General features: G+C 32.8%; 1 protein-coding gene across 14 annotated transcripts; it reads left to right on the top strand.

Annotated features, from left to right (window-relative positions):
• The first annotated feature begins 10,818 nt into the window (after positions 1–10,818).
• Positions 10,819–120,439, top strand: LOC105834529. Of its 14 annotated transcripts, none has more exons than XM_036290020.1 (13): positions 10,819–12,317; positions 12,541–12,941; positions 63,969–64,157; positions 64,428–64,592; positions 65,230–65,371; positions 66,906–66,920; positions 74,475–74,677; positions 76,644–76,744; positions 79,430–79,639; positions 99,330–99,449; positions 102,249–102,517; positions 111,972–112,088; positions 114,250–120,439. In XM_036290020.1, the coding sequence occupies exons 4-13, from the start codon at positions 64,544–64,546 to the stop codon at positions 114,470–114,472; spliced, it is 1,449 nt and encodes a 482-aa protein (XP_036145913.1). In that variant the 5' UTR covers positions 10,819–12,317; positions 12,541–12,941; positions 63,969–64,157; positions 64,428–64,543; the 3' UTR covers positions 114,473–120,439. The 14 variants fall into 14 exon arrangements, with proteins under 14 accessions (XP_036145913.1, XP_036145916.1, XP_036145920.1 ...); XM_028194997.2 differs by having other exon boundaries at positions 10,820–11,151; XM_036290021.1 differs by having other exon boundaries at positions 10,820–11,308.
• The last annotated feature ends 4,078 nt before the right edge of the window (positions 120,440–124,517 follow it).

Genomic DNA, 124,517 nt, shown 5'->3' with positions numbered 1-124,517 from the left:
AAAAAAAATTGATTAAATGTTATTTTAAAACTATCAAAATGTTAATAACGGAAACTGTACTAAACTTAAATTAGCATCTAAATGAAATTTTATGAATAGTAATATGTAATCTCAATTCGCTTGCACGCTGCAGTTTTTTAAATTTATTTAACTTTTTCTATCTCTCTTCTTTAGTCGATAACATTTTGTGAAAAGGATGATGAGAATTCAACATATTTTTATGCTGTGTGCTTTTACAGATGTACACAGATATATAATGCTATTGCCTTTCGAGAGGCAATCGAATAAAAATCAGATGTTTCTGATGAGTTGGATTTAAATCCGAATCTCCGCTGCAGCTTTATTTTTCCAATATGTTAAATTTAATGTAACAAGTCTTACTGAAGATCCTAGAATTAAATATATCATTTAGATGCAGTCAAATATGTCAAGAGAACAGAATTTCTCTAAATAAGTCTAAAATATCAACGTTACAAGCTTTGCCAGAGGAAAAGGAGAACAAAGTTGATACGGGATTTATTCCGTATGTATTCGCGTACACATATAGAGAGAATATTCCAAGTGTATTTGTAAGGTCCTTCTCTTTTATATTACAGAACAAGGGACGCGTTTCAGTAAAGACGGGATTTATTTGGTTCCCGCGTCATCCTCTACAAACTTCGCAATTTTGTCGTCACATAGAAATACAGTTCCTATTTTTAGGATTGTCAAGAAGCTAGTAATTTTCTACGTTTATTCGGTGCCGCTCTCAATGGCTTGTCGCAACGTTGAGCACAATAAAGATTGACGGAGCCTTGCACATATAACCTCAGGCCAATAACCGAGAGAGCTTTTTAACCTGACCTGAAAACTTCTCCCTTATTTCTTTCCTATATACCTTGCCCGCTCGATTCTGCACGATTCAGTTTGCTTATACTAAAGCTGGCAGCTTTCAGAAAACGTTTCCGTTGTCCTAACATGATTACACGTTTCTTTTGTAACCACCCTGTCGTGTCGAGTAATATATGACATCTAAATAGTAAGTCATTTTTATGGAGACTCCTTCACTTAGACACAATAATAGAAAAAATTCTTATTGGCTAATTTGAACTGTTAAATGTTATTGTAAAATTTCACCTTGTTAAGAGAGAGATTTTGTGAAAACTTTGAACAATTTTTGTATTAAAAGTTATAAAAGTTATTTCATCTAAAAGTAAGATAAATTTCTTTTGAAGTTTGATGTTATTTAAAATTATTTTTAGATAATTAATTTAGAAATTACGAGAATTTGTATGAGTTTATACTTTACAATATTAATTAAAAAGTAAAGAAAAGAGAAAAAAGAATAAAGACTCTATTTAATAATAATTCTTAAAAAAGAATAGCAGAAAGAAATTTAATTAAAGAGGTTAAAATTAAAGAGGTTAAGTCGAAAAAGAAATTATTAATAAAATTTACTATTAAATAGCTAAAATAATATATATTTTTAGAAACAACTTTTATTATTTTCTGTTCTTGGGAAATTCTTTACGTCTTAAATCTGAAAATGTCTTAAAACTTTAAATTTTTCTGCTATTTTCTTTGTGTGAAATCTTAAATAATAATTTTATTTGTCTTGAAAATTTTATTGTTCTGTAAAATAAAGTAAAAGTGGACCACCACGCTCTTGAAAAGAGCTTCAATTAAATAAAAGGTAGACTTGAAATAATTAATGGCAATAAAATGTTATTTCACATCCAACTGTAAACCATTACAGGACTCGTAGTTGCCCTAATTACACAACGATGCTGAATAATTATTTTATTGCCGCAAGTGTAATTATTCGTTTATTTCGTTTTCGTGGCGGTTTTCTTTATTAGATCGCTTTAATGACGTCTGTGGGCTTTCTTTAAAAATAGATACTTGTGTAAAACTGCGAACTTAATGAAGTTTATCGACTGCGATAGAGTATTTATATAATGATTAAGACAGCTCATTTAATTAAATAAATTAAGATGTTATAGCATTTTTTTATTCATTAAGCTTTATTTTTAACCTTCTCTTAAATATTATGTTGTTAGAATATATTCAGAATCGAGTAGTTATCTTTTACTATGTCTTTTATAACTAGATTGTCAATGATTTATCAATTCAGAATATCTAAAATGGATTAAAATGTTCTAGCTGTAATAATTCATTTCCATAAACAAAATAAAGAACTTTGATAGATAAAATTACATTTATGCATATAACAAAAAAATTTAATACAGAAGTACTACGTGAAATTACTGTGCAACATAACATTGGTTTTAAAATTTAATGAGTCATTTACTATGTTTTTTTTAGCTTTTAAAGTTATTAATTATCGAAAAATATCAAAATTGTGTTTTCATAACAGATTCCTCAAAATCCCGACGTAACAGAGACATTTTACGCCAATTAAGGATTGTGTTTTTCAATCAGAAATATACAAAAGATTCTTTACAAAAGTTATTTATTTTTTGTCACTCTGTGTTGTTCTTTTTATCTAACGTGAAATTCACGTGGACTTACCAGTTAGGGTATCCGCGTATTAAATTTTTAATCAAAAATTCTCGAAATCAATCTTAAAGAATGTATTTTACTTTAAACGCAATGTTCTAAACATTGCAATGTTTAAAAATATAAAAACACCTGCGACGGCACCATCTTTCGTTTCAATTTCGAGAGAATCACACGATTCCATCGTCACATTTCTGATATGGAGTCGTTCTTTGCGTTTACGTCATGCGGGGAATAGACGTCCACGCACAAGCAATGGTTTAATTAGACGATGTTTAGCTCTCGCTGTCAACGTTCGTATTGCGTCGCTGTTTTATACGCCGCGATTCATTTCCTACTGCCGCCCCCGCGTGTTATCAGTCGTATCACGGGAATTGTATATTTCTTGAAATCTACTGAAGCGCACTTTTTTTCAATAAACACAAGAGATAAAAATAGACCATTTCGGAAGGTAAACGCGCAAGTTAAAGTCCTGTAATTCTGGAAAATACTTGCGCCGCGTAAAAGCAATATTTTTATTAATCGTGCACCAGCGCAGCTCGGAAAAGAATTACTCAGGATTAACATTCCTAATTAATTAAGTCTAATGGATTTTGTGTGTGTAACGTGTCTCGATGACATTTGGATAAAAAGTTTGTGCACTTTTCGCAATAGCACATCGCACGCGATTTTTTTTTGTCCATGTATACATGTATATCCGATTGCAACAGTAATTTGGTAATGTATTAGTTTATTATAGCTCTCACGAATGGACGAGTTTTTTTGCTGAAGATACAATGCTCCGATACGGTGTTTTTAGACGCTCAGATTTATGAACTGCCATGTTTTTGATAGTCTGACGTCATATTTAAGGAGACTTAAATAATCTATGAATATTTCATGAATTTCATTCTTACATAAAAATTATGTAGTAAAATGTCACTTTATTTAATTCCAAAATGTTCTTTAATTCTTTACGCGGCACAGTTTCTCTACTTAACGGATTTCTATAAAATTTTTGTTTACTCATATATCATATAAATAATTAGATATAAACAATTAGTTACAAAAACTGTAACTGTAGAAAACATGTAAAGTTTTTATTAATAAATCAGAAAAAAATATAAAATTATACTTTTGTTAAACTGTAGCAATACATTATAGAAATAAAAGAGGAGAACAGGTGATCAGTATACTGGCCCTGCAAAGGGTTACACTCCATTCTTCTATATAAATATAGTTGTACATTTTTCTTATATTTTGTTTGCGATTAAGTTATTAAAAACTGTCATTATTAAAAATTATTTATTTTTATAATTTATTTTAAAACGTTACTTTAGAAACTACAAGTTAAAAACTTTTTTTAATTTAAGAATGTCAATATATTAATTGGAAAATCTCTCTTAAAATCTCTTAAATCTCTAAAAATTCTCAAGATCAAGTTTTTATTATATAATGTGAAATAACTAGAAAACTTCCTTAAATAAATATGGAATTTTCCTACCCTTTAAGCGTACCGATTTCTCTACAGGCCTAACGGCTTTTTTCTTGAAGTTTTCATATCGAACCAATTATTCGGTAAGTTGATTATAATTTTACTGCTAACCTACAATTTACATTACGTGTATTATAGATTTTACGTGCTGTGGTCTATATGCGGAAGGGTTATACCTACGTATGTATGTACATATACTTGCATATATTCTGCAATATTTCTCTTTATTTTTTTATTAAATATATAATTTTATATATAACAAAACAATGTTTTTTAATTAAAACATAAATTTTTAACTTATTCTTGTGTGGCGAGTATTATCTCTTTATTCCATTATGTAATATCACTATACACTGAAAAAAAAATGCAATATATTCAATAAGATATGTTATTGCGGGCTGCCAATTAAAAATATATTCAATACAATAATATATGCTATTGCAGTATCAACATTGTACTTGCATTAATAGCAAATATTATTGTATTGAGTATTTTATGTAGTTGGCAGCCCGCAATCACATATGTTATTGGCTGTATTACATTTTTTTTCTGTGTATACATTTTTATAAATAATATTTAATGTAACAAATAATAAATGTGTCATAACTAGACTTCAGATTATGAGCAAATTGCCCATTTGTTATTTTTTGTATATTCTATTTGAGCATTAATAATATGAACAAATTATAATGTTCTTAACTAATTAACATTAATTAGTTAAAAATATTATAATTTGTTCACATTATTAATATTCTAACAAAACATGCAAAAAATAACAAATATGCAATTTGCATATAAATCCGAAGTCTACACTGAAAGAAAAATGTAATGTATTCAATAAGATATGTAATTGCGGACTGCCAACTACAGATATACTCAATACAATAATATATGCTATTGCAGCATCAACATTGTACTTGCATTAATAGCAAATATTATTGCATTGAATAATTTATTTAGTTACACATGTTATTGACTATATTACTTTTTTTCTGTGTAGTCATAACTTTCGGTCTAAAATCTATTGAAGAACATTTTGATAAAAATAATCGTTAAATTTTTATTTTATTAACGTTAAATTTTTATTTTGAAATATTATTTATTAACAAAGTTATTATATAAAATTGTATATAAAATGTAAACGGGTGACAACATCACTTCCTTCTCTACGTAAAACGTTCAAATATATGCACGGGAACGATATTTCCATAAAAACCATGTCAACACATTTATTATTGCACAAGTAATTTTCTACGTCTCGTAAAGTGTAAGCTTTATTTCATTAGAAGTTTGCAAGTTATAAATTATACATCGCTTGCATGTTTTATGCACATGTTCGCTATAACTTAATTGTACTTTTCAATATTCGGATTATCCAACCTTGATCCAGTTGACACTACGTAAATGTTTCTACAGTATTCTAGCCATTAAATCGGTGTTGCCCTCATTATCGTTCTATCAGAACCGAGTTTTTATAGGATTAAATTTCGTGGGTGCCTAGAATAAGCCTGTTCAAATTTTACATTTTTTTGTTTACACATCTTTTTCTTCACGGTACGAGCCTGTCAAAAACGTAGCTACACCGGTTGGCGTCAACCGTCAAGAAGATTGATATAAACAGATTCTGCATTATTATAACAGTCGAATTATAGCATTGTAGGATTAAAATTTTTTATACCTAACAATTTAGATTTTTTTAAATTGAAATGATTGACAACTTAATTTTCCTAAATATGTACTTTTTAAACTGTTTCTCGGTTGTCACGCTGGGTACCCATGCGTCAACTTTAAAGTCAAATAAGTCACCACATAAATTTTTAACTTAAAATATTTCAAATTAAAAAAGATATGTTTTTGTAAAAACTGACTTTTTTCCGGAAATTACAATTTTCAAGAATTTTTTTTTTAATATAAAGCTTTTTAAATTTTAATATTGTTACAATTCTAAAAGGATTGAAGTTAACCCCAATTTGTTTGGTTATCATATCTCTGATAATTTTAAAACAGTGATTGTTTGAAAATCGATATGGATACGCTGTACTCAATGTGACAATGATACGACTAGAGATAAGTGTGACAACCGAGGGTTAAGAAAGAATATAATGGAAAGTTTCTATGAGAAATCTCAGGTGCACAAGTTAAAGAAGTACAAACTTAAAGATTTGCAAGAATATGCGACTCATATTTGTCAATGTTTAATAACCTATTTAATTTAATTTTTTTCATAAAAATAATTGGCAACCGATACTTAAGTTAAAAAAGGAAAATAAAAAATAAGAAAAGAACAAGCACTAGTTCGGATTATATAAGAAATTGAAATTTACTTTAGAACTTTGATTTGACGATGGAATTATTTTAATAGAGATACAATAGTATCAATGTCTAACGAGGAAAATATGATATCCACAAGTATTGAAAAAGATGTTATTATTATTTACAAAAGATTTTCGAAGTATTATAAAAAAATAATACATAAATAAATTGTATATAAATATGCATGCATTGTTGTTAACTAAATTAATTTAGGTTATTAATAAATAAATTAAATTCACAGAATAAAATATAATAGGAAAAAAGCAAATAATTACTTATTTAAACTTATTGTTAACGAGAAAACGTTATTTATTTATTTATAGAATTGTAAGAAAACACAGAAAATAAAATAATTTCTTCGATAAAATAATTTAAAACTGTAAAATAAAGTTCTTTTATTTGTTTGTAAAAGAACTTTAAAAATAAAGAAACATTGATAACATCATTGTATCTTTAAATGATTTTAAGAAATTTATGTATCATATTGTTAAATTTGTCCCGCTATGTAATACATATATCTTTATATATATATGTAGAAAACATAATATTATATTTACATTTCCAACTTATTCAACAAGATTAAATGGTTTCGTGTTTTAAATGCAACTTAAAAACACTGCTTGTCTTTTATTTTATTTTCTATTGCTTTTTGTTGTAGAGCGCTACAAAGGATGCAATTTTATAGTGAATACACGATGCACGTTGAAACTACATCGCACACCTATGTGTGCGGACAGTATTGAAACCGATTAAGAGTTCTACTGATCAAAGTTTTTCTATCATGGATTGACAGCAACCTATTTTCCATAAGACATGTAACTTTAATTGAAAAAATATAAATTGTAGCAAACAGATGCATTACAATTTCTTTTATAATTATGTTTATGCTATACAATGTTTGCATATACTGTGTTTGCATATGCTAAAATAAGCAGAATTATTGATCCCACTTGAGAAGTGTATATCACCTTTAAATACCAATAGACAGAAAATTATAGAAAATTAAAAAGTAAATTAAAAAATTAATAAATAAAAAATTAATAAATTAATTAATAAGTTATTATTACTTCAATTATTTTTATTTCATTATTTTAAGTTCCTATTATTATTAAAAGTAACATATTTGTAGTGCATATTTTTGTGCTTGCATTAAAAAACGTTTGAGTGTATTAAAAACAAGTTTAATTTAATTTTATTTATTTTACTTAATAAAGAGTCTGATTGTATTTTTTATTTTTGTACCTTAATTACCTTTAATTATTGTTTTTTGAAAAAAACTTATAATTGTTTAATAACGATTCAAACTATGATGTAGTTTTTTATTTATGTACCGATTTTATAAAATTATAAAACACATTATTATTTTAGAGAAAGAGAGAGAGAGAGAAAGAGAGAGAGAGAGAGAAAAAAAGGAAATAGAAATCAAATCACCACCGACAAATGATAATATTGGACGAAGCAATTTTAAGCTGGAGATTCGTCTTCCGCGGCGAAGCGTAAAATTTATAACAACGCTTTTTCAATGGTACCCGAATTGATATAGGAATGAGTTTTAATCCCAAACCGCTATGGAACCCTGCAGTGACGATGCATTCTGTTACACACCGGATGGATTTTTGTTTTGGTCAAAAAAGCGTATTGACGTCAGTATTCGAACAAAGTTAATTCGGCTTTTATCACACGTATTCGATGTGTATTATTTTGTTTTACCTACAGCGTTTTTGTTTTTGCACATCAGTTTGCAAATAGATGTTCATTAAGGCGATGTTAAGGTTGCATTTTTAGTTTTGTACTTTAAATTTTTCAAAATTTAAAAGCATTTCAAGTATGGGGAATAAATGCTTTTTTTACGTTTATCAGCATCACAATGCTGAAAAAAAATTTTTTAATAGAAGTATATATTTAAACTCATGAATACGACAGCGTTACAAAGAATTAATATTTTTTTTAATATATACATAAAAATTTAGTTACAGCTAAAAGAAATAATATAGTTAATAACTTAAAGTACAATAGTATGTTTTGCGTGTAATTGATATATTATTTCATTAAATTACGCAAAATATAGATACATGAGAAACTCTAAAATGTAATTTTGATTATATTAAATTGATTAGTTATAATTAATATAATTTCGTTAGAAGTTGCAATTATATTAAAATTATTTCTAAAAATATAACATATTGTAATATACCATAAACTATCATTAATTCTTAATGTTATTAAAATATTATTATCAGGAATGTTCAATATCGTAACATACATAATATATGTTCACTTTTTAATTTAATTTTTAAACATTTTGAAGAAGAGTAAAATTTTTAATAATTATTAAATCCATTTAAATAAGAGTCAAAGAAAAATAATGAAAGTTGATTATAATGTAATCTAAAATCTAATCATCTTTTCTCTCTCTTTTAACCGGAGAATACACCTATTTTTTCGAACTCGGAGAACACTCTAGGTCAACGTGACCCTGCGCACTTTTTCATCTGTTGCCATTTAAAGACAATCAATCCGATTGCTGCCAAAAAATTGTGAGATAAACTCCCAACATTTTAGAATAAATTTATATAATTTAAAAGTTTAGTTAAAATTATTAATATAGTTTAAAAAATTTACAAAAAAAAGAAATTTAAAACAATTTTGTTGGTCTTGTTGTTTTGTTTGTTGCTTTTTTTAGGCCCGCCAACTTTAAAACTTTTTAAAGATATTTTCGAACAATGTTGAAATGTATAAGTCAAATCAATTCAGTGTGTTCTCCGAGGGTTAAAAGAAAATTGAGAGATTGCTGTTAAAATTAGAAATTGTTAAACTAAATTAAATTAAATTATATGTACTTATTATATTAAAGAAGAAACTCAGCTCTCTCTGTCAAAGTTTTGCGACCCAGTGTATTGGACAGCGTGAATGTTGAACACAGATAGATATATTTTCCGCCCGACGCACACCCGCGAATGGATCCGCAGATGCAAAAACTCGAAACTTTCTCCAGTGGCTTTGTCGGATTTTGACAAACGTGTTCGGGTAAAGTTACGAAAAGTTCACGTCGTGAAGGATGACGGTTGGACAGGTGGCTCCGTACAGTGAGATTTTCTTATGCTCGAAGCGCAAGCGTCAAATCAGTAGGGACGAGTGTTTTATGGGTGCACATGTTCGTTTGCGCCGGTATATCAATGAAACTTCTTTTCTACCTCGCGATGGATTTAAGTGCAAGCTCCGATATAACTTTATTGATCGTGCATCTTAAATTGTCCTAAGTACCCGCGTGGGAGTCCAACTAATTCAGCCGCAAGGCTGTAAATTTATTAATTTGATATATTACGTAACGAGAAACTTAAAAAAATACATATTTTTTTAGTTTCTATTTAAAATGTTTAAAAATTATTCTGTAATTAAAGCGCATCTTAGTTTACACACACACACACACACATATATATGTATATATATATATATATATAATTATTTATATAGTAATAAATAAAAATAAAAGCTCCTACGCGTAAAAAAGTCACGTGAGAATTAATGCTTGTGAAAACACAATCGACTTAAATTAATTACAAAAAATGTAATACATCGTTAAGCATTTAAATTATGATGATATTTCAATCAGTATTATGATTTAAATGAGAGTAGAGTAGAAACTATTATTAGAAAAAAGAATATATAAATTTTGTGTATGTATTATTATATTTATATAATAATCTTTTGCTTTCTGATGTTACAAAACACATGCTTTATTTTTCAAAAATATTTGTTTGTAAGCATCAAGTTAGATATTCCAGCCAAATACAAAATTTTATTAAGTATAAAATTGAATATATACTTTTCTTTTTATTGTTTATATGTCTTCAATGTATTTTGCATAATTTATTATAATATAATTAGAAGTACTGCTTCAATTTAAAACAAACATTCTGATACACTGAAAAAAAAGTCTAGTTCTAATGCCAACTATATATTTATTGTTGTTTTAACCATACAAATTATAACTATTCGTTATTATTTACTACGTAAAGAGTAGACAAATATGTTTGTTTTAAAAATAATCATATTTACCTTAACTTTGATTATACTGTAACTCTGATAAATTTTCTTTTTGCTATCTATCTTGATATGTCTTTCTACTATATTAATTTAAAATTTATAGTAATTTTTTTTCACACTTGGTAAAACTATAAATGCAAAGTTATTATCATTAACATTACAGCATTAATAACTATATAAAATATAAAATCAAATCCTATTATTAATATTTTTATCATATAATTATAGTCACAAATACTGCATACTTTTCTGTCAGTGTGAACGGGAAAACACATTTTTTATATCGATATCTAAGGCGAATTTTGATCGAAAATCGCGATAAAGAAGAGCAAAGAGTTCGCTCCCCCTTTTTTTCTTACATAACTCAGTATGTTTATGAGGCTCTCGTTCTCAGGGCTCGTGCATGTTACGAATCAGCCCTGAACGACCCCACTTCCCCACTATCGCTATCAGCGAAGCGGGCTGCGTCGGGGGCGCCTACCGCGCGGCAACCCCCCGGCGCTCAGTGGCTGCGCTTCCTCCGTATCAGGCGTTACGCACGCGTCTCGCATCCGGATTCGTGTGTGTGGTGTGCATACTTTCGGTACAACCGGACATATACCCCACGAGTTCTCGCGCGCGCGGTAAAAGGAGGAGGACCGCGACAAAAAAAAAAAGGGTTCGAGTGTGCATCGCGATCTATCGCGCTCGCGATCTTCCTGATCTTCGATCGTTTCCTGGCGTCATCTTCATCGCTTAATACAGTTAATATCGCGTTTCGCTGTGCACTTCGCGAGCACAGTCAGAAATTCAGCTTCGTGTGTTAAATACTAAACGAGGTAGATCGCGCTCTTCATAGTGATCTAAAGATTAATACTTATCTAAATCCAATTTTCTTTGAAACTTCGAAACGTTAGATCTCGGCAGAAAATGTTTAATAATTTGTGAATTAATTCTAAGATTAGAGTTTTTAATATCGTATTTTTTTTTATATAGGTAATTTAATGAAAATGTACTTTATCATGCGTGCAGAATTTTACAAAAATATTATTTTGTTATAATGTAAAAATTGGCACTTGTAACACCATTAAATGGAATATGAAAAGGGATATGAACGATCCAATAATAGATTTGCCTTTTTGCATGTAACGAGCTGCGCGATCGAAACGCTATTCATTTTTCATCGAGCGATCAATTTTTTCGCAAAAAAACTCCCTTGTACGTGTGTGTATTTTCTCAAATATTCAGTATCTACCTCAATTACGCGTGATGCATCACATGTGTGAAATAATCGCGGATCGTATATCATAAAAGCGATATGGATTGCATCCTACAATTTCGTTCGCGATAAAGTCGATAATATTTTAATAATGAATAGCACACGTTTGTTTGTTTGTTTTTTTTTTTTATGTTCTTTGTAGTTCCAATTATGAAGTCAAGTCTACCACGTTTCTGGAATTAAGAAAACAGTCCGGCGCTCCGAAGAACGTGGCATCCATTATTTCGTTATCCGCCAACATTCAGAGGTGGTTTTTCGCTAATGTCCAATCCTTCTACCAATGCAGTTAATTTTGATCTCGATTTAATTCTTCCTTCGCTTTCTTCTTTGAGAATTAAAGAGAGACAAAAGAGTAAACTAAATCGAGGGTTAAAGTTCATCTTCATCTGGTGAATATAAATTATATATTTAAAAATTGGACTTAGCGGAACGCCCAATTATTTCACGAGCCGAACAAAACACGCCTGGAGCACGATCTCATCCACACGATGATGTTCCCTTACGTCAGACTGTGACCGAGGTCATATTTACTGACCCTCTTTTTGACCTCATTTACCGCGTTGTCGGTATATGACGTCGCGGTCGCGTCCATGATATGATTCAAGACATTGCACTTTATCTCGGTAAATTAATAGGAGATTTTGCCTTGGCAATTAACGCGACGGTGTATCTGAACGAAAGGCATGTGCGCTTTCCAATTAGCCCTCCAATTATTTCCCGAGCTACGTAAGGATTAAGATTATGATATTATTTACGTATCTAGCAACTCTTGTAAGATAAACCTGAGATACGTTTAATTATTTTTAAATTTATTTTTGCCAAATGAATCCAACGTTGAGGCTAGAGAAATTCATTTTCATCCGCTGTTGAAAGTTTCGCTAGGAAAAATACGTTTCTACTTTGCAATCACTATGACGAGTGCTCATTGAAAATTGTTTTTACAATTTAGCCCCTGCAATTTCCCCCCGCATCACACGCAGTCGCTCATGAATGGCAGATATTTGAAGAACGAACGGGTGCGCGTGTGATTTTCGATTATCGCGTATCCGCTCGGGACACTTCCGTTCGTTCGTACGAGAGCGAAAGAGAGAAAGACGCGGGGTGACGCGGGATCTTCGATAACCGGGAGAATCACTGTCCTCTCTTCGCGGGTGGATGGATATCTGGTGATTGAGTGCGCGATCGAGAAGAACTACGTTTCCACGTCAGGACGTCGGGTCGATCTCGAGACGCGCCCTTTTACTTTCCTTCGCTTACCATTTTTCCCGCGCGCGTCTCGCGGGATTTTCACCGGTGACACCAAAAGAACTGTTCTCTCTCCATCGGGGGATTTCGTCGGAGGGGGGAGGGGTGAGTAACTTTTCCAGGAAACTCTCGTACCGCCTTAACTTCAAATTGCACGAAAACAGCCAATCAAAACTGAAAACGTCGCGATCGACGGTAACGATAGTTGGTCGCTGAAAAATAAAGTCAAATGTCCCCGCGGCAGTTGACTTAAATCTCTCATGTAATATTTGAGCGCGCAATTAGAGGAGAGCGATCGTGTCCTCCTTTCTTCTGTTACTGTAGAATTAAAAAAAAACCTGTATTCCTGTTTTGTTAGAACAATTCTTTTTATTATTGTACATTGTATTTGTATATACATATTATAATCATCATTCAAAATTTGATATCATTGCGCAGACACTTGGTGTATAATAATAAAAATGTATAACAGAGACGGGAGAAAGACCAAGGATGTATCTTACGGAGGAGAATATTATTTGTAATGCAATCCATTTTCATAATTACGACACACTCTTTTAAATTAAAATAACTGTGCACGTGCCACAATGCGACAGCTGCCGCAATGCCAACGAATTTAAAGTATACTTTCTCAAAAGTATACTTTTAGATATGGCAGTTTCTGCAATAGTTTTACAAAGTTAGGATGTATGAAGGAATTAATTATAATACAAAATTATCGTCTAACTTTCTTATCTCTCCAAGCACTTGCGTCGCTTCCCGTGCGTGGTCATGATGACTAACGAGCGGAATAAAAGTTTAAAGCTTTCCCGAAGGCGTCGGTAGATTCGGACGTCAGGAAAGTCAATCATAAGTCGTCCACGCGATAAGGTCTTGCAAACACGAACGTTCTGACGCTCATATACATGACGCGATATACATTTTCCATAACACGTTAGCATTTGTCAAAGCGTGCACTTAGCACATACCTCGGAATAGCTATCGATTGTCATTTACCTAAATTACGAGCTTTTTATGTAGGCCGATAAGGTCAGACGTGAGCTCTTCGCAGTTATAGCCGGGCTGGCATACCGCAGTCAAGTCAAGATGTTGGGGTCTGTTTTTCCGTTTCTGCTGATCAGTTATATCACGATAAAGCACGCAAAGTCGTCGCGATCGGACACGCATCTGTGCGTATAGCAACGTGGAAATTTTTTTTTCCTTTTTTTTCAACACGTCAATAAATTACACTTGTCGTTGTTCTCGCGGTACAACGCAAGCCGTGAATCAATAAATTCGAATATGTATGCAAAATAAAATACTAGCAAGAAACAATTTCAATAATTTGAAGTAAAGTAATTCGGAATGATGGCAAAACATCAACGAAACCACGTGTGGTTTATCGTGAAATTGATGAGCGATTGTTTCGAGATTGGATATTTTGATGGAAATTTATGGCTATAATGTAAACAATAAACGGAGGACTTAAAAACTATATTTGTTTAAAAAAAATTGTGTAAAATTACATAAATAATATTTGTAAAATTACACAATTTATTATGTTTGAAAATATACACAACCTTTTAGTATTTTTATTTCTAATTGTGCAAATAATTGTTCGTTTAATATAAAGATATATTTGTAGAATTAAAGATAAAGATATTTTTAAAAGTTTATATATTTTATTACACAGCCACAAACAAAAAAAATAATCTGGCCTGTAAACCAGATCCATGTATTTCTATGGATTTTAGCCCGCTAAATCCAACCTCAAAAAAAAGCTCAAAAATCCACAAAACACTTTCGCTGATGTTTCCTCGAAACAGCGAACCAATCTATCAATTTTGACATCAGATTTGAATTCAACAGGCCAAAATCCATAAGAATACATGGGTCTGGTGTACAGGCCAGTTCATTTTTTTGTGGCTGTGTTATCAATTGTTTAAATTTAATACGTATTATTTATGTAACTCTACATCCTTTTTTTACAGTAAATATTAAATTTATAGACTAAAATTATAAACAAAAATTTCATAGTTTGGATAGTAAGGTATTGTATTCAATATGGCCATGTACCCAATTTGGTTCACCACCAAATTTCAAATAGTTACACAATGAATTTCACAGACAACACTATTATATCGTTCAGGAAGTCGATATGATGTATTTAAACTAGTTAATTACTCAATATCTCCCTTCTACGGCTTGTAATCACACTTTACTCAAATTGTGTTCTTCTGAATCTGAAATTTCAGAGACAAGTTTTTGCTCTGTGTAACTATTATGAATATTTACAATTCATATTATTGTAGCTCTTTATTTATGCTTTTTAACACCGTATTAATTTCAAATTTTTATTAAAACATCTTGTTTACAATTAAAGAAAGAAAGATCTTTGTATTGTGAAATCCATTATGGCCAGGGACACTACTAAAAACACAATATATCTTATTAATATACAAAAAAGTTAAGATTCTGTTTCTTTATTTAATGTTTAATTTTTGATTAGTATTTCCTATTTTTTTCTCTAGTTAGTTAAAGCTTTTTGACAAGTAAAAGTTAAGATAACACCCCTTGTAGTAAATAAACATTTTACTATTTAATGAATAGCTATATGTACAATTTTTTCACAGTATGTTAATAAATACTTAATTAAACATGTTGATTTTATTATTTCGCATTTTTTAAAAACATTTACGGAGAAGAAGAAAATATATAGCTGAGCCACATTGGATATATATGTAATCAACATGGCTATCTAATCCTTATTTTTCAATTTTACATTTACCAAAAATTACAAAAACCTCCAATCTCAGAAAGGGCATATTGGGTACAGAAACCTTACATATTAAAATATTAACATGTTAATCCTGAAAAGTAATCAATCTGCATATATTATTATTTAACCGTCACGTTATGTCGCAGCAGCTAAGTCGTTACTCTAACATATTCTTCCCTTCAGAAATCATTAAACTCGCATTTCCTCAAAGAGAGCGCGTCATATATAGTTCTTCTTGATTACATGGCCCGTTTATTATCACAAAGAATACGCGGTTGGCCGGGGACTCCGGCCGCGGGCGTTGCTCAAGAATTCAATTAAACTGTCCGCATTCGAGAGTACTCACCTGAGATGCAAATGACATCGCTACACTTAATAAACATATCCCTCGATACGGTGTGTTGGTGCGATCCCGCGATCGCTGAGCGCGCGAGTCGGCCGCCGCGCGCGCGATCGATGCCTCCTCGTCTCGCAAATTATTTATTAATTTATTGCACACACGCCGCTAAGTGTTTTCCCTCTATCGCGCTCCGGACGCTCCCGCGGGCTTTGCGCGATTTTATCGATGGCCTAATTGAAAGCGCACCTCGGGCGCAAATGCGCGCTCAAGTACGAGTCGGCATCGACAATTTATCACGTGTCAATACGTATCCGTGTTCACTGTCTGTACCGCATCACCGGGGGGGTGTCCGGGTACTCTACTTGCCAGGCCAACGTCTCACGGATGAACCGCCGTTTATTAAACACGTCTGTGAAATCGCCGCGGGGTGATACAAAACCCATTCGCACGCTGAATATCTTACGGATCGCATCGCCACGAGCGTTTACAAACTCAATTAACTTTGCGCAAGATTGGCTACCATGTAGAGAAGGTGGTATTACGGTCCTTCCCTTTCATCGTTTACATTTTGCGCAATGACTTTGTTAATAATTCAGCTTTTCAAATTGGAAACTTTACATTTCCATTCGCCACTATATGTTATTCAATCGATTCTAGACTCAAAATTATAAAATATCTAATACCTAGGGGATTATTTATAAAACTGTGATAACATATAATGGATCGAAAAGAAATAGAGATGGTAATGTAGCCTCTTTATTAAAAAGATTTAAAAAAAAACACATTTGTTATAAAATTATACATTTAGTCAAGAGAAAAGATGTAAAATATATGCGAATATATTTTTTGTACGTAATTTCTTCACATATACCACGGTATTAAAAATTTATAATACATGTAAACTATTGATTAAAGCTACAAGTTTAAAGTAACTATTTCGATGAAGATTTCGAAAAAGATATTGAGGTGTCAGCACGCTTAACGAGCTATATCAGTAAAATTTCACACTTTTTATATAACTCAAAACGTATACAGCCGAGCAAAATTTTTAAAAACGAAGAAAACACATAAATGCACATACATTTATATTTATGTGATAACACCTAAGTTTAAAAAGAATAAGAGATACATGTAATTCAACGCTAACAAAAATATACTTTGATAAAATTTTGAAATGCTCCAGAGTAAAAATGTCTGCTAACAAATGTCGATTGTTGCGTATTGGTGTATTAGCGCCACTGCACAACTTCAAGTGAACTGAACAAGTGATTCCATGGTATCGATCGTGTAATTTTTCCCCTAGGGCAGAAACGTGAAAAATGAAAAATTTTAAGTTACTGTCTCTTTCTATTCAACACCAATAGAAAGAGACAGAAAGTTACATGAAACTTTTCACTTTTCACGTTTCCACCTTAAGGAAAAAGTTACATGATCGCTGCCCATGAATAATTACTAGAGTTCCTCACCTATTAAAATGTTACGAGTGGTCATAATACCCACAAGTCATAATATCACCTTCCCTCAATAAAAGTCTCGGGAAAACGAGTAGCGCGGACTCGAGTTACCATTCGTTATGTATTAAGTTCTCAAAATTAGGCAGTAAGAGTAAAATTGTGATAGAAGTAAAATTTTCTCAGTTAAAGTAAGTTAGGGTATGATGGCCATACGGAAAAGATGGTCAATGGCTATAACTTCTCTAATAATTGTTAAATAATGTGTTCTCGTAATTATTTTTAAAGATAATCAATATTTACTGTAGTTTATGTGCATATACTATTCGAAATAATTGTGAATGTCATATCACGTTTTTATTTTTGACTGCCTGCAAAATTTTTTACGTGTTGTAGAAATTGCCACAATGTTGAATAAATTACAGTTGTGCTGTCGCAATGAACGTTACCCACGTAACAAAAGTATGTAAATTGTAATTATATTTTTTATTTCCTATTCTATTTTTTAAATAAATACTATGATTATCTTTCTCTCACAGTTTGGGCAAGATAGCCCATGACATTTCGGGATAAGTGTTTATGTATATATTTTATTAAAAAAGACGAGAATTAAGTTATGCACTTAATATTTTAATTTGACATATCATATATTTTTTTTAATAGCGACAATGAGTTAAATTGATCCTAAACTTGTGTAAACATTTAATATTTAAAATGTTTAAAAATATAATTAAATATGTGATAATATGTGATAATATGTGACAATAAAACTAAATATGCAAAATTATAAGTTTTCTTATTATTCTATAAATGTTAAGTACATAAAACATGTACAGCCAGCTGTTTTATAATACTAGGGTCATCTTTTCCCTGAAAGTTATGAAAAATGGCCAATGTTCATGTTTTAATATTTTGATAATAAAAAATTTTTATTAAGTATTTTCTCTTCAATGTCAATATTTTTATATACTGAAAGTTTCAGTGAAGTAATATACCAAACGCTATTAAAAAATAATAAAAATAAAAGTATGTTTTTTGCATTTAAAAAAACTATGGCCATCTTACCCGAGTTTACCCTATCACCTGACTTTTAATCAATACACAAATATAAAACGTTTTGTATTTACGTTAATCGGTTCGTATTTAATTTTTTGTGTCGATTTTTTAACACAATGTGTTAATATAATGTGAACATGTTACTTAAATATTTTTGATTATTTTATACTAAACTAATTCATCATTTTTTAGTGTTTAAAATGATACAATTTATAAGTAAATGAATAGAGATAATATGATTTTAAAACATTTATTTTAAGATAAATGAACAAAGTATGTGCTAACATATTATAAATATGTTTTTACAATGTTTTTTTTGAATTATGTTAAAATGTTACACGAAAAAAGAATAAATTGGATGATTCACTGCGCAAATTCAACATCTATAACTAAGACGATTTGCTTATTTAAGAAAAAAAGTACATCTGAAAGCAATGAATAATATTGGAGCTACTAATTCTTTGCCATAATAAAAATTAATTGCTAATATAATGTTTTTTTTATGACAGCAACAAGAATATGCGTCATGTTAGCTTAGTACGCTTTATTAAAAATTTTATATTCAATATATTTTTGCAGAAAGTTGTCTTGCTATATTAATAAGTTTACAGTGCTGTTTAAAAAAATACGATTAATAATTGCTAATTTTTATTTAACTGTAAAATTGTATTACTAATTGTTTTAATAAATCTTTTTTTCAGTGTACATTATTTGTATTATTTTTTTACACAATATTACCTAATATTTCGTAACATATTCATTTTGTATTAAGTTAACATAAAAATTTGAGTGAACGTTTGAAATATGCAATGTCTATTAAAAACATTAATTTTTTTAACTATATAAAAATAAGTAAAGCATATTCCTGATACCGTCAGAAATACGTTTTAACATATTAATTTATGCAGTATATCAAAATAAATTGCATAGTACTTAATTAATTTCATCATATTGCAGAATGGAATGATGGAATAGTACGTTAAAACTAACTTACACATTATTAATCTTATGAGCGATACGATCGCACGATTCGAACCATTGACTCCATTTATGATTAGCTCAACGATATCCCAATCTTTGCACGCGAAAAGGAGTTATATAAATTGCTGTTTCATGCATATGAGGCACATAGAGATACGGTAAAACCGCAACTTAACTTTGCCAGGTAAATTAGATTAGGCGTTTCCCAGTGGTTTCCTTTTACAATAATGCACTTCACTGTGCTCTCTAAACATCGAGAGAGTGTTGGAGAATCAATAGGATTGCCTCGTTTGATATTATATTAGGAAACAGATAAACTGTCTCCTTAAAATGTTATCGTATTTTCGTAACCGGATCGATAGCGAAATATCACGTCGCAACTGCATCATAAAGCAGCATAGCGCTACCTTAATTTCTATCGTATTTCTGTCGTACTTACGTATTGTTACCTTATAAATTAGGAGTTATTTCTGATTTATAAGTTGATTTCACTGTTTCTATTTTAAAACAGTTTTAGCGTAAATTAGAGAGCTTATTGAATTCGGATAATTTTAGGCGAGTCTCGAATGAAAATCGCAAATCGAAAAAATTCATTTTTAACATTAATGAGTAACATAAATACACTGAGGAAAAAATGTTACTTTGACTAAATTTTTCAACTTAATTAAATTTCTTCAGTTCAAGTAATTATGCATTTAATTTGAATGCATAAAATACTTGAACTTCAATTTAACTATTTATACATTTGACTAAAATACATCAATAGTAGAATTGAAGAAATCAAGTTGAAAAATTTAGTCAAATTAACAACTTTTTTCTCAGCGTAGAAAAGAGGAATACAAAGATTAATATTAATTTATATTATATGTATAACATAATTAATTCAATGTATATAAAAAGTTTTTAATAATCTTACCCCTTTTAAAATTTATTTCAACAATAATGATTCGTAAAATGATGATCGCGAAGTCTTAAAACAATTTTAATTATCTATTTAACACTGGAGTTTGTCTCTCACAAGATTGAAGATTTAATCAACTTCGCAGACTCACCCACGCGTCATGGTTTGATCACCTCGCGAACTATGTCCTTAAACCTGGGCAACATGTGCGCTATTGTTTGCGCATTTGCGATAAACTCACTTCCCGATGCTATTATCGCCCCGATACAGTTCATTACACCGACATTGTTTGAATGAAATATAAAACAATACTTTTATTTACTGACAGATACATTGATTAATTTCTGCGCTCTTTTTTCAATATATTTTAGAATTGATATTTAAATACACAATACAAATATTTTTCTCACAAATCAAAACAATGATATCGTAACAAAAATAGATACATGTATCAAAATGTTTTTTTGTTGACAATGTATACATTAAAGAAACATGTGTGTCAGATAAAGAGAATGGTATAAAATGAAAGTTGTGAATATATGTGATAATTATAATAGCGCAAGTTGTTTCAAAATTTATTTAATAGTACGTTTAAATCAACATCTGAGTTTCATATCTGGGCTGATGTATTTTCTCGATAACACATGTTAAAAAATTTCTGTATTTCAATTATATATTTTACGAGGCAATGAATATTTGTGCTCTGCACTTTTCTAATTTCGATTCTACGGCCCGTATTTAGATTGGCGCTTGTAAAGGTACAGCGCACTTTTTTCATTGTTTTAGCTTTCATTAGTCGAAAATAGAATTAGTCACGAATAGAAGACGCGCTTTGAATTGGAGGCGCGTTCTGAATACCTTGGCATGAAATTCCGAAATAAAAATTAGAAAAATACGGAGCATTATATATTCATTGCCTCGCGAATCGTATATAATCGTAATATAGGAATATTATTCCCTCGAAGTGCTCGACGATATGTGAAATCCCGATACAAATATTGTAGAATAATATTCCGCGGGATATCCTATCGAACGGATATCGAGGAGAGCGTATACCCTGGATTTGGAAGTAATACATTTTCGAGATTGGAGCCGCTCTCCGTGTGCCGTTTCGCGAAGACAATACTTTCGGCGCAGCTATGACATTTCGTAACGCGACCCCGCTCTCGACGCCGCCGTGCTCCAATTTTTCCGCCGCGCATCGAAGCCGTGTAAAAACTTTGACCTGTTTCATGATAACGGAGCCATCCCCTCGGCACTTTGCGCCACGCGAAACGAGTCAAGTTCCTTAAAATAAAAAAAAAATAATAAAAAAAAAATAAAAAAACGTCAGTTCTTCCCGATTTCATTTTCTAAGGGAAAAAGCGCACGACGTACGTCGGTGGTGATGATCTCGTTAGACTCGTTGTATGTGCACGCCACCCTAGTAATCAGGGCAACAGCACAGTCAGCGTTTCCATTTGCACTCGCGTGATAAAAGGCGAGCGATTGCGTGGCGAGCAACGCGGATAAAACGCGACAGATTTCCTCGTCGGTGCACAAATACAGTCTAGATGGATTAAAGTGGCTCGTTCCCCCGTTTGCAGCCCCATTCAACGGGGAGGTACGAATATCCGGATGACCAGGATTGAGGGACCTTTAACTTTCAAACGATGTAAAAAACGCGGGAGATATCTCGGGCGCAGTTTTGCCTCCTGTAACGTAACGCATTTGTTTTACTTGGAAAAGGCAGATAAGCTTTCTCTTTAAAGTATTATCGTATCTTCGTAATCGGATCTGTATCGAGATACCACATTGCAACTGCACGGCATCATTACAGCGAAACACTTTTATTTTTTTCGTAAACTAAAAAGATTATTGTATAATTTTAGATGGAGATAGAATTTAGATTTGGAATAAAGATGGAATTTTTAATTTAGATTTAAATAAAAAATGTATCTTCAACAATCACGAGCAACATAAATGTAGAACAGGAGCAAACACAATCAGGGAAGAAAAAGTTCTGTTTGTTAAAACAACTTCATTGATTCGGGAGACAGTATGCATTGAGAAAGAAATAATTGCGTTACAGAGAAATGTTTCTGCAGTTATGTTTATAATAAAATTATAAACACAAAGTTATGGTTACCGATATTAGTAGCAGTAAAAATTACAAAAATAGGGCTTTTAATTATAATTCGTTTATCAATTATAATCACAATTATTTGTTTTTTAGAGTGTACAACAGCCAGTTTTCTATATTAAAATAGTAAAGTTTTACAGCAGAATAAAATTAATGATTAATAAGTTAATTAATCACATATGTAAAAATAGCACAGCAACTTTTTAACAGAGACGACTGTAAAAATTAGACAAATATATCGATTAAAACTTTTAAACATATTTAGAACATACCAGCTAAAAGCGCACACTTTTGCCGCTAAAATAAAAAAAAACTTGTTACATTAGCAATTTTTATTGTAGCAAAGAATTGGTTGCTCTAACAATTAATTTATTGTTTTCAGGCATAATTTTTTTATCAAATCTCTTTAGTTATAGATGTCAAACACACCGACGTAACAAATTATAACTTTGCTGAACCAGCCAATCTATTTTTTCCATTAATTTATATTTAATTATTCAAAAAAATAATTAAAATTTCAATTTTTTAATCTTACGTTTTTTAGAATTTATATCTACAATAATGATTTAAGGAACTAGTAAGACTTTCCGTTAGTGATGACTACAATGCCTCGAAACAATTTTAATATATCTGTATAACAATGGAATAAAAGCGGAAGACGTCCGTACGGTAGTCTCGTGTAACGCACGCATTTACTTTGGCAGCGTACCATAAAAGCTCCGAGGTTCACCGGCACTTTAACTCGCAATCTTAAAACGTCTCGCCAATTGAACTTTCCGATTCTTTAAGCTCGACCGTTCCACCCTACGGCTCTCGGAGTGTTTTATCGACTTTGAAGCGCACTACACCGCGGAGAAAGTCAGTTTATTACAAGCACTCGGTTCACGACTTGAGAGAATCATTTTATGGTAAAACGAAGCTCGCGATATGCCTGATGCTGGTCCTTTGCGACATGTAATTGTATCGCTATTATAAAACGTGACGAAAATAGTAATCTCCCAAGATTATTCACTGGATTCAATTGCAACTTTTTCTCTAAATTTCTTGAAGTGAAAATTTACTTAAAAAATGAGTGATTATCAAGTGATCACTGAAGTGATTTTTCATTCACGGAGTGAATTCTTCTACTCTGTCGTGTTCTACGGAGTGAATTTACTCTGCGTAATAAAATAAATATTTTCACTTTTAATTAAAAATAAATCTAATTGTGCTCCACGTTACAGTTGGAAATAGTGCATTCGCCAAGAAAGAAGATCGCTTGAAACGAGTCGCACCGATTATTTTTTTAAGTTTACGTTGTGTTGACTTTATATTACATAGACAATATCAACAACATTATTTCTTCTAGAAAGAAAGAAAGAGAAAAAGAGGAAGAGAAATAAGTATGTAAATAAATAAAAATCAATATAAATTAAAGATGTGTCGCGTGTGTTTTAAAGTGTCATTAAAAATTTTTAAAATGTTATAAGTTATTTGTTTTATCATTACGTTTAAATATCTCTGAAAAATGTATAAATATAATTCTCTTATTAATTGAAATGTTATGAAATTATTTATTTACTCTTGATACTTATGTAAACTCGTATTTTATTTATAGTACTGTTAGAAAATTTGATGTTAAAATAGCATTACATATAAAATTAAATTTTGTACATGTATTAATAAAACTCTAATAAATAATCATGTAAAAGTTTTCTTGGAACCATTTACTCGTTTAAATGTTATTTACATAGAACTGCAGCAAAATGGATCATTTTCGCTCCATAAGTCACATTTTTTATCTTTAGTAAGTGATTTAAAACTCTGTCTTTTAATCTTTAAAGAAAAAATACAAATTCTTTACCTTTTAACATATTTAACGCACGAATAACAATACAAAATAAGTTGTAACGTCGCTGATAGCTGAGTCCATCAAATTCGATTAAATTATACGCATGTATAAATTTGCGAAAGATGTTGGCGTGGTTAGCTCTGCGGCTCGAAAAACAAAACAATTTGCAAGCTACGCACACGATAAATCAATCTGAAAGAAACATCCAATGGTGATATGACTCCGAAAAGGGGCGCGTCACGATCTCGTTAGCGCGTAGGAAGATTTATCGCGATTAATTTCCTGTCCACTTGCCCGACGAACGGTCAAAAATAGGATACAAGAAACAATTACTCACTTTTCGATATGTTATTAGCAACAGGATCTCCCGTTTTAATTTACAGTATCAAGTCGCCATGTGTTTACGACACATGGCGACTTAGTAACTGTCCGTCGACCAACCGTTCCGCTTTAAGACTTTAAACCCTGTACATCGTATATCGGGCACGGTGGCAATGCGGGAGCAGCTCAAATAATAAAGCATAGAGGCTGGTGGGTTGCGTAAGAGACTAAAAAGGAAAATTTTCTGTGTCTGATATAAATAAAAGAGTTTGCATTCTAAAAAGATTTTTATTTTTTTGCGAAAAATATATTTATATGTTAAAATATTTAAAAAATTTCCGTGCAGTTTTCGCGTACACTGACAACAATTGTTGATTGACAACAGGAGGAAAAAAAAGATTTGTAGTTAGTTACAGCAGCAAAACTCTGTGTGTGACAACTAAACTTTTAATTGTATACAAATAAAATTTATAGTTACCTCACACAAATTGTCGTTGCTGCAATTAATTTTTTTTTTCGTGTTAGTTACAGTTACGAATTAAAAACCTGAATGTACAGTATTAAAATAATATAATAATTAAATCATATACTTATCTATATGGTTTACTGGAAAAGATCATACCAATTTTATTATTTATTTACACACATTTTTGTCAATCGATGCTGCAAATCAAATAAATGCAAAAGCAAATTGATTTTGTAGTCACAAACTCTTAAATTTATTTATTTTATTTTAGCTCTATGTATTTTTTAAAACACCGTTATACAATCAATGGCGTACGGCGTTAAGCAAAAAAGGAAGTTTTGTTATACATCTGTTGTAAGATTCTTTAATATGAATAATTTATACAGAGTATGCCCGTATAAATAGCCATTTTCTTTTTTATCTTGAAAATTATACAACAAAAAATCTAACAAAAATAATATTTTATTAATAATTTCATCAAATAATTTGAACTGAAATCTATTATAAACGCAGTAATAACTCGGAAAAATTATCAATGTTAAAGAATGAAAAGACATGCATAACTTTTTTAACATGAATATTTTGATATAATAAAAAAGGATATATTCTTTCTAAATTATACAATAGTGCCCGATATAAAGAATACTACAACTTTTATTATATAAAATATTCACGTTGTTGTGAAAAAGGCATGTCTCTCCATTCTCTAATATACATAGATCATTTTTCGAAGTATTTACAATAAAATATTTAATTCAAAACCATTTAATTATATATTTTTATATTATTTACGTTAGGTCTATCTGTCTCAGTTTGTAAGATAAAAAAGTTGGCTATTTATACAAGGATATCCTATTCGATATTGAAATCCTTACAGAATTTAATTTCAAATACTAATTAATTACATTAAAGAATCTTGCAACAATTACACAACTGCTTTTGCTGCTGAACGCGGCTAATTGCACAGAAGCATTATGTATTTTATTTGTACGTACTTGATAAAGGGAAGCTCATTTATAAATCGATAATTTTTTTATACCCCCATCGACATGCACCACTTGACTTTAGGACACTCGTGTGTATCTCGCAGAAATAATTGATTGGGTTGGATAGTTCATTACGGTAAATAATTCAATTTACATCAAAAAGTTATACAATAAAAAAATTGTCTGCATTAGACAGCATGCATAACGTTATAATAAAATTTGTTATGCGCCACAGATGCGCGTTTCTGCGATGTATTTTAGTTTTTATTTCTTTATTTTTATTCCCGATATGCGAATAATTCTTTCTCAGTCTGATAAAACGGCAAAATGAAATAAATATGAGTTATATATTTCGAAATAGCAGCTGTTCTAATTCCTTTAATAAGAGCTCTCTCTAAAAGAACGTTTATACACAAAGCTGCATGATTGCTATACGGTTGGAAAATTTGTTAAATTCAATATGCGCCGTATGTTCCAAACAATTTATTCAAATTTTTGAACTAATTTTATACAAGACCAATATTTTGGTAAAAAATAAAACAACACGAAAAGCAATGTAACATTTCAATATAATTTAGAAACGGATTAAATGTTAATACGGATACGTTCTATTTATTTATCTTAGAATTTACGTTTTAAAACTGCATTGTTTTTATGTTACTTTTTCATTCGTAGTTTGTGTTATTTTAAAACTATAAAAGATATTGAATATTAATTTAACACAAAATATTCGAATAACATAATCAAATTATTAAATAAAGTGGTCGGATATGTTAAAGATTTAACACAAAAATTTAAAGATCAGTTTTAACATAAAATATTACCTACTATGTACATGACACACATCAGCTGTACAATAATATTTTATATGTGTAGCAAATAATGTGAATCGTTTCCTTTATCCTGGAATATTTGCATAATTATTCAATTTACTTCGCTTACTTATCGGTCGTATTCGATTGAGTTTTAAGGTTTATTGGATTATTAGATCTAAGTAAGCAATAATATTAGCATAATTGATAGCAGCGTGTATTTTAAACTTATCGTCAAGATTCGAGTTAACTTATAAATTACACGAAAGATAAATGTATGTAAATATAATGTAAATATAATCGTGTAAAATGTTTCCTAGTGTAATTGAAGCTGTTTTGCAAGTTTACTTAAACGGTATATTACGTTTATGTGCGTAAGACTCTAATGTCACTTCACATAATAGCAGATTTATCTTTTCTTGTTAAAGAATATATCATCATTTTTACGTGAGACTTTACAATATTTCAAGCATTTTTCTTCATTTTTTTTAGATAGAACATTTTTTTCTGAAATTAGTCTGCCTACCAAAGTTGACATTTTCTTTATTTTCCCCACTGATACCTATATTCTATATCGTATCGTAATGTAAATCTACGCAAGGATGATCTTTTTCTCACCCGAGATAAGTCGGCAGATAAAATCATGATACAATGGCCTCCAACTAGCTGCCCTCTGACATAAAAATACGAAAAAGTCTGATACGAAAGATTGTTTACTGCTCGCAGAGATGATTGCCTCCATCGTATCAACGTTTCATACCTATAAAGCATCGAAATAAACGAAATTACAGTAAATTACGTTTCTGAGAGCAACAAAAAATAAATACGTGCGTAAAAGAATAACAATGTAAAAATAATTGCAAGTATTAAGCGTTTAATTAATGTATGCAACTTTCTCTACTGCAGTCAAATCAAAACAGGTAAACAATTAAGGCATATTAGATACGAGATCATAAGAGCAATTTCTCTTATAAACGCATTTCTCTAATAAATATAAAGAAGAAGGTCGCCAATAATAACAGATCTTTTAAAGCAGAACTCCTTTACTTTTCGGAAACCAAACAACGCACTGTATTAATATGGACAAGAACATAATTTGCTTAGGCAATTTGAAAAAATAAAAACTATAGTTTATATATTTATGGCCCTTTCTGTATAAAATCTGTTAAAAACAAATGTAATCCAATTTTTTTATATATTATCGCGTCATACGTTACGTCTTTCGGAACAGTATATTTGTACAATTAACAAAAAAATGTTTTACGTCAAAGTGAAAGACTTCTAGGAATTCTCATTAACTTGAAAATATTTTGTATAATTCGTATATTGACTCATGTTAAAAGAAAAGAAGAGAAAAACATTAATTATTGGAAAATATAAAGTGGTTTACTATAAAAACTGCTATACCATCTGACAAAAGGTACTTTTTACTTTACATTTATGTTTTTAAAGTTTTATTTTTAACCTTTGTTCGAGAAATACTGTCCAAGAAACGAAGTGATGTGCCAATACTGGTGGCCTTTCGTATGCATCTAAAAATGTATTAAAAAATTATACATACAGCGCAATTTAAAGTAACGCATACAACAGCTTCGTAACTTTTTGTGTGAGGCAGGTGCTAAAAGGATAAATTAATTGCAAGTAAATTAACATAAAGTTTTACATAAATCCATATTTTCACAAAGCTACATGAGTGACAGAAGAGTCATAACAGCTCGAAACTAACTAATCCCGATCGATTCTAAAAATGTCAAAAGTACGCGTGAATATTCCATTGAGAGGGGAAAAAAAAAAAGTACGACACTCAATTCGCTCTCACGCGTCGCGCCCGTCGCATACGCAAATTCCTCCCTCCCTCCCTCCTTACCACCCGCCCCCCTTTTTTGCCCCGCGCCGTCGCTCGTCCGGGGTTAATCTCTGCGACGCATTCTCCACGACATTTCGGGCGATCGATAGTATCGATTCGCCTACGGGAAAAAGGGTCGCCGCGCATTACACGTATGTGCACCGGTGTGCGCGCCCCCGTCGTACTTATGTACGATATTACCCGGGGGTGGATGGATGTGTTGGCCTCGTGTGTGTGCGCGCGCGACACCCGGCGCGGGGCCGTCCACGTATGCGACAACTGGGGCGACGACGCTACGTCAGATCGGCATTAAAATGTCTCCCCCGGCGGCGTCTGACGACGGGAACGCGCGCCCCTTGGGCCGCGCGCATTATCATCGTCAACATCATCATCGTCATTCCGGTGAGATTACTTCGCGGAGCACGGGGAAAACTTTAAAATTCCTTCGTCCACCACGTCGGCTCCGGACTCCGGTTTTGACGTCAACGGCGATGCCGATAATTCACCCCCGCCCCCCCCCCCCCCAACGGCGGCACACGGCGTGCATGCTGTTATTATCGCGACCGTTCTTGATTTTCGCTGTCGCGAGTTAAGTGCTGCGCGTTGTTTTGACGCGAAACCCAATAGGGAGGAAAGAGACGAAGTAAAAGCCGAGCGACAGAATAATTGATTTTTAATTTAAATAGCGAAATATGGCACTTTCTCTTGCGCGGCGCCGACGAGGAGGATGAAACATCGATTTTTCAGTCAAATAATTTCGATAAGCGCGGTATATGTCGACGGCCGAAATAAAATTGGAGGATGAAGCATGTTTTCGATTAAAGCTGATCGCTGACGAAATTTAGGTTAACTTTTGTATTGCAACATTACTCGTCCTAATCTTTATTTATCTTTTTAATTACATCTGGAGCCTGTTAGTTTATGTACTTGTCAATATTATTTATTAATAATAATAATTATTATTATTAAATAATATCTAATAGAGGAGAAGGTGGTAATGGCCACCCACTTATATTTTATTTAATAACTTTGTTAATAATCAATGTTTTGAAATTTTACGATTATATTCATCAAAGTGTTACTCATTAGATTTTCAATTTAAAGTTATAAAATATTTATTATATTATGTATTATTTATAAAAATGTAAAACGATACTGCATGATGGGCCGAAGAGAACTAGAGAGGGTGGCCACCACAAAAATAAATGTAAAAAAATTGGTTTTGTTTAAAAAGGTCACAGTATTTTGTTAAAAACATATATATTTATATAAAATAAGTTGTTATATCGAAACAGGTGATTTTTATTCACATTTAATGGAAGTTAAATAAAAATAACCTTAAATCTAAAGAACCTTATTCATATAAAGGATTTAAAAAAATTAACAGCTTTAAATTAAGCCTTTAATCGATTTATTGAGAAATTTAGTCGATATGGAGATCTCGAAAGTGACCATATTACTAGCACACTTAGATGGCCATATTGACAACATCCTATATCATCGTTTAATTTGGTATAATTCGAAATACATACAGCCGAATAAAGAGTTAAATAATAAGAAAGTACTCAAGTGTACATACATTTGGGTGATTAAAAAAAATGAAGTATTTGTAATTAAATGTTAAAATTGCCTTAAAAAATTTTCGACATTCTTAAAAGTAAAAATGCCTTACAACAAATGTTGACTGTTGTGTTTTGTCATATTATTTTGTCATTATTATATAACAGTAGGTTACTAAACAAATGATATCATAAATAATTACTAGAATTTGTCAGCTAATAACGGAGATAATATGAGCCATATTATCCGCACTGGCGATATTACCACCTTCTCCTCTAATAATAAATAAAGTAAATATATGATATTAATTATAAAACGATTCAATAATTTATTCTCGAAACTAATTAGATGGTATTTTTAATATTTATAAATATTAAAAATATTATCATTATTACCATATCTTTCCATACACACTTATATCTTAAATTAATTTTTCTTTATAGAAATTGTTGAAGAAAGTTTGTTGCCAGATTACATAAATCATTTACGGAAAAAATAATGTGATTGTAATCGAGACCTTTTTTTTCTTTCTCTTGCCGAAACCTAATTTGTTTCATCAAGAACCTTCAGTAGACCATTGTGAAATCTTCTGTTATCAATAGTATCGTTGTAGCCATGATCTAATCAATCTTGAGAAAAGCTTACTCATTGTCTTAAACGTTTAGCTTTCAGCTAAAATTCCTCCTTTCACGATACTCGATATAGTTAATTAAAGCTGAACTGCGAATTGAATCGTGTAAAATTATTTATTATTACATAAAACAACTTGTTGTTAAAACTTTTATATAAAAGTTATTTCAAGTTTTGAATCAAGATTTTTTTTTTCAAAGTAATTTATCGGCGCTTACATATTTAATTGTGATATGTATTGTGAAATGTATTTAAAATTATTAGATACAGCATTATTATGCATTATGTATTATTCCGATACAATCATTTCTCTCAGTATTCTAATCTTCATTGAAGATTCACTAAATAAAATTGATGTAAAAAGTGCGGACAATGTATAATTAAAAATATGGTTGTTGCTGTATAGCATTCTTCCCGTACCGTAATATTAACATAATTTTTCTTTGTGAAAGATAATTCTACAGTGAAGTTTAACGTGCATAACCAATTTTGTTATATCTAGCTGGACTTTGAAATTGAGATTAGCGAGATTTTCTTCCCTCGTAAAGTACGCGGCGGCCTTTCTAAAACTTTTGTTTCATCTTACAACCAAGTTTATCGCCTTAATTTTTACTTGTGACGATGAATAACATTATGAACCATAGAAGTATGTAACAACGCTTCTGTTATAATATGGAAGACGAGATAAAAAAAAGAAATGACTCGTTAAAAAATAAGGTATACAATAACTCTCGTACGATTTGATTACTATTCTTTGAGAAATTTCAAATCAATTTTCTTTTAGCGCAAAAGAAATTGCGGACAATTAAACTTTATTTAATACACCTCAGTAATAAACATTGAAACTTTGTCTTTCAAACTTTATCCTGGCGAAAGTTCTACGTGTTTTAATTCACATTAAACATTTGACGTTAGAAAAGATGCAATTATAGGAAATAATAGTTTGATTGTTAAACTTTCTCCGTTAAAACGAGAACAAATTGGCCAAAGAAATCCACAACAAAAAAGAAAAAAGAACCGAAAAAACACACCGGACTTGAAAAGACAGTACGAGACGAGAGCAGAACTAATGCAGGAATAACATTACGAAGAAACGACGGAAGAATCATGTAAGACGGATGGTACGAGTGGACGTGGGTGGCCTTGACTGACATTAAATCGGTTTGCATATCGGCGGGGAAGTAATGATTTACGTATATCCACATAAGATAGACCGTAGTATCAGTTGTGCATTATTAGCGAGCGCGGATCGATCCTCGATTGATGTCTCGTAAAGCTCGCGAAGTAGCGGCCTGTCCATTTCATTCTCCCCCACCGTCGTGAAGACCATCCGATAAAATCAAGCCCCTGCGTGTATCGCTCAAGGTAGTTCAGTATAATTAATATGTCCCGTAATACGACCACTTCGAAACCGGAGTACGGTCCTGAAACTTTGCGAGTAACAGCGACCCTACATCGCTTTTGATTTAGCTGCTCTAACGGGGTCTAATGGGGAAGGGAGAGTTGTTCAGCGGCCGCCATTATTTATCATTAATCCACTTCGATTATTTGCTCGTCGAACCAAGCGAGATTCGTTTATTACCAATTTCCGTCTGTACACATTAAACACGTTGTATTCCCGCTTATCTATGTATATGTGATCCTTTGCCACGCCAATCGTTCTGCAGTCGCTAAAATTTTTATCTAGAGATTTATTCCTTGTAATAACTCTCTCTGAAATTTTATTCAGAACTATTTCGTTCTAAAAAATAGATCTAGATAGGTTTTTATGAGAATTAACGAGAACATTTAGATGAACCATTTGAAAGAATGAGATCAACTTGATTTCGTAAGTTGATTCGATTCACATATGACCTTTCTAAATAATGTTTTACGTTTATCCTTGCTTGCAACCAATTGTAACTAACAAGTTACAGTTATTCTTCCTTATCTTATCTTTTGATTTATTTATTATTAAAATATTAAAAAATAATATCTTTAATTTTAATCTATTAAATTTTAATTATTTAAAATTAGAGAAATAAATGCTTTTTTAAATTTTTATGTAATATTTTATACAAGTTAATATCTCAGTCATGTCTTATAATGTGAAGTAGAAGCGAATAAAGAACAAGATAATAATTTCATTATAAAATTTACAAAAGAGATTTTTATACAATTAAATATCTACATTAAATATCCATATTACATTAAACGTTATGTCTTTGTAATTGATGTACATTTAATTTTATTCTTATTATTTAATTATTTTAATAATTCACAAAGTTTATATAAATTAGAAATTATTTATAATTTATTATTTGGATGAATGTTTTTAATGTATCTATTTTGAATGAATAATAAATAAACACTTTTAAGAAACACTTTTTTAAGTATATTGAACGACCTTGTCTGGAACATTTGATTTCGATTATTCTGACATATTGACGGTTCCATATTCAGGGAATAAATTGTCTCTATGATTGATATCTACTCAAATTGTACAGAAATATTTTTCACAGATTGTTGCGATAACATATATCCAATGACGGCCAGAGTCATTGATTAGTATTTAATTTCTTAAAATATTAAAATGTTTACAAATATGTAAAAATGTGAACAAAAATTAAATAAATGTTGGGGTTATTTCCACTATAAAAAGATTTGAGGTAGAGTGTAAAAAGCGCTGATTTTTGCTCTCAAAGCGGCAAATTAGAAATTCACAATTTTCAATAGTTTTTTTATTCACTGAATCCAAAATAACGATTTAAAAAAATATGATATCCAGAGAAAACTTACAAATTGAAGAGAGAAATGTAAATCTTGCAAACAGTACTTTTTAACAATTTTGACGTGTTTTTTTATAATTATTTTACAAAAAAGAATTGAATGGTATTAATTTTAATTGAATTCAATCTCGACCGAAATACAAAAAAGTAAAGTCTGAAATGACTTTTTTAAACTTATTTAGAACTTTTCATTTTTGAAATTGTTTCAACTTATTATCAAATTTATTGCTATGTAAATATTTTAATAAAAAGATTAAAATTATACAATAAATAAATATTTTTTTCTATTATAGAAATAAGAATCTTGTCTCTGTACCTCAAAAATTTTTTTTTATTTCTCAAAACATTAACTATTGCAAGAAATAAAGTTACAAATTGTACCATTAAACCACAATTTCGCATATTTCATACAGATCGCTAGCAACTATATTCTATAATTCAATAAAATAAAAGTCTGCAATAACAATATCAAAAAGTCTTATTAAGTTACAGAATACAATTGAAAGAGAGACTTATGAAAACATCAATAAACATCAATAAACGTTCCCACGGTTATATAGCTATTCCTATTTACACGCGTATATAGAAAGAGTTTTGTATTGTATTTCAAAGTTTTTACATTTTAGTGAATTTTTTTGCCATATACCATTTTTTTCTAATTTGTCCCTCATTAAAAACCATTCATTTTTATATACTCAAATAATTATACATTTTAAAGAATTTGGCGTTTCAGAGTTGCATACTTAAACTTAAAAAAGTCTACAGTCATTTTTTATATGCATTTTTATAAAGAAACAATATTTTACTTCAAAGAAACATTTTTTATTCTTATTCTCATTTTTCTTGTTATCGTCCTAATCATTTTTCTTAGCAGCTCTTATTTCATTAAAACCACCTATCCAAAATTTAAGTTCCTGCACATCGAACAATTTTGAAAATATATAGAATTATAAGGTACCTCTTTTTTTCTTTATAAGGTACCTCTATAAGGTACCCCGAGGCACCAGTACACATTCAGATTCAAGCGTGAATGTGATCTCACAATGCTACTTTCACAGATAATCAGCAATTGGACGCCAGGCACGAAAGAGCGGGCCACTTTTCGCGATACACTCCAATTGTCTAATTATTTCAAATCATTCGGGAATTCAGAACGTTGATGCGCGGAGTTTAAACGATTCCGATAGCCTACCGCTTAGTTACGGAATTTGTAGAGAGGGTGGTTTAGTGCGGACAGATCTAACGTAGAAGGCGAGAGAAATATCGATTAAATTTAATAGAATATTAACAAATGTATATCGAGGTATCACAAGTGGTATACAATTGACAGCAAAAGGTAAAATTGATAGAAAGAAGAAACGCAAATATAAAGACAATATCAGGAAAATGGATTATAAAATATTATTATGAATAACTTCAAAGTAAAGTAGAAAGGAATATCACTAGTAACAACAACTGAAGACGAGGAAGTTAAAGGTTAGAATATTTAAAAAAAGCAATAAAATAATTGAAAATAGATATATGACAGAAGAAATTCTAACTGAATTAATCAAGAATAAAACAGAAGAACTGTTTGAAGGGCTCACGTAATCATGTCAACCATAAAGCAATTCGTTATCGTATTTAATATTCTCTTTCTACTTAATATTTGTGTTTATGGTTCGCCTGTTCGCATTGTTTAATTTATTGAGGCGTATCGAATAACGAGGAGACAAATTAGTCTTACGTTTAGCACATAATTTATAAAATGTACCGTATACATATAGGTACCAGTCATGTAAGGTGCTTTATTAGTTGCGGTTAATTGCGTTTTACGAGCGTTTGGCGTCGCCTGTTCAACGTTGCGTTTCGTTTTATACAGAACTTTTCACGTCACAGGTCACGCTAAACGAACCGCTTTGCATATACACGCAAGAAAAAGGAAAACATCGTGGCTATTTTCGCGAGCACGGGAGATACGAAAAGCGGGACGAGGAAGTTTCTCTCATCGATTTATTCCACCTGATTCATCACGCGCGGCGTATGCAAAATAGCGCCGCTCGTGCGCCGTTTTACATCTTATCATATGATAACGGCGACACTTTGTAATAGATGTAAAATAATTTGTTGGAATGTCATCCTTGTCAAAATGCATTGTTTTAAAAAGTGGAGACTATTATTTTGGTGTTGTTTTATCAATAATGCATAGTCAATGCACGTTCAACACGAATAAATAAAATTTTGGGAAAATTTTTTGGAAAGGAGATAGAGAAAGATGCACATGATAATGTATAAATATAAATTTCACAAAATTTATTCTCTTAATACTCGTAATATACGTTTCTCCAGGGGAAACGTACGCTGGTCGCAAATTAAACAATCGAGAAGCATGAAGTCCAGAAGCAAAGAAATATAAAATACATAAAAGAAAGTCGCCAGTACTGAAACATAAATCTTTTAAAGTAATATCTTTTTATTTTTAAGAAATTAAACATTGTATTTTATACTACTGATAAAATACTGATAATAACATATTTGTGAATTTTTTTCGTAAAATCTACTAAAAATGAAAAATTCCTTAAAAATGAAAATAAAATTAACACGAATTTTTTTGGCAAATTGCATAGTTAATGTTTAAACAATAATGAAAATATTATGGATAATATTACATTATTTTATATGTTTGTAGCGTCCTACAATTGCATTATTTGTATTTTTCTTTTTCCTATTTTTTTTACAATACGTTTTGAAATATAAAATCAAGATGTAGCGCGCAACAACGTAAAATCGATAGATATAAACTGGCAGTTCTATCGAACTATAAAACTATAAAATAGTAAAAATCATATAGAATAGAATAAAAACTATTGTAAGATCTGTCTATTAAAGTAAAAATCTACTTCATATATCGCGCTACATGTTGCGTCTTACATAAAACAGCATAAAGTATTTATATAAATCGACAAGCGTTTTATATCGAAGGGCTTCTAGGAATCACATCTATTAACTTCTAAATAATTCCTGCAGACTTATGTTGAAGAAAAAGAAAATAAAGTATTAAGGTCTACTACGTCGATTATGTGATTTACTTTTTTTATTTTATGAAAAACTTGATTATTGCAAAATTCGAAACAATATTGTAAAAACCTGCTACATCATCTAGAAAACACTTTCTAGTCTGTATGTATATTTCCAAAGTTTTATTATTAATTTTTATTTAAGAAATCCAAAAATTTAATATTGGCTACTTTCTTCTATATATTTTGTACGTATAATGCACTATTAGGAGATCAGCATCAATGTTTATCGTTATCATTCTTATTATACATTACATGAAAATAACTTCCCTCTTTTTTCCAACATTTTATTATAAAGCTATTGCAAACTTCACCTTACGTAAAAGCAAAGGAGTCACGTAGAAATATTTTTTACAAGCAAATTGAACTGTAAAGCAGACAATTATTTTAAAAAACAGACGGCTCCACGCGTTTTACGTAATTTGATTTCTCCCCTATCACGAACAGTATCCAGAATTTTACGCCCCGGTGAGATCTCAGAGGGAAGATTTAAGGGAGCCCAGCTTTTCATTCACGGTAAACGCCGACCTATTTCCTTCGAATTTACTGCCGATTGCCGCCAGTCGGGAAAAAAAAGTAAGCACCGTTCCTTTACAGTTGCGTCTGCGTGGAGAGAAAGGAGTTTGGGTTGTTAGATTAAGACAAACCCCTGTCCCGAGGAAATTCTTCCATTCCGTTTGACTACCCTTGGATAAAATGTCTTTATCATGCTTATCGCCTCAAGTTGCTTTTTCTTCCTTGAGAGAACAATTCCTTTATAAAAAAGAAACTGAAGCTGTCAGACCTGAACATCCGTATTTCTTGGCACGGTAATACGAGACTTGATTTTGTAATTTTAAGGTGGCTAACAAGCCGCTGAACAATAGATATTGACCGTTTATAGAAATTATGTAAAAGCCAGACGTATCTGTTGAAACAAATTTCTAAAGGTCAGATGGTGTATAATAACATGCTGAGCCACGTAAAGCGAATTTTATCTACGAAAGAATTATTATATATTTATATAATTTAATATATTCACACGCACTCTCTCTCTCTCTCTCTCTCTCTCTTTTCTCCCTCTGTCTGTCTCTTCTTTAAACTCAAGTTATTCAAAGGCTACAAGAAACTATGTTTTTTTAGTCTGCAACAAAGAAATAAAAATAAAATTTGTGAACCTGTGTAATCTATATGAAAAATAAATACAAAAATTTATCTTATCATAACGATGCTTCTGTGTAATTAATAATGAAGTAAATTTAAATAATAAATTAATTTTAAATGAAGAATTTATTTTGTCCTGTACAACTGTTATGTGTGACTGTCCCCTGTGATGTTTTGACCTTTTCAAAAGGTTTCTGTACACGTGTTTCGTATAACCTTCTGTCGATAAGAACGCAAAGTCTTGTGCGAAGCCCATTATACAGATTATATTTATCCCAATATAATAGAAGCGGAATATTCGATTTCATCCCTATGCGTATTTACGCCCTATGTGTATGCGTACGTGATTCGCTTACAAACACTGTACTTTTGCGGGCCTTTACATGCATTTTATTTGCATAACGTCATAATGACGTAATAATTCATTAGCGTCAGCTCTCTTAAAAACATTGTTCATAAAATGATTCATCTCTAATTTTAATAATACCTTGAAAAACATAATTTCAATTTTACTTTTTGTTCAATTTATTTATCGAACGTCGTGGAATGATAATTAGCAATATGATCGATCCTTTTATGAGTTACATCATCTTTCTGTGACAATTATAATCGGTCATGATTCGCTGAATATTTTTAATTAAAAAGAACTACGTAATATTTTTATTCCGCAGAGAATAAAGGAAACAAAAGATTTAATAAAGGATTAATAATATGACAGGATCTATTAGCGCGAAATTTATTATATGTATACCTTTTATTCATACAATATCCTCGTGTTTAATTCACTAACTTTATCAAATCCATTGACCTTTTAATTTAATCCTTACATATTACTTATGTCGTTCATAATATAATATTGTTTATATCTAATAACTGTCTAGACAGTTTTATTAAAATTAAAATTAAATTAAACGCCTTTAAATGAAAGATTGTGACCAAGACAGATTTATGATTGGGACTTAGTCTGTAATAGTGCAAATTTTATTATTATGAAATTATTGCCTAAATTATAATTTACATAAGCATAATTTAAATTATATTTATTATAAATATTAATAGAGATTTTATATAAAACTCAGTAAGCAAAAATATTAAATTAATTTTTCAAAACATTAATTTTATATAGATTTTATAAACAGTAAAATAATATTTAATGTTTTTAAGTTGTTACTTTATATTATAATTATAGTGCAAAAATATTATTTTAAATGTTTTTCATAATAACGTTGTCTACAATATTAAGAACTATATATTAATTATGTCATAAAATTATTGTAATGTTATGCTAATAATATCTTAATTATTAAAAATGTTATATTATATATATTAAAAAACAGAATTTTATTATACTATATTTTAATTAATATTCAAAAAATATATAAATAAATATATAATAAAAGTAAATAGAAGGGACAAATTAAATCGAAAGTATTAGATGTATATATTAATTTTGATTTAATTTATCTCTTCTATTTTAAGTTTTATCATAATGTGTTTTGCAGGTGCAGATACGATAAGCGTATCTTGCTGTTGACGTTGCTGTTTATCTTATTTAGGGTTGGCTGTTCCAACTTCTTGGTAAACTTATCTATCAGGTAAATATGTGTCTGTCTTTATTTATTTAGAAAAAAAAATGAAAATAGACACCTGCTTACCTAATAGATAAATTTACCAAGAAGTTGGAACAACCAGCCCTTAGAAGAATAAGATTATTTCGCGATTTCCTTTAACTCATTATGCATTAATGGAGTGCAAACGCAAATTATAAAATTCAGGCGTGGCTCGCGCAACGCGTGCACTCATGGTTCTCCAGAGAATCTTGCGATTATTATCTCTCCTGTACCTATATTATCATAAGTTAATTACCCTTGTACATCGCGTATATTCATGTCTAAAAAAAAAAAAACTAGCGGCAGCCTCTGTTTTATCGCAAACACGGTTGCCAACAAGCTAATCGTCACGCAAGATCGATAATCCCGTGACGGTTGCACGGTGGCTTTTTGGAGACACCGCATGTACTGCAGTGTTTCCAGGCTCGGCGGACAAAGTAAAGCTTAAAATTGCAAATTGAAGGTATATACTTCGATTTTCTATGCTCCCATCCCGATAAAGAATCTTTCGGTGTGTTGTTAATTACAAAAACATCTCAGAAATTTACTTAGAAATTTACTTAGCTAAGATAGACGCTCAGATTACAGCGAAGGCAAGACAACTCCGATTCTCTCAAGGATTCTCAAGGAAATTTTGCTATATAAAGGGAGGCACTTTCTTCACTTTGACCTATAATAAAGTCACGCCGCTTCGCCCCTTCCTCGTCTCCGCTTTCTGCACCTTCGCCATCCTGCCTCGCGTCTGAGATGCGTCAAAAATGTCGTAGCAAGGTGCATAAAGTTTATCACGTGTACTCAAACAAAGGGCAGAGGGTGCGATCGCCTCCTCGGTGGCGGAGAGGGATGATAATACACCCGTCTCCACTTCGTTTGATTAAGCGTGGTGGCTTCTTCCGCGCCTCGAAACCGCCGGAAACCCCGTCTCTCGCCTCGCGTCGACATTTAACGGACGATTTTCCCCGGGACAATTACGAAATGGTATAATTGCGATTGTCCCGCGTGCGTCACGGTTCGCTCTTAATAATACGCGAGATTCCTGGCCGAGAGAGATGTTAATTATATTCGGGTTGGAAGGCCGCCGCCGCATATGCGGCAATATCAGGTACACGCTCGGGAACCAGCGCTCATTAAGATACCATGTCCAGCGTGATCAATCATTAACCATTCCGACCCTTTGGCGAGTGTATAGAGATGGGTATTTTCTTAGCGCTTGAATAACACAGCTTGAATAACACGGAGAAACTTTGTTAAGTCGTTGCTCGCAGTCGATTTAGATCTCGGTTTGATTATACTACTTGAGATTATACTTTAACCAAACAATAGTTTCTTCATAAGCTTCTTATTGATGTGGTATACGTCAATAGCGAAATTCAAAATTTCAATCTCCTTAAATTTGATTGAAGAACAAAGCTTCTCGCAATTTGCCCGTAATTGCTAGACTCTAATTTAGGAAATCTTTTTTTATGACATTTTTTGTGTTTAGCTTTATTGGATTCGTAGTATTTTATATTCATGCTCATTTATACTTTACGTTTATTATTGCTATACAGTTGCTAATCATTTTTTATATCTGTCGTGATTGATTTTATAAAGTAAGAAGAGGTAAAATAATCTAACAAGAAAGAAATTTGCATTTATGTACGAGATATAGAGAAAATTTAAACTTATTACCAATTACACCATTCAACAAAATTAGACCTTTTTCTATAACAAATGTCTTTTTTCTGTATGTTCCTTTTCAATGTCCTCTTTCTGTATCATGTCCACCGTATTTTGCCTGTTAAACGCGAATCTGTTGTCAAAAATTTGTTTATCACATCACAATTTTGAGACAACAGTAAGAAAAATTTACACTTGTGTTGCTAAATGATGTTGAGCCGCAAACATTATTAGTCTTTGATGAAATGCGAATATCTATACGTAGAATGTTAACATTGCAATTACGATATAGAGAATAGAAGATAAGAATTGCACACAGGTTTCGTTATTAAATTTCAATATAAAAATCCAAGATACCGAGATGCGTCATCGATAGCATACCTAACTCTCTTTTCAAACCATCCACCAACAGCTCTCACTGTCAAGTCAAGTATTTCTACGAGAAAATAGGTCAGTACTAGCATCGTGCGCTTTTGTGCAAAATTTTGAACAACCTACGTTCTCACTACAATGTTATCACATGCTTCTTCTCTTTCCGAGCGCTTCTCTCGAATCACTTCTCAATAGTCATCTTTACAAAAGAGTTTTTCGTGCTTTGTAATGCATGGATTTTTATGGCAATTATATTACAGAATTAATAATCGTAATCTATAGGACTTTCTTAAAAATAAAAAAAACTACTTTTTAAATATATAGCACAAAAAATATTCTTTTAAGTCAGTTTCATTAGTTTTTATGGAAATTGAAATGCTAATGATGAATGTTAAAAAATACGTGTGGTAATAAATTTAACTACTTCTACACAAAGAAAATTTTTTTTTATAGAGACTTTACACGGTCAATAATATTGATCAGTAATATTGAATCAGTAATACTGACAGTATGCGTCAATATTTTTACAGCTTGAGGTTTCTATGATTCCCATCAACGATTGTGGAACTGTACTGACGGAAATATTTATACATCCTCTTCACAGAATCATTATTACTATTAAATATCTCTACACAGCGATACTAATGTTTAAAATTTTAAAAATTTGGTTTATTGTTAAAATACTACTACCAATTCATCAATTATATTATTAATTACACAATTAATAATATTATCAGTATTGATATTTGTTAATATTGATCAATATTATTAATCGTGCAAAGTTCTTATTAGAACCTTTAAAATTATGACAATATGTAGAGCAATATAAAAGAATTTTACTACATTACTTAATTATTTAATTACGTGTATAAGAATTTAATTACGTTTGTTCAATTACATCACATTTCTTAAAAAATACGAAATGTGAGTTTTCTTATTAATAAATTTATATAATATGCGTTCTGTCTAATTTTATACGCGTTAATCAATTTCTTGTGTGAACAATCAGTATATTGATTGTGTAACAAACGTATTACTCTCCTATGTATTACCGCCTACTTACAACGGATTAATTCGATCACGACAATGCCCTGGTTTAGCACGGGGTGACATCTAATATCCTAGACGCCCAACCGTTGCCAATCGATCACTGCATACATGCAAATGTCAGTGACAGAAATAGATTTAACATCGGCATAGTTCAAAAACATTATGTAATAATAAGCTCCATTTTCCCTGTCAAATCAATAATTAATAATCCCATTGTGGATAACTCATACGTAATAAGTAATGAATAATATCGCAACTCATGATGATGGTGATACATTGACATACAATATATACAATATATATCTCCCCGAATCGATAAGTATTAGTCTAATGTCAGATCATCGGCCGCAGCTTAAAATTGATATTTTTTTATAATAATAAATGATTTAATTTCCGTGAAATTAGCATCTCATTCTGAGAATTTTAATGTAATTGATGAAAGCCTGGTTTTTTCTCAGTTTCTAAATGAAAAAGAGAAATGCAAACTCGGCATTTAAAGAAAATTTCACTCATTAATGTACAATTTTTGTTCAAAAAATGACATTATAATAATCTTAAATTTTCTGCCTCACAGTTTTGTATGTTTTAATTAATACAAGCGTAATCTCTTTTTTTTTTTTTTAAAGCTGTAGTTTAGCTTCGCTAAAAATGTTAAATTTTCCAGGAAAATTTTTACTCTCTCTATATCTATTTTTAATTTCCGCACTCGCATCGATACCCACTATTCTATAATCTCTGATGGTCTCGCTGAAAAAAAAAAATTTTCGCGATGGGTACTCAAAGTGATAAGCGCGAGGATAAAAAAATTCTAGCAATTCTTTTTTTATTTCCGGGTAGATTTCCCCAATTTCCGTGGGCGCGAAAGTTTTTTCACGGAAACAGGGCGATTTCTACGAAATCTCGAATAATTCACCTCGAGTTCCGACGAACACTCGAGGCGATGAAAAAACCTAAGGGAAAGAGTCAAGATCTTCTTTATTAAATTCATCGAAATTTCAGAGTCAGGATCTCCGCTCACTTCGCAGAGGTTACAATCGATAGCGCGCATTTCGTTTGAACTTAACAAAGGGAAATTTCATATGCAAGAAAATTGTTTATTTATCGCATCTACTCTAAGTGGGACATGGGAAATTGGGGCTTGCTTTTGGCCTTTTACGCCCACCGCCTCAATTACCCCACACGCTCGTGGCGGATTACAAGAGATTTTCTCGCTACACCGGCCTCACGTCGTTATGCACACGAGCTTTTTGCGGTATGATGACTTGCTTCTCGAGCATTCCGTCGTTTTACAGGAACACAAAGTGCCTTGTTACTTGTCATAGAAGGTGGCTTTCACGCTCAAAAGCACGAACGGCACCCATCCCGTCCGGCCGGAAGCAACGAGCGAGAGGATTATCCCTCACGGTTGTTCTTACCCTTTTGCTTATTAAAAAAGCATTGCGACAGGATCTTTCGTTGAATCTTTAACCACAATGATAATTAGGCTAATGAGACCCGGGGGAAAAAAAATCGATAGAGAGCGTTCCATCCTCTCGTTGGCGATGTTAGGTCCGTTATATAAAAATAGATGTTGCTCCGATGCAATCGGGATCACGAAGTAAACAGTCCTTGACAATTTTATAAAAATTTCTCCCTCTAAGAGGAAGGATTAATTAACATTAAGCCTATATTCGCGTATTGGTAAGGAGGACACTCCTATCTGGAAAATCCGATAATCCGCTTTGAACCGCTTAATAGTTTGCTATTTATATCGAGGATTTGCTTACTTACGTATATCTGGAATGTTTATCTACTTTTGCAATTAATACTCATGAAGAAGTAAAAAAAACTGTTTTCCTTTAATTTGAAGTTACATAAAGGTAAAATCGTATATACGTTTCAACGGTTTTGTAACCGTTAATTCGTAGAAAACATTTTGTACGTGCTCTCTTCTTTGTGATTATACGATATCGTACATGTATAGAGGAATTTGTAATACGATAGCATCGCGGAACATGTAAATATGACATGTTCGAATTTGACGTCATCTCACAACGTGAAACATAAATATATAAAACTTCTCCGAGCGATATCTTTGCCTGGACGGAAGATAAAATAAATAAAGATAACAGATGCATTGTGTGTTCGTCCTGATTCCAAAAATGCAAATGCAAATTGTATATAGTATCACATTAATTGTAAATAATTAATTGCATTTCAAAAAAGACAAATGCAAATTGTATATAGTATCACATTAATTGTAAATAATTAATTACATTTGTCGCGCGCGCGCGTATGTGCGTTGTGCGAAATAAATTTTATTAAATCGCGAAACTACTATAGGGGACACACTTTTATTGCGCATTAAGTGAAATTTTAATTAACGGAACACAATGCCCCTTTCCCCTCTTCCTCTCATCATGAAACCCGATGGGAGTAGCGTTGCACACCCCTTTCCGCACGCCCTTCGGTAATTACATTCGGAAAAAAAATCTCCATCGCGGAAAATCCAATAGTCTTTTCCACGACGTTCAATTCTACGAATCAATTCGACGCCAGCACGTCCGTACATAGAAGTGACCAGTATCGATCGGTCAATCCATTTCTACCGTGTGTATAGAGAGACCCATTGATTCGCGTTCGTTTGTTACGCTTCACGCGCGTGCATGCTGATTCCGTCATAATTACCATTGAGACTTGGACAATCGCGTAGTATTAATTCCGCGCTGTTCTGCGTAGTATTAATTCCCGCGCAATTCTCGGCGGGAGCATAATCTTATTTCAAGACCATCTAAAGCGAGCTTGAGCCCTTAAGCGTATTGTACAGCGGCAAAGCAAGCTCTTCTAGAATTGGAATAATAATCAAGTATACATGCATCCGGCAACGCACGAGACTGCCAGCTACTTGCACGTTAATTTGGATTTAGGGCAATAAGTGGGCTTTATCGCATTTGTTGACACGCTCGGTCGCAAATGCGATCGATCGTCGCAAAAGTGGCCGGTAAAACGTTTTTCATATAAGAACGTATAAATATGATGTATAATTATATACGAAATATGTTCTTTCGTAAAAAATCTGTTTAATGTTTAAAAAAATAACAGCCGCGCTAAAAAGACGAAAACTGATTAAAGGGATAATTTTCGGATTGTTTCTTTTACAAGAAAAGTTAAGTGTGAAAAAAATAATAAAAAATTGCTAATGTATAATCGTATATATTCCTTTGAGTCATAAATATATTATTATACATAGGCAATTTTTTTTTCATTTCTTTATACTTTTGTATTAAACAGAAATTTTACTTAAAAAAAGCCAGCATAAACACAAATACGGGCATATTTCGTAAATACACTTCTATATATTATATTTATATATTTATAATGTTATATAGGTATAACTTACGAATGTATACGCGATAACATGAGTTTCCTTGGGCGACTTTTCTCGGTCTTTTGGGGAAAACTCGGGAACTCGTAACTTTTACACGGTAAATTTACATGGTATCTCTTTACGCGTCAGCTCGCGCGTTTGTCTCTTGATGAAAGATTCTCATAGTTGTAGCAACAACGTGGCGAGCACCCGGGGGTAGCAAATGCCACCGCATCTCGTAATTCAAGAGCGAAAAGCGCCCGCGGGCATTCACGTGTTAACACAGAACGGCTGAGGAAAGTACAGGCGAGAATTCGTTCGTTCGTCCCGAGAGTCGGAACGTGTCATCGCCTAGGCGACCGAATTGCAAGGCTGCCAGTGTACTCGACATTTGCGTCCAGTTCTGGAGAAACGTCACGTTGACGACATTGCTCCTGCGTAACGGGGAGACGTTCACGTGTGCTCCACAGAAAACGAAAGTCGGTCACGCGGAAGAAGAAGAAGTGTCGGCAGAAGTTCGTGAAAGCGTTAAAAAGTTCCGCCTTGCTCAACTTCTACGTACATCTCTCCAGCATCCGGACACTGTTACCATTTCCATTCTACGTGCAAGATATCTCATTAGACAAATGTAAAAAGGATCATTCCCTAGAAAAGGTTTCCTTAAGGAACAGTCGTTTATTGCGCGCAGTCCTTTTACAATATTATTTCAGTATTACGTAAAGCAAAATCGATAATTATATCTGCCCCTTGAAAGAGATTAAAACGTACTTAATAAATTAAAAGCTTTCATTTAGCAGCATTCAAAGCTTGATTATTACCCATATTCTATTGCTCATAACTTAAAAGCTCCATCTTTCTGATATTTAAATTTAGTCGGCTATAAAGTATAAATTATTGACTTATAGAAAATGTGACTTGCATAAAATTTGCATTAATTTTTATTAAGTTATGCTCTTTCTAGCATTTTACAGACTTTTATATTTTAAAATTTTGTTATATATTAAATATCTCAAATAAAAATTAAAATTCTGTTAAAATTTTCTATTTTTTGAAGAGCCTCCGTTTCCAAAGTTAAGCTAAAAGAATTTTTTAATTTTTTAGTAATGTATTATTTAAGACGTATCGATATTATTGAATAAAAGCAACTAAATTACTCCCATTTAACTTTAATTCTTTCCTATTGATAGAAAGCAAATTGGAATATCATAACCATCATATTACTCTGTAAATTATAACGATAACTAATAAATGTCAGGATGAATTAATCAACTGTTCAAATAAAATTATTATTGACATATAGAGGAACAAGTTATAATCATTTAATAAATTTGTTTGTGCCACATGACATTATAACAAATGTGAAACAGAATTTTGAGTGAATGTCTATCTTTTATTTTATGATAAAAGAAGTTTGAAGAATTAGCAAAAAAAATTTTGAGAAAGTTCACATAATTATACAACAACAAGAACAATAGAAGGAAAGGACGATTCTACTCTTGACTTCCATGACGTGAAACTTGAGAATTTCTAATTGCTTCTCAGAAGTTTTTACTAGGATTCTGTCTTCGGAGCGTCGTTATCCGACCGTTGGAAGCATCTCTTCGAATAGTTTTCCCGTTGGACTTCGAGATGCCCAAGGTTTCCCCGAAACTTTCTCTTTCGCGAAACTACAAAAATTAATCGATGTTTGAATAGAATCTGCTAAGTTTTTACTTTCCGCTCCTAAGTTTTATCCAGTACAAATAATATAGAGAAATCTCTCTGGTTTTTTTTTCTGTCTTTATCCATTTTTTCTTTAATAATTCCACAAAGAAATACACTAAAATATTTTAAAAGAGAAGAGATATCTTACTGTACTTTTTTTTAGAATCTATTATCACAAAGCTACGAATGCGCTTCTTCGACTTCGAATGCAACGCATTTATCTGCATAAATGTAGGATGTCAGTCGCCTTATTTCTCAGTCCTTATTTCTCTGTCACCGTGCACGATGGCATTCGGTTTGCGTCACCGCAAACCTTCGCGACATCGTGATTCCCGACGGCAGGAGTAAAATCAAGGAATGGCGCGACCGCGCTAGTCGACACGCGGATAAATTAATCAAGCGTGCAAATTGTTCTCGTAAACTTGTAAATTCGATCATTCACTTAATCCAACTTCTTCTAATTACTGTAAAAAGGAAAAAAATTATCGCGCTCTTAAGTAAGATGAAATATGCAAGATATTCCTTGAATTTTCCGTATCTCCTTTCATTTGCGCAATCAAATTTGATCTCAAATTTAAAATTTCTTGTAATGCACCATCCCTATTTTTTCCGCTAGACTTGTAATATATCTATTATTATTATGACATTTTTATTGAAAATAAAAGACGCAATGAGTTCGAAACCTACAAATGCACAGGTCGAATTAATAACGGCGCGGCAAACTTTCGGCTTTCTAAAAAAAAAGTTTCCTTTACAAAGGGGAAAAAAATCTTATAGGGGCTTTGCCACCAGGAAGAGCGATACTAAAGAATTTTAAGCGACTTAGAATCGTCTTATCATAACGTTCATATCGCACTGATCGAAAGCTTTGCTGACTAATCCGCCGACTGATAAATCCGACTTCCTTCCGTCCTCGGTCGTAAAACTCGCTCTGCCCGGAATGACTCTCGTCGCCTTTGTTTCCACACGAACGAGCGCTCGTAAAAAGTAACAACCGATGTAGAATACGTCGCGGAGTTCGTCACACGAAATTACGACGCGTCACGCACGTTAAAGGAAAACGATCGATCAATCTTTGGACGCAAGTGGTGGGCGGATAGGTGGATGTACAATTGGTAGTCGTGTGATACCAATATACAGTTCGGTTGTTATAAATGGCTATTATAAAGGACGATGCGATCTTGATGTTACGTGAATCGCCGCTAGCGAGGACTGAAATTGAGCTTGAAGAGAGAAACTCAATTCTAAATCTCAACCTTTTTTCCGGCACTTTATTGAGATAATATCTGTCAACTTCGACATAGAGAAGAGTTGTTAAATGTAAACTAGTAACTTAAATCATAATAACTTAAATCGTACATTTTTGAGTCGTACATTTTTGGTGAAAAAATGAGATAAATAAGAAATAAATAATAAATGTAGACAAAAATTTAACAGATTACGTGCACGCAACCAACACAACATTTCATTAAAAGATTATACCAATAATATTGATTTTGAATAGTTTATGTAAATGATTATAATGTAATCATAAAATTTTGTTGTAAATTTTCATATTTTCATAGAAGACTTATTATAGATTATTTTACTTTCATTATATTAAGTGTATAAATTAATTTAGTGCCTATTGTTACAATTTATAGTTTATTTATTCACAAAAAATTACGAAAGAGATTAATGTTTGAATAATTTCTATTTGTTTTAATTTTGTTCTATCGAGCAGTTGACAAATACTCTTGCAGAAAAAAATTGACAGTTTTGATAAAGTTTTCAAGACTTTCTCGAACTTTGTCTTAAAATATGTATCAGACAACTGATGTTGGAATGACCGGAACAAGTCCTATCCAACGGATCTAAGAAAAAATTTGTAGGATAATTTATTAATTACTTAAAAAATAGATAACATATTTCGTCTTCTTTCCAACATGTGGCCGAATGTTATCATTTTAATTAAATATCTGCACTCCCTGCACTCCAAAACTTTTGCTCACTTTTTGCATTTATCAGTTTCTTCATCCAGAGCAAAATAAATTATTTTCATAACTTCAGCGTAATTAATAATTGATATTGATAAAAATATGTCAAATGCAAAAATAAATTAAAGATCAATTTTATTTCGACGTCATTATCTTTTTATTATTGTTTAATTATTAAATATTTGATTAGACTTTCTTTTTATAACTATAATATAAATAAAATAAATATTAATTAATAATTCCTTATATTTTTAATTAATTTAATTCATAAATTCAATACTTTCAAAGGCGATACGACTTTATCCATACAAATGATTTAGATTACTTGTTGACATGCAAAAATTATAATAGCTTAATTTATTAAATATTAATTTGTGTGTTGGCTAGTTAATTATTGTTATATCAGATAAATATACTATATATAGGTGTATTTTTATATAGATTTATTTTACTCTGATGCTATAAATGTGTGATTACTTTTTAGACATGCTATGATAGCCTGTAATGCTCACTAAAAAATAGCTATTTACTTATCGTGATTGATGAAATCAAACCCGTGATGTAATTTAGAGAAATCAAACGTCGAACGAAATAAGCTACGCAAAAATATCAAGGAAAAGAAGCGAATGGCAAACTTCTGTCATTGATAAATTAAATTAGGGAACAAGACGTTCTTCTTTTCTCCCCCCCCCCCTCCCCCCTCTCTCTCTCTCTCTCTCTGTTGCGAGTTAAGGTATTAACATTTGACTTAAGAGGTAATTGCTTTAGAGAGTCCACCCTTCTCTCAAGGCTCAATTTCGCAAGATTCGTGTAGATCTGTCAGAATGCACGACGTAATGGGCGGCTCGCCTCGAGCGGGATTTATCCGCTAGTCGCTTGATTTACCGCCTCGTACCGAGAAAGCGAATTACTGATGACGAGCACATAGAGCGAGATTGTCTGAAAAACAAGGGAGCGCATTAAAAGCCGCGCGAATGAATATTAATCGCATCCCCGGCGTCCGGTTTAATCGCTACCCTTCTCCGCCTGCATTATTTTCCAAGTTAACGCGCGCGCTTTAACGCACCTCGTTTATTTCAGCGGGAGAAGATGAAGAAGTTAACGTCGCGAAAAATTTATAACTGACGCTACCGCACAACGTATATGTACTTTTTCAAACGGATACGCTCCTTCGAAGTTCGTGTATCACGTGTTATACACGCATACATTTCTCTTTCCCTTTCTTTTTTAATCATTTTTTTCTCGTTATGTTGCTTAAACGAAGCCGAATATAAATATTCATCGCGTACGTGTTTATTACCATAAATCCCCCTTTTTTTTATAAATCAACGTATTATATATTCGACAGAATATTTGCTTTTGGGAAAAACCAGGAAAATCTCGAATTTACGGGAATTATTTTTTTTTATTATTGAAAATTACGGATTTTATTGATACTCAAAAAAAGTTTTAAAAAACTTTACTTTTAAATTCTACCTCTCTTTTTCTAACAAAATTGTTTCTGCAATTTTTTCTTAATGATACCTAATCGATTAGCAATAAATATGGTATACACATTAACGTGTATTTTCTCGTGACTCGCAAGTTTTCATTTAAAAAATTAACAACAATGGAAAACAATACATCGTTCTAAATTGGCGTTGGATGTTTAATCGCCTTTTGAATTCTGTATTTTCAATATTTTCTGTATTTTGAATTAAATACGTGTATTGCGGTCAGATAATTGTTATATATTGTTTCTTTATAGTGGTTTCCTAAATTTAATATTCAAAATTAAAGTAGTTTTTCATTGTGATTGTACGATTTATGGGCATTAAAAAGTGAAAGAGATAAATTTATTTTGAAGCTTAAAAAATTTGTAATCTTATCTGACATTTTAAATTAAAAATTTGGGAATATTCAAGGAATTTTTAAATAAAATTTGACTAAACACTCTGATTCGTTTTTTTTTTTTTTTATTTCTTTTATGATAACAAGGGAAATTGGATTGTTTCTGGTGCAATCAAATCTGTGCTGGATTTCACGCGACAAAAATACCTGTCCCGAAATACCTTCCCACTATCGTGCGAGCACGCGTGCGGAATGAGTAATTACCGTTGATCGTAACTGTCACTAGGCACAAATGATGAAGCGGGACATCGTATTTATAAAATGCGTATACGCAATTGATTTTACGACGAGCCGCTTCGAGACGGTTATGAGCGATGAAATTCGAAGGGCGGGAAGGAGGGAGGAGTGCACTCGTGTGACATGTCTGCAGCGAGAATGAGGTGTCGTGAAAGTGAATCGTACGCCGACATTTTATTTCACGATTCTTGGGAAACGTCGATATATATCTCGTTTACACGGGAATTTCTTCTATTTTAGGTGCCAACTCTAAAATAAAAGAGAATGTACATTGCGCGAGAGGAAAATGTCAAACTTTGACTGCGAGGAAATAATATCGACGGAACATTTAATTACCAGTGATGTGAATCAATTCGAGCGACGTTTCAAAACTTTTGGAAAAAAACGTGTTTCCATCTTAAATATTTTACATAATACATATAAATATAAGTATCCATTTTATGATGGAATTGCATTCTAATAATTCGGTCGTAAATCGAATTGGTCGTAGCTATTTGTATTTTATAAATAAACTTATTTATGTAAAATAATTATTTTATTACTAAAAATGATTATAGACTTCTGTTATAAACTTATTTAAGAAATAATAAAACAATTTATTTAAGATTATAATTTTTAATATTTGTGTGTGTGTGTGTGTGCTATTATAAAATTAATATTTAATTTAAACACAGATTAACTTCAACAAGATTGAAAAATAATACTAATTTTTCTCAAAATATATAATAATTATTATTAGAACTAGCTCGTACTATGCAACGCAATACAGAATGAAAACAGTCAAAACGAGCAAAAAAATATGTTGAAAAATATATTAAATTAATGTATATATTCTCAGTTTTTCATCACTTAAAATTGTGAAAAAACTTAATTTAACGATAACGAACCGTTTCGGACTTACTTGTCCTTCTTCAGTGTACAGAATCAATACGGATATAAAACTACATAATACAAAGGTATCGAGACAGCAAATCTAACGCAATCATAACTCGTGGATACAAAAATATATAATATTTAGTATTATCATATAAATTTAATATTTAATTTAGATTACTGGGGGATTAATGAGTGCTTAATCAGTTTTGTTATGATCTGCTAGTTAGTTTTAATCAATAACGTGTCGATCGTACGTTCAAAAATTTGGTAAGATAATTGTACTGAGAAAATGATGCTTCAAAATTTATTTGCTTAGGATATAAATGACGCGAATTCGATGCCCGTGGTAATATTGCGGTTAGAATTTCAGCAATAAGGAGAGAGAGTATTTCCACGATTTCGTATGTAAGGCAGAAAGCTCAAATAAATTACGGAGCGGTATTCAATTCGACATCAGGTTTCCGTTGCGAATGTTGAATATATTATGAATGACCTTCCACGCATGGTATAATAAAGGATTTTGTTGCAATGTATTGTAAACTCCCGCAATAATAAAAGATTGCACCGTAATGCTGAGAACTGAGAATACTAAGACACATTCTGTAAACTAAGACCGAATGCTATGAATTCTATAAATATGCTATTTGAAATACTCAACAATTCAACATTCCAAGTCTTTACAATATTTGAATAAGTTAGATTTTAATCGTTAAACTTTGAATCGTCCAAGAGACGCCATTAAAAGAATCTGTCGAAATTATTGAAACCTATGTAAAGCAGAATGGAAAGTATCCATTAATCATTTATCATTATAATATCTCATTATTGATAATGAGATATTCTGTTGTTTTTTACATACAATATGGCACCAACTTTTATTCCTTCCTCGCGAATAATATGTTCAAATTGACTTTCAAACTTTCTGATTTTATAATAACAAAATACTGTACTATGTGAATAACACAAGAAATACATAGTAGAAACTCATAATTTTGTTTTAAAGCGAATCTTGATACTTAATAATATTTTTTAATATCAAATATATTTTTTAATTTTGTGCGCCAAAATATTTGCTGAGCTTAAAATGCAATCATAAACTGAAATAATAGATACTAGATATAATATCTAAATTAGTTTAATTCTGAAAAAAAAGAATGCCACTTCAGAAGGCCTACGCCATATTGCAATTTTCCTTTATTAGCATCAAAATCCTTCAACCGAGAAATGTACTTTCTCTTATTTCTGATTTTAATTATCAAAAATTTTATTTATCTTATATTTAAATAAATTTTTAGTTTTCTGTGAGTTAAGCAATCTAAAAAAAAGTTTTACTATAAAAAATGTTTAATTTATAATTACAAATTGTTTTAATTAAAACCAAACAGACGTGCGCTATTTAACTTTTTACTTTTTATTTTCTACTTGTTAAAAATATATTGAATATTAACCATCCAGCGTCGTGGAAAGGAGATGACAATATTTCAATGGATTTGATTATTAATTCCATGCCTTTTTGAAAGTGATTTAGTAACAACATAGTTTTTGGAGAACTTTATAAAAGTTTTTGGTTTACTATTTATTACAATAAAACAAAATATGTTTTATTAATTTTGTTAAAATACACAGTCAAATTTCAATAACTTTAAACTATATCGAAGAGTTATAATTTTACTGTTTTAAATAGAATGGATGTCACAAGTAATATTAATTATATAAAATAATTTATTAATATAAAATTTTATAATATAGCATAATATTTTCAGTTCAATTTAGTAGCACATGATTTTATCAAATGTATGATAATCTTACGTTTTAAAGAACACTTCAATAAAGCTCGCTTACGTGCAAGTAGGTAAGTTCGCATACATGCAATTTCGCTATCAGAGGGATACGATGGAATTTAGTTTCTCATATTTAAAGAACATACAGGATAGAAAGTGCAGTATTACGAGATCTTTTGAGTCATAAAAATTGGTTTTAAAGACGTGCGCAAAAGTAAAGAAATATATATTTTAGAAAAGTAGTAGTTTTTACTTCTGAAAAATAAACATCATGTTTGTAATTATGATATTTAATTCAAAAAATTCTGATAATTCCTGGAAATTTTATGTGCCAAAATGTGATAACATAATCTTTATTTAAGTATTCTTATTTCTTCCGTGAAAATTATTGGCTAATAAATATAAATGTGGTATTAACAAATTTACTAAAAAAAAATAAAATTGTACAAAGCGCATATTGTAAATATTTTTTAATTAAAACAGTTTACAATCAGCTTGATTATGTAGTTAATAAAATATTTTTTAATTTTAAAAATATCTATCACTACGATAATATTTAATAGGTTTCCAAATAGTTCATCACCAAATATTATAATATTTGTAACAAGTTTTGCAGTAAAATGTAACAAAAAGTTCTGTCCATGTATGTATCTCTCTTTTCTGATTGTTATATTATATTATAACAAATCTTATATATATATATATAATTATTATTATTATAAAAGTTTCTAGAAATGAAATATTTTACATGAATGCGCTATCATATGTCACATTTAATTTCAACTACTGCTACGTCGTACACATACATAGCAAATACAAAATACTCGACCATTACGAAAAGTTATGTAGCAACTGTAGTAACGACTTTGCATGCAAAAGCATCGTTAACGGTTACCTGAAGTTTCTGAAAATTAGATTTCGCTGTCGCAGTTCGCGTCGGCAGTCGCTACATTTTACAGGAAGTTGTGTCATTACTGGGATTAATCGTAAAATACATGTAGAATCATTATGTCTTCGTTCGGCGGCGATGCCGCGAAATTGCCGTGCGTTGGATATTACGCGGCACTATTTCGCGATCGATATATAAATTACACTTGCTATTCTTAGTATAATAACACTTTTGCCGTAAGTTTGTTTGGCGGTTTGCCTATAAATACGTTCCACAAAATAATAGTTTCCGGCGGTTAATGAATTCGACTTTTTCGATGAAATATTGAAGAATTGAATGTAGCAATAATGACACACGTGACTAAAAATCTGATACTGAAAAAAAAAAATAAATTAAGGAATTTTTCAAATTCTATTTTACACTCATTTCAGAAATTTTCTTTCTTTTTACAAAAATAATTTCGATTATAATATTTTTCGTAAACATCGTAGTAATGTAAAATATTAAATGAAACTTTTGTATATATTAACTTTAGTACACTTAATTTTCATTGACAGAGAAATATAAACTACAGTGTAGCAGAACTTCGATTAAATTCAGTAAATTATGATTGTAATAAAAATGTATTTATCACATCAACCGCTGCATCATCGTAATTTACTACGCGGTGGACATAGTATATAATTTGACTAAACCGCACAGGGCTACCTCTATTAATAAAATAATTGCTTCAATAATTAGTTACATAGTTTATGTCCAGTGATAACTTATGATGATAAATAGAGCGTGATTAAATAAATAAAGCTGCAATGCATACACCGAACATTCCAATATCATTAGCTATTATTATAATTTTAATGATAGAATATTATTAACGAGTTTGAAAACAACTTTTTTTTTGAAACTACAAGTATGCTTTACTTTTTCCAATTTTTTAATAATAATTATCTTTATGTCATTAAATTTATAATTAAAATTATCAAGAAAGAATTATGTAATACATTTTAATTTTTTTCTTAAATTTTTCAAAGTAGCAGCAGAAGAGAAATGCTATTAATCTTGGATATTCTACAATTCACAAGAAGCTTAATTTCTGAAAATTCTTTTTAATGTTATCTACAGGTAACTCAAAAGTTGTTGGTTCGATTTCTCACAGTAAAAAGGAATTTTAAAAGATTCCTCTTTACTAAAAGTAAAAAGAAATTAATTTTAGAAATTACTGAAATAAACTATCATTAAAGCTCTCATATTTGCGTATGAGCAAACGTAGCGGTTTTACAAGAAGATTATTATGCACAAATCTTATCTATTTTATTCGCAAAGAAAAGGTTTTATATTAGGATTTTGTTAAAAATTGGATTGCTTAAGAAAGAATAACGGATCATATGTACTTTGAGATAATAGAATAATCGTTTCTTACATTCTTAGAAACCATTTTATATCATTTTCTTTTCCATTATTCGTTCACGTACATCGACAAACATTAAGTGGCGCCGAAGTCAAATTAGAGAAATGTCGACGTCTATAACCGTCGGGAGTAGTATGCTAACTATAATTGGAAGGCAACGCAGTTTGAAGGGGAAGCAAAGCACGTACATTTTCGTTGATGCAGACCGACAGATCTAATCTAATTATACGCATTATGATGTTACTCGTGTAATAGTTCTACATTTTTGAATTTCAGTAAATTAATTTCGGTAATCGGGAATTTCAACAGAGCAGTCTCACGATATTGATAACACATGTAAGCGCTTTTATCGTTACCGTACGATCCCGAAATTGTTCGATTAGCGTGCGAGAAAATACCGAGACAAAACAGACGTAATATTAACACAGATTTAATTGAAACAATTTAATAAAAAATACACTTCCATTTTCACAGTTCGTCGCGGTGAAATCGACGCATTTCGCGCAAGATTGCCGTCCCGTGGAATTAAGAGGATTATTAAGAATATTAGCACGTGCGTTTTATGTTACATCGTTTTCAGCGAGGGCGCGAAAATCGCTCGGTAACGCGAACGTTTATTTTTCTCTCGCCACGCTGAGCAAGCAACAGTCACTCACCTATTTATAACAGCATCGCGCTAACCACCATCCGTCGAGTCTATTATCGCGTATAAATATAGAGCACATAAAGAATGCCGATACGATGCACGAAACGCTTGAAAAGATTGTAAAAAAAAAAGGGTCTGGCACAATTATCGATCCGACCTATCGGCACACACGCTTAGAAATTGCATAATTTTTAGGACGGCGAAATTTTCTTTCGATTAATACAGCTTTGTGTACAATATTGTTCGTTTATCTCTGTTTCTCTCTATCTCTCTCTCTTTCTGTAATTCCATTTAATTTGTCAAACATATATACACATTATTTTTCGTTCTTTTGAGCTTTTCCTGTCACTAGAACCTAACGCAACACAAAGAACCAGGCAATCGTTTCGCTGTTTTACGTTATTTACAATTTTAATACCTTTAATTCTTAAAAACAGCAAGTTTGACAGCCGTTTAAATGGAGATCCCGTATAAATTTATGATAAAACTTTTCCCATATTTATTTCAAACTTTCTTTATTGAATTTTCATTGGTTTCATTGAGATTGGTAACTAAAGAAAATATTTGTTTCGTTTATTTACACTTTTTGCATACTGGTTTTATTAAAATTGGTGGAAAAACTTGTTAAACGCGTTTATCGCATAATAAAATCAATAAACACGTTAAAAAATAATGATATAAAATGTACGGATTATACGAAATGCATCATAAAAATACTTTATCCGTTTCTGCTGTTGCAATATTGTTCATTTATTTCATACAAGAATAATTTGTCAGTAAATAAAAACAATTAAAGTGGTATTAACATTTACATAAGCTTCTTGTTTAGTAATCTTGTTATGTAAAAAACTGTGATACTTTTGTATATTTTGCTTTAGACTTTCGTCGAATATACCGTAAACATACGTTCGAGGTATTTAAATTCTTACGGCACACATCGCCAAGGAATTTCGCGATTACGCATTCAGATTCAGGGATTGGATAAAAAACAAGTAATATGAAATATGCTAATAGAGACTTTTGAAAACATTGCATTCAGATGGTAATCGCTGGAAATTGTTACAGTTGTTGCAAAGCCTGCTACAAGGGCGAATCTTGTGAGACAACTTTCTTCGAGTACAAACACTTATTTAATTTTATTGCTCTTGAAGGTAGCATTGTCTTAAATGCGTTCTCGCAAGCTCAAAACAATTTCCGTAACTTTTATATTCCATAAATATTCTTAACGTTATACGAATAATGTTATGCAATTATCGTGATTCTTAACATTGACACGAGGAGATTTTGATTGTCAAGACGGGCAAGTAATATCAAATTTTTAAGGACAGCGAATCTGAAATATATTTTTTAATGAAAAATGTAATTATACCTCATACATTTTTCATATTTTTTATTTATTTTTAGATGTACAATGGTTTTTATTTTATAAACGTTATTTTAGATTACTCAAGTGCAAAAATATACTTTCTCTAAGTTTTATTTCAAATAATGTATTTAGTATTTTATTGAGATAATATTGTTTATTTCGCATAATAATTTTTACAATTTAATTTTATATTTTCCTATTATTTATTTTCATTGTTTCATTATGCAATAATATTACTTTGTTTTTATGTGTCATTGTTTAATAAAGATATGTTTAACTGTATTTCAATCAGTTTATATAAATGATTAAATTTGCAGTTTATTTATTTATTTACTTATTACTGTGCCTGAAATTTGATCTGTATTTTATATTATATCCTATTTTTTATCTCTCCTTCTCACACTTTTCACATTTTTATTAATACTGAAGTTAAATCTTGAAAACTTTCGTTAATTAGACATTTTAGTTAACACATTTCTTAAAAATGCCGCATAAATTAAAAGTCCTGCGTATATATTTATGTCAGGATAATTGAAAAGCGGGCATTCTTCATATTACGCCTGTCTTTACCCCTCCACGTCTTTCCAAAGGTATTCCAGAAATGACATAAACCCGAGTGTTTTGTACAGACGGGGAAAGGGGGAGATTGAAGTGTTTTTTTCCTCCTCCCCTCCCCGCTATTACGAGGTCGTATGCATAATTCAACTAATTACGAATGCAGATTTATGCGGTATGTTATGCAACGCGCAAAGCGCTCGTCATCCGGCCAAGTAGGTAGGAGGGCGAGGAGAAAGATCGGAGAGACGGAGGGAGAGAAAAGTCGTCGAACTTGTCGCGTGTGGTCGATGTCTCGCAAGCTCTCTCGAAATAGCAGGCGCGCAAGATGAATGGCCGCGAAGCGATCGCATTTAACAGATTGCAGAATCCGCGATTCGCTAACGAGATTCGTTTCGCGTACGCGAAAAGTATTACCCCTCAGTTTAACGAGTTTTCCATCTAATTCTCGTTACACGTGCTAATGGAACAGCAGCCGCGGACGGAAATAAAACGATGGGACTGCACTGATATCTGCGTGCAAAATTTTCGCATGAAGAAACGCAGCTTTCTGCTTGCATTTTCCGCTTGCCTACCTTTAATCGGGGAAAAAAAATCGATATACTTTGCTATTCTTCTAACATTTCTGATTATTTGACCGATTATCGAAATGAGCAACATTTGCACCTTCTAAAGTGCCCTTTCCTATGGCAAGACAGAACGCGCTCGAAAATGTGTCAACGCCGTTCTTTTTTTACGCGAGTCGCCTGCCTCGTATCAAGAGAAGTTTCCTCTGCGGGGACTTTAATTAGACGCGCCGTGTCATCGCGCGGTTCGATCGTAAACCGCGAGTAACCCTTACCGCAATGCAGAGAGGGAGAGAGAGAGAGAGAGTGTAGTACGGCGTACTCGCGCGATTTTCGTAGTGCCTAAATGCAAGTGTGTGTATACAATGTAAATATAACTTTAAGTGCCTTTTGCCGCGCACGGCAGCAACCAAGATTAACGGCCGTGCGCTGCTCACGCAATTTATTTCACGTATAATACATTAGCGTATGAAAACCAATAAAAAAGAGAGAGAGAGAGAGAGAGAGAGAGAGAGAGAGAGAGAACAACGTCAGTGTCACTCGGCGGCCATTATTTCCCGTGAGACGCCAGTTTTCGATATGATATGATATGGAAATAACAAGGTTGACGGATGGTTCTACATATCCCTCCCCCCCTTTTATGCTTCTCCACGGATTTGTGTTAATTTTGCAAGCTGTAATTGCAAATTTAAATATATTTAATACCGTTTTCCTTTAAACATATATATTTAATTGAAATCGTGTTAAACAAATTCGGTTTGAGCTTTCGGTATGTATTGAGTTATTCAATTCTATCGCGCTGCGTATAAATGAAATAAATATTCGCGCACGTTAAAGCGGAATGTTATTAATTAAAATATTTATTGGCGGAAGTGTTAACCGTTACCGGACATATTAAATATATATATCGCTTACAATAATATTGCCTTTGCTCCTCCCACCTCGTTTTTGTGTTACAAGATGACATTTCGGTTACCCTAGTACGTTTCTTTTTTCTTCCATTTACGATCATGAAGATTTGCAGATGCCCTAGTTTTTCCATTATTATTCTAGCCGCACATAAAAAGATATTATCGCACCAGCTCGACGTCACATTCCACGTAAATCGTACACAGGGGAGGGTAATTACGCGCGCTACACACTTCTGCCGGAAGCGACAGTCGGATCAATTGAGACTGACGCTTAGTTTCCGAAAATTCAGCAATTTTGTTCGATTAAACTTTAAAAATTTTATCTTTTAGACACATTAATATCGTTTAATCGATGGAACCATGTTGCTTGGCTGATAATAATGTACGTACCCTCACAGAATAACGATTTTCTTCTCCGTACCGTGAAGCTTTGCTCTATCAGGCACGGTAAAATGCTTGGATGCTCGTAAAAGACCTGGAAAAGTAAGCCTGCCCATTCTCCGGTTGATGAAAATGTTTTTCACGCGATGTAAGCTGCTGCATTCAGCGGCGCGCACGTAGGTGGACCCTCCGTGTCGGAGTTAAAAATCGCTGATTAAACAATTGAGGCGCGATAAAGTGGAACGACGTATAAATAATAAGCATGTAATTAGAAAACATGTATTACCACGTAATGAATAAAACAATAATTACATAATAAGAAAAGTATTTAAAAATGGAGCGCGATACGATACTGCAATGCAATATTGTAACGAGTATAAGTTAGAATTCGTACAGGTAGAATTGTTATTATCTTTAAATTGTTATCTTTAAATTCTCTCTTGCATCACTAATATTTGATGTAAGTTCAGTGACTATGATATGTATTATACACCGAGATAAAAAAGTTGTTAATTTGACTAAATTTTTCAACTTGATTAAATTTCTTCAATTCAATTATTTTAGTCAAATATATAAATAGTTAAATTCAATTTCAAGTATTTTATTGAATTAAAGTTCAAATATTTTATGTATTTAAGTTAAATGCATTAAATACTTGAACTGAAGAAATTTAATCAAGTTGAAAAATTTAGTCAAATTAACATTTTTTTTCTGTGTGTCAACACATGTAAACACATGTAAATAAACTTTTTACTATAAACTTTTTAATAAGTAATAAGCTTTGAGTCAATATTTCTTGTGTCAAACTTTTATTCAAGTCTTTGTTTCGTTATTTCAATTAAATTAACGATATTGAATAGGCGATTTACAAAAATAATTAACAATAACTCCAACCAAGTAAAATTTGACTCTACGAATTCAATAGTATCGCTGCACTGTTAAATATTAAAGAATTTAAATCAAAATTTAAATCGATTCCTCGAGTAAAACAAAAAACAATTTGTTATTTTTATTTTCCGGTTAAGTCAATTTTATTATTTTAACATTTTAACTAAAAAGAAATAACCTCTCCCAATCAATCAACTTCTGTGATTGAATTGTTCAATTAGCAGACAAGATATCAATGTGTATCTAGCAAGTAATAAAAACTTTGAGCTCCTTAAATTTAATCCCGTGTTAAATTGTCTAATCCCGTTGTTTCAATTAAGTTAACGACATATTAAATAGAAACGATCGCGACTTATATAGAAACGAATAAAAATAACTCCAATCAGATAAAATTCGAATAATTTAATAGCGTGCGGTTCGGTAAAAGTTTCAACCCGAGTCAAGAGATTCGTTTATCGCGTTTCTCATATCGCAAACGCTCGTCTCGCTTTTTCTTCGAGGACCTCGAGAGAAGCGAGGGCGAAGGTGGCGACGGAGACCCGAGCTTAAACGAGCTTTACGCCACTGCGAGCGCGCACGTAGGAGGCCGCGGCGCGGCGTATAAAGGCGGCCCGATGTAAACCGCAAGCTCCATTTGTTGCTCGCAAGCCCGCGGCTCGCCGTGCGGGCACACCGCCGCAGGCCAGGCAAGCTCTGTCCGTGTTTTCTGTCCGTCCGTATTTTCGTTGACGCCACCCGGCGCCGTGGCAGTCCGGAGGAAGGGTCAGCCGGCGGCGGCGGCGCGACGGCTTCCGCGACGAGACTCGCGGCGAGACAGCCGCGCGAATTGCGAGGGATTAGTCCAGATCCCTTTTTTATTGCCCGCGCGATTTTCTTGTATCGGTCCACGCGAGCGGCTCCGCGGGGATGTGTGCTCTCCGTCGTGCGCCCCAATTCGCCGCGGGTGCGACCCTCGCGAGTGCGCGAAACGAGTAACGTCTGAGTGTAATTGTTTATGCTTTTCTTTTTTTTTTACGGAATCGCGACGTTTATAGTTGGATTCTTTTAAGCGCGCGTGAAACGTATGACATTTTCGATGAGTTCTTAGGGAAACGTCCCTGAACGAGATAAGAGAAATGACACTCGATTTTACGAATTCTGGCGAAATCGTGTTTAATCCAAGTGTGGATCGTACCTTTTTCTATATGACTTTTTGAGATTTTATTTAAAAAATAATATGAAATGAAATCACGTTTTAAAAATACGTTGTTTACGGCGATCTCCGTTGCTTTCTCTCAGGGAACTTATTGTGTAACATAAAGTTGAAACATAGATCATGGTGCTTGACGTTTTTCAAAATATTGCGTTTGAATAAAATGACAGCTGGCCGCAGTCCACGATTTTTTTTCACTTCAAATTTTGCTGATTTTTGGCCGCGACGGAAAACTAAGCACTGCAAAAAGAATCGTCCGTAGTTTTTAGTGTCTAGAAGAAGTGTGTAAAATTGTAGGTCAAGATCGGTGTCTTCAAGATATAGTAGCAGCTCTTTTGAAAACGTGATTTAAGAAAACTTAAATAGCGCAATGCTATTTTATATTATATTTTAAATAAGATTTAAGTGTCAAATATAAAGAAAAATATAATCATGTAATGGAATAAACAAAAATTCTGTATTTCTTTCCGTTTTTTCAAAAAAATTTGCAAAGTTAGAGTCTCCTTTTGATTCGTTTAAAGTACGTACTCCTTTAAAAAAAAAAGATTACGGCAAATTATATTAATAAGCAGTGTATTACACTAGATTATATTAATCAGATATAACTGAAATGTTGTTGCTCTTTCGACCTGCTTTTCCCCTGATGGATCTTCCAAATATCCAAAATGAATCATTTTGCCCCAGATATACGATTCGATGATCGTTGTTTTAGCAGCTGCTAGTTCTAAATGTGTAATGCGATTTCAAAATAAACGCGTAAATTTATTCGTGAATTAACGGTTCGTTTGTGCATTGTTACAGCTATAATCTAGGATGAGCTTGCGAGCGGATCGCCGAGAATACGGATCGGCGAATGAAACGCACGGCTGAATAATGCACTGCAAAGCGGTAATCTCGCGCCATCATTATTATGACGTAGCCCGAGAAGAAGGATGCGGCACGGCAAAGGGGGCTAGAAGATACGGAACGCTCGAAAAGGTGCATGTACAGGTAATATAAAGTTTTACATTGTGCCTTTGAGAAAGTATATCCGGGATTCTCCTTGCCTTCGTAGAAGCTTTACATTTTATCTTAGAAATCGAGATGTAATTACGGAACATCGAAAACAGCAGGCTCTGTAGCTTCTAACTTCCTCCTTTCCTTCGAGAGGATTTTTATTTAATTTCGAGCCAATGGTTCTTGGATGTTTTGCTACAGATCCTGGATAAACAAATTTTTCTTGTACGGAATAAATTAGATCTGAGTTAATCGTATGCCCAGACTGGCGTCTTGCTTTTGCACCGTGAAGACGCACGGCTACAATAAGAAGCGGAAGTGGAGACGGACACGTGTGCGGAAGGATACGCGGTCCACATCCGGCCCGCCATCCTGGCGGCATGGTCCTTTGGGCCACAATACTAATCCTCCAAGGAGCTGGATTCGTAGGTGAGCGAACAAGTAATGAATAGCGTTTGAAATATTTTACAAAAGAATAGGTGGAAAGTAGAATGGGTTTGTTTACACAAAATCTGCAAAATTTAAATTTTTTAATTATTTAAAACGTGTCAACGGAGATAGTTACAAAGATACTTGTAAATTTAAATAAACGTACATGTCCACGTTTAATTACACGGTAAAGTAATTATGGCTAGAAGCTCCAGTTTTATAATTGTTATTACTATAATGATAGTAAAATAACCTTACATTTATTATTTCATCAACTATGAAAAAGTTTTATTATAAATTATGATAATCTCAAATATTAATCAAAAATATTTTTATATAGTATAAATGTAATCACAATTGTTATAAAAATATAACTGTCTTTAAAAACTTTTGCTTACTAATAACAATTATAAATATACTGTAATTGATACTAAAATGATTATAATTTATAGTTAAATTATAGAAGTTGCAATCATTTATTTTTGGTACCAGGAACGATACCAAGATAATATTTCACCCTCTTGATCTCAGGGGAGCTTACAGTCGGAAAAAAAGCGATAGTTCTAGTTCAGTCGGCTTACTCGACAAAACGGATATTACCGTGTAACGACAGATACTCTATATTGATTGTTCGCAGGCTCGGTGACAGGCATTCCCGGCGTCCCGGAAAACATAACGGTGATGTTCCTGAATCCGACGTCTGTGCGCGTGTCTTGGAGCACCAGCCAGGTCGACCAGGTCGAGAAATACGACGTCACATACAAGCCAACCGACGCCAGGTGCGTTCCAGCGATTCCGATATTGCGAGTCGCGCGCGCGAAAGGATTCAGATTTTTATCTCGCAAACAGCATCCGAATTAAAAACAGAAGAAAATAACACCGGTCTCGCGTTCTATATCGGGCGTATCGGGTCCTTTCGGGGGAGAAATGGAAATTTATAAAAGTCGTCCCGTCTGCTGATTCCATCCAGCGTAACGTGCCTACGTGCTTATTAACTGTTGTTCCTCGCAAACAAGTGGAAGATTGTTCGCGGAAAAAAAAACTGTGAGTAATTGGACAATGTCGAATCTCTTTCAACTTCAAAGCCTCTTGCGAAATAAATTCCTGGAGTCCTTGAGTTATCAATAATTTTTTCTTGTTTCTGTTCTACACCGTCGAGGAATCGAAGAATGTAACGTACGTTATTTCCCCTCGAGCCGAAAATTCTTCGCGCTCTCCCGCGCGTTGACACGGGTTGAAACGGGCTGACACAGTTTATACACATGCCCGCGGATCGCGACAAAATGCCGCATTGCAGACATTTAGGCGTATCGAGTCTAGGAGCAAAACGTATATATGTATAAAAAGTTTAACAACGTACGTAATATTGCGGTCCGCGCCAGACACACGCTGGCGCTTAAACCCGTGGCTGACGGGAAAGAGTCGCCGCGCACTACACGCCACCGATAATTTCCCTTATAATCGCAGGTCTACGTGTTCCACGGATATAATCCGCATATTCTGTAATCGTTCAGAAGCGAAAATTAATTCGCCGAGCTTAAACTTTACAGACCGGCACGTGAGGAGTAATATCGATGAAAGATTATACGCATGTACGTGCGTATATCGTTTCGGTAAACATCAGCAAGGTCTCGATTATTAATACTTGGGTCTGCCTATATTGGTGCTTGAAATTTTCTTAGGTTCAATCTAAGAATTTAGTTTATAGTGTTATTTATCGCTTCGCGCGCGCGACTTAAATCCAGCTGAATTAAGCCTGACAATTTTTTAAATCGATGCAGATAGACGCGGGTGCTTCAGCATTAAAGTTTAATACCGCAAGAGATGTGTCGTAGAATAAATAATTAGCGTTTCCTAAAATAATGCACGAAATTTTTATTATTATTAGAATTAGATCTATTCGTAGCTGGTTAAAACATGGTTATAATTAAGAATTACGAAAGTAGATCGAGACTTACGAGTTTGGCTGCACGGATCTTTCTTTTGTCACGAAAATAAATTTTTAGAGCGTTTTAATATTCAATGAATACATCACATCGCGATATGTTTGAAGAAAACGTGCCTAAGAAAACAATTAGAATCGCATTCTAGGAACACATTTGTGGTCGGCATGTGTTTGCTTTCATCGGATCGATAGATGCATCGAAATGTGCAAATGAGTCACGATAGGATAGAAGGTTTAGAGATAGATTTGTAGGAATAGTAAACCTTGGGGGATAATGGATTTACCAATCGATGTCGAGAACTTATTTTCATGTCAGTTCAAAGGGGACTCAATATTAATTGAGATTTTTACCTCCTTTTGCGGCACAGGAATTATGACGACAGGTATATCCCGCTTTTTTTTTAAACGGCAATTTTCTTTTACTTAACTCGTGAGTGCTCGCCAAACATGTCGCATTTTAAACACGTACGAGTAATATACGGATAATAAATATTACGCGGACTTGTACATTTTGAAATATTTTATACAATCTTTTAATTAGATCAACAAAATGAGATCTGTTGTTAATTATATTTTATCTCTTAACAATTTCAATTCTTATGAATAAATTTTATATATTAAAAAAATGTAATCTAAGAAACTGTGTTCAATTTTTTATGTTTATTAATCAGTAAAGCCTTTTAATCTTTCGCGACTTAATTTGTTATAAAATTAATCGTTAACTGATGATATTTTTGGATCCTATAAAATAGCATATTAATTGCTTAATCTAAAAAAGTTAATAAAAAATATTAAATATTGTAGAAAGTCTTTATTGTAATAAAAAATGTTTCTATAATAAGTTTTATATTCATAACGAGTAAAAAATGCGGCACATTTTATTCCTCTTTAGATGCTACAATTTCGTTAATTAAATTAAAACGATAAATGTGACATGAAGAGAAGAACAAAAATAAAAGTCGATATTTTTGAGACACTGATTTAAATAATTGCTGCGTTAAATTAAAATTATTTTTGTATTGGGCGTGTCATACAGCGCGAATACTCACTAGTTAAAAATTAAACAAAGCCATGTTTTGTTTGTCATCAGTATATGAAAATCCCATCCTTATGCAGACCATTTTCCATGATACGTATATTAATGGTTTTATCCACGCTACATTCAATGTCTAAATTTTTGTGTTTAGCCCCCCAATTTTCGTTTAAGTAGTGGCAAAGTTAAGTAATATAAAGAAATACATACATAATATTTTTATAAAAAGTTTTAGTTCTTATTTAAAAAGTATAATTTTAATAAAGCAATTATAATAAAATAATTTGCGAAATTTTTGTGTATTTCAGTGAAAATGCAGTCTTTTAGGCACATCTTTTTACGTAAAAGAAGATATATAATAATGTTTAACAAAAAAAAATATCACAAAAATGCAAATATTATTAGCGAACAATTTAGATAATAAAGAATATTTAAATCCCACCAGAATGTTTAATATTGTAATTAAAATACCTTTCAAAATTATCTTTATTGATATTGAGTCACATAAAACGTTTAAGTTTTTTTTTCAGAAGAAAAAGCTTTATAGATATTATTGTAAATAATTATTTTTGACGTTATAAAAATAATTTTTTTTAATGTTATTAACAAATTCATATATTTCATCAAGAAATGAAAATCTAAAGAAATTGAAATTCGAAACACAACTAATTTAATTGATTCACTTTAGAATGAATTGTTATGCATACATAGAGGAATCAAGTTTATGTGACATGCATGCAAGAAAGGATTATTTCGTATCTATTTGAAATAAATTTAAGTACACATAAAGGCGACAATAGGTTATATATATATTAACAAATTATCATTTCCTTTATTCACTTTATTAATTATTTCTGCATCTTATTCTGCTTGTGTGAAACTTCTTTTTATTGATATAATACAAAATAATGAGCGCACATAGCTTAGGATAAAATTTAAAAAAAAAATAGTATATGTATACAAGATTTAATTAGCAGTAGATATACATGCAAATACACGCATATACGTTTTTTTACTAAATATTAATTTTTCATTTTCTGTCAAAGCGTATCTCAATATTATCCATTTACGGAACCATTAATTTCTGTTGAATCATGTACAATGTACACAACACGACTGTGCTAATGAACTCGAAGTGTTAATACATTATTCATATAAATATGTTCCACCCAAATATGGCAGCAGCGGTGAGTGATCGAATTCGCGAGATTTATGGACCTCAATGTACCATTAAAATAATGACGTGCAACGAAAGATACATATAAAAGCTTAACACGTGCAAACCGTGAACAAAAAAGGACATCAAATTCAACGAAATATTATTATTCTCTTATTATCAGAACGTAACTTTTGATTACGCCAATTTATATTTATTAGAAATTACTGCAGAGTTGAAATATTTTAAAGCCCTTCTTTATACGCGAGGCATATTTTGTGCAAAAAGTTTATTTATATTTACTTTTAATAATCAACATTAAATATAAGAAAAAAGATAATACTTAAATAAAATTGTTATAAAATTTATGAAAATTATAATATATATTATATGTATATAACCTTGTATAAAATATCTTTATGATTACATTTGCTCTTCTAAAACTGAATTTGTAAAGCTTCCTACAATTTACAAACAAATTATCTCTCTCTCTCTCTTTCTCTCTCTCTCTCTCTCTCTCTCTCTCTCTCTCTCTCTCTCTCTCTCTCTCTCTCTCTCTCTCTCTCTCTCTCTCTCTTTCTCGAAACGAGAGAAGACGTTTGATTGCATACGTGCCGCGTGCTGATCTATTTGATGCTACTGAAACACGAACATGAGAAAGTCAGACGGCCTGTTGCAGCGTTCGTTTACCTAAATGTATTCAAGCGATGAGAGTGCTTTTGTGCTTTGCGCATCGATCTCCGCTATTGATAGGACCAGTCCAGTGCTTACGAAATCTCGTCATATAAAGTCCAACATGCACTTACGCTAGTTGAGATTATGGCTTTACGTAACGACGAAAAGACACGAGAGGGAATATGTTAAATAGGTCAATTGGAAAATTTTGCTTGTCGGGAACGTGCAATGGAATGTGTGCTGTACCTGATTTGCGGTCCAATTTTGTTCAACCGAACCATTCCTATTCTATCTTCCTCTCGCTTTAGAAAAGTTTTACATTATTTCTGACAATCCGAAGCAGCACTGTTTCTATACGTAGTACGTGAAATGTATTCTGTGCAGGCAATGTACAGGACATAGCGCATTTTCCATTGGAAGAATAATATTTAATATCATGCATGTTCGATCATATATAGGCAATAGTTTGTAGTTAAAGAAATAACATTATTCATTTTAAAACTTTGTCTTCGTTACACTTTGGTTTCATTCAAATTTGTCGTTGGCAAATTGATATTAAATCAGAAAACACGCATGTTATATACACCTTGTAATAATTATAATTATTTTTATAATAATTAGAACTATGTAAAATATAATTAATAATATGCAATTATCACGTCACATGTTAATATGTAATTATCTTAAAAGCGACGTAAATTTCTCACAATCTAGATCAATATCTGGAAATTAATAATTTAAACATAATATATGTGGTGCAGGTACTAAAACTCTTGTAAAACTTGGTCCAATTACTGTTAAAATTATGGATTATTTTTGCATAAACGAATTATGAATTATTTTATCTTTATCTAAAATATAATACAGAAGTACTCTACACGCTATTTAAGAGAAAAGTCTTAATAGTAATTCTATCTAATAATAAATTAGCTACGAAATGTTTGACATGACGGCATTCCAAAGATTGCTTTGATAAACTTAGGGGGATGCTAAGTGCCCGTCAAACTTGATTGGAATCAATAATATAAAGTCATTCGTGCATATCGTTAACAGGATTTCGTATGTATTTTTTTTTTTTTATAAATTCGAAAAATCTTTTCCGGTTTTATAAACAAAAAGTTTTTCAGACTGCTCTTTTTCTAACCTATATCTGAATATGCAGTTATAAAAAGTTTATAAAACTAATCTTTTCTAGACTTTTAATCTTAGTTTAAATTGCACGAAATTGTTCGAATATGTTATTTCTAGAGGAATATGATTTTATTTTGTATATCGTAGATTTTATATTAAGCAAATATTGCCATCAAGTGACAGTCCTACGTACCAAAAATGAAGTTTCTTTTTCGTTTTTGATATTAAATCGACCGTATTCCCCTAAATTTTGGTGCGTACTTTAATTCCGTAAAAGAGTTTTGCGATTCTATAAATTTAAGCCAATTAAAAAGTTAGTTTAATTAAAAAATGTCGGTAAAACAGACGACCTTAGTATCCCCTTAATCTTTCATGATTGTTAACGTTGCACTTACTAGCGCCCATTCAATTACTGCCGCTTGTAACGCGACGCGAGTCTTCTGTATACGAGTGGGGAAACTTGTCGAACCGTAGCAACGATAAATCGAAGTTGCACCTTGATAACCCTCGATACAATCTACGAGAAAACGACCTTGCTGAAAGAGGACTCCGTTTTCAAAGATTGCATTCTAAATTCTCAAGATAAAATCGAGAAGCTACGTGAAAGCAAAATTCACAACATTCAGTGACGAGCTCTAAAATGGCCAATTTAATATTCTGTTAATATATTATTGCATTAAAAAAATTATGCGACGCTTACTGATTCTTTTGTAAGTAGGATTCTTAAAATTAGAAAGAGATTAATACGACACACAATTTCTTTCCAACTTTTAAATGTGCACCGTTACCTTCAATGTAATGGTGACATACTAAAGTTTCATTAAAATGTAATCGTTTTTAAAATAATAAATCATTCTATTATTTATTTAGGTTTATAAAGTTTAATCTGTTAAAATCAATAACTTTTGGTGGCTTATAGCTTCAAAAAAATTGATAATAAAATATTGAAATAATTTCTTTTTGTATTTAATACTATTTTATATTCATTGAAAGTTATATAAAGTTCTGTCTTACATTACATCGTAGTATGCCATTAATTTTCAAAAATCATCAATTTACGTGGCAGCGATGTATCGAAATTCAATATCCTTGCTCAAATTACGATAATCGCTTCATCAAATAACGATGCGTATCAAATGTTCGATATTTTTACTTGTTTTTTTATTTATCGTTAATTAAAGTATATTAAATTTATAGAATTAATTATAATTAATGAAAAAATCACGATTATTAATATATGCTGTAGCATATTATATTATATATACATATTATACTGAAAAAAAGTTGTTAATTTGATTAAATTTTTTATTTTGATTAAATTTCTTTAGTTTAAGTATTTATGTATTTCAATTAAATATTATAAGTATATAAATACTCTCTCTTTTCCTTTCTCTTAAATAAGGTTTAAGTATTTAATATATAATATTTAAGTTAAAGAAAGATTTAAACTCAACTCAAAAAGATGATTAGCAGAAAAAATAATCTACTAGGATAGTTCCAATTGTTATTTAATAAATTTACCTGCTGGGTTGTTTCTTAGTAAAAGTTTAAGGATTTATTTTATTTAGCTGTTTAGTAAGTAATTAGTAATTTATTTTTAAAAAATTGAAACAACGAATCTTGAAGCTGAACAGAAACATTGATTAAATATTATGGACTAATTAATTTAAACTATAATACAAATAAATAATAGAATGATTTAAAAAATTATATTTTTATATTTTATATGAAACAAATCTCTTTACACAATGTATTATACATACATATATATATATATATATATATATATATATATATATATGTATTTAGAATACAAATTTATTTTTAAAAAAGTGTACTTTCTTTGCCACTATAAGCCTGTTAAAAATCAATGTATTATATTTTCTTAAGAAATGCAGTGAAAAGTCTTTATCTTTGTGCTTCCCATTGATGTAGTTGTTATAAATGTGAACTGAATGGAACAAATCTCGTTTAATTCCTTTCCTCTATTGTCCGCTCTTTCTCTTTTCATTTCCAACCATAATCCAATTTATTAACGTGATGTGAGTTCTTTTATTATCGCCATGGTCCCGCATTATAATGACGCATTGTGACGCCCTATATGCCATCGAGGACCGTCGATCAATTGCATTATCAAAGCTAATCGATTTCCATACATTTAACTATCAATTAGATAATAAATCGATTAAATCGTTTTGAATAATAAAAATATCCTATTTGGGATGTAAAAATTCCTAAAAGCGTATGTTACCTGTCTGAAAAAATATGGGAATGAGACAAGAATTATTAACCGTGTATTTATATGTAATAATCACTGATGGCATGTTAGACCGCTAATAGAAGATTAATATTGCATTTATCGATAATCGTTGAGTGTATTCCTTAGATCCGTACAAGCCGTTTGATATATCATTTGTTGTTTATAATTAATGAATATGTGTACTCATGCTTAGAAACACGTTAATTATATAATAATAGCATTAGCGCTTACGTGTAAACCGCTTAGATATTTCGGTGTGTATCAAGCTACTACCGGAAAATACGGTATTACTCAAACGATATGTAATTTCGTCGTATTATGTCTAATTTAAAGATAATATCTGCCTAGTCTTTGACTAATGATGTATTTTCTAAAGCAATTCTATTTTATGAGCAAAAAGGAAGTTTGATAAATACACGCTTTATAAATGCACATATCATAGAAAACGTATAAAAAGTTACTACGATTAACTTTTCATGTAAATCATAATAATTTAATATCTTAGAATCGGTTTTATCTCCGGATAAACTACATACGTGATAAATTATCTAATGGATAATCCATTATATGTCTGTGCGTAGACATTTATCCAGTTAGATAATTTATCACATCCAAAAGTGGAACAACCGTCTTTTAATACATTAATTTATCTACAATCTTGCTAGCGCAAAAATTATTAGAAGAATAAAAGGTATATGGCTTAGCATTTACATTTTGTATAATGTCTTTGTCAATATTTTAAATTGAAAATTCAACACGCGCACGATTACAACACATTTCGCAATGTTGTTTAATCGATTCTAAATTCAAAATTAGAAATATTTACTTAGGACATTAATTATAATAATATAACAATACTGCATAATGGATCGAAGAAAAACAACAAAGGTGATAAAAAAGGTGGTTTTCTTCCATAAAAGTAGATTTTAAACATTAATTTTCTTGAAAAGAAATATTGCAATGTATATACACACATCTTTCCAGATATAAATTAAAAATCTATATGTTACGTTTTATAACTTAATAATAGAATTACAATAAAGTTGTTGAATAACTTTTTAGACATAAAAATTTCGAAAACGATTTGAAACGTCATATTAAGGCAACAACACGTTAAAGAGCAACATTAGCAAAATTCCTTGCCATTGTTTACTTTGTACAACTTGAAATGTACAATAAGAAAAATATCAAATAACAAAAAAGAACTCGTCAAGTATACATATCAAAGTTTAAAAAGGAAGTATGTGTAATTGAATACTAAAATGTACATTAACAAATTTTCAAAATGCTCAAAAGCAAAAATAGCTTGTAACAAATGTCAGCTACTGTGTGTCGATATCGTAAAGGTTCTTGCACAACTCAGGCAACGGACAATAAAAACAAGAAATAATGAAAGAGAGAGAGAGAGAGAGAGAGAGAGAATCTTCCCCTCTCTTTCTCTCTCTTTCATTATTCCTTGTTTCTATTGTCTGTTGCCTGAATTGTGCAAGAACCTTAATCCCCGCAGAGCCCGCAATGTCACCTTTTCCTCTAACTTTTACGTAATTATAATAATACAAAATTAGAGGGTGATCTCTCAGGTTTACCCTCGCAATACTTTTGTGGGAATCTATCTCATTAAAGAGAGCGCGAAAACGCCCGTATAGAGATAAAACACGGAATCATAACGGCAAGGTGGTTAGTTACAGGGTGGTGGCGGTGGTCGCAGGAAATAGTGAAGCAGTCACCCTGAGCGGCCTTCGGGCCGACACGCAATATCAGTTGGTCGTAACCGCCGTGAGGGCCGGAAAGAAGTTTCGAAGCCGACCGATCGTCTTCCGTACACTCGGTAAGCTTTGCCTTCCTAAGCCTTACCTGTCTCCGGCATCACGGTCACATGTGACAGGTGCGTTCTGACAAAGGGAAATAGTTCTCTAGTAATTTGTGTAGTTATCAGTAGCATCCATTTATGACTCTGTAGTCACCTTTCACTACTTATTAACTTCTGCACAAAGTAGCAAGCCGTACCAAAATCTTGTAATATTGTATTTTTATCTGCGTACATTTCCGTAATAGATCTTCTTGGGAATATCTGTTCCCTGGCTTTTGCACTTTTATTCATAAATAAACAAATACCTTTTAACAGCCAATAAAAATGTATTTCAAACAGAAATTGTTTAAATTAGATAAAAAGAACGGTTTTGCTGAGATATCTAAAAATTTAGCTAGTTATAAATGTGAAAATAATTTTGTACGAAGCTCAAGCGTGATGAGCAAAGTTGTAGAATGTTTCAAACATTCTAGCAATTAGTTGGAATGTTCGACATAATTGCAAGATTTCCCACAAAAATCAAACAAGTTAATTTTTACCACTTTTTTTTAATTTATTGGTTTCTTTTTAATTTATTAGTTTGTCATGATTTTCATTATGGAATAAAGAGCCGCGATAAAATTTTGTTTCAAATGTGGGAAAAGCGCATCGAAAACATTAATAATGACGCAAAATTCATATAGAGAAAAGTGTCTGACGATGAGTCCGTATATAGCAAAGTATTCGAATGATAATTGCATTTTAAGAATAGCCGTAAATCGCTCGAAAACCTGAGAGAAGGACATTCGACAACGAGCCATCAGGAATTTGCGCCACAAACTGTAATCGGAGCCTTCTATTACGAGGTCATTGGTCGTTTTTTGAAAAGGATCCGCTGGGTTAGATTGGAATTGCATCAGTCAGCGGAATCGTTTCTCCTGCGCAACAACGTTCCGACACATTATCGATGATTGTGACAAGATTTTTGGCAAAAAAAAATCGATCGAGCTATTAATCATCCCTATTCGCCGGATCTGAACCCGCAGATTTTTTTCTCTTCCCAAAGTTGAAGACTGCCTTTAAAGGGAACCTTTCGAGGGTGTGAAACCATTAAGACAAATGTGACAGCGATTCTAAAGGCAATTCCGACCGAGGATAGGGATAGTCTAAGGCCTTCCAGAATTTATACAAGCGCTGCCAAACGTGTATAGAGACAGAAGGAACGTGTGTTGAACATTAAAAGATAAAATTTTGTTTATTTGTAAAATATGATTTTTCATAGCGTCAGTCCCGGAACTTTTTTAATGCACTGTGTACAACAAAATTAGTTTTTATCTTTGAATCATAAAATCCTCTTTTTGTATTGAATTACATTTTTTAGTACCTTAGTAAAACCGTTCTTTCCTCTTTCCATGTGAAGATATATTTTTACGAGTTAAATATTTGAAGAGATTTTAAACTAAAAATACAAGAATAAAACTATTTTTACTGCAAATATTTAAAGAGGTTGTGAATATTCGCAATTAAAAATACGAGAAAATAAGCTGAACTATTTGCTATTTCTCTGTTTCACGATTCAATATTAAAAATTGACATTTGATTTTAATTTAGCTTAAAAGTTACCTCATGAAGCTGAACCTCATGACTTACTTAGCTCTAGGTATTGGCTTGCAATCTTATATAGACAAATATTACAGATGTATCTCATTTACTCTTTTTTGCTATTATATAATAAAAAAATTTCGACTAGCTTACAGCAGTTTTTTTTGGGGGGGGAGGGGAACGTCGAAATGGTAAAATCATATAAAGTAAATTTCAACCGTGAGTAATTGGCTGTCAGTAAATTTTAAATTAATCCCTTTTCCTTGCTCTTTCGCTTAAGCTCCCGACTCGCCAATCATTCACGTGCGCAGTAATTAACTTGCAAAATAAGCTTATCAGCATTATTTTTTTCCGACGCTAACACACCGACACGCGCGAGGTGCCATGTAAAAATCCCACAGGGGATGATTTACGCGAGGCGATTTGGCGTGTCGTGTAAACGAGGTCGTGTCGTTTTCAGAGCCACCACGCACGTCCCCGCAACAGGATGCGGCGGTAACCGGTGGTCCTCCTCTTCCTCCACCTCCACCGTCCTCGCAACAGCCTCAACCGTATATACAAGTAAGTTATTCTCGTCCGAGAGACGATGCACAATTTTGCGTCCGGTTCGAGGTTCGTTATCTCCCGTCGGAAAATTGCTTCCGAACTTGGGCAGATGTGCGCGCAACCTGTTTACATTGTTTGTAACAGCGTTCGACGTTGAATTTACGTACAAACGTTGAGCAAGGAAATGTCGTTAAATATTACACGAAAGCGAACAGTAAAATGCTTGCTTTGATGAGAGAGAAATCAATTTATCATGGACGGAACATCAGCGTGCACTGAGAGACGTGAAAATGGAGAAGGAAAAGTGTGACTGAATAAAAGGCAGTGCACAGTTGGCTTCTCTTTTGATATTTCGCCGTGCTCTTCTCGAGAGGATACCTCAACACACCCACACACATCAATCATTTCTAAAGCAGAGCGAGAATTTGACTCTAACGATTTTTCTATCGCATATTTCTCTCTAGCTTCCGATGCAATTTTTTTTTTTAATAATTTATCGTTAAAAGTGAAGATAATTTTGTAAAATAAGCCATAACGCATGTATACAAATATCGTTTATTTGTTATAACAATGATATAATATGTCTACAAAAAAGCAAATTCTGATATGAGAAAATTCGTTACATAAACTTTTATTGCTCTACATCAGTAAACTAAATCGCTATATCAAAATTGTATTTAAAACTTTGATAATTGATTTATGTAATTTTAATAATCGAAAACATTCATAAATGTTTTATTTTTTTGAGTTAGGTCATTGTTATAACAAATGGGGGATATGATTATTTATTAATATAGAAAACTCACTGTTGTGAAAAAAGGTATGTTGAGATATTTTTTTGCTTAACGTGAAAGGTTTCAATATCCATTCAACATATATCCTGATAAATTTGAAAGTATATCGTGAAGATTGGAAAATTCCTTTTTACTGTTCGCTAGCTTCGAGCTTCTCTTTGTGATCTCCATGAATCTTCACTGTGTACCTATATAACGACCTATAATACAAATATTTCCTGGAAAAGAATATCTTCGTGAATAAAACTTTTGAGAAAGAAAGATCAATTCGCATCGCGGATGCTCCTGTCGGCATCGTGAAAATATTGGATTGAGAAATATGTTATCTGTTATTTTTCGTGATGCCACGTTGATGACGTAATAAACTCTTTCGCATAAATGCTCAGTTCAAAAAGAAACTTTTAATTCAAAATACATTTTTCCCTTTAACACTAGACATGTTCACGTGAACTGGACTTCTATGTCAACCTGCGTACAGAAAAATGTTATTCCACTGTTAAGAAAACCAATTACTTAATTTACTTTTTTTCTTTTAATATTAACAGAGAATATTTTCTTTCTTGATAATTGTTTCATTACAATTTAAACAGAATAATAAGCAAATTAAATTTTTGTTATAATTTTATATTTTTGATTAAAGTATACTTTTAAAAAATAAGTTCTTAAAATATTTTTTCAATAAATTTGATGCTTATGATAAATCTATGGATATATAAACTTATAAAATATTCTTGAAACAAGTACTTGATACAATTTACTTAAATGTAGTATTTATTTTTGTGTGCGTGTTATCCTACGCATATTTTCCCACAAAATCAATGGGTTCGAAATGTCACTCGTAAATTGAGGGAAAGACAGAAAATTTATCTATGTTGTGCCTTAGGATATATATTAATAAGATTATTGCGCGAGAGAGAATGAAGGCAGGAAACAAGTACGAACTGTAATATGGTCGCAAAACTTTTTCGAAATCTAATTGAAACGGAAAAGAGCCACGACCCTTCTCCACAAAAAAAAACTAGTCTTTCTTAATGTTTTGTCGACGAGAGTTAATACGTTAATGCTAGAGGGCATATCCAGTTGCGCGTACAAGTTGGAATTCCTCTAAAAGAAAGCTAAGGTAATGTTTATATATTTTAAAGTATGTTCATTCATAAACTTTACAAAAATTATTATAAGATTTTATGTATTAATAAATATAAATAATAATTAAGGAGGTATTTTATTAGGTCCGAAAAAAAGGCCTGTTTTCAAGAACTTTATAGAAAGGTGCCGAAGCAATTAAGATGCAAATGTAGAAATGTTTATTAATTTTTGTAGATTGATATTTTCCACTATCACAAAATATCCAGTGGATAATGTATAGATTCGCATTAAATTGAAAATCCATTTGCAAAGGTAAATCAGAGTCACTAATCGATTTAAAATATAAAAATAAAAAATTTTCTTAATTTATGTTAAAGTATAAAAAAATACATAAAGATATTTATGGTAATATTTAATTTAATAATTTTACCTATAGATATGTGTGTGTAATAAGCATGAACATGCAATAATAATAGTAATCAATCGGATACTAAATGGTTATTAAATTCTAGATTATATTAATTAAACAGTTAATTAAAACTATTCTACCAAAACTTTTGGTTATTAAGTAACTATTATCTAAACTTGATTACTGTTATTCCCAGCACTCTTTTTTTATATATTTTACATATCCTGCAGGCGAAATGTAACTTCTTGTATACGGAATACATTACAAACAAGTAAATCCTAAACAAATTTCTGCCTCTCTCTCTCTCGACGAGCGAGAGAATCATCGTGATTGCGATTACCATCCTCGCATTCTCCGAACCTAATAATCGAGAGGCTGATAATCGAGAGGACGCAATTGCTTGGTTCGCAGATCCGCGGCGTTGAGGTGGGCATAGTAGTGTTAGTGCTGATAGTCTGGGCGGGCGCGATAGCCCTGTTCTTCAATCGCTGGGGCAAGATACGCATGCTGCTGCCGTACCAGCCCGACTACAAGGAGCAGCTCAAGGTCCCCGGCACCGGCGTGTGCGCGGCCGCGAACTCCGGGTACTCGCAGCACCCGACGCAGCACGCGTGCTCTCAGGTAACGCATAGGTATACACCACCCGGTCGACAAAGCGGGCAACCGGCTCGCCCGCGGCCACGTCGGCTCCGCGCGACCTAGGCCAAAGGTCGGAGAAACACCCCTCGGCCGATCCGCGGGGACCTAACGGGACGGTTCGATGGGATTTAGAAATTTTCCCCTGCTACAATTAAGAAAGGAGAAAGGATCACTTTGAGAGTCTTTTAAGCGAGGATATTTCGGGAGATATATAACTGACAATAAAAAAAAGAGAGAGAGAGAGATCGTCTGCGGATCGTTGCAACGTAAGACTATCTCTCTTACAGCGGCTGAAAATTTCTAAATGCTACATTGAACCCGCCTGAACGTATCTACATTAAGACTTTAGAGAATCGGAATTCACCGGTTTCTCCGAGAAAACTCATTTGGTCGCAAATCACACTAACTAAATGATTTTCTTTTTGTAGATCTTACTTTTAGATTAAAAAGCATCCCTAGCAAACGCCAGCTAAAAGTTACATAACTGTTATTATTTCCTTATCAATAATATAACCGTTAAATAACGGTTATATAACTTTTAGCTGGCGTTTGCTAGGGACGTTTGCTTGATCAAATTCTGAAAAGGTTTAAAATATAAATCACGCGAGGAGGATTCTAAAATAGAAATCGATTATACGTAATACATTTCCCATTTTCGGCTAAGAGAGGGATTGATATTAATGTTCCTCTTGAATCCAAGACAGATTGTCGTACGCTTCTTCGGTATTGGATCACTTCGCGGTGTAAGAACTTAAAAACGTGCCGTGACACATTTCGTAGACGTGGGTCGGCCTCCCCGATTTGATACGCGAGCATCAACGAGTCCCGAGGATTACCCGAGTTCGAAAATCGCCCGGACACCGCGATGTGATTTTAGACGCGAGATGCGAATGTGACGAGGGTGCGACGTAAGGCTCTCCGCCGGCTTTGCAACAAACGGGCGAACGTTAGAGACCTTAGCTCTGACATTTTCACGGAATTCCGCGCTCCGGGGAATATCGACACTCCATTACGCGCAATGGGATGCAGTCGCCATTAGGCGCGCGTATGTATAATGCATGCGACGACGGGCCGTATTGTGGTGTTATACTGTACGATCGTCAAGTTGCGCCGGCAGCGCAAAATTCGAATAACGCCGATACGCAGGAACGACGAGTATGGGCGTATAAAGACGCAAACGCGCGTAATGGCGTTTCCGACGTGGGTTATTAGCGCGCCACGAATTCTGGTTCACTCGCGAGAGTATATCCGTGTAACGCGGCAGTCAACCCCACGTATGTACGCGTTGCAGCTCGGTTGATGCGAATGACCGGGAAAGTACGCCTCTTTTAAATTCCACCGTAAATACCATTCCACGTCCCGAATTTCAGTGCATAATCTTACCGTTACAAGACGTAATTGCTCGAGGACAGTTAATTTAAAATTCTATTAAAAAAATTTTTTTTTTTAATCCGCAGAATATTAAAACATGCTAGAATATTAAGTACATGTGATATTTGAAAAGTGAAGTCATGCCGACAATTACCGTTTACAAGCCACAGGAAATTTTCTTGTGTAAAGAAAGATTAGTTTAATTGGGATTTTTTACAGTTCCCTTTGAAATTATTGCAATTGTTATACGCAAGAATTGTCATAAAAGTAAAATCAAATCGAAATAAGGAGTAAATGAGATTAAATAGAAAAAAATTAAAGCGCAATTTGCGAAAAAAATTAATTTTAAAAATTAAACTTTTATCAAAAATACAATTTTAATTAAATTTCGTTAATTTAGTCATTTTTGTGTGACATGAATGCTATGTAAATTGCATAAATCTAGAATTTTATACAAAAGGTTTTATATGAAAATGTAATTACAGTCTATTTAAAATCACAATTTATAATATCTATTATTGTTTAATAAAAACGGCAATTATTCCAATATTTAATTATTAATGATTTTAGCAAAAAGCTTTAAATTAAAGGTAATCTTCAGTAATGGAAATGGATTATAAAGCTCTATTTCTCATATAAATAATCTTTCTGTAAATTTAACAATATTAACATTGATTTTATCTTAAATTGCGGTTATTAAAGTCATTGATATCAACAATTAACCTGTTATTTTTAAAAATAATAATCCGAGGAAAGTATTATTAATTATTTCATATTATTAATCTTTGTATATTATTCGTTTTACGTTAAATATCACGTAAAATACTCTTTAGTATTTTATAAACGTTAAAGACAATTACGTTGCGGTGTATGCTCTGTACGTTGTGCAACACGGTAAAAAAATCTCTCTGATTTCTCTGAAATGTTTCGATATCTGATACATTAATTGAATTTAATTGCGAGCTTTTTTGCACAGAAATTGCCTCCGTTATAAATCTTCTTTTTTTTTTTTAAACAAAATTCGGTTGAACCAATAGTCTGTATTAAATAAACATTAACTATTCTTTTTAGGAGTAATTAAAAGTTTCTCAAGATTACGAACGACCTCGTGAGATTAATTCCAAATAATTCGGGAGAAACGTGTATTTCCTACAATGCGAGCATCGTCATCAGTTAGTAACCGACGTACGTACGCGGTTGCATTTGATGCGGATGCGGACTGCGTCTCGTTAGCGTAGCTGAGCATAATAAATTAATAGCAAGTACAACCGGTAAAGCTTATCGACTATTAAACTTAATCACTTGATGCCCACGCGAAACGTGGGGCTCATTTTTGTTCGGTCTGTGCTTGATTACACGATTCGGCGAACGTCGGTTTGTTACGCGCAACAAAGGGGGCTCGCTCGGGGGTTGGGGTTTGACGTCACGGTAGAATTGCGAACGTGACGCGCGGGTCAAGATGGAGTAATTAGTCGAAACCACACGCCAACGTCCGACATTATCGCCGGGCTATTAATCCGCCTGCATGTAAATGTCCGCGAATGTTCGCGCGAGTGAAAAACGTGAATCCATAATAATTTCTATTTCGGTCGCCGCGTCAAAAAGAAAAAAAAAAGGGAGAGAGAGAACCTCCGGACGCATCGATTCGACCTCACCGTGCAGGGACAACGCGATCTAATTCCCGGCAGTGAGTAATCGTCGTAAAGGAAAAACGACCGGGACGAGCGTTTCGCTTGTGCCTCAACGTCGACGTCGGAATTCTCTTTTTGCACGTCGTGTAAAATCGAATGCAATCATCTCGCGACAAGTTCGACATATATCGGAGTATGTGTTTGTATATTTTTTATCGCTGCTTTTATACGAGAGCAATTTCCGATAACATAGTTTTTAATGCATCGAAGCGTTTTAGAGATCCAGTTTTTTTTTACCGCTATTGTTGCGTAGCCAAAATATAATACGTGCGTCGATGAATTTTGTTTTTCCATCGCAATCTGTAATGAAAGCATTTTATACATTCCAAGTTTTATTATTGCCGACGCTAAAGTTTTTGAATTGTTAATGCTATTTATTTCAATTTTTTCAATAATTATCGATAATTATTGTTATAAAAAACATCACACAGGAAACATCAGAATGTGACTAATCATTTCCTGTAGTTTTTTTTAGACAGTGCATTTAATTTGATTTCTAAGTTTTCTCCGTTATCATTTTGATTCTGTCATTCTATCCGTCAATTTTAATATTAGATTCTTATCCAATATCACTCTGGGAAAAATAGTTCTCCCAAAATATGGTTATAATCCATTTTGGGACCCATGATTATAAATAATCAAGTTATTTGAAATAGCTATTCCAGCTATTTCAAAGATTTTTAAATTATACTAATCAAGTCAAATCTCTCAATTTATTTCCATCGATATCCAATTACGCAAAGATCATTTTTACTTAGCTAAGGCACTAATCAAAATATTAAGTTGTTTAACTAGAAAAACCGGTCAAAATTTTTCCCACAGGATTACGAACAATCCAAATAATTTGATTACTTAATTGTGGATTATAACCGTATTTTTGGGAAACTACTTTTCCCGAAACATAAAGACTTTTATATATAAATTTATAAAAAAATTCGGACATTTTTTAATTTTGACATCCATCACATTGAATCAATTTTGAAGTTGTCAATTATGACGTCGGTTATTTAGCGAAAAACTTAAAGATGTATGTGTGGCATTTCAAAATATTATTAAAAACTTAAAAAAATTCATTGTTCTATTATTATTTGAGAATTTGTTTAAAATTTGAATAGAGCGAAAGGAGGTAACGTGACAACTATGTGTCGCCTTTTTTAATTCTTGTGAAACACGAATTTACATTCAGAATTCAGAAAACCATAGGAAGCGATTAGTCCCATCCTGGTGTTCCAAAAAAAAATAATTTTCCATCGGGCTACGCTGTAATATAATCTTCCAATTTACATCGCAATTTCGAAAATGCTTGATTTATTAATTCTATAAATAAAAACGCGATCAAAACTTTTCGAATACACCGCATTGACTCTGCTTTTGTAGAAACGCGCATGTCCATACCGCGAATACTCGTTTATTAATTTAGCAATTTATGAGCTACTTATACACCCCAATGTGGCTAACACATAGTCGACTTTAGCCAGTTGTCGCTACGAATGTTACTATATATACGAAAGTTTAGCGATATCGGCTTCTGCAGCACCTGTCAAGCTTCGACGCAATTGATATTATCGAGTATTTGAACGCTGCACGGAGAGAGTTTTCTCTTAAAATTTACCCTCAAAATTTGGTAATTGTGAGATAATGTGTGACCTCAAGGAACTTTACTATACTTTTTCGTAAGGTTTACTAAAAGTATAGTAAAATTCATCATACTTTTAGTAAAATTTCCTAAAACTATAGTAAATTTTACTAAAAAGTATAGTAAAATTCCTCGAGATCACACATTATCTCACAATTAGCAGATTTTGAGAGTAATTTTCAAGAGAAAGTTCTCTCCGTGTGCTGCTATTACGCGCCCAAGATCTCGTTTGACGGCTGCAATATCCTGGTTATACGCAGCAACGCGATTGCCCGATTAACAAGCGAGGCAACGTGTACCATAATGGATAGCATCGGGATAATAACGCGATATATATCCCCCACATATTGCGCAACGCAAAAGGTAGCGGACCCGATGTAACATACATACGCGCGATTTAATCGTCGCGAGGGGGTAAGTCCCGAGAATAAACTGTCGATCTTAATCGCGCGCGCGGAAGAAGGCAACTGCATAAATATAGGCGCTTCATTTTCGGAGAGCTACTCTCGCCAGTTTGAAACACACCGTCGCGAGTCAGAGGCGACGCGGAATAAATGATAAATGAGATAACGCGATGTGACTCGCGTCGAGATTTCGCGTCTAATAATACTATCGACCGTCTCGTCTCCCCTGTCGGTTATTACATAAGTAAAAGGGATTTTTGCGGTAAATTTAGCGATGTAATCGCGAAAACGTTGCAACCGGCTACCGGCTCTCGTGTGAAAACAAACCGACGGATATATCGTCCGATTATCGTTAATGTTAATATACCTCTCGACCTTTCACCCGCGCCGTGTTTCTCGCGATAGTGTACCTCCATCCATCGGACGGTCTGTCCTCACTTCTCATCTCGAAAAGAAAATTAAACGGTTTGCCGACGTGGTTTCCGCAAGAGATTCTTCGCAAATCACTTATGAACTTAGTAACAACCCGTTATTCTGTCACACGTACGCGGTAACATTGCACGTAGATATATTTGGGTCACGTAGGCGAGAATTTCGTTTCTGTTTTTTATATAAAAAAAATTGTTGAAGATTTTTTACCGCAAATTCTGCTACGGAAATGATCAAATAATTAAATCGCAACTGGTACAGTTAAACTGACTCGATCGCGATAGATTTATTGGAAACTTTGAAGATTTAAATATGCTGCCGCGTACGTGAAAGTCTACGCAGAGAAAGATTTATATCGTCAATCTGGATTCTTCATGCATTAGTTAATTTATTAGATACATTTGTAATTATCGTCATAAATGATAGAAAATGTAAGAAAAATAAAGTTCTCGAAAATCACGTCTGCATTCTTCGCCGTACTGAATTATACACGGAGGGAATTTTCTCTTAAAAATCCTGAAAATGGTGGTAATTGTGAGATAACGTGAACCTCGAAGAATTTTACTATATTTTTAACAAAATTTACTAAAACTTTGCCAAATTTTATTAAAATTTTAGTAAATTTTGTTAAAAGTCTAGTAAAATTCTTCAAGATTTACGTTGTCTCACAATTACCATAATTTTCAGGATAATTTTTAAGAGAAAGTTCTCTCCGTGTACAAGTGCAATTGCTTTTTATTGTGGTTACGGGGTTGAAAAGCGGACGAGATGAAAAGCCGCGAATTGACGATCGATAAATCTTTCGTCTCGTTACGTTTAAGTGTTTAAACTCGAGCTAGTTGAAGAGAGCGGTAGCATTAGAGAAACCCAGTAGCGAGAAACCGAGCGGAAGCTTCTTAGCGTATCTCTTTAGCGTAGACATCCGCATCCCTCCCTCCTCCCCTCCCCCCTTGTACGACCCTCCTCCCGTATGTTTAGTCGCATATATTACGTAGCCGTAGTCAGTAAGACTAATAACTGATAATCTCAATTAACGCAATTTTTTAATTATGTTGATTTTTTCTTCTGTTCCTCTCTTCTGTCTCCACGTCGTTTCTTCGGATTGACTGCACGAAAATTCGCGAATATCAATGGCTGGCGCCACGTGCGATTACCGGTGTACTCTCCCACACTGTTCTACGCTACGTGTGTGTGCCCTACCCCCCCCCCCGACCACCCCCGATCACGCGTCACGTTCGGTGGATTTTATACGGCCACGAAAACAAAAAAAAAAAATCCGAAAAACCGACGAACGACGACAATGTAAAACAAACGAACAAACAAACAAACGAATAATGCAAACACGCACGAAACGAAACCGACGAACGCAAACGACGGAAAGGTAATGACCACATTGTCGGATATGGTGATGCAGTGCGGGGGCGGGGGCTGCTGCGTCCTGGAGCAGTGCTTTCAGTACCCCAGAAGAGCCCGAGAGCCCCGGGACTGCGGCTGCCAATTCGCTCTACTCCACAGGGCGGACATCGCGTGACCATCGGTACATGTCTTAAAAATCTCAATTTTTATCTTCTTGTGGCCCTATACCTATACATGCTGGAGAGAAACCTCGGGCTGCACCGAGGCTCTCGCCCTGTCTTTCTACTACTGTCTCTCTTTCACCCTCACACACATTTATTTCTCTTTGTGTCTGTGTGACCTACCCTATCTCTCTGTCTGTATATCTTCTTGTTTCACTTTTGAACTCTCCCCCCTCTCCCCTACTCGCGTTACCTTAGCATTTTCGTTTCGGCATCGGACGGGAAGCTGAAAGGTCTGCCTGCCTATCAATAACTCTCTGTCTGCCTTAGGGATATTCGTGAGAGTCTTATTCGTTACTTAGAATGCATGTTATTATAATTTAATTAAGATAATCTGTTGTTTTTAAGATTTATTATTTCTAAGTCTTTATCGTTAATCTGTAAAGCTGCCGTAAGCTTGTGAGAAAATTGAGAAGGGAAAAGAGCAATATACGTAGACATATATCGAGTAATTTATGATATATATAAATCGATTTTTCACGTATAAAATAATTTCTCTTTTCGCTTACGAATTCACTGTGAGACGATTTTATAAAAATTATATAAGTCGCGGAAGCAGACTTTTTAATCGTTATAATTTACTAATAATTTCTGTGATAGTAAGAATTTTCTTAATTTTATCTTCTTTCACATAACCAATAACTATATTTTTACAAGATGTATAACGTATATAATATATTATTTTTTCTGCGATTATTTTATCCTCTGTATACATATAAATTTTCCTAGTGTATCTTTTAGGCCACATGATAATTTCTTTATAAGAACCTTTGTTAAGTTGTAAAATTGCCACTGTTACTAACTGACAGGCAATGTTTCTATCCGTTCTCAGCAAATTTTCACAACAAGTTTAGCCACATAACAACGTTTAACATCAAACTCATCTTTCAATCGCGTAAATCGAATTATTATCGAATTATTTCACTTTATACTTTTTTCATTCTTCTAAATATCGAAAGGGAAAAATTAAGTTTTGTATCATTAATACGTTTATACGCAAATACGAACGTTTCCACTTCTTACTTTTTCATTTCTATGTAAATTGTAATACCATGATGGATACCAAATGAACGAAGATAAAATTCGCAGAAATGAGAATATCTTGTGTGCGTGTGTGAGCGATGGAAATTAATTCACTAAGTAATTTCGTTACTGCAAATATACGTTCCTTTTATTTTCGCTCTCGCAACCAATGACAGGCCGCGGTAAAGAAAAGGAGAAATCGTCCCATGAGACGAAGGAGTATTTCTTGTTGTTGAGTCGAGGCTTGCCAACTTTTTCCGCGTAGGTATCACTTTATCGATTATCGTTGATACAGGATATAGAAAGTCGAGATGAGCTTCGTGAAAGACAAGCACGTTCAAAATGATCATCTTGTGGAGCGCGTTTTTTAAAGAGTAAAAACTTTTTTAAAAGAAAGTACCGCATCTAAAATGCATGACACATTCTTACAAAATTAATACTACACGTTACTTATTTGATTGATTATGAAACTCATTACAAAAGTCGCATTTTCGAAATTCTTTTTCTAAATATTCAATCGAAATGGAACAACATAGGGTAAAGGCAGGTATTAGTATCTTTTTTAAATTGATTTTTTTCGTTAGTTTTTTTAATTAATTTGATATAAATATATATTAAAACGATTAATTTATGCAGAACTCTTAAGAAACATTAACTACAACATTTAATTAATGCAAGTTATTAAAATTTAAATTTAATTTTAATATTAATTAAAAAATAACAAGTAAAAACAAGGAATCTAAAAAAAGGAAAAAAGAATACTGATTAAATTTTAAGAAGGGTAATAAGTGCACAATAAATAAAGTGCAAACTTGTTATTTATATAAATTATTCAAAATGCAATTGAACATAATTTATATTCTTATTGTATATTGCCATATAAAAAAAATCAAGAAATAAAAAATTATATTGCACATAAATAACAAAAAACAAAATAAAATATTAAATCACTAAATTATTACGTAAAATTATTACATAAAATAAACATTATTATTAAAAATTAATAGTATTATTCATAACACAAGAACAAAAAGGTTTATCTTGATATAACAAGCAAAATCTTGAATAAAGCAATTAGAAATTAAATAATATAACAGTACTCATATAACATTATTGAAAGCGTTTAGTGTAATATTAAAGAATTTACTTTGAGGTTTGTAGGAATACAATTATGACAATGATATCTTTAAGAGCAATAAAAATAAATAAGTATTTATATCGTATTTTAACATGTTTTGCAACACTTCAATACTGTAACAATTCCAGCAATTGATACATGTAGTACTTTCCTTTAAAAACATATTTAAACCCTTATTCTGTATTAACAGTCTATTCCATATTACCTGCCTTTATCTTACAACAACACAAACTTACATAAATGTTAATAAAAAATGAAAACGATAGTCTTTTCAAAGTTATATTTCTACATTCCTATTATCAAATATATTTGCGATTTTTATAAATTCAATAAAAAATGCATAAATAATCAAGAAAAAAAGGGCAAAATTAACAATTTTGCGGAAAGACTAGGATAAGAGAAAGAAGAAGCGTAACTATCTATTTCGCAACTATAAGTTTTAATGAGGTCCGTTTAAGTTAAACCGACGCGACGTCCACTTTGATATACTTTGTCGACAGTAAATGAGCTCCGTTTCTTCCGGAATCCTTCGGCTGACGTGAGCGATCAGGCTACGGTAAACTTATGTAACTCACAAAGCTGCTGTTGACTTTGAGTTCGCTGCTGTAATGAGAAAGCGCTTTGTGTGACCGCTTTGGAGCGCATGTACATCTTATGAAAATATATAAAGAGAAAGAGAAAGAAGAGTATAGAGAAAGCATGCTTCAGAGAGAGAAAGAGAGAGAGAGAGAGAGAGAGAGAGAGAGAGAGAGAGAGAGAGAGAGAGAGAGAAAGTTGGCAAGTCCTTTCCTAGGAATTATTTAAAAAAAGAAAGAATTAATTGTAGCCTTAAAAAGAAGTCATCGATCAGCTCGTTATTGCATGTTTATTATAATTATTATTATTCTTGTATAATAATACACGTACAAGATATTCTCTGCACTGTACAGTTTAAATACATAATATTGGTGTTTAAGATTAAGATACAAGATCTCATCTAAGTAGAAAATTTAGCACTCTCAAACAATTTATTATTTAATTTTAATACTTTTAATAAGTAACATTCAGTTGTTTTGAGTATTAATTATTGATCGTAAATTAATCTTAGAGAATTTATCTTAGAGAATGTCAAATTTGTCTGATAATTGATATAGCAAGAACACACCAATGTTTATTTATCTTGATAGTATTCAATTATCGACCTAATTAATTGAAATGTCTTAATCTTAGAACGGTATCGTAAGCAAATTTGCAAATGTGCAGTCTGCAAATTTTATAATGTATTAATTCTATCTTTTTTTTCCAATTATGAATAATTAGGTTATTTATATTTATAAAAGATTAAATTACAAATATTTAATAAATATTTATCGCTAAATTATAAATAATTATTATTAAATTATATACACACAGAAAAATATCGCTTTGATAAATCCGATTACTCAATTTTAGTTTTCTTCTTTTAATGATGATTTTTACAAAGAATATTTTCTTGATTGTAACCTTAAAAAATATACACATACACTCTTATTACTTACTTGGATTAAATAATATTTGATATGATACTGATATGACTTGGATATAAAATATAAGAACTTGATACAAACTGAGTATATACAGAAAAATACATACTGTAAGTTATTTGAATTAAGTAAATATTACAATACTTATTAAAAAAAAATATATATATATATATAAAGTTATCAGGATGTAGAATATGTTTTGTAATAAATTTGATATTTATAATAAACTTATGATAGATCACAAAATATTCTGCATTCTAGTAATTTAATATTTCAATTAATAAAAATATTATATTAAAACAAAAGTTTGCTAAGTGTCCTGAGTTTCGTTTGATAAAATTTTATAATAATTTTTGAAAGAATTAATTATTTTTTCGACATAATATACATGTGAGTTTTTTTTTATTTGTGATGGGTATATTTTAAAACAATTATCAAGAAACTATTTTATTTGTTAAAAATAATCATTACTTGCTAAATTATATAAACGCTTTTCTTAGCAATATTAATATCTTCTTATATGTATAAAATAAATATCACACATTAACGATAGCGTTTAATTTGTGCGACCGATATCAATATATCGCTGTAGAAGGAAAATTCTTTTGTCTTATTATTTATTCATTACAGAGCTAAGTGTAAATAAAGGCCGTCCTTTGTGCCATTTGCGTTAACAGTCGGCGGGTCAGCACGCACACGCGGAAAGTTTACACACGTGGTTGTCCGCAAGACAAACACTCGCGCGCACAATTCGTAAGCCTGTCTCGGAATTGCGGGTGTATCTTGCTGTCGCTAAATTTATCCTGTCTCGAAATCAGCCGAGAGCTCGGAGACTAATAGCACGCTGACCCGAATCTGGTTTGAAATCACGAAGTCCTGTCGGAGACAGGGAACCCCATCGGGATGTAGGGTCGCAGTAAATTCGATTGAATCTCCACCCTTCGTCGACGCGAGTTAATTAAATTGCATAACATAAACTCCGACGACTGATTGAATAAATGTTACAGGAAATCTCGATTGATTTTTAGCTTGACCTATTTCGCTTGAAGCCGTAACCGACGAAGGAGAACTTCCTGGAACGGTCCAATCCTCTCGTGCGCGAATCTCCTTTCGCATTGTAGGATTTATTATCTCTACTCGCAACTGTGCGGTACGACCGCGCGAAGCATAGCGACCTCGGCGAAAGCTCGTAGAGTTGCACGGAGAGGAACATACATTTTTTATAGAAACTCGAGAGTACCGTACAGTTCATTCTTTTGTTTCAAATGTAAGAGTGTGTGCCGTGATAACCTGGCGCAAGCAATATTAATACAAACATGTTGGCGGATGTTAATGAAAACGGGGATGCATTTCGTTTGAGCAACAAATACGTGAAAACGTACGTGCAAAAAAATATCATTTTTGTACCAAAATAGGCGATTATTTTTAGTGTTCTTCTTTTAAATAACGATTATCTTTACAAAGAACATTTTATTCATAACAGTCTTAAAATATACACTTGCCACTTATTTGAACCAAGTAAATATTAAGTACTTATTTTAAATTATTTCGTAAGTTTATATTTGTAAATGTATCACAAATTTATCTTAAACATAAAATTTATTCAAAATATATTATGATTGTTAGTAATTTAATATTTTAAAGAACATTAAGTTGAAATAAAAATTTAATTTATTTGTTACTCTGATTTTTCTTTGATATAATTTTATTATGTTTTTTAAAAGAACGTAAATTCTTTTTTTTTTACAATAAATTTATCAGAAAATAGTTAAGTATATTTTATTTAAAAAATATTCTTTCTATTAATCTTACTTTCTAAATGAAAGAAAGTGAATCGAGTAATCGCTTTTTTCAACAGTAAAATTAATATTTTTCCGTGTGTAGATTTATTCTTAAGATATATTTTCTTAATGCTTTTCAAAGTTTCTGGTTCTAATTTCACATTAAGCGTCATAAATGCTTTGATACGTTCAATAATGAATTTTTCACATTGAGAGAAAAATGTCGAAGTATTGAGAATCAAATATTTTTTATGGCGTTTTCTTCGATATTTATTTGTTATAAAAATTTTATTTGTGAAAACGAAATATATATTTCTATGAAATACATCTCATTTTTCTTATTAGTTGGTTTATGTCCTACGAATAAAATGTCTTTAATAAAATAAATATTATGTCACATAAAAAAATTTTAAGTATTTTTTTCTAATAAATGAGTTATTTAAACAAAGCAAATTAAATGTTTTATTTCCAGCAAATATTGTAAATGATTTATTTTTGCGCACACTGGATGTTATTTTTTTAAGTAAGGTATATTTTAAAGAAATATAGTTCAGAAGTACATATATTTCACAGAATATTTCACTGAAATGTATACTTCGTTTTCACAAATAAATTTTTTATAACAAATAAATATTGAAGAAAATATCACAAGAAATATTTGGTTCTCAATACCTCAACATTTTTCTCTCAGTGCAGTAATCAAAATATGGCTGATGGATGTATCTTAATACACATACTTTGATTACGCCGTTTTCCGAAAACATTTTGGAAAGATATATGTATTTTGATATACCGTAAATGGTAACAGCGAGAACGAATAGCTCGGATAGCCCGGTATATGCTACCAACACCAAAATAATATTAAGCGCTACATGCGCGGGTCGTATATTTCCTGTGTGTTGCGGTTTGGAGCGGCGGAACAGGCATCACCGATGCAAACCCGGCTACTTATTACAGAAACGAGCACTGCAATTAGCGAACTGGTTTACATTGGCCGCCTGTTGCATTTCAGATTTCGAAACGGGAAATCCCCAAAGTTTCAAGACTAACCTTTAACCCAACGACTGTGCCCCGCCGTTAATTTTAAACGTGAGATAGGACACATATCAAATGTCCCAGTCATGTCAATTAATGCTTGGCGTTATCACTGTGAATCATTAAGATACATCTATTAGACATTTAGACATTTCAGATGTGTTTGCGTTGAAGATGTTGCCTCTGCAGAATACATTTAATTAACGTTAAAGCATATATGACGCCAACATGATTCGCGTAGCGTGTCTATGGCACCGTACTTTACGACGTACGCATGTAGGGGTAAAAGCTTTCAGGTCACACTGGAAGCATCACGTCGACATGAGAAGGAGATATAATTGTAACAGAGATTTTAATGTTGTTTTTGCTCTATAAAGCTCAGTGTAATTCCGTATACTATACGTAATTTTTTTTTTATTGCACGCGATACTACTTCGTAGGCATTTGTTAATTTTAAACATTTACTTTGACCTGTACTTCCTCTCGATGTTTAAAATTCAATTAAATCTGTACGTAATCATTGTGTGTTATTTTCAAAGTTAGACGGAATGTTGATCAAAGAGATTCAATTCAAGATGCAAGAGAAGATAAATCGTCCCGTTTAATACAGAAATAATTGCGAGAAATTCAATTTACATTTCTTAACTCCGCAAATCCGAGGGAGCCGTTTACCATCTTGTTCTAATTTGAATCATATGAAAATATAATCAACCGGTTTTTGACTCAATAATTCAGAATTCTCATTTCTCTTTGAAATGACTAAGAAAAAAAGCTTTGTTTTACGTTCCCGACGTTGAAAACAAACAGAATAATTCGTTACCTGCTCATTGTATGCGCAAAACCGACGGTTCGTAAACGTGCTGCAAAATGTTCCACGGCCATTTGCATCGTGAAAAAAAAAAAATAAATCTGCATCTATTTCCGAGATAATATAGAACGACGGCGTATAGTAGAAAATTTTTATAATCATATAATATTCTCGCATTTAAATTGGAAACTTTTTTCCGCGTGGACACGGCCATGGATTTAGATTCATGTTCCATTAACTCAATATACTCCAAGCTCTTTCAATTTTTAATGCGTTCTATTTCACGCGTCAATCTCCGTGCAACGCACAGATTCGCCAGATCGGTGAGAGACAAAAAGTTAAGCAATCGATAAAATATGCTCCATCGCGCCATCGATGAATATTTTCACGTGATAAGGTGATTTAATTCCAACGAGCTTTTTCAATTTTCTGAAGCATAATTGCACGATGATTGCTTCAATATCTTATACACTTTTTATAATAAACATTAAAAAGTTTAATATCTCAGTCTATTATAAACTCAACTAAAAGTTAAAAATAATTAAACATCATTTATATTGATTAATTAAAGTGATCATGGCAATTTCTCATTCATTTTAATTAATTTCGATAGTTTAAGGGAGTATTTTTGCTTATGAGTTTCAAAAAATCAATTATTATTTTTTAGGTATTTTTCTTAATAGTTTGAACCGTAAAAGAAAAATAGATTAGGGAGGTAAGAAACTTGTAAAAGTTTTTATAAGGCATAAACTGTTTGTAAAAATTTAAACGCGTCTTTTTCTCGAAACATTTTTTCAAATTTTGTTGCCGCAAAAATTCGTCTAATTTTAATTCAATTAAATTTAAAATTTTTACTAGATGCAACGTTTTCCTCTCTAATTAAAAAAACACTTGAGTAAAAATTCCAATGTTTCCAATAAAAAACCTTAAAAAAACAAAAAACCATTTCTCTTAAATTATCGTTTAAAAAAAATTAATTTTTTAACCTGTTAGCTATAATTTAGATAGAACTATATCGATATAGATTAGAATTTTTTTATTTTTTGTTTCTGATAATTTCTGCATCTTAAATCATAGTAACAATAATATAATATTTTTTAGACACACCCATGTAGACTTACAATTGCCAAAAATATATTTTCTAATGTTTGAAGAAAATTGTAAAATATTCAAATTAAAGAATAAATATTCAAATTTCAAATTTTTTATTCTTAAAAAATATTCCTTAAAAGATATGTGTAAATGATACCGAAAGCAAGAATGACCCCTTAATTTAAAAAAAGGTTATTTTATTTACTTTTTCTCACGGTAAATAGAAAAATGTTAAATTATAAACACGTTGAAGAAGTTATCTAAAAGAGAGGAGGTGTCTTTCTTGAACACTTTATGAAACATCTGCGATAGAGTTGACGTTACGATAGTTGCGAGTCATTGCACGGTTTGTGGGTTTCATACTTGCTCCACGTGTAGGTATCTTCCGATAAATTTCTCAGCGGTCTGTAAATAATTCAGGAAAGCGTGGCTTTAAAAAAATACGATATTTTAGATCGTTTTAAATGCGTCACAGATGCAAACACGGTTCGTATTCTTCTCGTTCTTCTCGTATTTAGCTCGACGATGCACACGGACGATGGTAATGCGGACGGAATTGCCACGTGCGCAAAACAAACTGGATAACGTCCGAACATTAGATATTAGAATCCGCGTGACATAAGTACGCGCCGACTTTAACTCGTCGCCTCGAAGAGGATGCTGCCTTGTTCCGGATCTCCGTCTGATCGATTTACTTCCAAAACAAATTCCCCTTTTCGTTCAACGATCACTCCCAGCAGCTTGATTTGAAAGCAGATCACCGCCTCTCAATCGCTTTGAACCGCTTAAAAATTCAGCCCCACCTCAATTATATACCTCTTTACTAAATATATATACATGGCACTCTTCTAGCACAATACCGAAGAATTTTATGCACAGGAGTTTATAATGCCAGCCGCTTGAATCGTGTTATGTATTAGCGAAATCACGCGTGAAAAGTCACTGCTGTTGGTGCAACGGGGTACGGCACTGCTTTTCTTTTGTATTGTCTTTTCGAGCTTTAAAGTATCGTTTTTTTTTGTGCCGTTTGTGTTATCGTTATACACCTGTGTTCACTTGTTACTTTGCCTTTCACGAGTAAAAAATGTATCTTTCGTTCATTGTTCCGTCGTGTTTGTTTTACGTTTGTCTTCAAGGTAAATAATGAATGGCACTCTCATTAAAACTTGAATAAGAGTCCATTCGCACCGCAAAGTAGCGGATCAGCTACGAACATTGCACCTCCTCGCACTAATAGCAGGTAGCAGAAAAAGTGATCACCGTTCGGCATTAAGGAGACGCCTCGCACAGTGCATACCAACAATGGAAAAAAAAAGTTTGACAGCGACTGCCAAATGTTGAGCGGAACAATGTCAATTAAATTAATCAAGTATCAATGAATTAATCAAACATTTAATTGGCATTATTTCGCTCGACATGTGATAGCTGTTATCGAACTCTCTTTTTTTTCTAGTGAACGCTTTTCATCACCGATTACTGAGCCACGAAGACGCTTAGCCTACCCAAAACGCTTTTAAGTAGAGTCGACGCAGCGCGTCGTATCGCGTAAAAAGGTTCAGTAAGAAAGACGAATGTACGTTGAAAAGAGAAACACCGGCTGCCGAGCATTTCTTTCGCGCCCAGAATTTTTTTTTTCTAATTGCCTCCGCGATACGACAGCGCGATTTACGCTGTCAAACTGACGACGCGAAAGTTCGGACGAAAGCGTGCTCCAAAAATATTTTTTTGACGGAGAACAAAGAGCGTGGAAATAACTAGCATCGCTAATGCGATTAATATGATCTACTAGAAAAAAGCAGCGTTCACGGAAACGTTTTTTTTTTTTTGCAGTAAACCCTACTTAAAGGTTCGTATTTTTTCAATTCAATATATTTTACTTTTACTTAGAAAAGAATATTAATCTAATATTTAATATAATATTTGAATAAAGTATCATTTATTTGACTTTCTCTTAATCATTTCAATTAAAAAAGACCCTCCGAGAAATTCGATAAATGCGGATATATGCCGATTAAAATCGAAAAAAATTAAGTCGTTAATCATTTCTAAGTTATATTCTTTAAAAAGTTATAAAATTCTATATATCAAATCAAGTTAGAATACTTTTTTATTATCAACATTATGTAAAAAGTTTTATTTAAAAAGATAGATGTGTAATGTTTCTGCTTTAAAAGAATAAGATACAAAATTATATTGAGTAAAAGTGTTGTTAAACGCATTTTTCTCAAAACATTTTTTAAGCGTGGTTTAACAATTTTTTCAAACACTGTTTATCCGATTAATTCAAAATTAAAAAAATATTTTCAATAATATTTGGCATCGAATCGCGGAGATTTTTTTTCAATTTTTATTTTTTTTCTAAGTTATAACAAAAAGAAGAAACTTCGAAAAATTATCATTTTTAAATTCAAATGTATACAACTTTGCGAAAAATAAAATTTTAAGAAATCTCTTTACGATCCAAGTGACAAATGTAAAAAAAAAATTACATTTTTATTTCACATAATTTTCGAAACTGGTTTATGTTTATTTAGAACTCTATTATAATTTATTTATTTTCATGTTTATTTTAAGTTTCTTACAGCTTATACTTTCTTTTAAATAAAAATACATATTTTTAAAGCAAAAAAACATTATTTATCTATTCTATTAAGGGTCGATTGTTCCAACTTCTTGGTAAACTTACCTATCAGGTAAATATGTGTCTGTCTTTATTTATATAAGAAAGAAAAAGAAGATAAACGTATGTTTACCTAATAGATAAATTTACCAAAAAGTTGGAACAACCGACCCTAAATCAAAGTTTTACATAATATCGAAAAAATATCTTACTTTTTTATTTACGCTAGAATCTTATGCCTCTTAAGAGTTTTATATCAACTCGTGTTATAGAGGAGATCATGCAGAATCATGTCATTTAACTCGAAATCCTTAATTATCCTATTCTACCTTTACATAAAAAACATACGAAGATATCCGCAAGATAAAATTAATGTCTCCGTTATTGATTTTATGGAAATCGCCATTTCGTCCGAGCCGATTTTATTAGTTATCAGCGTTTCCGTGTATATGATGAACTTTGACGTGTAAGTATTTCCATCGTGGACCGAATGTCAACCTCCTCCCCCGCGTCTTTGTGAAAAAAAAAATCAACCGCGGTGTAAGACACGAGCCTACATATTATTTACCAATGAAGACCTGAGAAGCGCATTTTGTACGCCGTTTTTAATACCTATTCCGAATTTCGAGATTTTAAATTCTCTTCTCCCAAGTCCTTGTTCGATATAGACGAAGTACGCTTAGCAATGTAGATTGCAAGATTTAGAGACGCGCTGTTGTCCCAGTTGTTTTCGAGAAAAACGTAATTAATTAAGAAAGGGGCGGTGGGATGAAGGTGCTACATTACGAGATCCGCGTTCTGTCATCGTGCCGTGGTAAGCCGCGTTTTTTTTTCTCTCTTTTTCGGACAAAAGACGCGACATTCTCATGTTGTAATCATCATCACGTCGTTATGCCGGTTGCACCTGGGAGTGCCGCGCTTCCTTTGCCTAAATATCCTGTGATTTACTTCGTGAGAAGCGTTAGAAGTTAAACGTTCGAAGTGCATTGGACGTAGCAAGTTTTGAATTGAATTTTTTGAACTAAAATTTATGAAACGTAACATTGAATATTTTAAAGGGTCGTTGCATCGGGTTATATTTCATTTTTATTGAACGTAAGATTAATTTTCCTTTAAATGGCATTCAATTTAACTTATCTCCTCCCTTGGAGAGGATTGAAGCAATTCGACGTTTTGTTCGAAGAATAGCATGTGAAAAGAAATTGCTACGCAAAAATTAACTATCTTCTATCCGATCTAAAAGCCCCGGGTAGCAATTCACGAAGAGATTTACGAGCAGGCGAGGAACCGCGGGACCTCCGGCGCATCCGCCGCGTAGTTCACTCTCGTCTCTGCAACTTTGTTCACGACACGGCACCCTCATTCGCTCGCCCCCTTTCCCCCCCTCCCCTTTCCCTTCGGCCTCTCGGCCTCTCGACTTTTCTTATCACGTAGTTCCCACGTGCATTAAAACGTCACGCTTCTCGAGAGGCCGCGCTCGACTGCAATTATCACCGCCGTCGATCGCGCTTTTCTCATCCCCTTTGTGTGCCGATAACGTGATCAGAAACGACTGAAATTTCCAGCATCTGCACTGGTCGAGCCATCACGTGGACTCCATAGACAGCGGCGGAGCTTTAGGCTGGCCGAGAACCTCGAGGCCGCGCGTCAACAGTGCCATCGACGTGGCCGGCTTCCTATCGCAGGTAAGTAATCGTGCCGGGAAAAATCCGCGCAGAGAGATAGAGAGAGAAAGAGGGAGAGAGAGAGAGATCGATGGATTACATGAGGTGGACAGCCGCGTCCTCGAACCCGCCGATCGATCTGCTGGCGCGATTTCGCCGCGACCTTCTCCCGAGGTGGACGCGAAGCCCGTCGCGGTAACTGCCGCGTAACAATGCAGCCAGTTTCCGATTATATAGCAATCAGAAAGATTGAAATCGGAAATCGGTGGAATCGCCGGGCGAGTTCCAAGGATAGCGTTCAGCCGTAATTACACAGCGCGAGTTCTTCACCGCGCGGATTATCCACAACAACCGTCTATTGCCTTTTGATTGATGACTCGTGTGATAACTGAAGAGTAAAATGTAATTTGTCAAAATTTGGATACGTGCGTGGCGTATTATCCTGGAACTCGTAGTCTAACGCGACACGTTTACGGGCAATATCTTCATATTTGCGGTACCGAGAAAAATAATTTGTTGAAAGTAATAATAGCAATATTTATTTGAACGATATGTCTGTAAAAAATATTATTTGAAATAAACGATTTGTATATGAATACGAAAAGGCAAATAGTATTTAACATTTATATATTTATTTGAAATAAATTTATTTTATAATTTAATTTATAATCAATTTTTATATTTTTATTGATTATTTATTATTTTCTTTCTAGTACAAGATAGAAAATAGTAAGACCAGAATAAAAACTACATATGCTTCACATAAACGTATAAATATGTAATTTATTTCCTAAGTAAATATATATAAATTGTTGTGTATATATGTAAATACTATTTGCCTTTTTATATTTATTACACAAAGTACTCATTTAAAATAATATTTTTACAGATACACACTTTAAATAAACATTTCTACAAAATCTATTTCAATTTTTCTCCAGCACTGCAAATTTTGGAGATCCTTATAATAATCAGAATACAATGTGCTAATATAATAACAAAAAAATTCTGATTTTTTTAAATTTATTTTTCAATTATTTTTATATTTAATGGTGTTCAACTTAATTTCTAAAGAGCGCGAGAAGATATGAGAATTTTTTAAGATTAAAATATAACGCGAGCTGGTAAAACTTGTGCTATGCCCTAACGTTGAATTTTAATAACATCATTAGAATTTTAATAACATCATTCTGTAGAATCGAGCAACGCGTCGTGTCTCTTGTCCTTGTGGAAATTGAAGATTACGTTATACCAACCTGCGAGGTAGATAGTGGCTGCGTTTACGAGCTCTCGCGTGAGAATCTATTCCAATTACACGAAAGAAAAGCGAGTAGTCGTTAAACCCGAGACAAATAAAAGAAACGAACATTTCGTTAACTCCATCTTGCGTTCTCTTTCTGCGAGACAAAAGTGCGCGATTTTCCGATAATTGATTATTGTACGAACGCAACAGCAGCTCGCGGATCGTTAACGAGACAAAAAAAAAATAGAAGCTTCCCTCCCCGCGCTTTTCATTTCGAAACAATCGCATCATCGACACGCGTCCTCCCCACTCTGCACGACTATTACATAATTGTTATAGTTTCAGATCGCGCGTTTCGGCATATATTGTTAAACGTAACGCAACCAAGTCGAAGGCAATAACCATATCCCTCAGTGCGACAGTTATTTCAATAAATAATGAACACGAAAGAGTTCGTGCGAAAGAGATACCTCAAACGTCAAAGTTCAAGGTAGTCTGTGGCGAAGTGTAGTGCACCAGATGATCGATATGTTCGTGGATTACTTGTAAGGAAATGGACAAATTCATTTTCGCCGCATGTGTGTATTACATTACCAAATTCGCGTTTCTCTCATACAAAGTACCGGCACTAAATGTCTATTTGTCATACACCTTATATATTAATATATATATATATATATATGTATATATATATATATAATGCATACATAAATTTATATTTACATTCATATTCATATTATATTGCGACACATCGCAATTAGCACAATACTACTAACAACAATTGGCTCACAATTGGCACAATATATACTGGCACAGTATAATACCATTAATAATACAAGATTGTGCTTGGTGTTCTTCAAGGTCGATATTGCACACGCGATTTGCTGCATTTTCAGCGTATTGTATTCTTTGCAAGAGCACGCGGAATTGACAGACTAAATTATCCGGACAATCAATCGTTCCCAATTTCTCACAAATTACAAATTTACAAGACAAATGTATAAATTAATAAAAACCGCGGTGCTTCCTCCCCCCCCCTCTCCCCCGTTGATATGTACCGGCATCTACATAACGTCGTCGCTACGTTGTAGTCACCCCTGGTGATCTCGAGACGTCCTCCAGGCTTCACGGGTTGATCAGCCCGAATTCACTTCGTTTTCCTGACGCAAAATCGACCGTTCCGCAAAAAAGTATTACACCGAAACGAATTACCGTTTTCAATCCGTATTTCCGAAAGGGACCGAGGTGTACACCGTGCACGGAGGAGAACAAGCACAGCACACCTTTTACAATATCGCGACAAACCAGTTTCGTCCAGGGGAATATCCTACTCTTTAATTCAAACTTTATACTTGCTAGCTCATTCTACTTATGCGTCACTGTCTTATTATGTTTTTATTATATCACATTACACTCGTAGCGTATAACTTACACTAAATGGCGCACAACGTGAAAAAGTGTCCATGACAATTCTAATTCTACTTGAAAAAAAAAAAAAAAAAATTTAAAAAAGAGCATTAAAAGTCGCCGTCTCAGTCACGATTCTCTGAAACACGTCCGACGCCTTGTGGTTTCAGGAATTTCTGCGACGCCACGGGTCCACGTCCAAATTGTGCCGTAAGGTTCGCAGTGCAGATAATTTACCTCTCGCGTCATCGAATCGCCACGACCCGCTACGGAACTCCAAGGACGAGAGTACCGAGGGCGACAGGGAATCCTTCTTGAAGCCAAATCAGGACGACAAGTCCGAGGACCAGGACTCGAGGAGGCAGAGCAGTCTCGAGAGCGCAACGAAGGACAATACGGAAACGTCGCTATTGGATCCCAGTCAACAGCCTTCTTCAAGGTAAATTAAATTTAAGAAACACTGGCCGTTCGTCGATTTTCAATTCTCACCCTTCGATCCAATATTTTAGCGACAGGGTAGAAACGCGCGTATTGTGTCGCATGTCGCCGTAAAATATTTATTAGTCCAACCCATGCGCTCCCTTTGTGAAAAACAGTTTTTGTGAAAAATAATGTCTTATGCTTTATTCGCAACCAGATGGACATGGCAGACTTCTTTTTTTTTTGTAATTAAAAAATTACACAAAATAGAAAAAAGGCGCAGCATCGAGACTTTTCTAAAGTTGAGTTCGAAGACAAAAGTAGATAAGATTTGCTCTGCGTAAAAATTAACTCAAGAATACGGTATTCCTAAAAGTTATATGTGCCAAAATTAATATAATAGTATATTATTAAAAAACCAAGAATATATATATAACATCTACTTTATGCTGCAGCACATTGCAGCGACATTTCGTAACATTTTCGCAATATTGCGATCTTAAAATAAAATATTTCTGCAATGTTGTAGAAAGAAGTAAAATTAAATTCCCCAAATTTCAACGTATTTATCAACTATATTATTCCATTTATTCCAATATTATTCCATTTTTGCTTTGCAGAAAGAAATTTACGACGCTTACAGCATCCATTACGAAACATAACATTTGACACGCTTATAACAAAAGTGCAATATTCGCGCATCTAAAACAGATTAAGCCAACTGCCCGCAGCGATAAAATTATACATATGCAAACGTTATTTAAATTTATCTTAAAAGTGTCACACCAGATAAAGATTTCTCTAAAATATTCGCATTTACCATTTGCAGCGTGGAGACGATACCCTTATAATTCAACAATTTGGACGGACAAGCTTCCTTTATCCTGTTTCGCCAGTAATAATCTATATGGTATCTCTTGAAAGCACCTATTATAATCATACAGACGAGACAATAGAATGATAAACGTTCCCATTCGCAAAGCTCCGGTGGACAAATTTATATGATTGTAGAATTCTAATTACTCCAGCTGCATCGTGGTTTTAGATAAACGTCCTGTCCCCCCTCGTTCTCTTATTAATTTATTACCACGCCACAAGCGTTTTAGCCCGCAAATCTCTAAAGCGGGCTTTTACGAGCATCTGTATAATACAACGCAATAAAGATCACCGAAATAGCGCTCCTCCTTCACGGGATGCATGTGCACATAGTTTTCCTCGACGTGCCCGCGCGGTTCAATTGCCGCGTCGAACGAGCACGTTCGTTCCACAGTGTTTTGATAGGTGTTTGGTTGCGCTGGAAAACGTAATCGGACGTAGTTGGACAACGCCAGCAATCTCGTTGAAAAATATCGCTCAAGTAAACATATCGGATAATAATAATAATTTTTTTTTTCGCGCTGCGCAAATCCTCGCTTTTCTTTTCGTTTTCATAACCGGCTTTCCACAAGATTTCCTACAAGTCCGGGATTATAAGAGAAATTTTTGAAAATCTTGTGAACCTTGATTTCGGCGACAGGAGGAAAAGTCGGCTTCGGAAGGAGTTCCGTCAATTAAAATTAAGGATGCAAGTCAGGATGCGAGACAACTCGTAAAGTCCTCGTAATTGACAGATGTGCTCAGTGCATACAAATTTGCCAATTTCGTAAAGCTTCATGTTCGACTGCACGCGCTGCAGTTGCCTGCCTTCCGTACCAGTTTTATACGTGTTCCTCATCATTATCGCGATTTTAAAATACGCACGTACGTTTCCGCATATTTTCTGGCGAGATTCGCGTCAGTGGTATTGGCAACTACATCAAATCGTTCCTCCGGCAACAGTACAGTTTGCATCATTCGTTCAACATGAATACAATTTAACGCTTGCGTTCCGCAATATGTATAAATCAAATTAAATGCAATATATTCGTACGCATATAATTCCAGGTCAAATACGAGAAATGATGTCCCATGCTTCACGCAATTGTTGCAATTGGCTTTTTGGACAAATTAATATTAATAATAATGATAATAATAATAACATCGCGATGCTTACGTAACAGTTTTGTTACAATGCCTAAGAATTTAGCTCTGTGTATGTGAGTGTGTGTATAAGTTTAAAAATAATTTTGTTCATCAAAATAATTATGTAGAACACTTAAACTATTAGGTGTACAAATAAATTTCCGCCGTTTGACAAAAGTTGGCGCCACCAGTAAGTTATAGTTAAAATTGTCAGATGTAAAACGCCATTATCATAAAGTTGGATATCTGTCAACAACATAATCTTGAAATATTAGTGAATTTTTATCAGTATAATATAATAAGCGTCATTTGCGGGAACTTTTGATTTACTTCTTCAATTTGAAGAAATCTGCAGCTGAGGCGCATCGATTGCTTGTAGAAGCATATGGTGAGGCTGCCTTAAGTGAGAGAAGTTGTCGTGAGTGGTTTCAAAAGTTTAAGAACGATGAATTTGACATCAAAGACAAAGAACGTAGCGGAAGACCGAAAGTTTACGAAGACGCGGAATTGGAAGCATTATTGGATCAAGATTCGTGCCAAATGCAAGAAGAACTTGCACTTACATTAGGGATGACTCAACAAGCAATTTCATATCGGTTCTTTCACAATAAATGCCCAATTTTTGATTAAAAAAAACGGCGGAAACTTATTTGTACACCTAATAGTTGCTATAATGTCAAAACTTTTTGCAATGTTGCTCATTGTATTTCAACGTTCTTCACAATTATTTTAATAAACATTCCAACATAATTGTTTTAGGTCTGTATCTAGCTAAATTTTTAGATACTTTAATAAAACCATTTTTTTCCGTGTAAGTGTAAATAAATTCCAACTGTCAAGCCTGAAAAAGCGATTTTGCCTAGCAAATATCAACTAAAAGTTATGAAACTGTTAATTATAATTTCCTATTCCACAATATAACTCTAATATAACTTACAGTTTATATAACAGTTGTGTTGTTGAATAGGAAATTGTAGCTAACAGTTGTATAACTTTTAGTTGGTTTACTGGATATTATGTAGGGAAAGCCCGGGAAAGCCCAAGAAGAGACATCGATCGCTATTTCTCGACTATAACAATAGACATTTAATAAGATAATTAAATAAAAAGAAAAATAATTTAATATAACAGATAGTTTCTTAAAATATTATGGAAGCAGATTTCTACTTGTTGACAATGTGAAAAATATATGCCTCTTTTTGCCCGGGCATCCCCTACTATTATTAATATAAATTATTGTAAAGACGCGCGTGAACAAAATCACTCACATTGTAGAGTATTCGGCAGATACATAACAATCAGATTACAAAAGAATATTCTCAAGTAGAGTGGAAAGCGAGGTAGAAGTTCTAAACTCCAAAATGTATCAGTCGCCATTTTAACTTTTCAAAGCATAACTCTAATATGTGACAATGTAGATATCTCGTGTAATCTTATTTGACTTTGATTAAGTCGCGATCAAATATTCGGAAGAAACTATGACGTAGCTCCGTACTAGTCAAGAAGACTCTATGAACTCGCTCTTTCTCGTGCTTTTCAAGGGGGTATAGAATCTATTTTCGCGATTTTAGACGAACACCTGGGTCTAAGTAGACCTCTGCGAATCAAAAATTCCAAAATTCGATCTCACTGGTCCCGGTGCTGAAGAACAACGTGATACCAGCATTACTATGCTTTAAATTGTCCTACGGCAGCGGTTTCGCTGCCGATGCCGCTCGGAGCGATCTATATGATTGTTACAAATGCAGATCGCTCGATGTGACACACACACCCACACACACACACACACATACACGCGCGCGCGCGCGCACGCATACGCACACAGAAAGAGAGAAAGAGAGGAGGGGGAGGGGTAAACGCATCGACCTGGCCGTAGCTCGCGCCATAGGCTCGCGCTCTCGCGAGCGATAATGACGGTCCGGGGAATTTAAACGCGGCGATATATTGTTGCGAGAACGCGAACGGTCGTTCGATCCGCGATGCAAGTCCCTTCCTCTTCCTCCCTCACCCCGATGCACGGCCCCCCTCGCGCGGTCAGCAGCGCGGCCGTCCGGCTATCGATCACAATTTCAGTAGGCGATGCCCACTTGACCCGCGCCTCGCATGTAAATGACTCCGCCACTTTGCGACCCTTCCTGTTTGCCGTTGTTCGACCTTCTCGCGTTTCGCAGCGCTCCCGCCGCGTGCATTTTCGCGTCGCTACCATCAGGACGATTAGAATCGGCGCGCGGATATCGCCGTGCGATCTTTGCGTCGATCTCGGGGGGAAAGTTATGCACGGCGCACGTGGAATGTTTAACCTTCTGTCAAAAGAAGGAACAAAGTTACCTAAGAGTAAAGTTAAACTGTTTATGTGTACTAAATAAATTTCTCCCCTTTCTTTTTCTAACTGTCAGATTATATGTAAGTATATGTTTGTTAACATCCGTTAATATTAAAGCTTATTTACATTTAATTAAGAGACGTCCTGTATAAAGAGATTGATTAATCTTAAAGAATTATAACTAGTTTTAAAATAGTCTAGTTTGAAAATGTATTCACAAATTGATAATCAGAATATCGATTTTAACATTACGAAAAAAATGATAGAATTAATAAAAAGCCATGTATCTTTCGATACTTTAATCTGAAATTAATAATTTTATATGTTGATGGAGATGGAGATATTACACGAGTCGTGTAAAGCCATTTTCGCTTCAAATTGGAACACTATTCCATAGAAAAACTATTCTGACGTAACATTGTTACATCCCTTTGGGGATAATAAAAGACTAGACGAGTTTTTCTCAACTATATTATATTTATTTCCAATTTAACGCTGAATTTTCTCGGCTAAAATATAGTAGGCTGGATTGTGCGTTTTTATTTCTACGTTGATTGCAGCGGCAATATTAAATTGTAATATAAAAAATTAATTTACTTATTTATTTACAGTTAATTAAAATAGCACAAATTTATAACGAGGAAATGTATCGAAATACAAATTAATGTGCAATTAATATAACGAAATTAATAACACGGACTATAACGATAATTTCCGGCGGTATCAGATTATTGGATAAAGTTTTTAAATCGATATATATAATTTTATTATACAATTTATGCTTGAATATGCATATAAAACATAGAAAGTATGTTTTACATCCCCTAATTTTAAATATATTAAAATCTTCTATAAAATAATCACTTGTGTTTCATTATATTATCTATTTGTTATCAAAAATATATATTTTAATACAATCGCTATTTATATACGTTTAAAAATCTGATCAAAAATATTTTTAAAACAAATATTATGTTTCATATTATTTTAATAACTTACAGATTTAATGCACGCGTTTAATTAACATAATTATCAAAAAGTTAAATTATTAAATGGATCAACTCTTACATCTCCTACTACCTACATTATTTGCTAGATGTTCGACAAAACTTTAAATAAGAAATACTATACATTGCAGGATGTTTCAACGATGTCTTGTAAAGCTACATCCTTTATTGTTTAGATAACATGGCACTTTATTAATACTGATAGAAACATCTTAGATAATTAAAGAAATGAAAAAGCCATAATTCATATATCCGCGGCTTTTATGACATAAAATTTATATAAATTGAACAAAAAATGTTTTACTTCGAAATAAAAGGCATCTAAAAGGAATCATTATAATATATATAATATTTGTGTTTGTATACAGGTAATTTATGTTAAAAGAAAAGAAAATGGAAATGTAACATTATATATTGTCTATTGTATTCGTCTTGTCAGACGCTCGATCATTTTTGCTCATCTTAAGAATAATTTGATTATTGCAAAATTCTGAACGATATAAAAATCTTCTGATAGGAGACATTTTCTAGTTTGTATTAATATTTTTCGTTCTTGTTTAAGAAATATAATCCAGAAACAAAGTGATATTGGCAACCTTCCTCTACACATGTAGATAATAAATAGATAATAAATTCATACTTCTCTGAAGACACAAAGTAAAAATTGGATTTTATATTGTAACTTCATAGGCAGAGTTGTAATGGCACAGAGAGAAACAATGAAACAGAACAATAATAAAATCGATCGACGTGTGACCTGAAAGTTGCATCAGGCAATACCGAAAGTTAAGATGATTACTACAAAAAAACTTGTTTCGTTATCGCGGCGTCTCATCTCGCTTCACCATAAATCGATCATAAATTCAGGATGCGATATCAGCGATTTTGTATGCTGGGTATAAGACCATTAACGAATTTCACTGTTTACACTCATTCGCTTATATCTGCATGTTTCATTTTCTGTATCGTAATGACTCTCCGATATGATCATCTCGATTTAGCTAAGATGATTATGAAGAAAGCAATAATCAAATGGATATCGTTATACAAAATTGAATTCGCGCGATCATAAATATCATTTTTTGAGAGGGGGAAATTGTTTTACACACATATTTCGTATATTTTACGCTACTTTATTTCATTGCCGTTTTATTAATTTCACGGCCCCTTTATTGATAAAACTCGACGCAATTTTTTATAAATACGAAACCGTGTACTTTATTAAAAAATTATCCTTTCTCTTTTTTTCTAAAGCGTACATTTTAGAAGCTTAAAATTAGTGTAACACTACACAGGGATATCACGGAGACACACGTACACAATACAGGCATACATTCCGTTTCTTATCATAATATATTAGGACTTAAACTTGTACGTATCGCTGGTACACGTCGCGTTATCCGCCCGCGATCGCTTTCGTGACAAAACTTTTCGTTTTCCTTTCAGCAACGTGTTGCGCCGCCCGGATTAGAAGTTAGTCTTTTCTTGGAACGCGATTCGCGGGACTTAGCGACGTAATCTCGCATGCGGCGCGGCAACGTTCGCCCGGGTATATATATATATATATATATAATATATATTTATAGATCGTTTAAATTTCCACAATCGCGCGCACGCGCGCATGGCGACGTTTAGATACGCTTAGAGCGCCCTGTGTGTGCACGCTTTCCCTTTTTCTAGCTGGCGTCGTATCATTTCCATAATGTCAACGTAAAACGCACATGCACATACCGTGCTATCGCGCTATACGCAGTCGCTACACGGGAGCCTATGAATTATGAAGGCGGCGGGGCGCGTGTTACGCGACGTGTACGCAAACTTCCGTCGCGCTCACCCCATCCCAACCCCCTCCCACCTTACAGCTTGATTTTGTCCGTAGTTTACGCTAACCGCGCAACACCGCCGCGTTTTCCCTTTATCTCCCCCTTGACATTCAGAAACTCCATTTCGCGATCGCTATCGTCCGCCGTGCGACCATTACGAGCGAGAATGTTGCCTGGGTAAATTTGACCCGTGCAATCGACGCGGTATCTCGATCTTCGGCGATGCACCTACGACTTGAGATTCTCTTTATTCACACAACCCGCGAGGAAATAGAATTAAAAGCACACGGGTGAATGTAGAGCGCTCTCTCTCTCTCTGATATTCACGGATGTCCGCAAGAAGAGACAAGCGGTGCTCCCCTCCCCCCCCCTGGTACAGTTGGATTATGCAATTAATTAAATATCAATGAAATACTTTATTTCAAACTTTTAAAAAAGTTGTATTTTTTAATGTAAAAAAATTATTTACTTTAAAACTTTTTAATTAATTTACTTTAAAAAAACCAGTCTAAATGATGTGAATTCTTAACGAAGCACAAAAATATAACAAAATATTTAAAAAATGTAAAACGAAATAATAAAATTTTTTTTTAACAAAAAACCCTTTCTCGACCTACGCGCCTCGTCTCGGTGAGAGAGCTTTCATACTAAAAAGTATGTAAATATAAAGCATATAAAGCAGTGTTGATCTAGAAGTGGTATTTTATATTATGCTCCCCTCTCCGCCTATAAAAATCCTGTGGACGCTCTTGCAGTAATATTAATAATTTGCTTTGAATTTAAGCGATAATCACAGTAGGATGTGTAATGTTTAACGCACGTAGATATTACACTCATAGATTAAGATCGATGAAAACTAATCGCACTACAAAACCAAGAATACACTACGTATAATCGTTGAAAATATTCTTTTTATTCTTTTATAGTTAGCAAGTGATTGCATTATGGATCGACTTTTTTTTTAATCTATTAAAACGGTATATAGGAGAGAGTTGCCAAATGCGTATTGTTATTTCTTATTATGTTTGATAATAATTTCCCAAGTAATAAAATGACATCTTAATAACGTTTTAATAATGTTTCTAATGTTAATGTCACCCTGCTATTTGGATTGTATGCAAATACACGTTTTGATATTTCGGATATTTATTGTTATAATCTTTAATCTTTTATTAATAATGAATTTATTATAAGTCTCTTGCAACGTGCAAAGATATGATTTTAGATGAATCTAAATCGTCGATTATACTTATAAGTCTCTTAAATCGTATCATCTTTGAAATATCGGATTACTTTATTAATAATTTATCGCAAAAATTAAATATTTAATAAATTAATAAACAACAATAATAAGAAAGTAAAGACGTCGAAATAAAACTGACTTGAATTTATTTTTGCAATTGATATTTTTATCAATTATTAATTTTAATATTCTTTTTAGTTTTACATCAATATTATTTATTGTAATAAAATTTTTGTAATGATATATACGATTAGGAAATTTTATAAATTTTATAAACATGTTGATTTAATCTTCACAATAATTGCAAATGTGTATATACAATAAATGTAAAATATTGTACAATAGATTTTCTTTTAAAACATAAAAATTCAATATCAAATTCAACAATTACATCACATTATTATCGGCTACATTAATTAATCAAAAATTAACATTTGTTAATTGTTAGCGCATAATGTAATCTGTTAAATTGTTGCTTATATTTCTTATTTATTTCTCATTTATTTTATATTTTTTTAAAAAAATTACAAAATGTATTCAAATTTAAATCATTAATTTAAATAAATTTAAATAAAAATCACTAAATCAGTCACTAAATATTATTTATATTAAGTAAAAATATATTATTATATTGATATTATTATTGATAAGGTATGATTCAGGCGACACGTGTTCAGCAACTCTCTTCTATAAATAATAATAGCTTTTATTTTTTATAATTACATCAGTGATTGCATCAATCTTTTCTTGATGATACCATAAAAAAATTTAATATTGGAAATTGAAAGACTTTTATAGATTCAGTTTGAGTGCACGAGTCGTGAGCGGATAAATTACATTTATCGGCCCCATTCGTCGGCCAACTTCGTCGATTTCATTTTGTAGCAATAGTTTATAACTTTGCTCGTCAATATACAATGTTTGCCGAGCTTGCATATTAAAATTGTTCAGCAAGGTGCGCGCAAATATAAATATTGCACACGACAACATGTAAATATCACCTTTCGCAAAAATACCGAACGTGCGATTATCGAAATCTTCACGCATCATCAAGAACGATCGCGCTCGTGTTTCAGGGACTCCCCTGTGGCATCTTCGTCGTTGGTCACCAGACGTTTCGGGGGGTGGCGCATCGGCGGAGGCCACGATTACGTCAGATGCCCTGTGCGACAGCCTGCTTCCATGGACGAGCGGTAAAGATCTGATTAGTTTCATCCAATCTTAACCACTCTGGAGTGCTACTTGTATTTTTCTTACATTATTACTGTAGATGAAAATTTATCTACTAAAATAAGAATTTTTCACACTTTTTTTCTACTTTACAAGGAGTTAGAATGACTGAACCAACATTATTTAAAAGTAAACAACATTTCATTAAAACTTGGCCGAGATGTTATTTTTCGCAATAATTTCTTCACTGTTTTTATCTGGGATTTAAGTAAAGAAAACCTTTTATAGATGCATCAAAAGATATTAAATTACTAGTCAATTTAATTTGTTTTATATGTTCCAGCAAAAAAAAACTGTGTTCAAAGACTGACGAATTTATCCGCATACAGTATATGCTGGTGATCATAAATTTAAATGATTAATTATACACGTAAACATCTATTGTTGACTCGTAGAGGCGATATTAAATATATAGATTTCTGATTATTAAATGCTACTTTAAGCTATCAAAATTTTAATAACAAAAATTGTATTAAACTTAAATTAGGAAAATGTATCCATAGTAGCACTCCAGGATTGAAAAAGTGCGAGGCAATAGTCTTTAAACTTTGGGGAAAGGTGGGAATCTCCTTCGTTCTTGATAAAGATTCACAATTGAATACTTTAACGATGCAATTGATCGCGGAACCTTTTCGCGATAATTAACATGTATAAGGTAATTGATGCGATGCACCTGTAAAATGCATCCCTTCATGAATACTCAATAAACGCGCGGTATTTATAATCCAAAGTGCTTCCCTGAGGCTACCGCTCATAAATATATCGTTCTAGATGACGTCGTCTTGTCCCACAAATATCTCCCCCGACTGTTAAAAAATAACGTTGATCGTGTGTCGAACCTTGTGCAAGGCCGACATACAGTACAATAGCGTCGTGTTTCTCTAAAAGTCCCTCTAAGGTCGATATTCATTTTAAAAAACTCCCGAACAAGTTTAGTTCCAAAAAACTTTGTATACAGCTTTTTCTATTAAATAACGTTAAATCAATAATCCTGAATATTTTTGTACAAACTGATATCGGAAAAAAACATTTTTCTTTCACAAATAAACAAATATACTTCGTAAAATTCGTTCGTTTTTTACCGCAATTTTTTACCCCAAAATTCATTACTTTATTCTCTCGATTCTTAAAATAAATATTTTATTTGAAACGCGCACAATTAAATAATTTTTGTCCTTAAAGTATATCTGAAGAATATCTCATTAAATTTTTAGCTTAAAATATTAAAAAATTATAAAATAAATTATGAATTTTTCAATAAAAAGTTTTTTTTCAGTTTTTTCGCTTTTAGAATTTTTACTTCACACTTGACATCAAGTTTCATGAAGAAAACCAATTGCATTAAAAAAAAAAAAATATTCAACAATTATCCAATAATTTTTTCAAGTTAATCAATTCATTACGCAGTAAGCATTTAAGGGGTTGGAGTTTAAACGACTCCACTGTGAACGTTATGAGATTTTCATGAAGTGTAAACGTTAAGAGTTAAGACCATTTTAAATATTGTCTTAAGATGTCATGCATAAAATAATTACAGAACCATATTAGCGTTTTAAGACATTACTTGAAACAATCTTAAAAAAGAAATCAATTATAAATACCAATCTGTAGTTCGTTTTTTTTTTTTTTAATAGAAATACAGTATATGAGATAAATAATAGATGTACTTATATTTTATAAATCTTATCATAGGATGAACAACAGATGTAAAGATAAATTTCAGATGCCACTACAAAGATAGAGAAAAAATAATTCCATAGAAAACAATAAAACCAGAATAACTTCATTAATTGCTACAGAAATATATAGTTACAAAAGCGTAATAAAAAAATATTTATCATAATATCATTGGTCCAGTGAAACTTTTGCAATTTCATATTTCGCATGCTTGTAATAGTCTTATAAAATTGTCTTATAAAACTTTAATCATGAACAAATTACGAAAAAAAGAAATGTTTCAACGTTCCTCGCTTTGTTATTCCACATATAAACCAGAGAATTTAATTAGAGGACGTAATCAGAGGGTCGAAGGAGAAGTGCGGATAATCAAGCGAAACTAGTTTAAGTCCAAAATTAGATCCGGGAGTTGGATTGAACGTTCGACTGATACCGGAAATCCCGCAGGTCTTATCGGCGATCGTACGAGTCCGAGGCCGCTCGTCCGCTACGGCATCATCACCATCATCGATCACGAGCGGACGGCGAGCGGCACACGAAGAGCTGCGAGTACGCGAGGCGGGCGACGACGGAGTCGAGCATCGAGGTCCAGCACTTCGGCCTGCCGATCCTGAGCGTGAGCGAGCCGAGTCCGCCGGACGAGAGCGAGCGCGTCGACGACTACTTGTAGGACTTGCTTGCCGAGGACTTCCTCAAGGAGCTCCTCGTGTGATCCGCCCGGCCGATCCCCCGAACCCGCGCGCGTGGCACGTCCTCGCCCGTAGTCTTCATCCCCCCGCGGGACCTCCCCCGCGAGACCCATAGACAGTTCTACTATCTCTCTCTCTCCCCCCCCCCCGCCGCGGATGTCGACCCGGGGCCGACGGCGCCGTCCTGCTGGCGCGCCGCGTCGCGATTTCCCCGGGCGACCGCGATCCGGTCCAAGTAAATCGGAGCGAAGGCGGGGAGAGCGTGCGAGCGTCTCTCGATATCGCGACACGCTCTTATCCCCCTGTTCGTTATAACTCTCACGCGTACCTATATCTTAGGAGAACTCGGAAAGATCATGATTATATTTGCTACTTGTATTATAAGGACCGCGCAGCTATACGAGGAGTAACCTTGATCCGGACCTCGCTTACCTCTCAGGCACGTTGGGGAAAACGGTACAAGCGTGAAATACCGGTTATACCTTTCAACGTTAGTGGCTCTGCTCGTCAGTATATGTATATATATATATATTTTTTTTTTGTCCAGTACCTCAGAAGTCTCCATATAAAAGATCAATGACGTTACATATGATGTTAGATGCATTACGTAACCGTCGATGTGTGTATGTGCGTGTTTAAATCTGTGTCTTTTTATAATGCGCCGAGAGAGACGTGAAGCCCGGATCAAATCTGACCATCCTCTACATCGTATTACCTCTAAGACACACCTGGTGGCCTGGTGGATAATTTCGTTATCTCGCCGATATCGCAGACTGAAATTACGAAATTAGCGACGGGAAGTTCGGTCGCGGCTGTCATATTGAATTTCGAAGAATTAAAATTAAGTTCTACTGCACGTCTTTACTTATACGCGATATGGATGGTTAATGTCGCGTACGATTTGAAAACGATAAGTGCCACTTTCAGCTCGCCTGCGTGTAGATTCGTTCGATTACATTCTTGCCTATGCACGAATAGGTGCGTCATTAACAATATCCCTCCGTCCATAATCTCATACCTTTATTCCTTCCATCTGTCAACTGGATCTCTTCTATCCGACCCAACTCTTTTTACGGTTCTAGGCTTTCAAGAAATCTGGATAAATTTAGAGTCACTCTTCAACTTCTCTGTTCCAAAAAGGACCCAGATTGCAGACGAAGGGTTAGGTTTCCTTCCACTTCGCGCGCACGATTTCTCTTCCACAATCCTTTCAAACTCTATACGTAACAGTGAAAAACAGTGGCGTTTTTCTTTTGTCTCTTATCAAAGTACGATACATCGAAGTCAAAATTTGCCCAACTTCTGCAACACATGTTGCGCAACAAGTGCGGTAAGTCGGCTAATTGCCCGCGGAAAACGAACGTACGAGCGTGTTTTACGAAGAATCTTATTCAGAATAGTAGAATCTCGTGAGCTATTTTCATATCATGTTATTGCATTATTCAAATATATCTAATAACAAATCATATTATATAAAGAATATGACCGTTGACTCGTGTAGAAAGAAATCTATAAATAATAAAATTATTACATTGTAACATTATTAAAATCTTTAGTATTATATCATTCTCGAATGCATATATACATATCTTCGCTTTTTAAATTTTCTTTTATCCACGAAGGGACCACGTAATATATCTAGATAGTTTTTTATCCACTTAGTATTTAACCGGAGAACACAAATTTGTATTTCAAACACATTAACAAAATTGTATACGCGTACAAACGCGGCACAAGCTATGTTTCGAAGAAACAATGTTAATCGCGCGCGTACAATTTATCTGACAAATTCTGAATGTCTACACGACGGGCGAGCATTTTTGTTTGCATTTCCGCGTTATCGAAGCCTTATATGAGCCGAAACGTCTGTGATACACGCACATTTTTAGCCCGTGGATAAGCTTGACGTCTCGGAAATGTTTGTTGAGCGGTTAAGCATCGCGTGATTCGCGCCTTCTGTTCACGCGGAACATCTGTTCGGTGATCTCAAAATGAAAACTTGAAGTCACACCTTTCAGTAAACACCAAGTAACTAACGTCAACATTATAATTTCCCACCCAACTGTTACATAATACATGCGTTATCCAGAGAGACATTTTTTTTTTTAGATTTAATAAACAGTTTTGTTTTATAAATCTAAAGAAATGAGTATAAAATTTATTAAAAAATAAAGAAATATGTGCTTTGAAATATTCGAACAAAACTGTTTATTAAATCTAAAGAAATCTTTCTCTCTCTCTATGTAACGTGACGGTTACATTGTTAAGCGTTATAATGTTACTTGATGTTTAATGGGCTGCTTGCTCTCCCCCTCAGTAGTAAAGGTAAACGTGCAGTTCACGAGTATTCGAAATTATACGCCTCGACCACTTGCAATATATCACATCATCGTACAGCGTAACGCGCGGGGATGCGCGGAATCAGCCGCGCAGGTTCTTCGGTCGTTGAAGAGAAGATTTAGGGTGGCTGATCCGAAAGCGCATATCCCGGCGCACATACTTATAGAAATCGATTTATTTTCGCATTACCCACATGTCTCTTCCAAACGACGATTTAAGACTTGCGCGTGCGAAAGTTCTCGGCGCACAGATACCGGGGTAAGCATCCCGAGTCGTTACTCTGGATCCTTCGCGAGTCGAACGGGAACCGTTAGATTAATTTTGCAAAAACGCGTAGGGAACTTCGTAATAGCGTCCTCTTAATCCATCGAACGAACTCCTCTTAAACCAAGCTCGTCGTATGCCGCATGAAGCTTCTTTCTATTAATACGTGTATCAACGTCTGTCACGCATGATGGCGGAAAAACGAAGAAACAAATAAATAAGGGAAAATTAGCGATGTTAGCGTTAGAGAGTTTAACAATCTCACACCTTTACGCTAAAAAGATTCTCCACGTGTAATTAAGTCGGCTATATATACTGATTATTACATAAAAATATATATATACGTTATATATATATATATACATATATTTATGAATAAAGCGAGAGTTTGGAAGAAATCGCTACTTCCAAGTATCTACGCGACTGCGAAACCCTTTCACTTAAACGACACGCGAAAGCGCAAACGATATATCCATTGGTAAGAAACTCTTGATCGCGAATGAGCCGCGGAGTGTCCCGTCTCTTCGAAGGGGGAAAGAGAAAAAAAGAGAGTGTGTGTGTGTGTGTGTGTGTGTGTGTCGAGGATTTTTTCTCCTTTCGGCTTACATAGATTATCAGGGTTCATCGCAACGTGGGAACAATATAAGATTGTGTAATAATGCATGTGACAGATTCTCGCGAGAACGACTCCTCCTGTGACGTCGTCAAGAATTATCGGAGCATTCTGCAAGACAACAGGCCTTATCGGGTCAATTTAGAGAGCAGAGCCGCGTGGCTTCTTTCCGTTGTCGCAATTCGCCGCGAAACACGTGTCGCCTATACTAATCTTCGTATCTCTGGACCAATCGTCATTAGGAAGAAAGCGGGGGGGGGCACGATTATGAAATCGTAATTATAAATCAAACGTTTCATCTCATCGGTCACGTGGCTAACACGCGATTAAATTCATGAAACTCATCTCATTATCCGAGGTAGATAAATTCAACAGAAACGTTAAAATTAGTTTGACAGTAACATTTCAATTCAAAATTAATTGTGATGTAAAAGACCGAACATCGAGGCTTAAAGTATCGCTAGGCATTCATTATTTTATTTGTTAGTCAGAAAAGAGATTTTATTTCATAATACTATGACACTTTTTTGTTAAGACAATTGATTTTTTTACATTTTGCATGATAAGCTTATTTCAGACATCATAGCATTGTAATTACAGGGTAAATAGCAAACAAAGTTATCAGACTTTGTACATATCATTATAATTCAAAAATACGTTAATCTTTTCAGTGCTTTAAATTCTTGATATCACGACGCGGATAATTTAAAAACTGCAAAATTCGGGGACCAATCAAACTAGATCGCACTCACTTTTTGTTCGCAAATAACGATTTTTATAGAATACAATTGCATTGCATTACACAAACTGCGGAATTCACTTGCTCACTGAAGGCTCGACTGGGGCATATCAAATAAAATTTATTTCTAATTTTAAATGACGAAAATTAATAAACTTACTTAGTAAGAGTAAGATAATATCACATACAAGAATTATAATATTTACTTCGTTATTATAATTGTTTTAACTCCTATATCGATATGTAAAAAAAATGGTATTGTATTAGAATTGTGCAAATAGTTTGAATCAAATCACATTGGATTTGATTCGTTTTCGACTTTCAAAGATTCAAATTCAAGTATTTCTTAATTTTCGAATCAAATCGCCTATTCCTTGATTGTTTCATTTTTATCTCCTGCGCGATGACTAATTTTATATCGGCGCGTATCAATTGCCTAACCGTTTTTCGATTTTCACATTTTTTTTATCGCTTCTAAATCTCATAAACTGTTCAAAAAATATACAATTGATAATCGTTTTCGTAAATTTGTTTCATTATTTTTTTGTATCACACTAATGTACAATCACTTCAATAGTAATATTATTATTTGTATATGTATCCAATGTCTATTTATGAGTATAGCACCCTCACACTTATTTTGTCTAGTATCTATTTTTAATTTTTATTTAGTACATTTAGTAATTATGTCCTGAAATTCATGCAATTAATTTTCTCACCTTCGATTCGATTCAATTCAACCTAAAATAAATACTCGATTCATACATCTCTACATTGTTTATATTTACGCATTGATGTTTATATGCTATATTTTAATATAATTCTTAACATGATATTACATGTAAAATGTTTTAGAGTCAGCCACTTGCTCCACTTGGGATCTTATCTGTCTGAGAAATTAGCGGAATCGGAAGATTAAGTGCAATGAATATCAGTATATAGAATCTGGCTTACTAAGTACATTAACCATCGCCCTACTATGCGAATTTTCCAGATCTAAACGCCTAACATTAATATTCAATTATCTATTTACCCACTCTTCAAAGTAATTACAAGCACGTGAGAGTTATGCAAGAGGAATACATCGAAATATCATAACGATCCCTATCTTCAATTTCGCCGTATCAAGTACATCACTAAAGTAGCTTTTACTACTTGATATTAAAAATATCAGGTACTATATATCTTAATATATATATTACTATATTATTACTATAGATCTCCAGTAACTGCAGTATGCTCCGAATCGGTAACTCTGAGTTACCCTTCCCAGGATTCTCGTGCGAACTCCGCCACACGCATTAACCGGGTTAAGAGAGCGTATTTATACATTGTAGTAACTGAGAAGGATCGAATAAATAAAAATTCTCAATTTTCTTGTGCGAAAATCGCCGCGACTATCGTGCATGTTCGTCATCTTGCCCGTCGAGCCGACACCAGGCTGTGCAGCTACGACCAACCGCGCTTTGTACGTTCCTTTCTGTCGTAACACACTCGTGTAAATATCCACGACCAAACGATCGTAAAATAATAACACACACGGTAATTAAACACATAATCACGGACGACGCTTCTTATTCCTGCGTCATGTCTCAGAACTTAAAGATCTTGTACACGATGCATGTGCAACTTCGAGTCGAACGTTTCGTTCTTTACCTCCATTCAATCTCGCTTGCACATCAAGCGACGCAGTGCGCGGATAATACGAATTTAAATACCGTTGCAAATCACATAACAAAATTTTTGAATAAGACGTAAACGTGGAATCAAAAAATTAATTTCACATCATCGCTGTATGTATACAAATAAAAAAAAAATTGCATACCACCGTTTCGTATGAAAGATTAAAAGAACGAAGATCTGTTTTAGCAGAAAATCTACATTTTTTTAAAATAGTAATTCTTTTAACACTTAACGCACTCTCGATTGTTACTACGTCATGAGTCATTTGTGTCTGTGTATTTAGGTTTTTGCACAAAATGCTAAAAAAAATCTAATTAATCTATTAATGACAACTAAAAATTTAATTCTTGATTGTTATAAGTGATTAACATATTTTAATTGCCTAATCCTAATATTAATCCATTAAATTTTTGTTTATTTTGTTTAATAAAATAATTGAATAAAATATATACGTAATTGTGAATACTTTAATCAAAAATGAAAAGTAATTAATTATTGCTAATAATTATAAAAATAATTTAAAAAATCATTAATTATTAATCGCTAGTTTTAATAATTGATTTATACCAACGATTGATAGCTAAATAGCATTGGTAATAAATATAATAGACACCAGATAAAATAATATTATATTATAACAGTATAATAGATAAAATAAATTCAACTAATATAGATTTGATATCCTTTGGATATGACAAACACATTCCTTAAGTTCATAATTGTACCTAAAAATTTTGATTACAATTTTTGAAGTATAATGAAAAATAATTAACGATCGATTATTATTTCTTTAATAAATAACTTTTTATTTATTTTAATAATCGATTAAGTTAATCATAATTATGCTTATCATTAATTTTAAGTGATTATTTTAGTTTAGAAAATTTAATCGATTAATTATACAAAATTATTCGACATCAATTTCATTAATTGATTACATTACTCGTAATTACATATTCCGAGTTCAAATTTTTATTGATTATTTTAGTTAACAAATAAATTAATAACTATTAATTCCCAATACTGCTTTTACGTATACTTTAATGTACGTAATATAACATATTTGTATGTTCTGTATCAAAAAATTATATATAAATATTGTAATAAATTATAGTCGACCAAATATTATATTTTAAAGAAAAGTAGGACACAAATGGCTCAAGAAGCACGTTAAGAGTTAAAAAAGAATAACGCGATAATTTTCTCGCACTTTTCTTGTATGACAGGAATAGAGGCTATGAGAGAATTATCTACGAGTGACTAACCGTCTGCGTCGTGTAAAATTTTTCGATTGGAAAAAGGCAATGCATAGAGTGCAATGCGTTAAGTAATCATGGAGATTTAGAACCACAGCAGCTGACAACCTAAGACTTATATATTCAAATATATATATATATATATATGTACATATGCGCATACGTAATTATCTATATTTACAAATACTTCATGTACTACACATTAATCGACGAGTGGGTGACAACTTAATGGTTTCAATTTCATTAGAATATTATTTTTAAGAAAAAGTGTAACAGAAGCCCATACTTAAGTTCATTTTCTTATAATCAGTTTATTTATCGGCGATATATTAGCAAAGCGCTTATATCCTTGTGTATTAAATAATAATTTCTATTTTGTTGTATAAAAGATTTCTTGGAAATTTTATATGCATTATAACAGATTTTAATTTATATTTAATAAATTGTTTTATGGTTGAATAATGACATCAATCGCTGAACAATCACAATCAGTAAACAATTACTAATTTAAACTGAAACTTATTTTCAAAAAACATTAAAACAATAAGACTAATATAATAAACTGCAAATTAATATGCAACTTTATATTTTTTACATTCTAATTTTTATATAGATTTGACTGTGCTGCTTTTATCTGTTTGTTAACTAATTCAATTTTTTATTTGTTCATTGACTAATACGCTGACTTTATATGTATTATTTGATAATAGTTTATTTAAATATGTAAGGAATGCTGTTAATATTTCAATCTTACTTGGTTTTGCATTATTTTAATACATATCATTATCATTTCTCACAAACAAACAAAATTAACGTAAGAAAATAAGCTTCGTGCTTATGTACACATATATGCATACATGCGCGCGTGCGAGAGAACCGAAGGATTCAATTACCTCCAGATACTGATAATTATAGCTTTAAACAAAGAGACCAAATAATTAACGAAGAGTCCATATTCTCTTACGAAAAGAAGAGTTCTTTAAAGAAACCCGAATTAAGCAATTTTACAAAGAAAAGATATATCTGTCCATCTATTGTTACTGTATCCTCTGTATGTATGTGTGTGCATATATATATATATATATATGTATGTATATATGCACATATACATTTGTATGTAAACTAGAATTCTGATCTAATAGAATATAAATCTAAATTTTGATCAGTATATCGCGCGATCATGCGCTCGATCGATCGAGGGTGCGGATGAGAGCAGTAAGCTCTGTGTGTGTTTACTTGGATACAAATTTCAGTTATATATTCCTCTAATCGAAGACCTAGTGAATGTGATTAATAATAAAAAATGCTCGGTCACATTAGGCAATTTAGCGATACAAGCGTCGCCGTTGTCAAACAAATACTAGCACGTAAATCATCCCCCTAACAACGTAGCGACTATCGTTAGATATGTAAAAATATTCAAAATGTAAAGATATTCGAAATACTAATATTCTATTATATATAGCGGAATAGGAAGAATCGGTTTTGTGACCGATCGAGAAGACTTACGTTCCTTACAGAAGAGTAATCATTATTTTTAACAAATCTCTACGAAGCTATTTTCCTAATAAAGTTCACGCCTCAAGTAAACCATCCCGCCTCTCGAGTCTACGGATCTTCGTGTACATGCGTAACCTCTACCATCGACACGCCTAAATGCCTAAAAGTCTTATCGAACGTAATTGAGCATGATCAACGATGGTCATTACAATCATTCACGCGATAACAATGCTCTCCGGCTTTTTCTTCCCTCGACGTTTTCGAGAAACGACGACGGAAATCACACGGCGCAAGTTACATTCGCATTTCTTCAATTCGGTGTATATTTGCATATAAATTATTATGTCTTATCGGATCAGGAAAAAAGGGGAAAGAAGGAAAATTCTCGCCACCCGCAATCACGCGTACGACTAAGGGTGAGAAGAGAGGGGCATCTCAGCGTAATTACTTCGCGGACGTACATATATAATGAAAATATAGAGTTAAATTCTGTCAATTCGTAACACATTATAAATTCTAAACCTGTGATTTTATCGAACCCAACTTTAAGGGTTTTAGCTTTAAAGCTCTTGGTAGAATGGCAGATATATACATATATTATATGCGATCTGTATTCTATATACGATTCATATTTTCTCGGTTTACAAACATATCGTATTGCACGTTCCGTTGTAACGATCAACAAAAACAGAAACGTCGTTAATCCTTAATCAGTATGGTAAAATCATGTATCCGATATGTCAAGATGATAGGTAATTAACTTGAATGTATAACGCATCGGAGTTTCTGCTATGTCCATCAGAATCAGGTTTTCGCATAAGAGAATTTCGCATAAGAGAGCATGACTTATCAATTAAATGTATTTTCATAGTTAAAAATGTAACAATTCGTTTTAATCGCATACTACTTGAAACGAATGGAAAGAACACGAAAACTATTGGCATTACACATATATTTAATCGATTATATTTTTTTATAATCCTGATGTAAGGAATTAAGATTTAAAATTTTGAAAAATGTAATTATGTATTTTTAAATTAGAAAAAAAGTAAAGACATCTGTAAAAAAAGAATATCGATAAGATATCAGTTAATCAGCTTGACTAAACAACTTTTTCGATAATGGCGTAACTACCTAATTACTGTCTGTAATTTGTCGCCACTGTAACTAGATATAAGTCGCTTGTAGAACTCGCGTAAGAACCTATTGTGCTGGTTAAGGATTAAAATATATTTTTTCAAGTGATTAACTGTTGTAATTAAAAGTATGAGTGTGTATATGTGATTTCAACGTTAATCGCATGAGAGGATAAAGCATATGATATAAAAACGGAGAGCGGAAATCTTTAATTTACATTAAAAACTTTATAGCCGATTCTTCTTGTAGATAGCCCAAGATGGGAATAACCTTTTTATTGAATAAACTCTATCACACATCTTGTACCAACTTGATTTATGACTATTACAATTTTTAAAATAAAAACTGAAAAGAATACAACTTTGCATGCGTAAAAATTTCACATGCTCGAATCCCATGCTATTCTAGCTACACGTTAATAAGCAATAAGAAAATACAGGTGCATTTTCTTATCATTATATATCGGGGAAAAAATTATGCCAAATTCAAATCTA

Source organism: Monomorium pharaonis, chromosome 7 (genome assembly GCF_013373865.1).
Source record: "Monomorium pharaonis isolate MP-MQ-018 chromosome 7, ASM1337386v2, whole genome shotgun sequence".
Classification (NCBI taxonomy): Eukaryota; Metazoa; Arthropoda; class Insecta; order Hymenoptera; family Formicidae; genus Monomorium; species Monomorium pharaonis.
The sequence above is the reverse complement of the archived record's forward strand: the minus strand, read 5'-3'. Positions and strand labels throughout refer to the sequence as shown.

Bases quoted from the DNA above. Each gene is read 5' to 3' on its own strand.
- LOC105834529 (XM_036290023.1), top strand. From the start codon at position 64,544: ATGGTCCTTTGGGCCACAATACTAATCCTCCAAGGAGCTGGATTCGTA. The intron at 99,450-102,248 runs GTAAGTAATCGT...TTGTGGTTTCAG, and splicing joins TGGCCGGCTTCCTATCGCAG to GAATTTCTGCGACGCCACGG. The intron at 112,089-114,249 runs GTAAAGATCTGA...GAAATCCCGCAG, and splicing joins CCTGCTTCCATGGACGAGCG to GTCTTATCGGCGATCGTACG.